Source organism: Rhinatrema bivittatum, unplaced genomic scaffold (genome assembly GCF_901001135.1).
Source record: "Rhinatrema bivittatum unplaced genomic scaffold, aRhiBiv1.1, whole genome shotgun sequence".
Lineage (NCBI taxonomy): Eukaryota > Metazoa > Chordata > Amphibia > Gymnophiona > Rhinatrematidae > Rhinatrema > Rhinatrema bivittatum.
In genome coordinates this window covers 65,579-208,627 of record NW_021820728.1, presented here as the reverse complement: position 1 = coordinate 208,627, position 143,049 = coordinate 65,579, and the positions used below count along the sequence as shown (strand labels likewise).

Sequence of the window (143,049 nt, the reverse complement as noted above, 5' to 3'; positions counted from 1 at the left end):
ATTCGCTGGGGTGGAGAATGCTGCAGAAAACCCAGAGCTGATGGAGATGGGAGGCCAGTGGTGGAGAGCCCTCCGGAAGGAGGTTGGTGTTCCCGGTGAATTTCTTGCGCTCTTTACCGTGCTTGCCCCCTCTGGACTTAAGCCCCCACCCCACCCGATGACATTAGGGATTCCCTAGGTAAAAGACTCGTGGTGACACTGAAGGTGCCACATGTCGGAGTGGCACGTGGCCCCTGTTGCATGTACCTAGGAGCCTGGCCAAGGACCAACTCCTTTGTGCTCTCTTTCATTTGCACCTTGCGTGTGGGCCCTTCTTTGTCTTGATACCTCTTATTTTTTAGCTGCTGATGAGTCTCGTAAGCTCTAGTAATTAGCTGTCTGTAAAATATATCTGGTAAATTTGGGGGCCAGTACAGGTAGACAGAATTATGAGTAAAACCAGCAGTCTTCCTGTTTGTCTTGGCAAAGGAAGATATGGTTACTCGCATCCATGTTTTGCAAATTCTGCTGTCTCTAGACCATCTTTTTTCTCTTTCCTCACCTCTAAACTGTGCCTTGGTGAATGCTCGGTCTATTGTGAATAGATTTTCCCCTTAATCTCGATGTAATTAAAACTTTGGACCTTCACATATTCATTTTCTTACTGAGTCCTGGTTAAAACCAGCTGATATTCCATGTTAACAGCAAGCATGTCCTCCAAATTATATTTATTTTCACTTATCTAGATCAAATAGAAAAGGGGGGTGGAGTAGTGGTTATTTGTAAAAGCTCCCTGAACATTAAAGAGCTTTCTTCATCCTCTGAATCCTCATCTGAATGTTTTTTCTGCAGTTAAACAAAAACATCATATTTAACCGTTTGTCAGTTTATCATCCTCCTCCTGCTTCTTGATCTGCCTGGGATTCTGTTAAAAGCACATATGTACTTGTATTGGGAGATTTTAATATTCATGCGGTTGATTTGTCTAAGCCTATTGAATCTAGATCCTCCTCTTCCATGTCAGGTGTAACCGTAACTCAGTGGGCTCCTAGCTCCAATCATCCTGGATTTAGTTTTTCCCTTAGAAAATGTCTCTTTATTTTATCATAGCATGGACCCACTTCCATTTTCTTAGACAGGTCATCTTGTGGTTATCCTTTCTATATATATATATATATATATATAACACCTCTTGTTCATTACCTTCTAAAGTTAAGGTTCCAGTTAGAAGGACCCAACACCTTACCCTTTCTGAATTGGCTGAAAATATTATTTTTCCAGCTGCTTGTTTTGAATCTCCCATTGGATGATCAAGTTTCTTCTTAGAAAAAGGGACTAAAAGTAGCCTATGATCAGGGAGTCCTCTTAGATGTAATTAAGTTAAGCCTTGACAAAAGAAGAAATGTGCTTGTCATCTTGTTGGATATAAGCTAGGCTCTCAACAACATTGATCATAGTAACATAGTGAATGACAATTTTTGTTGAGTTAGATCTGACATTTTTTTTTTACTAACTTTTGACATCTGAATCAAAAAATGACCCCAGTTTTTCTCTATCACGTCAACTTTTAAGGTACAGGATACCCTCCCTTTGTCCCAAAAATCATACAAAATGTACATACAAAGGAAATAAAAGAAAAAATTACCTGACTATACTGTTTATTTAGAGTTATTTTATTCATACAAAGGCTATATATTGTTACTGTAAGTCAAATTGTGCACAAGTAGTAAAGTTCTGCTACCAAACATACATATTAAGGTAAAAATTTATGCTCATAGCTTTTCCAGCAGTGTTCAATCTGTGGACAATCTCGCTTGATGCTCCAACAATAGTCAGCCATCATATGAACATCCCATCTATCCTGATACCGTGCCTCCATGACCTTCAAATCTTGGTGGAATCGTTCACCTTGCTCATCACTGACTGCACCAAGGTTTTTCAGGAAGGCAGCAAGATGGCTATGCAGAAAATGCACCTTGATGCTCATGTTGCAATGAAGCATTTTGAAGCTCTCCACCTCTCTACCTGGGTAACATCAAGCTAGGTTGAGAGAACATTGCACAAATCTCATCTTTGGGTGAATTTCCTCACTCCTAAGGTCATCAAATCTTCACAAGAGTGCATTGTTCCGTTCATACGTCGCACTCTGAATGTCAAAGTGGCCCCTAACCCCTACACTAATACCTAAACCTCACCTCGAGTAACTAGGTGGGCCTCCTATAGAGGTATAAATACCTATCTAGTATGAGGTCCTTATAGAATATTCATTCTCTCTCTCTCTCTCTCTCTCTCTCTCTCTCTCTCTCTCTCTCTCTCTCCCTCCCTCCCTCAAGGTGGTAGGCTATGCTCTACCTTGCATGTGACATTTACTGCATTTTGATAAATCCAGGCCTAAGATAGGCTGTAGAGAAAAAACTTGACCTGATAGAAGAAAACTAACTGCAGTTTGAAATCAGCATGCCTATTTAAGTCTAAAACAGCTGAAAAAATCGAACTCAACAGGAATTATGTTAAAAATTGTTCCCCAGTGATATCCATAAATAATTAGTCAAGGTTAATTCTGGTATAATGTTGTTTATTTTTAAAAAGTGTTTGTGTTGTTTTTATTGTATATTAAACTTATGTTGTAAACCACCCTGGTCAGCTTGTTGAATGTGCAGCATAGCAAAATTGTGAAGCAAACAAACAAACAAATAAATAGTCCATCCAGTCTGCCCAGCAAGTTTTTAAGGTTGTAGCAGCTGCTGCTCCATGTAGGCTGCCTCCAAGCAAATATGTAAACTTTAGGTGCAATAGAAAAGTTACCCCATTTCTCTAGTTCCATCCTCTAGCCAACAGGGATCCTCTATGCCCTTCTCTATGCCATCACTGTTCTTGTCTTCACCACCAAGTCTGAGAAGGAGTTCTATGTATCCACCATTCTTTCCATGATGAAATATTTCCTGACATTATTTCTGAGCCTTCTCCCTTGGAGTTTCATATCAGGACCCCTAGTTGTACAGCTTCCTATCCATTGGAAAAGATTTGATTTTTGTGCATCATGAATTCCTTTCTGGTATTTGAAAGTCTGTATCATATCTTCCCAGATCCACCAGCCCAGAAAACTAGAGTGAGATTGAAAAGGTTACCAGACCCCTTACTCTGGAGGTGCTTAAATGACCATTGAAAAGATGACTCAGATACTCAGGTAGGGGATTTGCATGTCACAGGCCCCTTAACTACGGCAGGTAACTTGTAGTGAAACATCACTATAGTAAAATCCTAAGTTACAGAACTGTGACTGAAAAAGTCCTACATTGCAGAATTCTGACAAAGAAGGATTTGTGAGAGAAATGTAGTGAAAAACAGTCCTAGGAAGCAAACAGATTCTCACTCTATAAAGGGAGTCAGAAACCTGGGATACTGAGTTCCCAGACAAGAGGGGGAAAAGGGCCAGGTGTTATGTGGCTAGAATGTAGCCGCATATACTATACTTTTGACTTATTTTCTATTATTTTTGTTTTAATTTTATTATTGACTATTTTAAAGCATTTTTATTGTACATCACTTTGTCAAAATTAAGAAAGGGAATAAACTGAAGTAGGGCCAGAAGAAGCACTTGTTCTGGAGGCTGTGCCATCAGTAAAAGCCTCCGGCGAAGGTGAGGGGAGTTTTAACAAACTGGAGATGGTTTGTAGACGATGGGGCTGGAGAGGTAGGGTAGTGGAATCTTACTGGAGGGAGAAGTGTGTGGGGGTCAAAACCGGCTGGATGGGGCGGCGGGAAGGAATTCATTTGGGGACAATGTGTGCGGGGGAGAGAGTGTGTGTTGGGGAGAGTGTGGGCGAGACAACCTGGGAGAAGAGGGTAGGAGGGAGATGGGCTGCGGAGAGAAGGGAGTTGGGGGGGGGGGGAGGTGGTTTGAAGGGGAGAGCATGTGCGTGGGGGAGGGGGGGGAGAGACATGCTTAGGGCACGAGAGATAGTGTGGGGGAGCCGACGTTCCTTTAGCTATGCAAGTCACATAAACGGAGAGGGTCTCCCTCCCAGGGGGTCAGGGGCACCATCCACTTTGTCCCGCGCTGGTCCTGGCTCTCACGTCAACCTTTCCTTGACAAAGTAGCCCCTGCTTGCAAAATAGTGAAGATAGCTGAACTTCTCGGGGGCCTTCCCACCAGCCGGTTACTCTCCCCCTGCTTGTGTGGTGTCTGTGAAATAAATGGATACACAGTAACTTTCCCTTTTGTTTTATTCCATGGTCAGCTGTGCATGTGCACGGCTTGGGGGAAACAATGTTTCCATCGGAGGGGAAAGTCTCCAGCTCTGTGGTACTCCAGGGAAACAGTAAAACGATAGCAGATGAAGGCTGCAAGCCCCCATCTAGCCTGCCCCTTCCAGATGCAGTCCTGCAGACCCCTTACCTCCTCCATCCTAGGGAGCCTCTCTGCTTCTCGCAGGCCTCCTTGAATTCTGTCACCGTTTTGGAGGGGTGGGCAGGGCGGAGTCCCCGGCTGCCCAAAATAATGTGGGGGGGTCAGGCTCAACCTCGGGTGGCTCAAGGTGGGAGGGGGGCCCCGGGTGTTGGATGAGAGATCTTGTCAGCCAGGATTGATGGGCACTGGAGGGGTTTGGTAATTTAAGAGCAAGCAGCAGGGCAGGCTGGGAGTCTGATTGGTCATGGGTGCTGAGGATCAAGGGAAAAGGGGAGGAATGTGTGTGGGTGGGGGAGGAATGTGTGTGGGTGGGGGAGGAATGTGTGTGGGTGGGGGAGGCAGGAGGCAACAGCGGATCGCTTACCTGTTGGTTTCCTGCGGTGAGCTGCATCCCTCCCACCTGCCCCTATTATTATGGTTGGGTTGTTATTGTTGTGGGATTGGTTGTCGCCGCGGGGTTGCCCGAGCCGGATTTAGGTTTCAGTGGTACGCCGAAGGGTCTGGTGACTTGATGGTGCCCTCGGGCGTGGAAATCCCAGCGCTGGAGCAATTGGGTGCATTTGTTCCACGGTCGCCCGGAAGCTGCCTGGGGGTGTTCATCTTGCTGGGGCCGTGCTGGATGATCACCGGGGGTCCTGTTATTGGTGTTGCTGCTGGCTTGCGCCGATTGTTCTAATAAAGCTGCCGCCAGGTTTCTGTGTGTTTACTGAGGGCGAGAATGTGTTGTAAAAGGGAGAGTCTGAAGCATGTTATGGCCTCCTCTGCCTCTGCTAGGAAGCTCCCAGCTCTCCTCAGGCAAACTTTGTTCCCTTAGACAAACACCAGGGTTTTGTTTGTTTTTTCTGGAAGAAAGGTTCAGTGCTTGTAGGAGGAAGCTGTAAGCCAGATGTGCAATAAGGGGCAGAGGGAAGCTGCTCCTGCCCTAAACACCTGCAGAATGCCCTCGGGTCAGGTGGGGGGGGGGGGAGTTTAGGATGGGGGCGAGATTTGGCAATGGCCATGTTGGGGGTGAAGCATTAAAAGCGAGTGGAGTGTTTCATGGGCGGGGGGGGGGGGGGGGGCACAATCTCAGGGCTATCTGCCCCTTTTCACATCCTTTGGGGCAGGGCCCGAGAGCATCGGCAGCCGTGTTAACCTCTTCGGGTACAGTTAGCTTTCCTGGGCTTTCACAGCTCGCAGGGTATCACGAGCCATGCTAACCATTTTGAATATTAATGAGATGCTTTGCATCCTGCATCGCTGCATGTGAGGCAGCTCATTAATTGGTGCAGGCCGTGCATGCAGAAATCTAGCGTGCAATTTCCCAGCAGTGCGCTGCGGTGCAATCTTCTCATGCAGTTAACGCTGGAAGAGGCAGTTACCACCCACTAACCTGTTCTTGTAGTGCAGCCTCTCCTAGGAGCTCCTGCGGACGTAGAGTCCAGCTGCCTTTGCCAGGGCAGGTGACGATTCAGGCATCAGAAACGCGGCAGCGCCAGCTGTGGCCCTGACTCCGGATTACCTAAAGCTCTGAGAGGTGCCACCTTTGAATAAGGGAAGACTGGCCCTCATTTATTTAGTGAGGGTCACGCAGGTGGTGAAGGGGACCAGGATAGAGACAGCACGAGTAGCTCGCTTCGTTTCCTCTCCCCTCCACGACTCTGGGAAAATAAAGCCTTGAAAACAGAGAGGCACCAATCCAAACTCTCAGCTCCCTTTCTGGGAAAGGGAGAGTCGGCTTTTCACTGCTGAATCCTCAGAAATCATGGGATCGTACCCAATCTGGCACCAACCTCTCGGTCTTCTCTCAAACAAAACGGAGAGCCCCAGTCCCCTCATGCGAAGGATCTCCTCCAGCAACCTCCCACAGCATTGCAGATCTCCCTTTCCTGCATGAGGCTCGAGGTTCCCCATTCAGCAGACGCCTCACTTCCCCATCTGGCAGGGGCGCTGGGATCCGGTGGCTCAGATTCCTCCTCTTGTTAAACAGGCAGGACATTCGGGGTCCATCCCTTACTCCTGGGGCCTCTCTCCCTGTCAATCTCCCATCCCGTTACTCACTCCTGGCCCCCCATCTCCATCCTTCCGGCGGGGTGCTGGACTCTCTGAGACTCCCTGGGGCCTTCCTCACCCTTCCTCTTCTCACACGAGCCTCGGGCACTCCTTGACCATCTCCTCAGAGGGAAGAAGTCCTTCCTTCCACGCCTCGGGCCTCTTCCCTTGAGGGGGGAAAAGCCCCTGCCATACTGGAGGGAATCCCCGGGCCCCCTGCCACCTGGCTACTCCAGGCTCCCTATATTCTGGATGTCCCTCTCACTCCCAGCTGCAGCTGAGGAAGGGCAAACCCCCACCCCCAAAATGAAGCAGTATTTATACATCCCTGGGACACATCTTCCACCAGTCACACCACACCCCTCATTTCAACATGAATGGTCCCCATCCAGTGGGCATCCAGCAACATTTTCTTCTGCTGCTCCTCTCTGCCTTTGTCCTTACGGCAGGAGGGAGGCTATAAGGCGTTCAGGAAGTCGTTAAAAACGTATTTGTTTAGAGAGGCTTTTAATCATGACGTATGATTTGTTGTTTTAACTTGTTAATTTGTATTGCATTTGTATGCTTTTATGTTATTTGTTAAATGCTGTTGATATTTTATTGTGACCCCCTTAAACAGAGCCCTGTAATTGGCAGGATATAAACTGTTCAAATAGAAATAAAATCATAAAAACATTACATGTGCAAACATTTTAAACAGTTTAGATAAAACTTTGCACATTGAAAATCCTCCCAAGGGTCTCCCCAACCTACAAACTGAAAGGGACACAGACCTTTGTAGGAGGGGGTCCCCTACCCAGCCTTCAGACGAGAAGACTGGGGGCTTGTGAAAAATGAGAATGTGTGTCCCTTGCACCAAGAAAACATTAAGCATGAGGCATTGTATGGCCAGGAGAGGGGATGACTTCTAGCCATGGCAGAAAAAGGGCCAGGAGGGGGCGGGGCGAGTTTGGGGGCAGAGGGTACTCAGGGGGATTTCATTCTCAAAGCCCTGTGGGTACCTCTGACAGGTACCTGTGGGAGCGGCTTAGGAAAAGGAGGCAGACCCTGCCTGTTCCCTTAAGTGCAATTTTATTTACAGTAGGGGGGGGAAAGCTGCACACCTCGCAGTTCGGACAATAAGCATTGTCCGGCTTCCTGCCTGCCTGACCCTTCTGGACCCTGACTCTGGGGCTTCTCTTCACCCAGAATTCCCTGTGGGACGGAACCTTAAGGAGGACCGGGCTCTCCCTTAAGGTGGATTTGCCGGCGTTTCCTGTCTCCTCCCTCACAGGACGGTGCAGTTTTATCTGCGACAGAGCAGGTGCAATGTGTGCTGCAAGGTTCAGGCCCTGTGCAACGTGACAGGAAAACCCTGTGCAAAATAGGGAAACCTCGTGCAAGGCTTAAAAACTGCCCCGAGACTGTAACTGAACCCATCCTTCCTCAGCCAGTTTCTCCTCCTCGGATTCGGTGTCTGCCATGCCTAAAGGTTGCCACTGGGCTCTGTTGAAATAAAGGACCACAACTGAGCTGTATTTGTGAGCAACCTTTTAAGATTCGATGAAGGAAATGGCTCTCGAAAGTTCACGCAAAGGAATGAAGTTGGACCAGTAACAACTTGTTGGTGAACCCTTCTTTCTGTGTTTTTCCTGCCTAGAATGGCAATTACTCTCTTCCACGTTCAGCTTTCCCCTCCCTCGCCCAGGACTTTCTCTGCCTCTGAACAAAGAGTCCTATTTACCAGGGCTCCACTCTGAGCAGGGCACTCGCTTCCAAACCCAAATCCGTGCCAGCTTTGAGCCCTCCTGTGTTCCTCACTCTGTTGCAGCCAGGGCACCTTCACTCCATGCTTGCAAAACGCATCCTGGCAGGAGCTCGCCAAGCACCGTTCCCTGTGCCTGCACAGTAGCCAGGGTTGACGTCTTGATGACTGGCACTACTGTTCCTAGCTTTCACACCTGTGCTAATTCAGCTCCTTTTTCTGTGTGTTACTGTCTGTTTCTGAGTGTTTCTGTTTGTTACTGTGTGTTACTGTCTGTTACTGTGTGCTACTGTGTGTTACTGTGTGTTTCTGTTTGTTACTGTGCGTTACTGTCTGTTACTGTGTGTTACTGTGTATTACTGTGCGTTACTGTGCGTTACTGTGTGTTTCTGCCTGTTACTGTGTGTTACTATTTGTTACTGTCTGTTACTGTGTGTTTCTGCCTGTTACTGTGTGTTACTGTCTGTTACTGTGTGCTACTGTGTGTTACTGTCTGTTTCTGTGTGTTTCTGTTTGTTACTGTGTGTTACTGTGTGTTACTGTGTGCTACTGTGTGTTACTGTGTGTTTCTGTTTGTTACTGTGCGTTACTGTCTGTTACTGTGTGTTACTGTGCGTTACTGTGCGTTACTATTTGTTACTGTCTGTTACTGTGTGTTTCTGCCTGTTACTGTGTGTTTCTGCCTGTTACTGTGTGTTACTGTCTGTTACTGTGTGTTACTGTGTGTTTCTGTTTGTTACTGTGCGTTACTGTCTGTTACTGTGCGTTACTGTGGTTACTGTCTGTTTCTGTCTGTTTCTGTGTGTTTCTGTCTGTTACTGTGTGTTTCTGCCTGTTACTGTGCGTTACTGTGTGCTACTGTGTGTTACTGTGTGTTTCTGTTTGTTACTGTGCGTTACTGTCTGTTACTGTGCGTTACTGTGGTTACTGTCTGTTTCTGTCTGTTTCTGTGTGTTTCTGTCTGTTACTGTGTGTTTCTGCCTGTTACTGTGTGTTTCTGTGTGTTTCTGTTTGTTACTGTGTGTTACTGTGTGTTACTGTGTGTTTCTGTGTGTTTCTGTTTGTTACTGTGCGTTACTGTCTGTTACTGTCTGTTACTATCTGTTACTGTGTGCTACTGTGTGTTACTGTGTGTTACTGTGTGTTTCTGTGTGTTTCTGTTTGTTACTGTGCGTTACTGTCTGTTACTGTCTGTTACTGTGCGTTACTGTCTGTTACTGTGTGTTTCTGCCTGTTACTGTGTGTTACTGTCTGTTACTGTGTGCTACTGTGTATTACTGTGCGTTACTGTGCGTTACTGTTTGTTACTGTCTGTTTCTGTGTGTTTCTGTCTGTTACTGTGTGTTTCTGCGTGTTACTGTCTGTTTCTGTCTGTTACTGTGTGTTTCTGTCTGTTACTGTGTGTTTCTGCCTGTTACTGTGTGTTACTGTGTGTTTCTGTTTGTTACTGTGTGTTACTGTGTGTTACTGTCTGTTTCTGTCTGTTTCTGCCTGTTACTGTGTGTTACTGTGTGTTACTGCCTGTTACTGTGTGTTACTGTGTGTTACTGTGTGTTACTATCTGTTACCTTCTGTTACTGTGTGTCGGGTATTATGTGCGCACATTTTTCTGTCTAATTACTTAGGTGGTTTCTGCATATGTACTGAGGATGCTCCCCTTTTACAGATCCCAGGAAATGGACCTCTGTGTGGCTGAGATCGGCCCTTGGCTCTGAGGGTACCAGGGAGAACGCTTAATGAAAGGTTTGTAACGAATTAAACCCATCTTGAAATGTTATATAGAGGAAGCAGGGATGTGCAGCCCACAATTGTTCATTTCAATTTGTTATTTTTGTTTCTGGGAGAAGGGGAAGTTGTATTTTTGGTTCATGCAATGCTTTTTTTTTTTTTTGTTCAGTTCATTTACCAAACTGAAAAACGACATTAAACATGAACAAACCCTCAAAACAAAAATGAAAAATGAACTGATTAAAAACAAACAAAAAAAAAGAAGCCAGCGGCTCTCGGTCCCTCCAACCCCCATTCCTGGACCCAAATAACCGATCCGGCATGGCCGGGGGGAGTACGAGGGGCTGGGGAGCACCTGCCCCTCGTACTCTTTTCCTGGGCTCCTGGTGAGAAAGAGCGGGAGCGATGCCCCCTTGCTCCCATCCAGGTCCTGGTGCTTTAAAAATGTCACTGAAGTGAGGTCACTTCAGGGCCAGGGCTGGGACCTGCACAGGGGCGAGTGGACATTGCCCCTGCTCCCTTTCACTGAGGATCTAGTAAGGGGGTAAGTGGGGGCTCCCTGGTCCCAACACTAGGGGGGGGGGGGAAGGACCCCAGCCGGGCCAGATTCCCTTTTGTGTCAGGGCTTGGACGGGCCCGGGGAGGCTGAGCCAGGAGAGCCGGAGGCCTGTGGGTTGGTTTTTTTTGTTTTTTTTTTTCAAAATGCCAGGAATACAAAATACCCAAACATTTTGGGTATTTTCAGAGGAGGCTGTTTTTGCTTGGTTCCATTCAGAGCAAACTGAAAATGACCTCATCCGTTGCCTTTATTGGGGTAGATTTTAAAAGGTGCGCGCGCTACCCGGCACGCACACATGTACGCCCGATTTTATAACTTGCGCGCCTTCCCCAGTTCCCTACCCCCCCCATCCCACCTTCCCTTCCCCTACCTCCCCCTCCCCCCTACCTTTTTCTTTTTTTTTGTTTCTTGTGTTTTAAACTTACTTCATCCCTGGGGGCTGCCGGCGCGCGACCCCCCCGCACAGCGAGAAACGGCCGCTGATGCCAGGAGCCTCTGCCCCCGCCCATGCCTCACCCCCCTTCCTGCCCCTTTAGTAAAAGCCCCCGGGAATTAGACGCGTCCCGGGGCTTTACGTGCGTCGCCGGGCCCTTTGAAAATAGGTCCGGCGCGCGTAACCCTTTGAAAATCCGGCCCATTGTATTTGTTTGAAACAAATGCACATCCCTTAGAGGAAGAGGAACGTGAGAAGCTGGAGAGGAAGGCGACAAACGTGATAGAAGGGGATGGGAGGGCTCCCCTATTATGAGAAGCTACGCAGGCCCAGGCTCTTCAGCCTGGAAAAGAGACGGCAGAGAGGGGAAGTGAGAGAAGTTTGTGTAATCATGAAGAGGGTGGGACAGGTAAAAGAAAGGACACTTAATTATCCTTTCAAAAAAATACTAAAACAGCCACAGATTTAAAGCGCATCATAGAAAGGACTTTTATACCCAGCGCACAGTCAAGCTGGGGAATCTGCTGCCAGAGGACGTGGTCGGGGGTGACGAGCTCAGCCCGGGTTTAACAGAGGCTTGGACAGGTTCCTGGAGGAAGAGTCCATCACACGTTATTAACCCCCGCAGAGCAAAGAGAGCTCCTGCTTTCAGAAATAGATCTGCTTTCTGGATCTATGGGTACTTACGCCCTGGACTGGCCACCGTCAGCGACGGGATGCTGGGCTCGAGGGACCTTGGTCCTACCTAGAATGGCTTTCTTATGTGCTTATAAAAGTTGTGTGGCTGGCAAACCTAATAAAGGCACCGTTCAATACATGAAAGCAACAAAGGAGATTTTCAGATAACAATTCACTTCTTTGTTTCATGTATTGACGGTGCCTTTATTAATTTTGTTAGCCAAACATTCTCCTTTCTGCATTGTCTTACACGTGTGTGCACATTTGCTGTGCATATAAAAGTTATGTCAGGGTCAGTGGCAATGTAGGATTCTTGCTATTTATTTTAAGATTTTAGCCTCAATGTCAAGGACGGCACCCCCCCCAACTTCTTTAATACAAAATGTCCTTCTCTCCCGGCCCCCTAGCTCCATCCCTTCCTCTCTGGGCAGTTGCGAACCTGATAGTTATATTTCCCAGAGAAACTCCCTAACAGCGTGCAGCCTGAGGTGCAGCCATTTCCCATCCAGGAATGAGGTGAATAAATAACATCAGATGCACTCTCCACGTCAGATACGTGAATTATGAATGCAAATGAAAGTCGGACGAATGCTTGAAGCCTCGATGACTGCTCACAAGTATCGAACTTGTGCTAAGTTGACCTTTTTTTCTTTTTGCGGTCTGACCTTGATTAAACCAGATGTACCCAGACAGGAAAACGCAATAAGGGATTGAGCCCTGCCAGCACCCAAGCAGGCTCTTGGTGAGTGAGGCTTCTGCTGGGCTGGCACTGAGCTTTGCTGGCACAATGCCTTGCACAATTTGGCAGGGGTCCAGGCATTTCTGGGTGGTGCGGAGCCAGGGCCAGCCCCTTCAGCTCCCAGCTGCCAGGTTTGCACAGAAACAATAAATACCTGCAATGGATGTGTGATTAGCTCAGTGCCCTCTCCGAGCCTCGCACAAGCTTGCCAGAGCCATGGCCTCCTCCGTGCTGGAGAAAGTGCTCACCTCCTCCTGGTCCTCGCTGGACCTCTCTCAAGATCTGCCACTCTCGTTGCCTTCTTGTGCTTGATCTTCGGGTGCGTAAAGCAGTTCAGCTCCTGCACAGGCGGAAGACGCTGCTCCGGTCGCTGGACAGCTTCCCCACCTTTCCTCGGCACTGGCTGTATGGGCACGTGAAAGAGGTAGGTGGCATGGGGGTGCCCTGACTGTGCTGGGATAAGTAATGAGGCATGTGGCAGCTCTTCGGGACAGGGAGGCTCAGGTGACTTACAGCCCTGCAGCTGCAGCACTTGCTATGCACCTCCTGCTCTCTCTGGATTAGAAAGCTGGGCAGGCGCCAGTGCCCGGGGCAGATACTCAGAATTACCTCACCCTCACCCTTTGACTTAGTGCTCGCTCCAGCACACTGCTCTCTCCTACAAAGTGTTCTCCTCTTTCTCCTCCTGCCTTTTCTCTTCCCTCACTGCTTGCCCAGCATCCCCCTTCCTCTTCCTCTGCATCCCCTTTTCTCTCCCCCACCCACTCCTTGCCCTGCATCTTCCTCTTTCATCCCCTCCACTCTCTCTCCCACCTATCCTCTGCCCAGGAGCACCCCACTCTCTACCACTTATCCTTTGCCTAGCAGCTTCCCTCCTCTCTTCTCCCTTTCACTGCCTAGCAGCAGACCCTTCTTCTCCACCTCCTCTCTCTCTCTCCCAACCACCTGCTCAGCAGCAAAAGACCCCTCTCTTCCCCACAATCCCCTGCCTAGCATTTCCTTCTCCCCCACCACTCTGCCTGGTAGCAGAGCAGCCCCCCCTCTCTCTGACTCCACCTCCTGCCCAGTGTCAGCCCCTCCTCTGACTCCTCTCTCTTCTCCCCGTTTCTCTTTCTGTCCTCCCTCCTACGCAAGCCGCAGTGCCGTATTGTGCAGTGGCAAGAGATGCAGAATCTTGCAATCAAATCTGTATGGGGCTGTGAGATGGCTGAGGGGGACATACAATAGAGGTTTATAAAATAATGAAATGAGTAGATGTTAATCAGTTGTTTACTCTTTCAAAAAGTACAAAGATCAGGGGACATACAATGGAGTTATTAAGTTGTACATTTAAATCTAATAAGAGAAAATATTTTTTTGCTCAATGCATAATTAAGCTCTGGCATTTGTTGCCAGAGGATGTGGTGAAAGCTATTAGTGTAGCTGTGTTTAAAAAAAAAGTCTGGACAAGTTCCTGTAGGAAATGTCCATAAACCGTTATTAAGATGGAGTTGCAGAAATCCACTGCTTATACTTGGGATAAGCAGCTTGGAATCTAACCCCTGGGATCCTGCCAGGTACTTGTGACTTGGATTGGCCACTGTTGGAAACAGGATACTGGGCTTGATGGACCCTTGGTCTGACCCAGTATGGTATGTTCTTATGCATTTCATCAAGGGGAGGAATCCCCTCTTCTTCAGCTCTTTGGCCTTGGATCTCTTCTCTTGAAGGGAAAAGCCCCTGGAAGGCCCCACTCCATACTGAGCGGAGGTTCATTGCCTACAGGCTCCCTACATCCTGGAGGTCCTTCTCATCCTCCACTCCATACTGAGCGGAGGTTCATCACCTACAGGCTCCCTACATCCTGGAGGTCCTTCTCATCCTCCACTCCATACTGAGCGGGGGTTCATCGCCTACAGGCTCCCTACATCCTGGAGGTCCTTCTCATCCTCCACTCCATAATGAGCGGGGGTTCATCGCCTACAGGCTCCCTACATCCTGGAGGTCCTTCTCATCCTCCACTCCATACTGAGCGGAGGTTCATCACCTACAGGCTCCCTACATCCTGGAGGTCCTTCTCATCCTCCACTCCATAATGAGCGGAGGTTCGTCACCTACAGGCTCCCTAAATCCTGGAGAACCTTCTCATCCTCCACTCCATACTCAGAAAGGGCAATTCCTGCCAAATGCACCCAGAATTTATACCTTCCCAAGCCACTCCCCAACAAATTCTCCCCTTTCATCTCTCTTAAGCTGACACCCCAGCGCATGCCCCTTAACCACAGACAGATTACCATAACTGAATAAAACACAAATATCAATTTCACACCAATGCCATCTGGGTACTATCTAATGTTACTACAGAGAGGGCCAGCACGACCTATTAGGCAAACTAGGTGGTCGCCTATGCCGCCGACCATTAGGAGGTGCCAATGGGCAGCTCTGTCAGGCCATGAGCAGAGCCTATCCCGCTCATGGCAAAGGGGAGTAGAGATTCAGCGGTGGGCAGCAAATGAGGTAGGATTGGGAGTCATGGCCGAGATTTGGGTGTGGCACAACCGGGGGAGGGGGTGCGGGCACAAGGCAGAAGGCACCTAGGATGCCTAATACCCTTGCACTGCCATGATTACAGATCCAACAAATCAACATGTTTTTCCCAAAACTCTTCACAAATAGGACAAACCCTGGGCTCCCCCACCCAAAATATCTTGTACTATTAAGGAACAGAGCACAATCGGTGACCCCACACATACACTTGTGTGCCCACTCCCCTAATCAATTAACTTTCAGACCCATAGGTTTCTCCCTGAGATTTTGATAATTAAACTCAACAATCATTGTCCCCTACCCCTCCCAATAATACTCCTTAAAATTATATAACTGGACATTATACTTTGTCACATAGGGCGAAAACATAACAGAAATATTATGGGTTGTAGCAATCCCATGTGGGAGCCTAGGGTTGGTGAACTCCTAGTTTATATAATCCTCTACCACCATCTTAAGCTGTGGATTTTTTAGTTGACCCTCTTAGGGTGTAGAACATCTCTTTGCTGCTTCATAAGAACATAAGAACATGCCGTACTGGGTCAGACCAAGGGTCCATCAAACCCAGCATCCTGTTTCCAACAGTGGCCAATCCAGGCCATAAGAACCTGGCAAGTACCCAAAAATTAAGTCTATTTCATGTTACCATTGCTATTAATAGCAGTGGCTATTCTCTAAGTCAACTTAATTAATAGCAGGTAATGGACTTCTCCTCCAAGAACTTATCCAATCCTTTTTTAAACACAGCTATACTAACTGCACTAACCACAATCCTCTGGCAACAAATTCCAGAGTTTAATTGTGCGTTGAGTGAAGAAGAACTTTCTATCTCCGATTAGTCTTAAATGTGCCACATGCTAACTTCATGGAGTGCCCCCTAGTCTATTATCCGAAAGTGTAAATAACAGATTCTCATCTACTCATTCAGGACCTCTCATGATTTTAAACACCTCTATCATATCCCCCTCAGCCGTCTCTTCTCCAAGCTGAACAGCCCCTAACCTCTTTAGTCTCTCCTCATAGGGAAGCTGTTCCATTCCTTGTTGGATTTGCTTTGCTAGGGAAGGAAGCCTGGAATCTCTGGGGTGAGACCTAGCTTGAGGTGAATGTTTTTGACATGGCTGTGGAAACCTTTATTTTTCTATGAGGTGGAAGTTTTTTATCAGCCTTCCTGCCTCTTTTGGTTTCCCATTTTTCTTGAGAAGTTGTTTGTTTTACCTGAAGTACCATTAAGGGCCCAGAAGCTCAGCTTTCTGTAACAGCTTGAAGAACTGGTGACTCTGCACAGAGAGAGAACCATAGGCCCATCAGTGTCCTCTTGGAGGAATGGATTCACATTTATCCTGGGAGGAAAGAGGAGAGCAGTACACTGTTCTAGATGTACCCATGACTACCTCAATGAGATCAGAGATGAGCCTAAAGGTATCACCCAGTTATGAATTACAGGGGAGCGAGGGGGTAAAGAAAGGAGCAACTACAATTAAAAGTATGAGAAATGGGATGGTTGACTAAAATCAGCACTGAGTAAAGATCCTATGGACCATCTACCGGGATAGAAGCTTAAAAGTACCTAAATGATTGGCATGGGGAAGACTAAAATCATTCATTGGAATTGGTTTTACCCTCATAATAAATTTACAGGAAGCGTAAGGTCACACACGTATCTAGCTCACTGTTTTATATCATGTTATTTTTACTTTTTGATTGTTCTTTGTTGTTTATTATGTTTTATTTTGTATATTTTACATGGTATATAAATTTACATATTATGATTGTATTGCTGTTCTATCCGCACTGGTTGAATAGTTCAGAAGAAGTTGGCAGTACAAGATTTTGTGAATAAATAAAGAAACACATTTATTGAAGATCACCAGTGTAAAGCCTGGATTATAAATACAAAGAGCTGTAAAGAACCTTTCATTGGTTTTCCCCATTTATCAGAAAAGTTAATTAGAAACCAATCTAGCTTCCAGCCTGCTTATTACTGCTGTATACAATGTGATTGTTGGTGCTGTTTGCCATTGACTCACATGGCCTAGAAGAGTCGTCTTCTCTCCCCCCCCCGGGGGATTCTGGACTCTCTGAATAACTGAATATCAGGAGGGGACTGTAACATCTGAGGTTGTGTTTGAGGTGAGACACCGGCCTGGGGATTACATCTGTCTGGGCGTGCAGCAGTCTAGGGTTAGACCCAGGCAGTCGGGCTTGAAATCCTGCTCGTCTCCTGCTGACCTTTGGGCCAAGTCACGGACCTCTCGTCCACCTCGGGTTTGCAAACGTAGGTGGGTCGTGACTTTGCAGGCTGCGGTGCTGGGTATCAACAGCTCTGGAAACCGCATGGTAATTGTGGAAAAATACCAGTGGCAAAATGAGCCAAACATCGCAACAAGGCGGCCCACTTTGCCTGGAGCTGCCATTTTTTTTTTTTTAAAGGGCCACGTTGGCTCGAAATAGCTCCCTGTTTGACATTGGAGAGGAGCCCTGCTAGCTCGAGAGGCAGCTCACAGTAAAAGAAGTAACACCCGGTGATGCCCCTCCCTCTTTCAAAGGAAGGCTACTCCCCCAGTAGAAGCCAGCCACCCCGAGTTTGACCCCTTGTCCACCCCTTTCGTGCTCTGGTGGGGCCCTGGTGATCTGGTGGCGGCCAGGAGCAGCTCCCCTAGGTGGGTCGCTCAGGTCAAAATGTCCACTTGGCGATTTCCGTGGCCTGAAGCTTTGAGAAAACTGTCTGATGAAAAAGCATTTAAAAAAAGGGCTTAAAATCGGCTGTATCAGCAAAACTTTCAGTGAACTCTAAATGTCGTGTGAAAGAATTGCTACTTGATTCAGGGCTGTGCATGTTTTTTGTTGCAGTTGGGCTGGAAATGCTACTGATCCTGCAGCCATAAACAAGCATATGTTAGATGCAGTGACTGAGATTGTTTTGTGCTGATGTTGTGTTTGTTGGTTTGTTTTAATTGTTTGCACATTTTATTGTGAACCCGCTTTGGTTTAAAGTGGTGTAAAAGAAACCTTTTAAAATAAATATTAGGACTACCCCCCCTCCACTCCTCGTCCCTGCATTCTGTCTCACCCACCAGTTTTCCCAGCAGCCCTCCCTCTCCACCACTTATCCTTGCCCAGCAGCTTCCCTCCTCTCTGCGCAGCATCAGACCCCTCTTCTCCACCTCCTGCCCAGCAGCTCCTCTCTCTCTCTCTCCCAGCCCCTTGCTGAAAATGGAAAACCATCCCCTGCACACTCCCTCTCCCCTCTCCCCCATCCCCCTGCCCAGCTCAGGAGCAGCCCCCCCCCCCCCCCACCTCTCTCTGTCCCCACCTCCTGCTTCTGTGTCAGGCCTGGTTCCCCAGGTCTCGAGCTGGCTGCATCGTCAGGACCTGTGGGGGCCAGGGAGGGTCCTGGCCCCTGTAATGTTTGGCGAGTGGGAGAGATGGGGGCACAGGGGTCCTGGGGAGGCTCCTGTTTCTTTTTTTTGTTTTGTTTTGGGGTTTTAAAAAACAAAAATGTTATTTCATGTCTGCAAACCAGAAATGAAAGGGGCAGGAAACCCGAAAACGAAACAAAAAAATAATATGAAATGTTTTTTCCCCTGTGCATCCAATGTACATAACATATCCTTCAACTGGAGCTGAAAGTGAGGCCATTAAAGAAAGAGAAGAAGTAGATCGGCCAATAGGAGCAAAGAAGCGTCACACTGATGGAGCAGCTAAGCCAATCAGAGCTTCAACTTTCAGAGATTGCTTGCAGAGCCAATGGCACAGGCTGAGTGTGAGAAGTGGGATCTGGACGAAGAGTTTGAGCTCCAGGGCAATGAACCTGTGTCACAATCCAGAAGGAGCACTCTACAAACTGCTAGATGCCAACATGGCCAACGTCAGTCAGAGCGCATCAAGAGAGAACATAAGAACAATTTCTTGCTGCCACAGCTGCTCATGAAGAGAATGCCACAAAGTCCCACAAAAGGTACTGCTGGATTTCAAGAAGGGCAGATAGACGTGACAAATCGTCTGCACTCAGATCAGGAGAGACAAATGATTGAGCCAAAAGAACTGAACTCAATCAGCTCTTGATGAGATAAGGATCTCAGAGAGACAGAGACCACTCGGGCTAACTCACACTGAGACATTGAAAACAGAGCCACAGAGTAATCGTGATGCTCATCTCCAAAGCTTGTGAGCGAGCATACAGAGCAAGCACCGCACTCGGCGACTGATGGCAAACCTGGAGTTCATGGACTTGCTCTCAAGCGTTTTAGGTGAACCTGAAAGGGCTCTGGAAAGTTTGCAGATGGTTGTCAGAAAGGAGAGAAGATGACTGGCCCAACAGGCTGCAGCATGAGCAGGGGCTGCTTTCTTCAGACAGAAAACCCCAGAAAGAATGGGCTACATTTTTTTGGAAAAAAAAATAAAGTCATGACCGCCGGAGTTAGGAGCTGCTAAATAAAAACAAATCTGAATGCAACCAGTCGAGCTCACCGACACTTTGCCGGATGCAGATTCTGTCGAGGTAACCACCTGAGTGGCAAAGATTCAGAAGTGAGGAAACACTAGAGAGAGAGTTGAAAAGAGAAACATAAGGACCGTCCATTTCAGAAGCAATTTTCTGCTCTTCTGTTTGACGAACATGGAATTCAGCTGGACAAGGCACCACTGGCAGCCATAGGGGGCTGTGACCAGGGCATATTCAAGATGTGGAATGAGCCTGTCATAAAGAAGATGTCCTCGGCAAAACTGAGAGGCCACAGTATCATATGATGATGCCAACATATCCAGATTGCAGAAAATCCAAAGAAATATTCTCCTAAAATTAGACTACCTCATAAGAATAGGAAGAAAGAGAAGAAGGAAACAGAAAGGTCAGTGTCTCAGAGGCCAGAAGAAGTTTAAATATCGAAAGAGAAATCGTATTGTTTATAGATTTTTATGGTTTTTGTATTTTATATTGTGGATTTATGATTTAGGTATATGTCAAAAAATTGTTGTATTGTTTTATTGTTTGGTTGCTATCTTATTATTTATTTATGTTCATTGATTATTTATGTTTTATGTAAACTGCACTGATGTTTTGTCACTGATTTTTGTGATTAATCAAAAAATAATTAAAACTAAACTAAAACAGGAACCTCAGGGCACTAGTTTGAGCCCAAGCAGGGCAGTGCCTTCACATGATCATATGAACTCTACATACAGTATAGATTTATTGGGGAGAAAAGAAATCAGCAGTACAGCAAGAAAGAGAAACTTCTGTCCCCTGAAGTCTGCTGGCTGTGCCAACTCCAAGTGGGCTTCCCTACCAATTGTGTCTGCATTCTGCAGGTGGCTGATTTTGGTGCATCTCCCCTTTATTTTTTCTTATTAAGTCTAACCATTTTGTTTGAACGGTTCTTTCAGTTTTCGTCGCGATGGAAAAGATTTAGATACGATAATGGCCTGGGCAGAAAAATATCCCCTGCGCCTTCCCAGTCTGATAGGCAGCTTCTTTGCAATGCTGACGATCACCCACCGGAGTATGCCAAAGCTTTATCAACAGAGGAGGTGGAGATGCAACTCTTTCACTGCGCTGGGTGGTAATGAGAGCCAGAGCGGGCCGTGGGCGGTTACCGGGTACCAGCTTGACCCGTGCACCTCTGTCTAATACCCTTGGTATGCACCTGCAAGCCTTGCTGAAATACAAGCACTGCGCACTCAAGAACCAAACGCAACAAGCGTCCTTCGTGTTTCGGGCCCCCATGCTGACGATCTCTCTAGCTTCCCTTCTGAGCCTGGCATGTATTGTATGTGAGGCCAGACCCTGACATTCTCCAGGAGGCTCTCTGGGGGGCGCTAGTGCTGCAACCAGGGAAGCAGCTAGAAATCTATTGGCATGCATCATCAGTCCTCAAAGTATGGAGAAAATGCCTTTTTTTTTTTCCTTTGAGGAAAGATATACCAGTAAAGGAAGGGAGGAAGGGGTTTGCAGGTGACAGGACATTTCAACCAGGCTGATCAACGTCCCTTCTCGTGTGCTGTCCTGATGAATTTGGCTTGTTAAGTAATCCTGTGCTCACTCAAACTGAGCCTTCCATGTGAAAGAGACACCATATATTGTTATACATATGGTTATAAGTGTCTTTCCATTCTCTGCCCAACCAGCTGCATAAATAAAAATGGTTTCCCTCTTATGACTATGCCCACGGGACATCCCTTTAATGTGTGGCATGATCACAAGTGCAATGTATGTTTAGCATATTTGCTTTTCTCGGTACAGCCCTTCCCCCTTGCTTCCCGGTACCAGGGAGAGCCGGGGTGTGGGGTCTTGAAGATGTTGGATTGGACTCTTGACAGAGAGGGCCCCCAGCTAGCCAGAGCAGTTCACATCACACGCTGGATCAGAGCTAGTCAGTGGCAATTCCACGAAATCCCTGCAGTTGAATATTTACAGAAGTAAAATCAGTTGTTCTAGGAAACAGGTAATCATTTCCAGTGCAGGCCTCCTTGGTCTGAGCTGGCTGTAGTTACAAGGTCAGCTGCTCAAGCACTTAGCTGATAATAATCTAAATATCCTGTGTAGATAAGCAGAATAACCTGATTTCATTGTTCCCCATGTCCCTCTGTGTATGTTTCCTGTTTCACAGCGTGAGCAGTGCGCGGGTTTAGCTGGGGAAGTGAGACTCGGTCATTTGCTCCCACTCAGGCCGGCACGAGTGGGTCTGCATCCCACCGCCGGCGGCCGAAAATGAGGAGAGGCCACGGGGCAGCGTTTCCTCTGAGGTGCGCATCTGTGCACACCTTTCCTGCAGGCAGCACAGCTGGCGCCCCCCCCAGCGCAGGCAGCGCCAGGGGGAGAGGGCTGGTATCAGGTTGTTGTTTGTTTTTTTTTTTTTAATATAAATTGCTGGAGGCATTTGGGCTTTTTTTGATGGGCTCGGGACAGAAGACGGAAGGATTCGGGTGTGGGGGGACAGCACAGTCATGTTCGCACAACCTAGCACCAGCCCTGCTCCCGCCCCCTGTATGTTTGCATCCAGATTGCTGGTGTTGGCCGCATTTTCAGAGTAGCTTCCAATCTGGCAGGTAGGTTGTGCCCAATGGGACTGCAAGGCCCCCTGAAGAGTTTCAGCATCGCCCCTTAAATTCTTGGACAAACCTGCGCCTTCTCTATAATGGCCAGCCCGATCCTCTGATACACCCTGGAGGTTGCCTACTTCCCAGTCTGGGTTTCTGCTTTTGAGGGTACAGCCAGAGAGTCCCTCTCTTTCCAGCCCACTGGTCAATCCATTCATATTTATTTTACGCGCTAATCCCACTCCTCTGGGGTAGATACTAATAGCCCTCTGAGGCCAAAGCCTTTAGGCTTGCTCTGGTCTGCTGCTTGCAGGCACCGTGCAGGTAGAGGACCCTCTCACTGCAGCTCAGTTATTCCCCTCAGCCCAGCTCCAGCTGGAGTAACCCCACTTCATGCTTAACTCCAGGGGTGCACACAGCTGGCCCGTGACCCTGGGTTTAGGATTATTGGATTTGCATTAGTAAAAGGTAATCGCTTATCTCACCGTCTAATCCCGGAAAGGAAAAAACAGCGATTCAGTGTTAAAGGTTCTCTGTTGGATGTTATTAGGAATAGTTTGATATGTTCTGATTGTTCTTGGTACTGACAAGGCACCAGCGTTTACAACTTCAAAAAGCCTTTTATTTAGCTTTTCCCTAAAAATTGGAGGGTGTTGATTGTGCTGCTCCTCTCTGGAGCTCCATTCGTTCAGCAAGGGGCAAGAGGGCTCCAGAGAAGAGAAGTTTAAAAAGAGAGGGTGTGTGACCGCAAAGCAGGCAAATGTGAGAAATAAAATATATTTCAGCGAAGAAGAAGAAGAAAGAAGAGCCTCCAATGTTGAGAACAAAGTATGCCACAAGAGAGCCTGAGACAGCAGGGCAGCGGCTTTATTACTAGATTTCTATGGTTATTCTGCAAATGTAAAATATCTCCGTCTTAGGACTGAAGGAGGGCTCATACAACAGCTCTCTAGCACAGGAACTCTGCCATGAATTTGCCTTTGATATTTTTTTTTCTTTCACATTGGCCTTGCAGATCCCAAGAATAATCTGGGCTATAAGTTCGGGATTCCATGGATAGGTACGCATCCTCCTTCATCCGGGCAGAGGTTACAGGCGGTGAAATAACTTCACAACTTAAACAGTCTGAGGCCCAAAAGAGCAGGAACGCCACTTCCTTGTCTCCTGCATAGACCAGGATAAAGGAGAGGGGGAGGAGACTGCAAGAGTGTGGGGGGGGGGGGGGGGAGGAGAACAGAGAGGAGAGAGCAAGAGAAAGTCTGCCTGTGAGTGAGTGAGTGAGTGAAGGAGAGATCAAGAGTTGGGGCTGGGGAGAAAGGAGAGAGTGTGCCTGAGTGGGAATGAGAGACCAGAAACTGAGGGTGTGTTGGGGGGGGGGGGGAGCAGGGAGAGGAGAGAGCAAGAGAGTGAGTGGGAAGGAGCACGGATGGGGAGAGAGGGGGCAAACAAGGGGAAGGAGTAAGAATGTGGGGTAGGAGGGAATGAGAGGCAACAGAAAGGTTTGAGGGAATGAGTGAAAGGGGAGAGCAAGTGAGAGAGGGGAGAATGGAAGAGGGGACAAGAGAGGGGAGAGCAAGATGGGAGAGGACTGAATTAGGAGAAGATGAGAGCAAGAGAGAGGAGGAGAGGAAGAGAGAGTGAGGGCCAGAAATGGAAGGATATGGAGAAGGAGAGATCCTGAGGCGGGGGCAGGAATCTAGAGAGCGAATGTAGGAGGAAGGGCAGAGAATGAAATGAATGAGAGACGCTGAGCCAGAGACCGCAAAGGCTGGAAACTGTTTTGTCATCTGATAGAGAAGGTAATAATTAAATGGAAGCAGTTAGGAGATGGAGGGTTCTCTCTTACCCCCGGCTAATCTCAGGGCGAGTAGAACCCGAAAGTTCCCAGATACAGCGGCAGGAGACAGAGGCTAAGTTAGTGAATCCATAATCAGCAATGCACCGCCGTTTCCGACAAACGAGAGATTGTGCGTGGCCATTGTAACCCCACAAAGCACCTGCTGCTCACTGCTCCTTCGTGTCAATAGGCATTAAAGAGGCAGAAATCTGTGGCCAGCGCTAGCCATGGGACCAGCAGCCTAAGTCACCCAGCCAAGATCATAAGAGGGGAGAAACCAGCTAGAGATGCAGGGTTGGGGGAAGCCACTGTTCTCCGTGTTGTCAGGTGTCGGTACCGTCCCTCTTGCTGTCTCACTCTGCACCAGAACCTCAGGGGTAAGGAAGGGAGAAGCCATGTCATCAGCATCCCGAGATACAGAGCAAGGCAGGAAAAAAGAGCGATCCCAGGAGACACTTTGCAAGAGTAACAATTTCTCATGGTCCAGAACGCGTTGTACAGGCTTGATTAGATGTAGAAAAAAAAAACCCCAAAAAACAGAAGAGCATGCCCATAATCTTGGACACTGCACTGAGCAGAAGGTCTCTGGGAATGCAGATGTAGTAACTGTATTAATATGAGTAGTAACATGTCTAGACAGGAAGCAGAGCGCAGAACAGTGGCTGTAATGGTGAGGAAAGTGTGATGTTTCTCTCTGGTGTCCCCAACAGGGAAAGGTTTACTGGTCCTCTCCGGACAAAAGTGGTTCCAGCACCGCAGGCTGCTGACTCCGGGCTTTCATTATGATGTCCTGAAGCCTTACGTCAAGCTGATGTCCGACTCCACCAATGTCATGCTGGTGGGTATTGCTATTGGGTTTAGTATCCTGTAGAATTCTGCCCATCCTAATTTACCTAATTTTACCCTCCAGGACAAGTGGGAAAAGCTCGTCAGGGAGGACAGGTCGGTGGAACTCTTCCAGCACATCAGCCTGATGACCCTGGACAGCATCATGAAATGCGCCTTCAGCTGCAACAGCGACTGCCAGAATGACGGGTCAGTGCTTACTGCTTTTATCTTCAACGGAAGGTTCTCCATGGTCATCGTGAAGGCCCTGTGCAAACTGGAAGAGCCTTGCCCCTGCTTTTTGTTCCTTTAGTACAGCAAACCTTTCAGTCAATCACTGGGAGCAACAAAGAGCTTGCTTTCGCTTGCCTCAGCTACAACTGGGTCTCACTTTACACATCTGCACATGGAACCTCTCGGGATGCCCAGATGTGGGACATCATGGACTGGCAAAGCATTCTTTGCACCTTTCGCTCTGTGGCATTGACAACACAGAAGCAGAGTAAATAGGTCAAGGAGGGGCCTCAAAAGGTCACCTGGTTCACCACCAGCAGGATCCACTGAACTCAAACTATCTCTGATAGACGTTTTTTAAATCTGTTCTTAAAAACGTCCAGTGATGGAGACTCCACGGCCTCCATGGTAACATTTTCCAGGACCTGACTACCATTGCAGTACGAGATTTTGTCCTAATGTTTAAGCTTCATTTCCCCTGCTGTAGATTCACCCCATTACTTCCTGTCCTGATGTATTTGAAGTCTATTATCAAGTCACCCCCTCTGGCCTCTCTTTATTTTTTTTTTTGGCAAAGGAACATACCATTAACTCAGCCTAGCGAGCGCACGGACAATCCTCGGCCAGGAGCCGCAAACCTTGGCTCCTTCTGGAACTCAGCTCAGCTCCCTTAAACCATCCTCTTAGCTTACGTTACCTGGGGCTCTGCTCTAATCGCTGCTGTTCCTCCTCTCTTGACTCTCTCCACTTTCCGCATCCTCCAACAGGGGCCCGAGCGAGCAGAGGGGAAAGGTTGCACAATAGAAGAGAGAGAATTTCACCATGGCCGACCCCTGTTTTCACGTCCAGCTCATGCCAGATACATAGAAGCCCATATTCAGCAAGCGGACAAGTTATCCATCTAAAGTTAGCCAGTTAACTTGTCCCGGATGTTCAGAAGGATAAATGTTCCACTGAATATCCACAATTAAAGTTATCCAGCTAACTTTAGTCAGATAACTTCTAAACCTAACCAGCTACAGTTGAATATAGCTTGTTAAGTATAAAAGTTATCCGGCCACATGTAGCTGGACAACTTGCCACTTAACCAGATGTATTCAAAAGACATCCAGTTAACTGGCACAGTTTTGGAAAAAATAAACACAAAAAAAAATCCAAAACTGAAGCACAAGCCTGTGGCCCGAGTCTCCCTCCCCTCCCCCACCTAATAATTTAAGAAATGGCCCTGCCAGGCTGAGTACTCCCCACCCCTCCTAAATCCCCTCAGAAGGCACAACAAAAAAATGTGATCCGGTCCACAGGTCGGCATCTGTTATCCACCTTCCCTTTCCCCAGTTTCTCAGAAAATGCCGCAAAGTGCTCCTCCTCCAAACCCCACAACCCCAACTCTTCCCCTCCCGCTCACCCAGTACCTTTAGAAATGTAGGCCTTCTGCCTGGATTGCTGCTGTCAGGGTTGTTGTGAGAGCAATGCTGGAAGGGTAAGCCATGCAGATCAGGGCAGGAGTGAATGGGCATTGTTCTTGCCCTTTGCACCTTGGAGATCCCCACAGAAGGGATAAGTGGGGATCATGGAGGTCCCCAGCACCTGCAGTTTTCTCAGGGATGAGAAGGGGTCAAATGGGCCTGGGGAAGCCCGGGATGGGTCTGGCTCAGCCTAGTTAGGTAGGTGTGGGCCTTGTGGTTGTCTTTGTGGGGTAGAAGGGGTGTCACTGGGGTCTGGGGTAGCCCTGTGGCTTTCTTGGGGGCAGGAGATGGTTTATAGGTCCTCTGAATGCCATTTGTTTTTGTGAAAAAGAAATGAAAATTACCAAAAGCTTTCAGGTATTTTCGTGCAAGATCATTTTCTATTTGTTTCATTCAGAACGAACTGAAAATGTCTTTTCTGGTTTGGATGTGCTACTGGTTTTAAAAATATGCAGATTTCCTCATCTTCCCCTCGTTTCAGGATTGCCAACTGTTAGTAAATTTATTTACAGTCAATAAAAAAAAAAAGATGTCCATAAAACATTTTCACGGAGCTAAAACATCCTGGCTCTGTGCTGTGGGCTCAGGGCCTGCGAGGCTGCAGCACCGGGGAGTTAGGGGACTGGGTTTGGATGCATAGAAAGGTGAATCTCGGCAAGGTAAGTCCACCCGTGCACCAAACGGCAATGGTTAGGTCACATCTAGCAGAATGCCAGGAAAATCCATTTTCATGATCTGGAAACCCTGCCTCGTTTCTACATCTCTTTTGCCCTCTTGTGTGCCCTTTTGTACCCTCCCCCTGCCCAGCCTGGCCACCTCTCCCCCCTTTCTCTAGCCCAGCTTACCTCAGTCTCTCCTTCGCTTCTTACTCCTCCGGTCCAACCTGCCCCCTCTGCTTCCCACTTCCTCCTTCTCCCCGGAGTTTGCTCTTCCTGCTTCTTGGACGTTATTGGCACCGTCCACTAACGGCGCCTCCTGTGACTCTGTTTTCAGCGACAGCGCCTACATCCAGGCTGTTTCCGACCTCTCTTACCTGATCGTGCAGAGGTCCCGCTGCTTCCCCTATCACAGCGACCTGGTTTACTACCTCAGCCCCCACGGATTCCGCTTCCGGAAGGCCTGCGACATAGCGCATCAGCACACAGGTACCCTCCCCATTCCTGTTTTACCAAGACTAATCGTGTCTGACCTGCATGCCTTCCCGAGTCACTTATGAAGCATGGCTTTGGGGGGGGGGAGGGGGGCTGAAAACCAGCCATTTTGGAGGCTGCCATAAACGACATCGCAGAGGCCTGCCAAACTGCTCTCGTGTTGAGAGCAGGCCCTCTCGCTCCCCTTCATCAGCAGCCTGCGCAGACCTTAACTGCCTGCACTGTCACTGGTTTCCGGATCCCCCGTAAAGTTGTGAGATTTGTCCGTACAGCATGGAAGGTCATTTCTCAGTTAGCATTAAAGCTTAGCGAGCTGCTGGTGGCCTGAGCAGGGTCCCAGCTCCTGAGTGGCTGAGCGCAGGGCATGCGATGTGTCGCAAGGTTTCTCCTTCCCAGCTCCTGAGAGGTCGATGGTATTTTAATGAGTACGGCACACAATTCCCATTGCTCTCTTGGCTCCTGGGAGGCCATTTTCTTTGGATTCTGAGTTCTTTTTATTTTTGACTTAGTGGGATGTCATTTAATCCACTTTCTCTAGAAGAATCCCACTCTTTTCGATAGATTTTTCTTGTAAATGAAGCCTGTGAAAGTGGAACACTCAGCCGTGTAGAGCGTGCGATGCTGGGGCCTGACGCTTCAGGGATCGCTTAGGTCTCCTGCCACCTTGATGGCGCTAGTGGGGGAAAGAGTTAATAGCGGTGGAAAGATGAAAGCAAAGGTGGCCACTGTTGCCTATGAATAAACAGATTAAGCAGGATATGCAACAGCAAAGAAACTAAATTGATACCAACGATATTGACTTTTGGTTCAATCTGTACCTCTATCTTTCTGTTGCTATTTGGTTTTTTCTTGGCATTTCTTCCTCGTGTAATGTCGTAGGAGGAAGTGACAGTTCTGCCTCCATTAATATTCACCCCCTTTCAGTAACTCTTGATTTTCATGATTATTCTGTGAGAAACATGGTATATATATATATATATATATATATATGTGCTAGCCCAGCATCAACATCTAAGAATGATTTGATTTGGCAAACAGGGCGTTACTTCTATGGTTCTGAGAGCAGCGTGAGGCAGAAGGGTCACTGACCGCTCTTCTCAAGAGATCAATAGCTGGGAACCGCCCATGGTTAATTCACTCATCTCTCACTTTTATTACTTTATGACCCAGACAAAGTGATCCAACAGAGGAAAGAAGCTTATAAAAATGAAAATGAGCTGGAAAAGATCAAGCAGAAGAGACATCTAGATTTTCTGGACATTCTTCTGTGTGCCAAGGTGCGTATCTCGTAGACTTGCGTGTATTAACCATCGAAGTGACTTGCACATTTTAGAATGATTGCACAGAATGTGCTGCTTAGGGACAGAGTAGCATCAGGTCGGCCGGCACCATTTTGAATTTGGTGTGGCCATAGATGGAGGGACATTACCTTTTCTTCCTGCTGCCAGCCTTTAGATAAACCATTACAGGGCAATGAGTGGATGTATGGGGGGAAGGACTCCAGACTGGGATGGGGTTTCTTTAGCACCAGAGCTCCTGGAATGGCAGGAGTGTTGGGGGTGCCTACATTGAAGACCGGGGCTCTGGGTGTGGGTGAGGGGGGTGTGAGGAACATCACTGGGTGTGGTTGCACAGGCACAAATAGCTGAATTCAAGCCGGTTCCCTTAGTGCACGGGGGTAGCCGGCTGACTTACAGGGAGATGTATTGAGCTGTGATGGTTTATCGTGGAAGGAGCCATATATCGCGGAGGGATGTCCCTGTGATATTTAGCCCCTCCCTGACAAACTATCGTGGCTGAACTGTGGCGCAATTTTTTATCAGAGAGCAAATACACGACAAAAAAATTGTGCCGCAGTACTTCCTTTTCCCAAACAAATGGCCCCCTCCCCAAATAAGAAAAATCATCGCACGGGGTCAATGGCGAACCCACACCCCACCACCTACCAAGGTGACACTGGCCCCCCAAAACAAAAAAAGCCTGAGGCCAAACACACGGGAATGGTTAGCTCCCTTCCCCATACCCTCCCCTTAAAACCAAAACATGGCTGCTTTGGTATAGGGAGCCCCCAGTCCATCCCTTCCAAATATAATTAAATCTCTGTTCTCTAGGGTTCCCCCCATCCCAACCCCCCAAAAATGGACTCTGGTGGTCTGGGGGTAGGAAGATCCCCACCCTTACCCTCTAACCCCCCAGTACCTCGATATATTATCTTCGATAGTCAGCAGAGGGGTTCCCCTAGCCTCGGGCAACACCCTTTTTTTAAAAAAGGCACCAACTAGGCCTTGCCCCTATCCATAGATAAAAGGAGGCGCAAATCTCCAGGGACGTCTTTTCCCTGCGGCCGTTTACCTCTGAAAACTGGGGAAAAGTCCCTGTGGACTTTGCAGCAATGTGCACCCTCTCATAACCGGAGAGCTAGCGCCGCCATGATCTGCCCATCCTCGACTATCCAGTTAACTACTTAGCCAGAGAAGTGACTTAGCATAGCCAGATATTCAGCTGCCACCTACTTATCCGGCCATCTAGCACTAAACGCGCTTTCAGTAAAGACCTCATGGTGCCCACTAACCTTCAGCCGGAAGATGCTGTGGAGGTGTCTTCGAAGCTCTCTCAGCAAATTCCTTTTTCCTGCTGGGGGGTGTCAGAAACTCTGCCATGCCAGTTAACATCTTGTAGATGCAGCAGAACGCAACAGATGGATAGGTTAAGGCAGAAATATGGCATTCAGAAAGGGAATGAAGGAACGTCAAAGTTCCTCCTTCTGCTAGAAGCCTTGACAGAGCACCTCAGTGCTGCTGGTTGCTCATGTGGCAGTGCCACGTGAGGGCGCTTCAGTGGTCTCTGCCTTGGATGTTAGCAGCTGAAGTCATTTATCATCTGAAAGCTTTTTGGTGGTCAGTACAAGGAACTGGGTTTGTGGTTGCCACCCAGTTCCCAGTGGATGGATGCAGCATGTCAATAAGACCCTGACAGTTGGCGTTAACGGTAGTTTCAGCAGTGAACAAAGGACTAATTGGCATGGAGCGCCATGTAGACGTGAACCTGACACCACTGGGGGAGGGGAGATACAAGATTGTTCTGTGGATAAGCCACAGAAAGCATGGATTTCAGTATGTCTGTTAATAGCAGCCCAGCACTGCAGGCTTCTCTCCACTCGTGCAGTGGTCGGGACTGCAGTGGGAGTTTGTAGGCCACTTTCTGTTCACAACGGTGTTTTCCTGCCCACTCAGGATGAGAACGGAAAGGGGCTTTCGGACGCGGACCTGCGCGCGGAGGTGGACACCTTCATGTTTGAGGGTCACGACACCACCGCCAGTGGCATCTCCTGGATCCTGTACTGCATGGCCATGTACCCGGAGCACCAGGAAAAATGCAGGGAGGAAATCCAAGAGATTCTGGAAGACCGGAATATGGTAGAATGGTGAGCGTTTAAAGTTGTCATTTAATAGAAATTCCCAAGTGCACCATTTCTGCATGTTGTGCACAGGAAATGTTTTTCCTTTTGTTTCATTTAAAAAAAACAAAAAACACAGAGCGAAACAAACCAAAAAGCTTCCCCCCTTCCTCACCCGTTTAAACAAGCACAAATCTCCCTTGGGCTCTCTCCCTACCACTTCTCACCCCTCTTATCCCATCCAGCGACCCGTCAGTGCTAATCTTGGAATGGCGCCAGCTGACCTGAGCCCAACACCATTTTTTTCCATGTTTTCTTATGAGGAAATGGCACCAGGACCTATAGCCAATCTCTGGATGGGTTACGAGGGGTGGGGGAGCGCGAGGTACTGGAGAGAGGGCCAGGCAGGACCTTCATGTTGGGAGGTAATGGTGGTGTTGGCAGGATCTTAATTTTGGAGACAAAAGAAACAAAATTCAGATGAAATTTAATTCACTTTTTTCATTTTGTTTTCAAAACAAATTGAAAAGAAATGTGAAATTTCATGAACATGCACCATTTCCTTTCAAACAAAAGCAGATTCCTCGTCTGTAGTACAGAAGGAAAATGAATAACATACCTCTGACAAACCTGATTTGATTTTCTTTACTGCTGTGCAGCCAACAGAGACTTGACTTCATCCCAATCTGGAGAAAAGCAAAGCCACATTCTGGCTCTCTCTGCGCAGCCATTCAGCCTTCTCAGCTGTGACGAACAGGAAACCCCCCTCTTGCCATTAAGCCCAGGTTTTGCCTTGTAGTTCAGTCTCTCCCACTTTGTCTGTGTGTCTGTGGGTGAGTGTGGGGGGGGGGGGGGAGGGGTTGGAGTTCAGTCCCTCCCTACTCCCTAACCTTTAACCAGAGATTTCCCCCTCTGTCATTCAGGATTCTTTTCCTCCTTTAACCAGGGATTCCCTCTCTGTCATTCAGGATTCTTTTCCTCCTTTAACCAGGGATTCCCTCTCTGTCATTCAGGATTCTTTTCCTCCTTTAACCAGGGATTCCCTCTCTGTCATTCAGGATTCTTTTCCTCCTTTAACCAGGGATTCCCTCTCTGTCGTTCAGGATTCTTTTCCTCCTTTAACCAGGGATTCCCTCTCTGTCATTCAAGATTCTTTTCCTCCTTTAACCAGGGATTCCCTCTCTGTCATTCAGGATCCTTTTCCTCCTTTAACGAGGGATTCCCTCTCTGTCATTCAGGATTCTTTTCCTCCTTTAACCAGAGATTTCCCTCTCTGTTGTTCAGGATTCTTTTCCTCCTTTAACCAGGGATTCCCTCTCTGTCATTCAGGATTCTTTTCCTCTTTTAACCAGGGATTTCCTCTCTATCATTCAGGATTCTTTTCCTCCTTTAACCAGGGATTCCCTCTCTGTCATTCAGGATTCTTTTCCTCCTTTAACCAGGGATTTCCTCTCTATCATTCAGGATTCTTTTCCTCCTTTAACCAGGGATTCCCTCTCTGTCATTCAGGATTCTTTTCCTCCTTTAACCAGGGATTTCCTCTCTATCATTCAGGATTCTTTTCCTCCTTTAACCAGGGATTCCCTCTCTGTCATTCAGGATTCTTTTCCTCCTTTAACCAGGGATTTCCTCTCTATCATTCAGGATTCTTTTCCTCCTTTAACCAGAGATTCCCTCTCTATCATTCAGGATTCTTTTCCTCCTTTAACCAGGGATTCCCTCTCTGTCGTTCAGGATTCTTTTCCTCCTTTAACCAGGGATTCCCTCTCTATCATTCAGGATTCTTTTCCTCCTTTAACCAGGGATTCCCTCTCTGTCGTTCAGGATTCTTTTCCTCCTTTAACCAGGGATTCCCTCTCTGTCGTTCAGGATTCTTTTCCTCCTTTAACCAGAGATTCCCTCTCTGTCGTTCAGGATTCTTTTCCTCCTTTAACCAGGGATTCCCTCTCTATCATTCAGGATTCTTTTCCTCCTTTAACCAGGGATTCCCTCTCTGTCGTTCAGGATTCTTTTCCTCCTTTAACCAGGGATTCCCTCTCTATCATTCAGGATTCTTTTCCTCCTTTAACCAGGGATTCCCTCTCTGTCGTTCAGGATTCTTTTCCTCCTTTAACCAGGGATTCCCTCTCTGTCATTCAGGATTCTTTTCCTCCTTTAACCAGAGATTCCCTCTCTATCATTCAGGATTCTTTTCCTCCTTTAACCAGAGATTCCCTCTCTGTCGTTCAGGATTCTTTTCCTCCTTTACCCAGGGATTCCCTCTCTGTCGTTCAGGATTCTTTTCCTCCCTTAACCAGAGGTTCCCTCTCTATCATTCAGGATTCTTTTCCTCCTTTAACCAGGGATTCCCTCTCTGTCGTTCAGGATTCTTTTCCTCCTTTAACCAGAGATTCCCTCTCTGTCATTCAGGATTCTTTTCCTCCTTTAACCAGGGATTCCCTCTCTGTCGTTCAGGATTCTTTTCCTCCTTTAACCAGGGATTCCCTCTCTGTCGTTCAGGATTCTTTTCCTCCTTTAACCAGGGATTCCCTCTCTGTCGTTCAGGATTCTTTTCCTCCTTTAACCAGGGATTCCCTCTCTGTCATTCAGGATTCTTTTCCTCCTTTAACCAGAGATTCCCTCTCTGTCGTTCAGGATTCTTTTCCTCCTTTAACCAGGGATTCCCTCTCTGTCGTTCAGGATTCTTTTCCCCCTTTAACCAGGGATTCCCTCTCTGTCGTTCAGGATTATTTTCCTCCTTTAACCAAGGATTTCCTCTCTATCATTCAGGATTCTTTTCCTCCTTTTCTTTCCCCAACTCAACTTTATTTCTTCTGCATTTTTTCCTGAGTTGATGTTTCTGCCTGGGAAGTTTGAGCTCTGGATTCCCTAAGATTGACATTGTTTGGGGGGAGGACTAATGGGGATACACGTTCTTTCTTCCAACACCTTTCCTGCAAATCCACACTCTCACCCACCCCCCTACCATTCTCCCCACTTCCGGGATAACTCCTGCTTTCTTCCCCTCTCTCCCTGATGCAGCATTCTCTTTGCTCCCATTCCCCTATGAGTCACAGATCTCTCTCTCTACTCTCAGCTGTGTTCTGAGCCTGGGACTCACAGCTGCAGCGCCTCTCCACTTTCTCCCCACATGCTGCCTGCAGTGTCTGCTCCAGTCTCTCCCCCGCAAGCTTCCTGAAAGAGAGGAGCTGGAGCAGGAAACAGAGAGGCCCAGAGCCTTCTATTATTTCCTTAGAGACCCGGCAATTGATACATATTCCCTGAGTCTCAGGGTGAAATCCAGAAAGTTCCCAGGTCTGCTGTTGTTGCCATTCCTCTTATCTCTTGCTTTTTTCTGAGCCTCCTTGTAAATCGTTGTGTTGAGTATGAACACCTCATCATAATGTGTCAAAATATACCAGGAGTATAAATCTACTAATAACTAGACCTTTTTCAAATCCATGTTGCTCCCAGAAGAGCTCTTATGATATAAAAGTGAGCTTTTTATGGTTAATGCAGTGACATGTAGCTTGACATCCACTGGCAAGTCTCAGAAGAGATTTGTGAGCCTGTGCATGGTGCATTTTGCATATATTACCATTCCTTGTTCAGAACACATGTCTGGTTTTCTTTCAGGGATGACCTTAGTAAGATGACATACACCACAATGTGCATTAAAGAAAGTCTCCGCCTATACCCACCAGTTCCTGCAGTGTCCCGGGAGCTCGCCAAACCTATCACCTTCTTTGATGGACGCTCCCTTCCAGCAGGTTGACTTTTCCTTATAAGTTCTTATGTATAGCTGATGAAATTGATGCTATTCTGCCACTGTCTGATCTAAAGGAGATACTGCGCTGAGATGTTCACAATGATCTGATCTTTCTTTTTCCACTTCTGTTTGGTTTACATTAGTTTGTTTAGCCTATCCTGTCCATGCATGTCAATAAGTAAGTCTTAATTTTCACTGTCGCAGTCAGTGTACAGAGTCCAGCCTCATGCTTGTCACTGTTGTTTCATAAGGAGGTCAACCATAATAGTGCTGTAAACACTAATTATTCCATTCACTGAGGAAATGCCATACAACTGATGGTGGAACAGGGAAGGCAGAAGGTTTTACATAAGAACATAAGATATGCCAAACAGGGTCAGACCAAAGGTCCATCAAGCCCAGCATCCTGTGTCCAACAGTGGCCAATCCAAGTCACAAGTACTTGGCAAGTACCCAAACATTAAATAGATCCCATGCTACTAATACCAGCAACAAACAGTAGCTATTCCATATTGATTAAAAGCAGTTTGTGGACTTCTCCTCCAGGAACTTATCCAAATCTTTTTTAAACCCATATACTCTAACTGCCTTAACCACATCCTCTGGCAATGAATTCCAGAGAATTAATTGTACATTGAATGAAAAAGAATTTTCTCCAATTTGTTTTCAATGTGTTACTTGCTAACTTCATGGAGTGGCCCCTAGTCCTTTTATTATCCGAAAGAGTAAATAACCATTTCACATTTTCTGTTCAAGTCCTTTCATGATTTTGTAGATGTCTATCATATCCTCCTCAGCCATCTCTTCTCCAAACTGAACAGCCCTAACCTCTTTAGCTTTTCCTCATAGGGGAGCCATCCATCACCTTTATTATTCTGGTCGCCCTTCTCTGTACTTTCTCCAATTGAACTATATTTTTTTTGAGATGCGGCAACCAGAGTTGCACAAACTATTCAAGGTACAGTCTCACCATGGAGCGATACAGAGGCATTATGACATCCTCCTGTTATAACTTGTAATAGTGTGAATCCTGGGCCGAGGTGAGAGGAGTCTCCGCCCACAGGGAGGAGCCCTGTGAGCCTCCCCGTCAGTAGGCGCGGTCTCAGTGGCATCAGACACAACTGTGGAATAGAGTCTTTATTAAGAAAGAAGAAAGGCACAGCTCGCAGAACGGTAGATGCAGTAAATACAGTTCAGAGCAGAGGGGAATATCCCAGAGATGATCCCTCCGATGTGAAGATCTGATAGTGGCCCGCAGAGCGGGGTATGCCAAAGAAATGTCTCAGTAGTGGTAAGGAGATGATAGTCTGAGGTGCAGGAACCCCGAAGAAGATCCTGTAGCGATGGTGCGGTACTGACCTGCAGCGCAGGGTATACCAGAGTGGCTCCTACTGGGGATGATGCGGTAGTGGCCCGAGGCACAGGGTACACCGAGGAGGATCCCAGAAGGAGGCTTGATGTAGTTGAAGTTCGTAGCAGTAAAGTACTCACAGTAGATGGTTCCAGGAGAGATCCCGGGGAGTGGGATAGAAAGAAGTCCAAGGCAGAAGGCCCGCCGAGGAGCAGATAGCCAGAGACGAGGAAGGGCCCCCGAGGAGCAGGTACCCGGAGCGTCTCACGCCAAATGTAGAGTCTGGAACCGGAAGTCCAAGAATGGAGCGGAATTCAGCAACGAGGGAACTCCTTGCTAACTCGTCAAAGCGTAGGGCCAGCCAGCTTAAGTACAGCAGGTAGATGACATCATCCGGAGGGGACGCCCCCGAGGTTCCCGCCATGACGTGTACAAAGGTGGCTCATGCACGCGCCTAGGTAATTCCTGAATCAAGATGGCGGTCGGCAGCGCCCACGCCGTCCCGGGAACGCCAGGCAGGTCGGCAGTGGTGGGCGGAGACTGCCATTCGTCCAAGAAATTACAAGGCAGCAAAGAAAGAGGTGAGTATTAGTGGTCGCAGCCAGCGGCGGATTCACGATGTCGGACCGGTCCGGGTATTCGCCGCCCAGGCCGGCCCAGGACACATCACGTGGTCTGCCGAGCGTGGCTCTGTCATGGCTGCGCACGGCAGACCACGTGACTGGAGCGATCGGCCCACTGGGGGATGCCCGATCCCCCGTTAGGCCAATCCGCCCCTGGTCGCAGCCATCTGTGACCGACGGGCGTAACACCTTCATTTTATTTGCCATTCTCTTCCTAACATTCTGTTTGCTTTATTGACCGCCACAGCACACTGAGCTGACCATTTCAGTGCTGCCTCAGTGTATTGTGGTGGTCAAAAAAGCAAACAGGCACATGTATTCATACTATCCTGGGTATCTGTGGCCTAGTATAAAGAATACGTGAAGAAGAGTCCCCTGGAGTCCCCAAATAATCTGTCTGATGAGAACAACACGAATTAAATTGTGGCATTAGGGTAGACACAGACATCTCATAGCAAACACAGATGGAGCAGAGGGTTTCACGTGCTACTGAGTCAATGGTAACTGAGTCAATGGTAACTGAAACTACCATACAAATCCACTTCTGCTGGTTTGGATCCAGCTGCAGCCTGTTGAAAAAGGTTCCAGGCTGGTGACCCAGCAGCTTTGGTTGGGGGGGCTTGCAGGTTTCCTTTGTATGTTTCTCTGATGGGTCTGGTAGAGGTGTGGAGTCTGAGTGGGATTTCGAGGTCAAGCTGTAGTTGTTTGTGGACAGTTTTGTTTGTGGACAGTTTTGTGGACAGTTTTTAACTTCCTCACGGCTTTTATAGAGCAGACAAGGAAGGTCAGGTCACAGGCTATGATCAGTACTGAGGATCAATCCAAGGTTAGGCAGCAGGAGAGAAGGACAAGGCTGGGCAGGCCGAAGACAAGACTGGAGATGAAGACAAGGCTGAGCAGACAGATGATAGGGCTGGAGTCAAAGAAGCAGCAACTAGCAGAGTTATACCCATTACTGAGGTATTGCAAAGTTGCATGGCAGGGATTTAAATTCCCGGCCATGTGACAACAACAAGAGGTGCTGGATCGCTCTGTTCCCGCCATGGGCCCTTTAAGTATTGGCACATGTGCCTAGAAGGGAGATACAGCGGTGACCATGGCAGCATCTCGGGCGGTGTGGCCAAGTGGCTCTTCCTGACAGCTTGGAGTGGCGACGTTCCCAGGCCAGGCAACAAGGGGTGAGTGAGCCGGCGAATGTAACACAGAGTTTCCAAGAGATTGCCTCTTTCAGTGGTTTAAAAGTTCTTGAAGTCAGGTGGAAGTGGAAGGTCTTGGGAGAACACCAATACTTAGGGACCTCTATGTGAACTGTGCCTGAAAGCAGAAGATAGGAAGGGTGATGTTCCATGAACGCTGTGTACCCAAGAGGTGTGGAAATAGACAATGAGTAACTTTGGAAGAACAGATGCACCACGATTGCATTTTCATGGACCAATGGTGAATTCCTCACTGTCTGATGGTAAGTTAGTAATAGATTTGACCCAGTGGTCTGGAAGGAGATGGAATCTTCAATCTTACCCCCAAGAGGTCAGAAAACCCAACTTGGGAGAGTGGCACCAGAACATGCAAAGTGTATCAGAGGGACAAGTCACGTAAAAAGGAGCAATGATGTGTCCCAGAGTGACCCCGTATAAACTAACTTTGGAACTGCGCCCAGCTCAGGCTCAGGAGGAGGCGTACACAGTAAATCATTGCCTGTTACCTGGAACAGAGATTCAGCTGTACTCTTGTGAATATCGGGTCCAGGGAATGCTGCTAACTACCTCAGTAAATGCAAGCCCATCAGCGCCCCAGCCCCGTGAGTGAAATGAATCGCTGTGTTCACCCAGGGACCAGTGCAGCACTCCAACCCTCCCCCATAACAGGGACTCACACGCCAACTTTCCCCTTCCCCCGTCCCGGGAGCATGGAGGACGATTGCATAAGAGAGCCCAAAAAAAAAAAAAAAAGTGCAGTGTCATATCAAGGGCCTTGAAAGCATTGCCAGTTGTGTTCTCATTCCCTGTTATTACAGGTTATATAATTAGCTGGAGATTGAGAGAGAAGGTCAAGCACCCGGGAACAGGAATAAGTGAAAGGGCACATGGCATCGAGTGAGTGCTGTCTGCACTTTCTATCTCTTTCCCCTTAACGAACTTTCTTCTACCCGCCTGGCATTGGATCAAGGGATTTGTCAAGCGTCTTCATATGGAATGGGCAAGATGAAACACGCCCTCGTTACTTTGCTTTATACAATGGTAGGATCCATTGTAATAAGTGCAGGGTAGCAACAGAGTGAGAAAAGAGACAGTGAGGAGAGGCAGGAAAGTAAGCAGGACTCTCTATGACTGGAGAGGGAGGTGAGAATTGCAAACATATTAGTAAATGACAGAGAATATATTATAGGAGGTGGAATAGGTGGAATCTGTTTTCTCCTTTCTTGGATTTATAGAGTTAATATTTGCAAACTATACACCCATAGATGAGGGAATTTCCACTTAGCTGACCTGTGAGCTGCCCAAGTTGGACGCCTTTGTAAAAGAGAAGGCAATCTCTCTGCTGGTTTTTTATTCAAATGCTGGCATTTATTCAAAGCAGAATCCATGCCAGCTTTAATGTCTGTGTTAATGCGGTTTTACACAGCGCTCTGGATAGTGATTTCATGACTTGGGCTTTTCAGGTTCCTGGAAACACTAATTGTGTAACACTCTCAGCAAAGTGCAAAACTTATGCACAAAAGTGGGAAATTATTTGGTTTTTCCAGTAGGGTCCATTGCCATCTGGGCCTTACCCTAGAAGCCTACTGACACAGTTTTAGTGGAGAGTTCTCCAACCTGAAGAAAACCCTCAAAGCATTTCCCACAGACTTAAGGATGTTGGCTGGAAATGGCTATGTCCAGAAGGGAAGACTGGGATGGAAGTAGCCAAGATGGCTATGCTGGAATAATTCCTAGATGTGCTGACGCAGCCTATGCAGCAATGAGTATGCCACCACCCGAACCTTACTCTGGAAATAGCGCTAGAGGTTGGCGTGGTCTTTTTCTAGGCCCACACAATGGCAGAGTCGTCATGATCACAGGAAGTCACTCAGCCCGAGTGGAGGATGCCAAAGTCCTGAGGCCAGAATTCCACAACCACTCTTAGATCAGGGCAGGCCTGACTCCTCACCTCAGCCACAAGCCCCGAATTCTATTGCAGGGAGAGGGGCCATTATGCTTGGGACGGCCCATGCAGGGAAGATGAGCCTATGGATGTTAAATTCATGGCCCCATATTTTTGCAGTTTTGTAGACATTCCCAGTCCGGGAATCTTGACTTTTGTGATTCCCATAGAACTAGAGGGCTTTCAAACCCAGGCATTAGTAGACTCTGGGAGCATGAAGATGCTTATTGGAAGAGAATTAATTAAGCGGCTTCAAATTGATTATGAAAGGACCGTGACCCTTGCGTGCATCCACAGTGTCAGCAGCAGTATCCAACTAGCCAAGGCCAGATGAAGACTCCAGTGGACCAGATCAGGATAGAAGTAAGAGTCCTTCCTTGGCTTCTATATCCCATAGTGATCAGGCTGGACTATACAGATTTTGGAACCCTGTGGAGCTGGCTCACAGCGAGTTTGCCCAGCCTCATCAATGAGGAACTGGCAATTCCAAAGGTCTTCCCCTTAGACGATAAAGACCTGTATATTAAACACTCTAAGGTGAACAAATCCTGTAGGAAACAAAGAGGTATTAGCAAGTCCCTTTCACTCCAGCAGCAAATGGAGAAGACTGCATTCTCCACAGCAGATGGACTCTTCCAGGTATAGTCCTACCTTTTGGACTGCATGGGGCTCCATCACGTTAAAGGGCCAATAGTTGCATTGATTTGACCTGTAATGCTTGGCTGCGAGACAAAACAACTTGCCATACTGGCGGTGATATTTTTTCGAGGGAGAGGCCCATTATCAGGGCAACATCCCTTTGCGATAGTGGGAGTCCACCCATGAAAAAAACATCGCAGTCTAGTGATGCTAGGGGTTAGCTGGAAAACAAGCCCCATCCTGGAACACCCCTGACCAGCCCCAGAGTTATTTAGCTAACGTTTTAGCCAGATAAAAAGTTAGTCAGTTAAGTCTGGGACAGACAGAGCAGCAAGATTTTAATTCCCATGGTTTTCAGGCTAAATCCACCAATATCGACCACTAAGTGAATGTCTAATGGCAGGGCATTCTATAAAACTGGTGCTTGATAGTAAAAGAGGCGTGTTTCGTAACCTCAAACCTAATCTCTGAAGGGGAAGGGATCCTACACAAATCTTGTTCACCTGAGCGTAACAGTCTTAGTGGCTTGTATGCAATCAACAAATCAGACACATCTTTTGGCTGTTCCTATGTAAGACTTTACAAACAAGCAAAGTACGTTGAATTTAATCTGACACGGGATAAGAAGCCAGTGTAATTTATTCAGTAAAGGGGATATGTGATTGTATTCCTTAGATCAGCAGCATTCTGTAACAACTGGAACCGTTTGACAGTGCCCACAGGGAAATCCTGAGGAATCTAATCTAGTCGAAACAAACAAATGTATCAGGGTTTTCAGGTTATGTAACTCCAAAAAATGCTTCAGCTGTTTAATATTATCAAGGGCAGGCAGCCAAAACATTTTCTTTTCCTTAATCAGTTTGGTTTTGTTTGCATTTTTCATTTCATTTTACTGATCTCTGAAAAATTAGTGCGCATTAACTGAAACGAATAAAATGAATGCACATTCTAGCATAAATAAAAGAAAGATAGCCTAAGTACAGAAGTAAATATGATTTGACATCCTAAGCGTGGTATCTATTTTAACTGCTTTCTTAAAGGGAATCTCAGTTCCTGCTGTAATAGGATTACTCAACAGAATTCCTCCTGCTTACCCAGAAAGCCTCATATTTGAATGGATTAACCTTCAGATTATGCTTGATAGCCAAGAATCAATTTGATCAAGGCAGCTGTTAAAATTTCCCCAAATTCTCTTGACAAGTAGAATCTATACAGGCAACTACCTGGACATCATTCACAAACACGTGACATCTGTAGCTCAAGTCTTGAATTATTGCTGTCAAGGGTGCTAGACATAAGTTGAATAATGCAGGGGCTAGTACTGGGCCCTGCGGAGCTGCATAAAGTCAGGTTCTGGATTCAGATGACATAGAGCTCCAGATGACCTGGCTAGAATGATCATTAAGACTTAAATTAGGACTGAACTACATCTTTTAACTCCAACTCAGACAACCGATTCAACAATAACTGATGGTCAACAGTACTGAAGGTTACACTCATACTGATAAAAATCATCAGCGTATCCTTACCACCATCTAATTTAATCCTGATCTCGTTCACAATTCTAGTTAGTGCTGATTCCATATACTAACGACACTGAAAGCCTGATTGTAATAGGGGGAAGGTGTAATAATAGAACTGCATTACTCCTTCTTTGCTGTCTTTTGTTCCTGTGCAAAGCTCTTCCTATCTGTAGCATCACCTCAGCAGAACTAGAAAGCTGTGGCTTTGTATGTGTGTGTGTGAGACAGGAAAGCTGAGGTTCGGTATGTGTGTGTGAGAGAGGAAAGCTGTGGCTCTGTATGTAGGGGGGTGTGTGTGTGAGTGTGTGTGTGTGAGAGAGAGAGAGAGACAGGAAAGCTGAGGTTCTGAATGTGTGTGTGTGTGTGTATGTGAGACAGGAAAGCTGAGGTTCTGTATGTGTGTGAGAGACAGGAAAGCTGTGGCTCTGTATGTGTGTGTGCGTGAGAAAGAAAAGCAGAGGTTCTGTATGTGTGTGTGAGAGAGAGGAAAGTTGTGGCTTTATATATGTGTGTTTGAGAGAGGAAAGCTGTGGCTCTGTATGAGAGAGAGGAAATCTATGGCTCTGTAAGTGTGTGAGAAAGAGGAAAGCTGTGGTTCTGTATGTGTGTGAAAGAAAGAGAGAGGGGAAAGCTGTGGCTCTGTCTGTGAGAGAGGAAATCTATAACTCTTGCATGTGTGTGGAAGAGAGAGAGGAAAGGTGAGGTTCTGTACGTATATGAGAGAGAGGAAAGCTGTGTGTGTGTGTGTGTGTGTGTGTGTGTGTGTGTGTGTGAGAGAGAGAGAGAGAGAGAGAGGAAAGTTGAGGTTCTATTTGTGTATGAGAGAGAGGAAAGCTGTGGCTCTGTATATGTATGAGAGAGGAAAGTTGAGGTTCTGTATGTGTGTGTGAGAGAGAGAGGAAAGCTGTAGCTCTGTCTGTGAGAGAGGAAATCTATAACTCTTTATGTGTGAGAAAGAGAGAGGAAAGTTGAGGTTCTGTATGTGTATGAGAGAGAGGAAAGCTGTGGCTCTTTGTGTGTGTGTATATGTGAGAGAGAGAGAGAGAGGAAAGTTGAGGTTCTGTTTGTGTATTTAAGAGAGGAAAGCTGAGGATCTGTATGTGTGTGTGAGAGAGAGAGGAAAGCTGTGGCTCTGTATGTGAGAGAGGAAATCTATAACTCTTTATGTGTGTGAAAGAGAGAGAGGAAAGTTGAGGTTATGTTTGTGAATGAGAGAGAGGAAAGCTGTGGCTCTTTATGTGTGTGTGTCTGTATGTGTGTGTGTGAGAGAGAGGAAAGCAGTGGCTCTGTATGTGAGAGAGGAAATCTATAACTCTTTATGTGTGTGAAAGAGAGAGAGGAAAGTTGAGGTTATGTTTGTGAATGAGAGAGAGGAAAGCTGTGGCTCTTTATGTGTGTGTGTCTGTATGTGTGTGTGTGAGAGAGAGGAAAGCAGTGGCTCTGTATGTGAGAGAGGAAATCTATAACTCTTTATGTATGTGAAAGAGAGAGAGGAAAGTTGAGGTTATGTTTGTGAATGAGAGAGAGGAAAGCTGTGGCTCTTTATGTGTGTGTGTCTGTATGTGTGTGTGTGTGAGAGAGAGGAAAGCAGTGGCTCTGTATGTGAGAGAGGAAATCTATAACTCTTTATGTGTGTGAAAGAGAGAGAGGAAAGTTGAGGTTATGTTTGTGTATGAGAGAGAGGAAAGCTGTGGTTCTGTATGTGTGTGTGTGTGTGAGAGAGAGAGAGAGAGAGAGAGGAAAGCTGTGGTTCACTGTGTGCCTAAGTGTCACTACTCCCCCTCCCCCATGCAGCACTCCTGGAGGAGGGGGAGCAGTGCCACTTGGGTGAGCTGATGCTTCTCTGCTGAACTCTTCTCTGCCATTGTGCTCCTTCCTCCCTGACACCCACCTTCCCTGAATTTCTTGCATGCCACACTCCCCGCCTGTAACTTTCAGTCATTTCCGCTGGCCCAAAACAGGACCTGCTTTCCCCTTCAATGTGGCCCTGGCTGCTCCCACCCCGAGGACGCACTGTATGGCTGCAAGGCAGGAGGGGCTGGGGAGTGTGATGTCCTGAGGCCATGGGCACAAAATGGAAAAATTCAGATAAAAAATGTTTCTCCGCTGCACCTGCCAAAGATCAGAAGTGTAAACGCTCTTAAAGTTCCCTTGTGCTTGTGTTAATTGTGATTTTCTGCTAGGAGAAGGTCCGAGGGTGCAAATGGAAGAACTGAATAAATAAAACAGGCAATAGGGCTAGCATGCCTTTGGGCAGTGTTTATTAGTTTGCAGCCCCGTATCATAAAAAGCCAAGACACTCCCCAGAATCCCTAATACCTGGGGCTTATTTCTTTCTTTCGGTTCCTGTTCTCTGTGATCCAGATTCAGTCCATTCCCCACACTGGCTGGAGTGGAGCCTCCTCCGGCATTATGGCAAGGTGCTTCCTCGGTGGCTTTCTGCCCGAGGAACCTCACTCGTGCCCATCTCCTGCGCACCCGAGTGGCTCTCTGCATGCCATGAGTCACTCGCCACTGGCAGGGCCACGTATCTACGGCTAATGTTTCTGAGCATTGTGCAGCTCTTGGCACTTAAACAAAGATCCTGCTGTGTGTAAAAGATTCAGCTCTAGCTCTTTAATGCAAGTTGTTTTTTTTTCCTTTCCTTCCCACCAGGCATCACTATTGGGTTGAATATTTATGCCATTCACAGAAACTCCACCATTTGGAAGGATCCAGAGGTAACGCTGCTGCTGCTGCTGCTGTCACGACAATCTAATGCGGTGCCTCAGAGGATTGCAGAGCAGGCTCAAAAGTCACTGGGCCTTGCTTTTCTGTGACTTGCTTCCCAGGATGGTTTTTGTGGCTCTTGATAATCGATCCCGTTTCTGTGTCCAGGGAGTGTCGTCTGGTGACACCAGCATTACCAGAGTAAATCAGGGTGCCACGGTGCTGCTTGTCATCAGACATCTGTGCAGTGCATGTATGAAGGCAGCCTGGATGACCCGCTGCCATAGACCTGCCTTTTCCTGCAGTAAAGCCGCTACAAAATTTACCAGCTTTGCCGATGGGGGTTAGAAAGGACCTTTTACACTGGGAAGGTAATTTTGAAAGGGGTCCAGCAGCCTCCAGGTGGCCAGATCCCCAATGTGAAAATTGTTCCACAGCTGAGCAGCTAAATACAGCCGCACCGTTTCACTGCCAGGGTTCCCAGGGGCGTAACTAGGAGGGGGGAGGGGCATGCACATACAGAATATTTAAATATATGCATGCGCTTTCCCCGTCTAACTCTTGTCAGAAGGACCAGCAGGGGCAAAGAACGTGGGTACATTTCTTCCCATGTACCCTGCCATGACCTTTCCAAGGGAAACTACAGGGGCCCTTCCCTTTGAAAATTTGCTAAAGGCAAGGGGCGTGGGTACCAACCTTGTCCCTAAATTATCAAAAGGAAACTTCACGGCGAGGTCCCCCTTTGTAAACCACCCACGGGGACAAAGCACCTGTGGGCAGATTTTAGCTCTGAAAGTCCAAAGCCCACAGGTTATTTTCCCAATCCCTGCCCTGAGAGCGTCACCCTCTGTCTGGCTAGGAGGGCACGGGCTGTGGGCAGGTTTCAGCCAAGCCCCTTTGCCTGGGTAAATGACTTTGCCTTGTAGTAGAGAGGGGTCTGTGTCACGGACTGAGGGGACAGAGGGAACGTTCTGGGAGTGATCGAGGGACTAAAGAGAGCTAGGATGTAGCGCTGCCCCTTAGCACTAGATTCCTTCATGGGGAGAGACCTTTCTGCCAACGTTATTCTGTCTGTAGGATGTCATTTGCTCCCTCCCCTGCTAAGGCTGTCAGAAAGCCCCCACATCCCCTCGGCCGGGCCCTACCGGGTTCAGCAGGGAGCTAAGAGGCAACCTGGAGGGGCCTGGCACAAAACCCCCGCATTACAAAGAAAAGGGGTTTTGTTTGGTTTAAAAGATTCTCTTCTCTCTGTAAGGAAGTAAGAGCTTTCCCGTGTCGCCAGCTGCATGAGCCTGGGGAACTGAAGCGCTGATGATTTCCAGGGGCTCACCAGATGGGTTGCAGATCCGTCACAGCGGGCAGGCTGAGCCGGTCCTGGTTTTATCCCCAGTGCATCATTGGACTTGTGGTTCCTGCCTTCCTTAGTGGAGCCAAAACTACAGGCCCGTAGATGCACCGAGGCAAAGGCCTGACTGACCTGGAAACGTCTGTTGACCCCCGGATTTAAACGAATACCTTGAACCCATGGGAACGACAGCAGTGACCCAGGGCTTGCTATTGAGCAAGCTTCATTTCAGGACCCAGCTGGCCTGGGGAGCCTGCCAGGAGAGGCCGGCATGAGAGAATCTGTGTTTCGTGTCTCCAGGCTGCTGGCTGACGTTTCCCGTCCGGTGATGACAGCAACACATTGGCCAAGCCAGCTGTGAGGTGCCGTTTCTGCTCTGTGCCCTGACACCAGCTCCTTCTCTTGCAGGTGTTTGATCCGCTGAGGTTTTCACCGGAGAACATCTCCGACAGGCACTCCTACGCCTTTGTGCCTTTTGCAGCCGGCCCAAGGTAGGATTGTCCTTTCACCAAGGGATACTGCAGGGAGCCCAAGTAGGTTCTCTTGGCCACCCTTCACCGCTCAAAGTTCTGTGCAAACGTTTAAGCGCTTAAGGTCACATTGTGAATTTCAGTGACTCTCGAAGCGAACAGAAGCTGACACACGGCACAAAGTTAAAGACGTAAACTAAAACAGCAAGCAGGCAGCCCTTCAATACAATCAAAAGCAGAAGAAAAAGAGCACAAAACACCAACAGTCACTGAACATTAAAAAGAACACGGCATGAGAAGTAACGGGTGTCGCTTTATATAATCCACCGGCTCTCGCCTCGCAATGGGCCACAAGCGGGTTCATTCATTTCTGGCTCAAAAATCACTTTTATTCAGACTCAAAATGCTTCTTATCCTAGATTAAAAATCATTCAAAACACACATGAAGGATTTTGAAGGTTACAGCAAGATAAGTGATAAATAATTTGTTAAGATTCATTAGTGGTGGGAGATATACTTTATGTGTAGATTGTAAAGGGAAGATCTTTAAATTACAATAGTGAACCTGCATAGAAGGTGGACAATAATTACACAGCTTATTTCTGTAGGTAAAAGTGCTTCTCCTGCGGAAATGGATTTGATTTTTCATCTACATATGAGAAGAGGAAGGATGGTGGTCAGTAGATTGGGGTGAGATAGAGGCAGGCCTGGATTTACTCCCAGGCCCTACTAGGCCTGTGCTTAGGGCAGAAAAGTTGGATGGTGGCAAAATTCCCAGCCCTTCCTGTCTGAGGGACTGCCAATCTCGCCTCGGACTTGCGTAAGCCTGCTGCCGCGGTCCTTCCCGTGAGCCTGGACTAAGCCTGCCCTCCACTCCCCAACCTTTGGGTCTCCACCCAGGGGGGAAGGGTCTCTGAGTGCAGGCCTAGTCCCTGCATCAGAAGATTGTGATGCCTGGTGGAGCTGAGAGCCAGGGCTGGGGAGCGGCCTCCGAGCTTTGCCAGGGAAGGGAGAGGTGTTGGGAAGAAGAAGGCAGGGCTCCAAGGTGTGGTGAGGGAGGGTGGGGATGACAGGGAACTGGCACTGCCAGTGCCTAGGGGCAGCTTTGACGCCACCATTCACTGAACGGAAGGATAAAAGGTGGAAGCCACCTGCAAAACTAGAAAAAAAAAACTCAGGAAAAGGCTGAACTGTACAGAACAAGCAAATGACCCCAATTCCAAGCAATTTCTCTTCCAGAAACGAGCGTTGAAATGGCCTCTCAGAAAGCAAAAGAGAATGAAGCACAGAAACGTTGCTTCTTCTCCTAACATTTGGGGAGCGTATAATCATTGGCCAGGTTGGGAGGGAATATAAACTGAAGTGGAGAAGCAGCAGAGGGACTGACTGTGACCACCTCTGTGTACCTGGGCCTCTGCACATAGTTTCTTTACTTAACAAGCAAAGCATTTTTTTCCACCTGTTATTTTGCTGGCTGAGAAGAACACGTGATAGCTTCCAGGCCAGGCCTTAAGAGGAGGTGACATTACTTGCAAATATAACTAGTTGTGTTGTATCGATACAGATGCGCGCACACACTTGCACACACCCCCATTTATCATGCTCAGCTTCCCACTGACCTGTATTAGCATCCAAAAGGAGAGCAGAGTCTGTGTGAACCTGGATAGCTGCAGAGGCAGCGAGAGGGAGTCTGTCCCTGAAACAGCGAAAGTGGTAAGAAAGTGCTTTAAACTGGAGGGGAACTGTCCACAGGATCCTGGGACCCTTGACTGCAGGACAGATTCAGGCAGCCTGATTTCCTCCATCCGGGTTCTAGCCGTGCTGTATTCACTGTAATCTCACCAAGCCCCCCCAAACATGATTCTCCCATCTCGCGTTTCAGGAACTGCATCGGACAGAACTTCGCCATGAACGAGATTAAAGTGGCCATCGCTCTGACCCTGCAACGCTTCCAGGTCTCCCCCGATGAACACAGCCCCCCATCAAAATACCTCAGGTTGTCCTACGGTCCAAAAACGGCATCCACCTGTACTTGAAGAAGGTCACCTGACGCCGGATTCTTTACTCTAAGACAGGGGGTTCCCAAACCTGTCCCAGAAGATCCTCAGCCATCCCCGGTGATGTCCCCAGAACCTGCACATGCGTATTCATTGTGGATATCCTCAGAACCTGCACATTTTATCTCATGCATATTCATGGTGGATATCCCCAGAACCTGCACATTTTATCTCATGCGTATTCATTGTGGATATCCCCAGAACCTGCACATTTTATCTCATGCATATTCATTGTGGATATCCCCAGAACCTGCACATTTTATCTCATGCATATTCATGGTGGATATCCCCAGAACCTGCACATTTTATCTCCTGCATATTCATTGTGGATATCCCCAGAACCTGCACATTTTATCTCATGCGTATTCATTGTGGATATCCCCAGAACCTGCACATTTTATCTCATGCGTATTCATTGCGGATATCCCCAGAACCTGCACATTTTATCTCATGCGTATTCATGGTGGATATCCCCAGAACCTGCACATTTTATCTCATGCGTATTCATGGTGGATATCCCCAGAACCTGCACATTTTATCTCATGCGTATTCATTGTGGATATCCTGAAAACCCGACTGGCTGAGGATCCTCCGGGACAGGTTTGGGCACCTCTGGTCTAGGGAAAATCTGAATTGTGAAAGTTTTTTTTTAGCATGGGCAGAAAGCTGTTTTTGTAATGTTATTTCTGATTAAAGGATAATGTACATAACATGACTTTCAGTTCGGGACCTTACTTCATTTACCGATAGGTTTGTAGTTTGCACATTGCAAAGAGCCTTTAGCAGCCTCTAGTGCCACGTGGTGAGGACTGCGGCTGCTACAAACCTGGCAAGGCTGTGCCTGGGCCGTTTCCTTGTAGCCCGCCCGTTAGTAAATACCAAAGGGCATAAAGGTGATTCCAATCCCCACCTAAACGTGATGCCTGCAGACTGAGGGGTATTTATACGTGCAGCGTTCAGGAGGGATCCTGGAAGATCCCAGAGCTGAGAGAAAGCATAAACATTTAAATCTGGGTGTGAAGTCTGGTTTTTTTATTTCAAACGTTTTAAAGATACCACAGCGGGGAAGCTGGACTTGCACTCCATGCACTTTCACACAGCTTTTTGTCTCCGCTTGGATGCAAGAACAAGAAAACTCCCCCACGCCCTCCAGGACCGAGCGAGCACAACCCAAGATCTCGGGCCGGCGCGCGCCTTATAGAAATTAACTTGCGCAGCAGATCCAAAGCATCCACAGACCCAGGGGCCGAAAGAGGTCCAGGAATACAAAAGTGGGCGGCCGCAAACAATCAGTGTCCTAAAGTGAGTGAGAGTGAGCCTACGAGCGAGCGTGGGAGGGTGGAGAAGGAACCAGATCAGGAAGAGGACAGGAAAGCTCTTTAAAGAGTCAGCCCGGCAAACACGGCAAAGACCCAAAAGCAGTGCTGAGAAGTAGAAAGAGTTCCTGCATGCAGAGCAGAACCACTGTAAGCCTGGCACAGGGATGGGTTCAGGGCGGCGAAAGATGAGAGATTGAGAACTGTAGCACAGGACACAGGACTACGGACAAAACGATGCCCAGATAGCTCAGGAGAAAACGCTGGTGTAGCAGAGACGAGGAAATCTTGGCGCTGAATTCAGAAGGCCTGTACACAGAAAAGCACGGGTCCATCCACTAGAAACCGTGTAAACACTATAACATCGCTGTACTAGAAAAGCACTGGGTTCATGACCTTGAAAGAACTGGAGAGAATGCAAAAGTGCCAGGGCCGCTTAGATAAGATGTTAGAGAGTGCTGGGGAGGAACTGGCTCTCCTGGTGCATGTGGGTACCAGCGGCATAGAAAGGCACAGGGGGGAGGCTCTGCAGGATGAATTTAGGTTTTTAGATAGGAAATTGAAATCCAGAACCTCCAGGGTTGCATTCTCACACTTGCTCCCTGAGCCATGTAGGGTTGCCAACTGCCTCCAGGTTTTCAGGACAGGCTGATCCAGTCCTGGTTTTACTCCTCTGCATGCAGATGCTTATAGCCTTACTTTTCTTAGGGAGTGCAACAGGGAAATCAGAACAAGTCCCAGCATGCAATAGGGTAAAGCCAGGACTAGATCAACCTGTCCTGAAAATCTGGAGCCGGTTGGCAACCCTAGTTCCATTTACAGGATCTTAGAGGCTGGCTGAGCTCAAAAGTGTGGTTGAGATGATGGAGCCAGGGAAGAGGGCTTTAAGTTTGGTGGGAACTGGAGAACTTTCTGGGGACAGGATAGCCTATTCCAAGAGAATGGGCCCCTCTTTACCAGGGTAGAACCTGCCGCTGGCACTAACATTTAAAACGGAGAGACAGCAGCTTTTAAACTAGACCATGGGGGAACGCTGGCACGTGGTTCGGAGGAAGGTATCTTCCAAGCATACTTGCAAAACAGAGAGGTTAGAATATCACAGTACAGAGGTTATGTCTAAAGCCGAAGAGGCCCAGATGGATGCAGATAAGGAGCAAACACATGTAAATGACTTTATACTGCCAGTATCTCTTGCTAATAAGAAAGTGGTGAATACAAATACAAATACAAATAAAAAGCATACTCTAAACTGTCTGTATGCAAACGCCAGAAGTCAGGGACCTGGCCTTTGGGCTGGGCTGTAGCATCAGGCCTGAGCCTGGGCTCCAGCCTAGGCTGAAGCCTCAGCCTTGCGTAGGCCGAGGTTGGGGCAATCCTATTGCATCCTCAGCCTACGTAAGACCGAGGCTTCAGCCTCAGCCTAGGCCTCAGCCACGACGTCAGGCGAGCTCTGCAGCCTCAGCCACGACGTCAGGCGAGCTCTGCAGCCTCAGCCTAGGCCTCAGCCACGACGTCAGGCGAGCTCTGCAGCCTCAGCCTAGGCCTCAGCCACGACATCAGGCGAGCTCTGCAGCCTCAGCCTAGGCCTCAGCCACGACGTCAGGCGAGCTCTGCAGCCTCAGCCTAGGCCTCAGCCACGATGTCAGGCGAGCTCTGCAGTCTCAGCCTAGGCCTCAGCTACGACGTCAGGCGAGCTCTGCAGCCTCAGCCACGACGTCAGGCGAGCTCTGCAGCCTCAGCCTAGGCCTCAGCCACGACGTCAGGCGAGCTCTGCAGCCTCAGCCTAGGCCTCAGCTACGACGTCAGGCGAGCTCTGCAGCCTCAGCCTAGGCCTCAGCTACGACGTCAGGCGAGCTCTGCAGCCTCAGCCACGACGTCAGGCGAGCTCTGCAGCCTCAGCCTAGGCCTCAGCCACGACGTCAGGCGAGCTCTGCAGCCTCAGCCTAGGCCTCAGCCACGACGTCAGGCGAGCTCTGCAGCCTCAGCCTAGGCCTCAGCCACGACGTCAGGCGAGCTCTGCAGCCTCAGCCTAGGCCTCAGCCACGACGTCAGGCGAGCTCTGCAGCCTCAGCCTAGGCCTCAGCCACGATGTCAGGCGAGCTCTGCAGCCTCAGCCTAGGCCTCAGCTACGACGTCAGGCGAGCTCTGCAGCCTCAGCCACGACGTCAGGCGAGCTCTGCAGCCTCAGCCTAGGCCTCAGCCACGACGTCAGGCGAGCTCTGCAGCCTCAGCCTAGGCCTCAGCCACGACGTCAGGCGAGCTCTGCAGCCTCAGCCTAGGCCTCAGCTACGACGTCAGGCGAGCTCTGCAGCCTCAGCCTAGGCCTCAGCTACGACGTCAGGCGAGCTCTGCAGCCTCAGCCACGACGTCAGGCGAGCTCTGCAGCCTCAGCCTAGGCCTCAGCCACGACGTCAGGCGAGCTCTGCAGCCTCAGCCTAGGCCTCAGCCACGACATCAGGCGAGCTCTGCAGCCTCAGCCTAGGCCTCAGCCACGACGTCAGGCGAGCTCTGCAGCCTCAGCCTAGGCCTCAGCCACGATGTCAGGCGAGCTCTGCAGTCTCAGCCTAGGCCTCAGCTACGACGTCAGGCGAGCTCTGCAGCCTCAGCCACGACGTCAGGCGAGCTCTGCAGCCTCAGCCTAGGCCTCAGCCACGACGTCAGGCGAGCTCTGCAGCCTCAGCCTAGGCCTCAGCTACGACGTCAGGCGAGCTCTGCAGCCTCAGCCTAGGCCTCAGCTACGACGTCAGGCGAGCTCTGCAGCCTCAGCCACGACGTCAGGCGAGCTCTGCAGCCTCAGCCACGACGTCAGGCGAGCTCTGCAGCCTCAGCCTAGGCCTCAGCCACGACGTCAGGCGAGCTCTGCAGCCTCAGCCTAGGCCTCAGCCACGACGTCAGGCGAGCTCTGCAGCCTCAGCCTAGGCCTCAGCCACGACGTCAGGCGAGCTCTGCAGCCTCAGCCTAGGCCTCAGCCACGACGTCCGGCGAGCTCTGCAGCCTCAGCCTAGGCCTCAGCCACGACGTCAGGCGAGCTCTGCAGCCTCAGCCTAGGCCTCAGCCACGATGTCAGGCGAGCTCTGCAGTCTCAGCCTAGGCCTCAGCTATGACGTCAGGCGAGCTCTGCAGCCTCAGCCACGACGTCAGGCGAGCTCTGCAGCCTCAGCCTAGGCCTCAGCCACGACGTCAGGCGAGCTCTGCAGCCTCAGCCTAAGCCTCAGCTACGACGTCAGGCGAGCTCTGCAGCCTCAGCCTAGGCCTCAGCTACGACGTCAGGCGAGCTCTGCAGCCTCAGCCACGACGTCAGGCGAGCTCTGCAGCCTCAGCCTAGGCCTCAGCCACGACGTCAGGCGAGCTCTGCAGCCTCCGCCTAGGCCTCAGCCACGACATCAGGCGAGCTCTGCAGCCTCAGCCTAGGCCTCAGCCACGACGTCAGGCGAGCTCTGCAGCCTCAGCCTAGGCCTCAGCCACGACGTCAGGCGAGCTCTGCAGCCTCAGCCTAGGCCTCAGCCGCGACGTCAGGCGAGCTCTGCAGCCTCAGCCTAGGCCTCAGCCACGACGTCAGGCGAGCTCTGCAGCCTCAGCCTAGGCCTCAGCTACGACGTCAGGCGAGCTCTGCAGCCTCAGCCACGACGTCAGGCGAGCTCTGCAGCCTCAGCCTAGGCCTCAGCCACGACGTCAGGCGAGCTCTGCAGCCTCAGCCTAGGCCTCAGCCACGACGTCAGGCGAGCTCTGCAGCCTCAGCCTAGGCCTCAGCCACGACGTCAGGCGAGCTCTGCAGCCTCAGCCTAGGCCTCAGCTACGACGTCAGGCGAGCTCTGCAGCCTCAGCCTAGGCCTCAGCCACGATGTCAGGCGAGCTCTGCAGCCTCAGCCTAGGCCTCAGCCACGACGTCAGGCGAGCTCTGCAGCCTCAGCCACGACGTCAGGCGAGCTCTGCAGCCTCAGCCTAGGCCTCAGCTACGACGTCAGGCGAGCTCTGCAGCCTCAGCCTAGGCCTCAGCCACGACGTCAGGCGAGCTCTGCAGCCTCAGCCTAGGCCTCAGCCACGACGTCAGGCGAGCTCTGCAGCCTCAGCCTAGGCCTCAGCCACGACGTCAGGCGAGCTCTGCAGCCTCAGCCTAGGCCTCAGCCACGACGTCAGGCGAGCTCTGCAGCCTCAGCCTAGGCCTCAGCCACGACGTCAGGCGAGCTCTGCAGCCTCAGCCTAGGCCTCAGCTACGACGTCAGGCGAGCTCTGCAGCCTCAGCCACGACGTCAGGCGAGCTCTGCAGCCTCAGCCTAGGCCTCAGCCACGACGTCAGGCGAGCTCTGCAGCCTCAGCCTAGGCATCAGCCACGATGTCAGGCGAGCTCTGCAGCCTCAGCCTAGGCCTCAGCCACGATGTCAGGCGAGCTCTGCAGCCTCAGCCACGACGTCAGGCGAGCTCTGCAGCCTCAGCCTAGGCCTCAGCCACGACGTCAGGCGAGCTCTGCAGCCTCAGCCTAGGCCTCAGCCACGACGTCAGGCGAGCTCTGCAGCCTCAGCCTAGGCCTCAGCCACGACGTCAGGCGAGCTCTGCAGCCTCAGCCTAGGCCTCAGCCACGACGTCAGGCGAGCTCTGCAGCCTCAGCCTAGGCCTCAGCCACGACGTCAGGCGAGCTCTGCAGCCTCAGCCTAGGCCTCAGCCACGACGTCAGGCGAGCTCTGCAGCCTCAGCCACGACGTCAGGCGAGCTCTGCAGCCTCAGCCTAGGCCTCAGCCACGACGTCAGGCGAGCTCTGCAGCCTCAGCCTAGGCCTCAGCCACGACGTCAGGCGAGCTCTGCAGCCTCAGCCTAGGCCTCAGCCACGACGTCAGGCGAGCTCTGCAGCCTCAGCCTAGGCCTCAGCCACGACGTCAGGCGAGCTCTGCAGCCTCAGCCTAGGCCTCAGCCACGACGTCAGGCGAGCTCTGCAGCCTCAGCCTAGGCCTCAGCCACGACGTCAGGCGAGCTCTGCAGCCTCAGCCTAGGCCTCAGCCACGACGTCAGGCGAGCTCTGCAGCCTCAGCCTAGGCCTCAGCCACGACGTCAGGCGAGCTCTGCAGCCTCAGCCTAGGCCTCAGCTACGACGTCAGGCGAGCTCTGCAGCCTCAGCCACGACGTCAGGCAAGCTCTGCAGCCTCAGCCTAGGCCTCAGCCACGACGTCAGGCGAGCTCTGCAGCCTCAGCCTAGGCCTCAGCCACGACGTCAGGCGAGCTCTGCAGCCTCAGCCTAGGCCTCAGCCACGACATCAGGTGAGCTCTGCAGCCTCAGCCTAGGCCTCAGCCACGACGTCAGGCGAGCTCTGCAGCCTCAGCCTAGGCCTCAGCCACGACGTCAGGCGAGCTCTGCAGCCTCAGCCACGACGTCAGGCGAGCTCTGCAGCCTCAGCCTAGGCCTCAGCCACGACGTCAGGCGAGCTCTGCAGCCTCAGCCTAGGCCTCAGCCACGACGTCAGGCGAGCTCTGCAGCCTCAGCCTAGGCCTCAGCCACGACGTCAGGCGAGCTCTGCAGCCTCAGCCTAGGCCTCAGCCACGACGTCAGGCGAGCTCTGCAGCCTCAGCCTAGGCCTCAGCCACGACGTCAGGCGAGCTCTGCAGCCTCAGCCACGACGTCAGGCGAGCTCTGCAGCCTCAGCCTAGGCCTCAGCCACGATGTCAGGCGAGCTCTGCAGCCTCAGCCATGACGTCAGGCGAGCTCTGCAGCCTCAGCCTAGGCCTCAGCCACGACGTCAGGCGAGCTCTGCAGCCTCAGCCACGACGTCAGGCGAGCTCTGCAGCCTCAGCCTAGGCCTCAGCCACGATGTCAGGCGAGCTCTGCAGCCTCAGCCACGACGTCAGGCGAGCTCTGCAGCCTCAGCCTAGGCCTCAGCCACGACGTCAGGCGAGCTCTGGAGCCTCAGCCTAGGCCTCAGCCACGACGTCAGGCGAGCTCTGCAGCCTCAGCCTAGGCCTCAGCCACGACGTCAGGCGAGCTCTGCAGCCTCAGCCTAGGCCGCAGCCACGACGTCAGGCGAGCTCTGCAGCCTCAGCCTAGGCCTCAGCCACGACGTCAGGCGAGCTCTGCAGCCTCAGCCTAGGCCTCAGCCACGACGTCAGGCGAGCTCTGCAGCCTCAGCCTAGGCCTCACCGATGGATCCTCACCAGGTTGGGTATGTGGGGGCTGTGGGGGATCCTGGCCCTGTCACTTTCCTGGGTGAGAGGGAGGGAGGGATGGGTCATGGGGACAGGAGGCCCGATTTTCATTATTTTCTTTGTTTTGGGAATTTTTTTTTTAATGTTTGATTTGGTTTTTTTTCACACAAATGAAATGAATCAAACATTGCAGAAACTGAAATTTGGGTGCAAAAACCTCCCAAAAATGAACTGAAAAACGAAAAGGAACGTTTTATCCTGCAAACCCCTAATGCAATCTGCCCAATGCAGGTGGCACTGTTCATCTTGCCTGCAACTCTGGGGATAGTTCCAAGAGTCTTCATCATTGCTGCTTTACAGAAAGTGCTGTCTGGATATTGTTTCAGCTGTACATATCTGTTTTGTTTTCTGTTTAATGCTTTTTGCATTTTCTCTTGTGTTTGCCGTTTCATTACTGCCTTTATGTTTCTCTCCACCAGATACAAATAAACAATTGTGGGGTTTCATCCTGTGTCCCTTGGCACAGGAAAGGGGTATTATTAGCACTGAATTAGGGGTGCCTGGGTTATGTCTCCAGTATTCCAAGAACCCGCAACCCCCATCTGATCCTGTATACACATGAGGCATTGGTGGCAGGTTTTTCCCAATGTCACCTGATGGGGGCGCTACAATTAGAAGGAACCCCATCTTCCTGTTAGTAGCTCCATCTCCACCATTAAACCCACGCCCACTCCCTCAACATGGAAGGAAACATCATTCCCAATTCTTTTTAACAATCTTCCTTCCCACCTCACAGTTTCTTAATGAAACTTCATACTCTCTCTCTCCCTGTAGTGTCAGGTACAAAAATAAATAAATGGACTCTTGCAGCATCAGGAATTTGCACACCAGTAACTTCTTCAATGGTTCTCTGCAGCTCACTCCAATATTTTGCTAGAACTGAACACTGAATAAAATATGCACTGGACGTCCCCTTTCTCCACACTCCCTCCAGCATTTTTCCGAATTAGCACAGAAGCGTACAGGAGTGAGGTAGGTTCTTATAAAAATACAATCCTAACCAATAATCGATGAGCACTTCCAGCCCTCCTCCTCCCAAGCATCAACAATTTCTTTGACTCAAGCTTTGATTAGTGGCAAACGGGTGACATCCACAGGTCTATGAATATATGCGACTTTGCTTCAGATAAGACACAGAAGCTCTGAGAACCTGTTGTACCTTTCTTGAACGCGCAAGCAAGCCTCCTAGGTCGAAATCTAATCTCTGGTTTGTTATATTGTTGAACTTCAATAGGATTTAAGTTAAAAAAAAGAACGTCCAAGCACAGCTTGATAGGTTACCTGTACATATTACGCCATATGAACTCCAGAAGGATTTCTATGGCGCAACGCAGGTATTAAGAAGAGCATTAGCAGAGAAAATTCCCAAGAAATCCAGGCTTATGGGTGAGGTCCGCCCAAAACAAACTTAATTGATCTATAGGTTGGGAAGTAAAATCACTCAGACATTTTCAGTTTTGAGTTTGATCCAAGTGGGTGTAATCTATTCTTCCTGTTGTTTGTTTCTTGCTCTTTATTGGTTATGAATTTCTTGGATTTTGTGATGATCAATTATGTTAGATATATATGTGGGATTATATGTACTTTCTGCGTGCAAAATAAAAACTCATTTGGGGAGAATGACTGCATGCACTGTACGTAGGACTAAACTCTTCCTGAAAGTGAGATTCATACAAGTGTAAATGATAGATTTACTCATTTCCCTCTATATATTTTGGGCAAAGTTAAATGTATTTCTGCCGAGTTCCTAAAGTGGCCTTTTCCCTCGTCATTAGGAGAAGTGACTTATCCAATAAGCGTGTTGGGTACTGCTGGCATGTTTGATGTTTGCCCCACGCTACTCTGACCCTATAAAATTTGTGGTTATTTTATCACTTGCTGCATGAGTGTGTCTGATTTTCTAGAGGGCTGTTTTGTCTTCAATGATGTGGAGAATGAAATTGGTAATAAAACTGCAATCTCTTCCCCCCAAAAAGTGTAAAACCCTAAAGAGACACTAGGTGGTAGCAGTGCGCAGGGAAAAATACACGATGGTCCTGAACGACAAAAATGCAGCCGCGCTTTTTGAAAACATTCAAGACTGTTTTCTGGCACAAGGTTTTCGGATTTTAGACAAATCTCACAGTATATTATAATTATGCAAGGCTGAGGTGTGGGGCTTTTCAGTACCACAGCCCTGCCATTACAGCAAGAGGCTAAGTACCAGGGAAACTCGTGTTCAAATCCTGCTTCTTCCACTGATGCTCCTTGTGACCTTGGGTTCACCCTCCATTGCTTCAAGAATCATTGTAAGATAAGAAGTGCCCAGCTCGATCCAAGGCCCACCCAAGCCCAGCCTCTTGTCTCCGACAGTGGCCAATCCAGATCTGTAGAAAGTACCCAGCAGGTTCCAAAGAGTAGATCCAGTTCCTTGCTGCTCACTCCCAGGAATAGCAATGGCTTTCTCAGATCTATCTGGCGAACAATGACGATTCCTCCAGCCTGTGTGTGGATCCTTTACCCACGTGACCATGGAGGGGAGGGGGAAAGAGAGACAGACACACAATCTGACACTCTATTCATCTCCCACTCTACGAGGGGCACTTTCAGCTCAGGGTGGGTTTTTAGGGGGGTGGGGTGGTGTTACAAGGCTCTACAGACCCTTGCACTCTAGGCAGACCAATGTAACACCGCCTACCCCCCAAAATCTACCCTGAGATTAAAGTGCCCCTCTCTCTCTTTCTCTCGCTCGCTCTCCTCTGGCCCAAAATCTCCAGACTTGGGCCTCATCAGGACCAGTACTTCCCGGCTTCTTACATTCACGTGGCCCACATACGGGTGGAGGAGGCCATTTTTTGCGAGAGCAACACTTTTAAAATCGTCCTGTTAAACTGTAAGCCCTCTGAGGCAGCGACCTGAATCAGTAGCATGGGATCTTCTAGGTGTTTGGGTAATTGCCAGGTTCTTGTGGCCTGGTTTGGCCTCTGTTGGAAACAGGATGCTGGGCTTGATGGACCCTTGGTCTGACCCAGCATGGCAATTTCTTATGTTCTTATGTTCTTATGTAAATCACCCTGAGCATGGATTTAGAAAATGGAGGAATGAAATCAAAATCCAATTATTCTGCCCAATTTCCTAATCTGCATTTTTTTAGGGAGAATTTAGATGAAGGAGAAATGCAGATTTCAGAAAGGCAAATTAAAATCATGGCTATGCCTGGCATTTTGTAGTGCTTTTCGACTTCTGTCTGTAACATAACACAGGGAAGGGAAGGCGTCGATAAGATGCTTACGCCAAGCTTTATCTGAACAGATGGACTGTACCATCTCATCAGTGCTTACTGGACATGTAGAAAGGGGGGGAAACACCGCAAGCAGAATTCTGCTGGAGCAAAATTTTTTTTTTTTTAATTTTTAATTTTCAAAATTACATATTCAACATTACATTGAACTTACAAATCAGAAAATAGGGATTCATTTATCTTCATACAGATAATACTTTCCGTAATTATTAACTCCCCTTTTTTCTTTGTTACACAACTACAGGGGGGGGGATGACAATACATGAGCAATCACTATTATAAACAGATTTTACCATTCAGGAAGGTAGGGCAGAGTATATATTTTCTTATTCCAAATGATTATTGGATTTGAGACTCAGCCACCTCTCGTTGGTTCCGACGGGTTTCCAAGAACTTCTCTAGATGTTCCGGTTCAAAATATATATGCATTATGCATTTACAGGGAAATCTTACCACTATTTGTCTTCCAAAAGTTCTCGCTTGATTTGCTAAACATTAAAACTTTTTCCTTCTTATTTGAGTCTCCTTAGCTAGGTCTGGGTAGATCCATACCTTTTGTCCCAGATACAAAGAGGTTCTATTTACCAAAAAAAGTTTCAAAATGTTATCCCTTTCAGAAGAAAGGTTAAACTTGACCAAAAGAGTCCCTCTTTTTTCAATCTGGGAACTAAAGGATGTCTCTAAAAGCTCTGTTACATTTAATGATGTTTCAACAACAGCTTGATCAATCATTTCTTCATTTTTCCAACTTATAAAGTAAACACTTAAAATTGAAGGAAGACTTTCCGGAGATATAGACAACACCTCCAGAAAATAATTCCTCAATTGTTCCTTAGGTGATACTAATTTACATTTTGGGAAATTTATAATTCTTAAATTGGTATATCTGATAGAATTCTCTATACTTTCAACTCTTCTAGACAGCATTGATTCTCCTTGAACGATAGTTGTTTGTTATGATCAGGCTTGTGAACCCTTGGACCGACAGAAGGATGGTAATACCTTAGGAGGAGGCTCCTTAGGTTCCCCCGTCGGGTGGCGAGGCGGAACAGAAGATGGGACTAGCGGACCCTCGGCACTGAAGACTGAGACGGCCTTTGAGAGAGTGAGGTGTCATGACGTCGGAGTAGAGCCAACTGGGTCTTCGCCACTGGAAGCCCGCGATCCCCCCGAGAGGAGCCCATAGGAACCCGGGCCGCTGGGACTTAGGTGGACCTTTGAGAGGTCGAGGAGTTGTGAGGTCGGTGCAAGGGCCAACTGGATCTTCGCCACTGGAAGCCCGCGGTCCCCCCGGGAGGAGCCCGTAGGGACCCGGGCCGCTGGGACTTAAGTGGGCACTTGGAGACGATGGTCCGGAAGAAGTCCGAAGTCGAGTGCCAGAGGGTCGTCGCTTACCAGTCCGAGGTCACCCGCCGAGGGATCACCACTTCCCAGTCCGAAGTCACACACCAAGGAATCACCGCTTGCCAGTCCGAAGTCACACACCGAGGAGTCACCAAGAAGACATGGGAACCAGGAATCAGGAACTCAAGGAACCAGAAGACTCACCGAAGCAAGCAGACTCGAACAACGAAGTTGCCAAGTCAAAGAGTGAGCGGAGGAAGTCTCCCTTTATACTTCCCCTGTGCCTAGCCCATTAAGAGCAGGTGCAGTCAATTCAGGGAACGAGGTCCCTTTAATTCTGTAAGGGGGTGCGGCCTCACGCCTAAGGACATGGCGGCCATCTTGGATTCCCGGCCACAGAGCAAAGCGGCCCAATGCCGCAAGGGAGGAGCAGGGACGCCTCTCAGCCCGGCAGTCCCTGCGGAGGTCTGCACCGGTGTGCAGGGGGAGACTGGGGCCGGACTCCCGCGGCCTTCCTGATGCTGCCGCGGCGGCCCCGCTGTCACAGGTGAGATAGGGGATCGCAGCCGCGGAACACAACATTGTTTGAACACTTTTGATATGTTTTATATCTCCCTCAACTTTCGCTAAAGCCTCCACACGATTAGTCACAATAGGAGTCAAATTGAACAAAGCTGTTTGCATATCCTTTATATTATTGTTTAAATTAGAAATGTTACTTTGCAATACAACTATAGCTTGCCAAATCATATCCATAGTCACATTTTGTGAATTCCCTGCTAATACATTAGGTACAGAATTCAAAGAGTGAGACAGAGAGAGTTCTTGCCTGTCGTTGCTCCCCAAGAGTGAGGCAGGTTCTCTTCCTCTGTCGGAGGATAAACCTTCGCCAGTTCCCACCTGCTGGAAAGGAAGCACTAGGTCTGCTTCCTCTTTTGGTATTGCCAATCCCAAACCAGTAACTTCCTCGATCGGGCTCGACTCAATAGACGCATTCCATCGCAGAGGAGGTCCTAGATCATTGGTGGATGCAATACTTTTAGGTGGGAAAAATGTTATTGGAGCCCCAGGACTTAGACTGACCTCACCCAAAAGGAAAGATGCTTGCTCCTCATCTACTCCTTTAGCGGGGGACTCTGGGGTTATTAACTCTGCCGGTGAGTAAAAGCCAGTCATAGTTGTTTGTACTGAGGAGGGTCTTGCAGGGGTCGAGGCTTCCTGCCTGACTCTACCTTTTCGCTTAGTATATGGCATATTTATGCCAAACAAGGCAATAGGTAATAAAACAACTTGATGACTTCTCAATACACTTCATATACTTCACGATGTAATTAAGAAGGAGATCAGAGAGAAAGGGGCTCAAAAAACGAAGTCAACAATCATGGGGCCCAGCCCTCCAGCCTTCGCTGGCCTAAGCCGGACCAAGCCGCGCGCCCCTTACAGAGTGCGTGCCTTAGGCAGTGCACCGACGGTGGCGGTACGCCGTCGGCCGACCAATTTTATAATGGCAGACGCAGCCTGATGACCTCACTCGGGCACCGCCTCTCAGTCGAGCTCCTCAGCTGGGTTCCGACGCTCTTCCGAGGTCTCTCACCTCCAAGACTCGCCCAGGTTCATCTCTCCCAGTGCTGGCCTCGACTGGAAAGTCCCACTCTCTCTCCCTCCTCCTTGGACTCCCCCAGGAACAAAATATTTAAAGATGATTTAGGCCTTGGGCAAGGGCTGAGCAATCTGGATTTTGCTCTGTTTGTTGCCCCATTGGGAAATCTGACGCAAGGTGAAGATTCCAAAGGCAAAGGAATTCGTGTTTCACCGTCTTCTATTTGTTTTCACTATGCAAACATCTCAGAAGAAGGAAGGGCGCAGACTCAGACATACTTTAAACATCAGAAATTCCTGATTTTATGGAGGGAAAACATGCTTACAACCCAGAATTCGGTGCATCAGTGAGATCAACCATAAAGAAGGAGTTTATCAATGGAAATGCTAGTTTCTTCTTCTGCTAGGCGCACTATAGCAGAAAGTGTGGGTGCCATGTGCTGTTTTCTGTACAAATTGGTTTATGATTTTCCCTCTTCTTATTGCTGTTGGAAAATGTATTTTAAAAAATTAAAATCTAACAATAATGTATTTCCTTCAGGGATAAAGTCACCGCTCGGAAGCAGCCATTACTAAAACAAGAAAAGAATTGCAGAGACATTCATATGAGTTCTCTTTTCCCTTAAATCTAGATCCTTAAGTTTAAGGGGAAAAAGTCCTCTTTTTTACATGTTGGGCTAGATCCATAAGTTTTTGGATACAACATTATTTTCTAGCTTTTATATAGATATGGTACTATATCCATGGAGAACCTTTGGTTTCCCTAACTAAAAGGAGTGACCAACTTACTGGGGAGGTTCTGTGGAGGAATACGTGAGAGAGGTTTGGGTTTTGCTCCCGCGTGTGAGAACATCAGATGGTGTGTCCTAGCTGTTTATCATCCCAACGTGCCATCTAGCCTCGTGCATTTTTAGTTACTCTTTCAAGTAGGCAGGAGCTCTCTGTCTCTTGCGTTATCATTTTTTCCCCTAAGTTATGGGAAAGGAGTAAGGAAGATACAAAATAAAGGTAACAAGAACTTTGTTGCTGCTATATTAAATGATACGGAAAGGGAGTGAGAAGAGCCCACCAGATACTGCATAAGGAGTTAAAGTATTTAAAGAGGATTCTGAAAGAGAATTAAATCTGGGACTAAGTTCTGATAAATTATTGGGACTATGTAATATATTCTAACCGCCTTCAGTGGGAAGATCTGAGAATTAAGTTGGGAACTGAAGAAGGATTGAACTATTTTCAATCTAAGGAGTCAAAGGAGTTGAAAGAATTGGGGGGAGATTTTGAAAGGGGCGCGCAAGTTATAAAATCGGGGGTCGGTGCGCGCAAGGGGGGTGCACAACTGTGCACCTTGTGCGCGCCGAGCCCGCTCCGAGCTGCGCTGCCTTCCCCCGTTCCCTCCCTCCCACCCCTTCCCTTCCCCTCCCCCGCCCTTTCCCCCCTACCATTTTATTTTTTTGTTTCTTGTTTTAAAACTTACTTCAGTCCTGGGGCTGAAGTAAGTTGCGCGCGCCGGCCGACTGCTGGCGCGCGATCCACCCCCCACAGCGACAAATGGCCGCTGTGCCAGGAGCCTCTGACCCCGCCCCCACCCCGTTCCCGCCCCTTTAGTAAAGCCCCGGGACTTGCGCGTATCCTGGGGCTTTACGTGCGTAACCATTTGAAAATCCGGCCCTTGGAGAACAGAAGATATTCCGTGTAACTAGAGCGCTTCCAGTAAATGCAGAGTCTTTACTAAAGAAGAGGCGTCACAAGCTTATTATATCTTTCTGCTGTCTTATTATATTTATTGAGCTGGAACTAAGGAACAAAATGAAGTGTAAACAGCATTCAGTCATCTAATCCCCTGCTTCTTTTCTATGCTCCAAGTTGTATTACTCCCTTGTTTTATTGTAACTGCATACCTTAGCCTTCTCTTGTTTAATGTTTTATTATTATTATTACTACGATTATTATTATTATTATTATTAAGATAAATATTAGTTTTTACCTTTTTTGTTACCTATCCACTTGTTAATTGTAAACCGACATGATGCGATATCTATTGTGAATGCCGGTATAGAAAAAACTTAAAATAAATAAATAAATAATCAACTATAAGGAAATAAGATGGAAACCACCATTCTGCTCATTGTGTGTTTATTGGATGCAGACAAGGTGTTAATTATCAGTGCAGTGTAGAAAGGAGGGTATGAGAACTATTGTTCATCCCCACAACTGGAATCCCGGCACTCAGAGAGTAAAGCTATCTGGTGGGGTGAAGGAGAGACTGAGAGATATTGAATGAGTGTTGTACAGAAAGGGTCACTCTCTTTTCTCTGTGCCCCTGGGTGCCAGTAAAAGAATCCGTCCCACCTAGGGGTTACATATCAATCCTAAGTATTTCAGAATATTTTAATTTGCAGGGTGTGGACTGGGATCTGCAGGTAGAGACATTGTAGATCCTCTTCGAGGACCTCTGCTTAGACAAATGTTGATGGAACCCGTGAGGAGAGGAGTGATACTGGATCTGGGGCTCACAAATGGGGATATCAACTCTTAATGACTGGGTAGGTGCCCAACTTACCACCAGTGACCATCAGATGGTATGGTTTGATAGAGCAGCCAAAACAGACAGAAGTCACATGAAGATCAAAGTCCTGGAATTAAAAAATTCAGACTTTGTTAAAATGAGAAGGTATCTTGAGGAAATTGGGTGAAGTGGAGCAGTGGGTGAAATTAAAAGGAGTTATAATAAAGGCAACAAATCCTTCTGTAAGAAAAGTAAATACAAGTAAGAGGAAAATGAAACTGATCTGGTTATATAAAGAGGTGGTTGGACAAATAAAGGAAAAAAGATCAGCGTTCAAAAAATACAGAGGAACTCAAAAAGAGGAACATTGGGAAGAACGTTTGGTGAAACTGAAGGAGACAAGAAAAGAAATCAGGATGGCAAAAGCGTGAGTGGAAGAGGTAAAAGCAAGGTGACAAAACATTTTTCAGATCTATCAGAGAAAAGAAGAAGGCCAGAGGAGGAATCATAAGACTGAAAGAAGACAAGGATCATCACGTGGAGAAAGATGAGGAAAAACCAGCAATATTCAACAAATAATTCAGTTTGATGTTCACTAAAGAAGACCTTGGAGAAGGTCCATTGTTGGTTGGCAAGACTAAAGATGGCAGTGGGATAGATGCAACCCCATTTACAGAAGAGAGTTTGGATGAAACTAGCAAAACTGAAAATGAACAAGACCATGGGACCTGGTCAGATACCTCCCAGGATACTTAAGGAGCTCAGAGAGATGCTGGTGGATCTGCTGAAAGACTTGTTCAATAGATCCCTGGCAATGGGAGTGGAACCATAAGGTTGGAGAAGAATAGTTATGGTTCTTCAATCGCTCCATGGTGAGTCCGCACCTTGAATACTGTGTACAATTCTGGTCACCACATCTCAAAAAAGATATCATTGTCATGGAGAAGGTACAGAGAAGGGCAACCAAAATGGTAAAGGGGATGGAACAGTTCCCCTATGAGGAAAGGCTGAAGAGATTAGGGCTGTTCAGCTTGGAGAAGAGACGGCTGAGGGGGATATGATAGAGGTCTTTAAGATCATGAGAGGTCTTGAACGAGTAGATGTGAATTGGTTATTTACACTTTCAGATAATGGAAGGACTAGGGGGCATTCCATGAAGTTAGCAAGTAACACATTTAAGACTAATCGGAGAAAATTCTTTTTCACTCAATGCACAATTAAGCTCTGGAATTTGTTGCCAGAGGATGTGGTTAGTGCAGTTAGTGTAGCTGGGTTCAAAAAAGGTTTGGGTAAGTTCTTGGAGGAGAAGTCCATTAACTGCTATTAATCAAGTTTATTTTGGGAATAGCCACTGCTATTAATTGCATCAGTAGCATGGGATCTTCTTGGTGTTTGGGTAATTGCTAGGTTCTTGTGGCCTGGTTTTGGCCTCTTTTGGAAACAGGATGCTGGGCTTGATGGATCCTTGGTCTAACCCAGCGTGGCAATTTCTTATGTTCTTAACAACTTTGAATAATTTTGCATCATTGGCAAATTTGATCATCTCGCTCGTTCCCATCTCTAGATCATTTATAAATATGTTAAACAGCAGTGATCACAGTACAGATATCTGGGGCACTGCATGATTCACCTTTCTCCATTGCGAAAACTATCCATTTAGCCCTACTCTCTGTTTTCTATCTTTTAACCAGTTCTCAATCCATAAAGAACATTGCTTCCTATCCCATGACTTTTTAATTTCCTCATGAAATGCTTTGTGAAAATCCAGATACACAATATTAGCTGGCTCACCTTCATCTACAGGTTTATTCATGCTTTCAAAAAAATGTAGCAGATTAGTGGGGCAAGAGTTCCCTTGGCTAAATGCATGTTGGATTTGTCCTATTAAACTATGATTATATATTCAGTAATTTTGTTCTTTATAATAGTTTCAACCATTTTTTCCAGCACTGATGTCAGGTTCATCAGTTTGTAGTTTGTTAGATCACTCCTGGACCCATTTTTTAAAACTGGAGTTATGTTGGCCACCCTCCAATTTTCAGGTACCACAGCTGATTTTAATGATAGTTTACAGATTACTAATAGTAGGCCTGCAATTTAATTTTTTCAGTTTTGTTCAGCATTCTAGGATGTATACCATCTGGTCTAGGTGATTTGCTACTCTTTAGTTTTTCAATTTGCCCTATTGCATCTTCTAGGTTCATTGAGATTTATTTCAGTTCCTCTGAATCATCACCTTTAAATATCACTTCCTGCTTCAGTATCTGCCTTATATCGTGCTCAGTAAAAACCGAAGCAAATAATTCATTTAATGTCTCTTACATGGCCTTGTCCTTCCTTAATGCCCTTTTTTCCCCTCAGTCATCTAATGATCCAATGGACTCCTTGGCAAGCTTTTTGATTCAAATATACCTGAAAAAAACTTTTTTGAGGAGTTTTTGCTTCCACAGCAAATTTATTTTCAAATTCTGTCTTTGCCTTTCTTATCAGTGCTTTGCATCTGACTTGCCAGTGCTTATGCTGTTTCCTCTTTTCTTCATTCAGATCCCTTTTCCATTTTTTGAAAGATATTCTTTTGGCTATACTAGCCTCTCTCACCTCATTTTTTAACCTTATCAGCAGTCATTTGGCCTTCCTTCCACCTTTTTTAATGCATGGAATACATCTCAGTAGATTTCCTTAGTATTCTAAGTTTGTAACTAAGGCAATGGAGGGTGAAGTGACTTGCTCAAGGTCACAAGGAGTAGCAGCAGGATTTGAACCTTGATCTAACCACTAGGCTACTCCTCCAATTTAAAAAGTTGGTATATATATATATATATATATATATATATATATATATATATATATATATAAGGCTCCTATCATGTCAGGATTTGTGGAGATAAAGGATTCTACCTATAATTTGGGGGTTTTAGCATCACGCCCAAGGTCAGCTTCCTACTACTACAAAAAAAGTGTTCTCTCCCAAATCTCCATTTCCCCTCCCCACCTCAGACTATCACAATCCCTGGCATATATCTTTTCCCTATTGATGTTTATATTTACTAATGCAGCCTTTTTAACCCCCAGAGCCAGCGTGTCCCCGTCACTTTAAAGGAATTAAAGGCATACTTCTAATATTTTTCTTTGTTTTTTTTAAGGTAGTTGAATTACGAATGTATGTGAAAGATGAATGAATGGACAGTAGCCAAAGTCAAAGCCTTGACAATTAGCACTACTGCCGACAAGTTGCAGACCTGCGCTAAATTAACCCTTGTTGAGATGTGTTACTGTGTGTGAATAATTCTTCCACCTGCAACAAGTTCACTGAGTTTAATGAAGCCGTGATGAACGCTGCTGTGGGTAGGTGCTGGCTTTCTGCTCCTTGAGTGGGTGATGACCGAGAGTACACATAGTCTCTAGAGGGAGATGGAGACCGAGATACTCTCGGTCTACTTCTCCCTCTAGAGACAGAGGGAGAAGTAGACCGAGAGTACACATTGTCTCTAGAGGGAGAAGTAGACCGAGAGTACACATAGTCTCTAGAGGGAGATGGAGACCGAGAGTACACATAGTCTCTAGAGGGAGAAGTAGACCGAGAGTACACATAGTCTCTAGAGGGAGAAGTAGACTGAGAGTACACATAGTCTCTAGAGGGAGAAGTAGACCGAGAGTACACATAGTCTCTAGAGGGAGAAGTAGACCGAGAGTACACATAGTCTCTAGAGGGAGAAGCAGGTGAAGCCCAGCCTGGCAGCACACATTGGTGCTAATGGTCTCTGGTTAGCTGATAAACGCACTCCCACACTCACATGCTTTCCCTACGCTCTTTCACACTCATCTCTGTGAGCTGCTGTAGATGCAATGCAGAAATAAAGTTGGCCCGTCGGTTTGGTGGAGGCTTTTGAATGGTGGGAAGAAACAACCTAGGAGAAGGGTTTGTTTGGGGGACAGAGTGCATTAGATGGATAATTATCCAGGAGCTTCTAATCACCAATGAAACTGATTTCCCCTCGCTCGGTTTTTATGAAATGTGCCGCACACAGGGATACTTTCTATTCAGAAAGCTTAGGGACTATTAATGTTGACCCCCTAATGACAGCCAGGAGTAGGGTATATAAATAAGAGATCTGGTGTGTGATGGGGGTACAAGGCGGAGATTGGTACTAGTGCTTTATTAAGGTGTATGTGACTTCTTTGGCATGGAAAGTGTGCAGATCTGATCTGCAGTCGGGCCCCAGCCTGTCCCCGTATGTCTTATTTTGAAATATGGGCGATCTGGTACAGCACACACTCAAGAATAGCTCAGCCTCCAGCCTGGCTTTAGTCATGAGGTGAGGCTCTCTGAGGTTGTTTATATTTCTGGGATCCAAGTCAAAAGTTTCACAACAAGGGGTTGGCCATGGGCAGTGCCACTTGACAAAGACTAAAGAGGGCAAGGGTGGGTGAATGGGCATTGCCATGTGACACAGACAGGCTGCAGAGGGTAAGGGTCAGTGTATGGGCAGTGCCATGTGACACAGACAGGCTGCAGAGGGTAAGGGTCAGTGTATGGGCAGTGCCATGTGACACAGACAGGCTGCAGAGGGTAAGGGTCAGTGTATGGGCAGTGCCATGTGACACAGACAGGCTGCAGAGGGTAAGGGTCAATGTATGGGCAGTGCCATGTGACACAGACAGGCTGCAGAGGGTAAGGGTCAGTGTATGGGCAGTGCCATGTGACACAGACAGGCTGCAGAGGGTAAGGGTCAGTGTATGGGCAGTGCCATGTGACACAGACAGGCTGCAGAGGGTAAGGGTCAATGTATGGGCAGTGCTGTGGGACACAGACAGGCTGCAGAGGGTAAGGGTCAGTGTATGGGCAGTGCCATGTGACACAGACAGGCTGCAGAGGGTAAGGGTCAGTGTATGGGCAGTGCCATGTGACACAGACAGGCTGCAGAGGGTAAGGGTCAGTGTATGGGCAGTGCCATGTGACACAGACAGGCTGCAGAGGGTAAGGGTCAATGTATGGGCAGTGCTGTGGGACACAGACAGGCTGCAGAGGGTAAGGGTCAATGTATGGGCAGTGCCATGTGACACAGACAGGCTGCAGAGGGTAAGGGTCAGTGTATGGGCAGTGCCATGTGACACAGACAGGCTGCAGAGGGTAAGGGTCAGTGTATGGGCAGTGCCATGTGACACAGACAGGCTGCAGAGGGTAAGGGTCAGTGTATGGGCAGTGCCATGTGACACAGACAGGCTGCAGAGGGTAAGGGTCAGTGTATGGGCAGTGCCGTGTGGCACAGACGGGCTACAGAGGGTAAGGGTCAGTGTATGGGCAGTGCCGTGTGGCACAGACGGGCTGCAGAGGGTAAGGGTCAATGTATGGGCAGTGCTGTGGGACACAGACAGGCTGCAGAGGGTAAGGGTGGGTGAATGGGCAGTGCCGTGTGGCACAGGCAGACTGGATGGGAAGGAAAATGAAATGAGCTCTAAGCCATGACTAAAGGCACCTGACACTTTAACCTGTTTCTGAAAGCTCACCCCTCCCCGCCCGGCTCTTCTACCCACGGGGGCAGGGAGCTGGCCCTGACCGTGGAGGAGCAGATGAGAGCTGGTGGGATCCCGAGGAGTTCCTGCAGCCTTTATCAGCTTCCAGCGGGGGCTGCGCAGGGGCAGATAAGGCAGGGTGATTATCAGCCCTGACACACTTACTCAGGCTTGCTTGCCAGTTGAAGATTAGGGTCCCCGGAGAATAATTAACAATCCTAAACCCCCCCGTTTTCCCTGGGACCCTTCTGTTGGCTTTTTTCCCTCTGCTGCTTAATCTGCGCATTCTAGCAGGTGTAATAAACTGATAAGGAGGGACTCTGAGGTGAGGGCTGTTTATTCCTCAGCTCTGTCGGCAGAGCAGCAAAAGAGCTGTCTGGCTTCTTCCTTTCTATTGCTTCCAGTTGCTTCTCTGCCTTTCATCTGAGCCCCCCAAAACCCACCTTTTTGACTGTCGTGTTTCCATCTTTAGGGCTCTGGTCGCACGCCTGCTGACCATTCAGGAACCTGGACCTGGACCACCCAAGCTCCAGAAAGTAGGAAGAACTGGGGTCGGGCACCCTATTCCAGACCTGGGTTCAGGCACCCTATTCCAGACCTGGGGTCAGGCACCCTATTCCAGACCTGGGTTCAGGCACCCTATTCCAGACCTGGGGTCGGGCACCCTATTCCGGAACTGGGGTCGGGCACCCTATTCCAGAACTGGGGTCGGGCACCCTATTCCAGAACTGGGGTCAGGCACCCTATTCCAGACCTGGGTTCAGGCACCCTATTCCAGACCTGGGGTCGGGCACCCTATTCCGGAACTGGGGTCGGGCACCCTATTCCAGACCTGGGGTCGGGCACCCTATTCCAGAACTGGGGTCAGGCACCCTATTCCAGACCTGGGTTCAGGCACCCTATTCCAGACCTGGGGTCGGGCACCCTATTCCGGAACTGGGGTCGGGCACCCTATTCCAGACCTGGGGTCGGGCACCCTATTCCAGAACTGGGGTCAGGCACCCTATTCCAGAACTGGGGTTGGGCACCCTATTCCAGAACGGGTCGGGCACCCTATTCTAGAACTGGGGTCAGGCACCCTATTCCAGAACTGGGGTCAGGCACCCTATTCCAGAGACAGAGAACGAGTCCTGAAGTGCCTGTTAGCTGCTTCCCACCACTGACTCAGAACCTGGGCTTGGCTCTGTGCTACTTGTCATCAACGGTAGGCGCTACAGTTGGTCACAATGTGGCAGAAGGGTGCACTGCCGAAAAATACCTCCAGCAATTAGGAACTCTTTGAAAGCTACGGGTGTGGCCATGAGACAAAGTCACATATCTTGCAGGCCAACGGAAAAATACTGGAAAGAAAAGTATTTTTTAACCCAAAATAAAATGAGAGGGGAACCTATGAATAAGACCAGAAAAGATAAAACACAGAGGCAAGAAATAGCTAAGCACTCTCTTGGCCTTTCTACACAGTTATCCAATACAAATACTGCTGTAGGGGTGGTCAACTCCAGTCCTGGAGAGCCACAAGCAGGCCAGGTTTTCAGGATATCCGCATTGAATATGCATGAGATAGATTTGCATCAATGGGGGCAGTGCATGCAAATATCTCTCATGCATATTCATTGTGGATATCCTGAAAACCTGACCTCTATAGTGCCACTAAGTGTAGGCAGCACTGCACGAATACATAGAAGAGACAGCCCCTGCTATTGGTGCTTTAGGCAGAGAGGAATTCTTTGCTTTTTCAGATAAAATATTCACTATTTTTTTTTTCACTCTGAGATGCCAGAGGCCTATGAATCAGAGTCCAAAGCAATAGTAATCCAATCAATATTGTGCTCTTTTTGTCCAAAGAAGCAAGGCAGCACCATTCCTGCTACACTGTCTCCTGTACTCCAATCAGCTTTCTCGTGCCTGTGCACAATGCCAAGCTCTCAACACCGCTGTCATAAAGAATTTGAAGTTATGTGATGCCAAGATACTCTCTCCCCGCCCCTCCCCCCCACCTCACATGCCCACTCCCTTGCCTTCAGCCTGGGACGAGATCTGGGAACTGGCACCCCATGGTTTTACCAGATTGGATTACAATCTGTTCCAGGTCATCGCAATAATTAGGCCTGCAGCCCAGAGGTATCGGCTCTGACATTCAGTAATTATCCTTCCAGCATACGAAGAACACTGAAACCTAAATCCCTGTGATTCACCTAAGGCAATCTATGCCCTGCCACCAGAGCCCTTCCCTGTTTTACTGGTCGCAGCAGCGAGGAGCCTGGGCACGAGGCAAAGCAACTGCATCTGAGGACCCAAGGCATACATTTATCTGCTAGACGTGCCCCTTTCTGACATTTAAAATGCAATCAGAATATAGAAATACCCCTCCTGCGCATGCAGTCAGGATATATAAATGCTCCTCCGCTGATCAGGACACCAAAATAACTGCAGAGGGCAGTTGTGGCCTTTCTGGGTCCTGGAATACCCAGGGAAACAGTTTCAGGCCTCAACTTAAAAAAACAACACCACATACTCTTCCCTCTCCCAACCTTCCCTGCCCCATGGATCTTTCTGAGCAGGATCCAGTCCGAGACCTGATTGAGGGGGGCGACAGGCTGCAGCAGCAGTGCGCTGTGACAGAGTGCAGCACCCGACGAGCTCCCGGGCCCCGCCTCCTGTGCAGAAGACAGGAGGGTCAGGGCCAGTGCAGGGCATGGGAGCAAAGCACGTGCTAGCTCAGTCTCTGGGCCCTCGACGCCTTAGGTGCAAGCTACTGCTGCTGCCACTGCTGCGACGATCAGGCTCAGACTATAGGAGCCAACTCTAGAAAATGATTGGGGGTCTTGTACCCAAGGCAAATTAGAGCACCCCCAGCAAAAAAAAAAAAAAAGAAGGAAAAATAAACAGAACACAGTGGGTTGTGAGTGTGAGCAGGTAATGTGGACCTGGGGATGACTCATGTGGCAAAAACTCCCACCAGTCATTCTCCTCCCCAACCCCAGCTCATCTGCTCATTTCTACCAGTGTCCTCCTTCCTGATCCATTGGCTTCCCCCCTACAAAATGCCATCCACACCACAATCACTCCCCCCCTCCACCACCACCTGTCACTACTATTCTCTCTCAAGCCCCTTTTCTCTTATTCTCCTAATCTCCTCTTCCTTCTCTTTCCGCCCTCTCCTCCTTGCTCCCTCTGAATTCTCCCCCTCCTGCATGGGCACACTTTACCTTTTATCTTACTCTGTTCCCCATTTTCCACTAACCTGTCCTCCTCTGATCCCCTCCCAGTTCCTCTACCCATCCCTCCCCTCCGCAGGTTCTTCCTCACCTCTCCTTAGCCAGCTCGTGTCCTCTGCAAGCCTCATTTGTCCATCCCTTCACCGATTCTCACCCCTCTTCAGCAAGAAGGCTTCCCTTCATTGGCAGGCTCTGCTCGCCTTTCAATTTGTGATTCTCCCTCCACCACAGACTTAGATCACTACCCTGCTCTGCACTCCCTGAGCTCAGGCACTTTTTTTTTCTGGACCTTCTCCTGCCTCCCCAACTCCTGTAGCCCTTCTCCCAGCCAGAGGCAGGACCATCCCTATAAGAGTCTCTACCCCCTGCATGCTCTGAGCCCAGGCAGCCCTGCGGGGCTTACTGCCCTCAGTTTGGAAACCCCAGAGTTAACTCTGTAACCTGTGGGATATTTATTTATTTATTTATTTAAAATTTTTATATACCGGCATTCATGTTGCAAACACATCATGCCGGTTTACATATAACATATAACATATAACAGGGGAATGCTTTATTTATTTGGGAACAATGTTCACCTCAGTTCAAACCTTGACTGCAGCCCATTTCAGTACTCGATCTGCCAATTTTCAAGAAACAACCTCCTCCTTCCCCATCCTTTCAGTAAAATACTTTATTTACCCTGGTGACTGTAGGACTCGAAGAAAAGGGCAGGAACCATCCTCCCCCACGCTCGATTCTGCCCAACTAGCACAGAAATCTTCATCAACTTTCAAATAATCAAGTTTCCAACCATTGTGTCTGTGGTTTGAATCTGTCCTCATCTCTGCTTGATCGTGGCTTTCTCTTAGTTTTCTCTCTGCCTCTTCTTTCCTTTTTTCTTTTAAAGCCTATTTTCTGGTCTTCCTCTCATTTCTTTACCATTTGTTATTTCCTTCCATGTGTAGATCTCTTTCTATTCACCTGTATCTCCAAAGCTCATTATCTTCTCTCACGTCCTCCCAATCTCACCTCCTCCTCTCACTTCCATCTCTTTTCTTGCCTCTACCCCCCACCATGTTCCTTTCTGTTCTCACAACCCTTCTCTTGGTTTACCTCCCCTATCCTCCTCCTCCCCCAAGTCCTCGTCACCTCTCCCTCCCTGCATCTAACTACTCACCCCTGCTCCTCTAATCACAGCCCATGTCATCTCCCTTACGGGCGGATACAGTACAGTGTGCTCCAATGGAGCGAACTGTTAACCCGCCATTGGACGCGCGTTTTTGACGCGCTAGCGTTACCTCATTCAGTAAGGGGCTGAAAAGACGCGTCCAAGCCCCCGAACCCAATAACGCCCACAACATGCAAATGCATGTTGATGGCCCTATTAGGTATTCCCGTGCAATTCAGAAAACAAAATGTGCAGCCAAGCCGCACATTTTGCTTTCAGAAATTAGCGCCTACCCAAAGGCTATGCATGCGCGAAGAAATCTTGAAATATGGTTCAGAAAATGGAATTTTGGGCATGGCTGTTGGGTGCTTTGGGGCTGGGAGCACTCGATTACTAATAAATTATATTGGGGCCTGCTTTGGTGGGCCACACGTTGTTCTCGACTGGCCTGGTAGCAAAATGGTGGGAGTTAGCATCGTCAGAATGAACACTGACGGCATACATTCTCCCATTAAGAGGAAAAAACTGTTCACTATGTTAAAAAAATGGAATTCCCATATTGTTATGATTCAAGAAACTCATTTATCAACGTCCGAATATGCTAAGCTAAAGGGTTGGGTCTATGCTATTATTCCTCTTATTCATGGCGCCAGAGGGGTGTGGCTGTGTTGATACATAAACACCTTCCCTTCCAGATGGAACAATAGTTTAAGGATGAAGACAGATGGTTTATTATAGTGCCGGCTTCGCATTATGTAATGTGCATGGCCCTAATGTCTACTCTCATGACATTTTTACAAGGCTCAGAAACAAATAATTCTCTCAAAATAATTTAAAGAGGGATAATAGCCATGTATAAACAAGTCAGATGACCAGGACGGCTAAAAGTCCCAAAAATGATATGGACAAAACAAATCACTATGAGTCACGGTTTTTTTGTCTCATTTGATAGACCTCATAGGTGGGCATAGGTATCAATGCTTACACATCTCAAGCTTCTCGATCCTGGACTTAAGGGCGTTTCTTTGTACCATTCAGCTAAGTAGCTATTTATTATAATATGTTATAAATCAAATGAGAAACTATGAAACACTTTAAATTTTATATCACAAATGGATGGTGATTTCACCGAGCATACAAAATTCATTCTGGACCTAGGATTATATTATCGGCACAAAATGTCTTTGCGAATTTCCATTGATACCTATGCCCACCTATGAGGTCTATCAAATGAGACAAAAAAACGTGACTCACGGTGATTTATTTTGACTATATCATTTTGGGGACTTTTAGCCGTCCTGTTCATTTTTACAAGGCTAACATCAAAGCTCTTGCAATTTTCAGAGTACAAATTAGTGGCTCTTGGGGATTTCAACATAGTCGCCAAGAGAAATTGTGATCATTGTCCACCGTTGGAGGAAAGCAGGGGGGATGGAAAACGGGCTATACATTTTGTATGTAATGAGCTCGGGCTTGTGGATGCCTGGCACAAATTACACTCTGGTGGCTCTGGATTAACCTTTTTTTTCTAATCCTCACAATAGTTATTCTAGACTTGATTATCTCTTAGTACCAAGCAGTTTCTTCAGTAGGTTAACCAACACCGCGATAGGGAACTATAACATTTTCTGATCATGCGCCTGTGATAGTTAAATTAGAAGTGGGCTCCATAGCACTGAAAGCTTTTAATTGGCGGATGAATCCATTCTTATATCAAAATCCTGATTTTCGGGTTTATTTGCAAGAAAAATGGAAGGTCTATGTGTCTCTGAATCAAACCCCCTCCCACACACACACGTCCGCAGCTCTTCTGTGGAAGGCAGGTAAGGCTAGGAAAAACTAATGCAGGGATGCTGAAATATTTCGCCTTATGGGAGCTCAACAAAAGGCTCAAATTATACATCAGACTACACTGTCTGAAACCCATAAAAACTCAGTGACTCGGATACGAACTTCCTTGAACCAACTTTTATTCCAGACTGCATGACAATGATGCCTCAGTGAATAAGTTAATGCTCTTCTATGGCCAATGGTTCAGGCATGGCGATGGGTTAGAAGAAAATGGCATTTATCCATTAAAAGGTCTTTGTTCCTGCCGTTTTGTGGCAATAAAGCTTTTCCCCGCGATAGGAATATGCACACGTTTTTCAAAGCTGGCGGTCTGTGGGCCTCTGCTGTATCCGTCACCTGATTGATGGAGACTCTACTACGTGCGGTGGTTTTGCATCTCTTTGTACTCAATTCATTTTGCCAAATGCAGGGTTTTTTCGCCTTTTAACAAGCCGGACACTATCTGCATTCTTTACAATGGTCGCAATCTGAACTGGCTGAGGAAGTTTCTTTCGCCATGGAAGTATAAGCGATGAGCAAAGGATGGAAGTCCATATCATTGTGGTATAGTTTCTGTAAACAACGCTCCACCTCTTCTGGCACTCTGCTTATGAGTAATTATTGAAGTAAAGTTTTAATACAGGAGGAGTCAGAATCTGTGACTAAGCGATGTATTCACCTATTGCATACTTATAACAGAGATGTGAAAATGAGAAAAATGAAACATAAAATCCTGCACCACGCATATATAGATGATGTTCTTAGGTGTCATATGAAGCTGTCTGCCCTTCCTTTATGTCCTGCTCTACTTCAGATAATGGCACCTTAGTTCATACATTTCTAACTTGCTCTAAGTTAATTCCTTTCTGGGATGGGGGTTCTGCTTTCTGTGGGTAAATGTGTTGGGGATACGATTCCCAAATTGGGAACCATACATATTTTGAGAGATGTGCCAGAGATTTTTGATCTTAAAAAGGGACGGGCTCAGTTTGTGTGTTTGGCACAGCAGCTGGCATGCAAATGTATATTACACCTGGGGACTGACACATCACCCCCCCCAGCCGTCTCATTATGGCAGTCAAAAATGATTGGGCTGGTGCTGCTAGAGAGAACGGATATTTTATAAGCGGAAGCCTTCAGAAGAGAACATTGTGTGGCGGAACAATGTTCATGGTCTCTCTCACACACACAAACAGGGGTGCTGCTTTTGGCCCGCCGAGATTCTGCCTCTCTCGGCCGCGAGCAGGATGGGTGCTGTTCGCGGCCCGTGGAGCCTCTGCCACTCATGGCCCAGAGTGACTACTCCTCTCGGCCGTGAGTGGGAAGGGCTCCGCTCATGGCCCCATATGGCTGGCGCCCTAGGCGACCACCTAGTTCACCTATTGGGACGCGCCGGCCCTGATCATAATATATTCGGTGTCACAATGTTTATTGCCATATTGTTCTTTGCATTGCTTTTGCATTTTCTCTGTTCCAAAGGTATACAAGTGCAATGTACGTATGGCTTACTCGTTTGGATAGTGTGTGTATTCATATACGTGGCTATTGAATTATGATTATGTTCTCTGTAGAATAAAAAGAATTAAAAAAAAAAAACTACCTACGCCTCTTACCCAGCCAGTAATGAGGATGGGAGTGGCGAGGTCTGACTTCTCCTTCCTGGACGGGGGCAGGTGAGGAGAGCCTAAGTAAAATGATACTTCCCTTTGTTCTGCATTAAACCCGGGGCCTGTGATTCACTTCTTGCATAACAGTTTTCAGCACTCGGGGACTGCATTGCGCAAGCAGGTTCACTCCTCGGGGCCTGGGTACAAGAAATGAGAGCCTGCAACTGAAAAGTGTGCGTCTGATTCCCAAGCTCTGCAGATAAGCAACCGAAAGAAGGCCTGCCCTCGCCCCACAGGCGAACTGTAAGCGCTGGGGGGAGGGGCTGCTTGCCCAGCAAGGCGGACTCCCTGCGTAGAAACCCCCTTGAAGCGAGCCTGGCAGGATGCAGGGGGAGCCTCGCATCCCATTTCCCTATATAACGCTCCCTAAAATACACAGGCAAGCCTGAGGAACGCCGCCCAAGCAAGGAAAGAGGATGCGTCCTATTGTGCAAGGTTGCGGGTTGTTTTTTTTCACTGCCAGTTTCCGCTTCCTGGCTGCGTTTCTGAGGATCCTAAGCCTTCGGCCGCCGGGGACTACTGAGAGCGCTTTACACCGCTCCCCGGGGGCCCGAGAGAGAAGTGACGTCCCCGGCAGCCCCGCCCCCAGCGCTTTCAGCTCGTGGGGGCGGAGACCTGCAGGGCAGAATTCCAGGGCGCGCTGCGCGCGGCTCCCTCTGAGGTCAGCCCTGCGCCTTGGCATCTCGGCTTCCTTGCCCGTGCAAGCCCCCCCCCTCCTGCTTGGACACGTTTTCTTTACAGGAAACTTTTTCCCACTCTCCAAGGTTCCCCACCCCTAAGTCTTCTGCTCCAGACTGAGAGCTCCTCTCTTCAGACTTTAACCAGCCTCATACTAACATCCTCAGCATTGTTCTGACATTGTTCCCAGATTCTCTTACTAACTTTTTGAAACGTTTTCTAACTTGCATAGGTTAGGGCTCCAAGTAAAAGCTAAAAAAAAAAAATAAATAGTAGGTGTTCATATTGGGCAGCAAGACACAGGGTGACCTGGCCAATACACCCTGTAAGAGAATAGAGACTTGGGAAGGGCAGTTGTGCTGTGCCAAGGTCAGTGCAAAGGATTAAGGGAGTGTAACTATCAAAAGCAAGTCACAGATATATTAACATAATCCAAAAACAAGGTCTCACCTACAGCTTGTTTCTTGACCTTTCTTTCTAGGTGGTGGAGTAGACTAACAAGGCAACCACACTGCCTTTTGGCATAGAGGGAAATAATTATTTGTTCTCATACCTATAGCACAGTTGCAGTGGTCCTCGAGAGGCACAAACGGGCCAGGTTTTCAGGATATTCATAATGAAGGTGCATGGAAGAGGTTTGTGGGCACTGTCTTCATTGTATATGCAGATCTATCTTCTGCATCTTCATTATGGATATCCTGAAAACCAGGGCTGTTCTTGGCTCGTGAGGTGACCACCCCTGCACCACTGCCTTCCCTGTGTCACCAAAGGAAGCCATGATCACCCTAAGCGAGCTCTCAGTCTGCCTGGGCCTTACCGCCAAGGCCCATGAAGGAGGTAAATTCACCTGACTGGACAATAAGGTGCCTTGAATTCAGCAGATGGACATTCTATGAAGAAAAAAAGATATGAATGCCCCAAAGGAGTTTGGGAATACCATTTCCGAGCTTGTTCCTCTGTGGATACCACTCAGGTAAATTGAATAGAAAGAATCCCAAATTCCTCCAGTTAGTGGTGGCATCTGGAAGGTCTTCACTCCTGCACTAAGCAATTGCCTAGTCTTGCAGTCGCTCTGGTATGGAAGTGCTCATTAATTAGTTTTGCCTTCTACCCTATGTCATCGGCAGGCAATCTGTTTCTGGAATCCAGGCCAGGGTTTCCAGCTCTCCTGCTTAAACTGACGAGACCAGAAGAGGTGTGCAGTCATCTATCGCCAGGTGAAGGCCCTCCCCTCAATGGCACAGACATGGCTGCTGTACTGATTATTCTCCTTAGTATTTACTTTGATGAAGCCGAAGTTAAGTTGTGATTTGTGTGTTCCCTGTTTTCTGTTTGGGGTTTTTTGTTGTTTTTTTTTTACCATGGTTGAGAAAAACCATTTCCACTATAACCAAATAAACCCTGTTTGTGTTGTTGACTAGTGCGGCTTGTCTGTGCTGCTCTCGCCCAGCCCAGGCTCCCCTCTGCCCCCCCGAACCACAAAACCTGTCACCCGGCTCCATGAAAGATGGCAGTTCTGAGAAGTCATTTATACAGGTTAAAAGGCTCTGAGAATTGCCCAGGCTTAACCCGGTTAAAAGTAGGTTCACAATGCAGGTACTTACAGTTGCATTAAGAAGTGGTGTTCCCAGGGGTGAAGGGGGAACGTAACACGTGCAGATCACATTTTACAGACCCACGCACATTTTCCATGCACTGACTGAGCAGGTGCAAATGTCTGCAGATACCCCCTCCCCATGGCATTATTCAGAGTGAAAGTGTGCCCGAAGCTCCTCTTTGAGTTAAGCAGAACCCACAGCCCTGGCAACAATCAAGGCAACTTGAAAAATACCCCCCCACCATAAGGACCAAAACTAAAACACAGAATCTTTTCGTGAGATAAAATGGCCAATTTATCCTGGTAAGAATCCCAGCCCACTCCTTTACTCGTGTTTCTGTGATCCAACCTGGAAAAGATTCACTCCGGCCACGCTGCTTTTTGTCACAATCACACACGCTCTCCCAGTCTTATTTACCTCCACTGCCCCGGGATTTAGGGCAACGCATGGGAATCTACCAAGGCGGAGAGAAATCTGATTAATAAATTCTCAGCCCAAGTGAACATCTCGCAGCCACCACCCGCATGTCCCAGCAGGAAGCGCCGTTCTGCTTTTTACACAAGTTTTCCCATCAGTGATGGTGACGGATGAGAATGGACTGAAGTAAGGAGCAAGCATCTCTTTAAAGGGATGCGTTCCCTACCATGGATTCTGGACACCTGCTGCTTGCCATTTCCAGCAGAAACCCGTACTGGGGCGGAATTTGAGAAGGATTTGGGCTGAAGACCTGAGAATATCAGTGTCAGGTTGAAGAACTCCCTGGAGAAGAGGAGTCAACGCCAGCTTAGAAAATAAGCAAGAGTTTATTCAGAAGCATTTAAACACATATTTCTGCAGGGTAAGACTACCGCAGAAAAAACACAATGGCAGACCAAGATCCAGTCTGGGCCAGAGAGTCCCATTATACCAGTCTTCTATGTTCCTGGCACAGTCAGACAAACGTCATGATGCTTTACACAAGACTTCCATGATACTCTTCTACTTGCAGAGGAAAATACATGGAAATGTAGGTTTGAGCACTCGGCTTGTCTCTGGCTCCAATGGCTCACCTCACCCCAACCCTCAGGTTGCCAGAACACTGTGGTACTTCCAGCAATCCCTTTTGTAACCTCAAGACCCAGCCCAGATCCTCTGGGACAAAGCCGCAAGTGCTTGACCGAGGCTACAGGCAGGCCCTGTATGGGTTGCTCATCCTCTGATAAAAAGCAGCCACACAGTGGGTCAGAGGCAGCCCCCAGCTGGGCCAGACCCCGCCTCAAAACCAGCCAGAACTCTCTCTCTCTGGGAGAGAGAAGGAAGTTAATTGAATTATCTCTCATCATATTTTATGCCAATACTGCTGCTTTACATCACCTCAGACTAGGAGAGTAATGGGACGGGGGAGGGGTACATACAAGAACGATGAGATATTCAGATCTTTAACATTTCCTCCAGCTCTGCTCAGAAGACTGCAGACAAGAACAAGGTCATTACATTTAAACATTTTATTTCAGGAAAGACAGAAAAATATTCTCCAATATGGACAGTCATTACACTAGGCCGTATTTCCATCAAAATAATGCCGCGTCCTGCGGACAGCTAACACAGTTATTTCATGTCTGACCTCTGGTTTCTTTTCCATTTGTAATTTGGATGCTTTCCTTTTCTTGATCAGTCTCACTTAGCCGTGCTTCGCTCTCCATTTCCGCCCAATAGATCCGCAGTCTCCTCAGCCTGTTGCATGTTCCATAAGGGCAGAAGTGGAGGGCCTGGGGGAGTCTAAGAATTGAGTTGGAAGCCATATTTAAAATGGATCTTCAAATAAAAATCTTCGGAAGCATTTTTTCCTACCAATTACATGAAAAAAAAAAAAAGCAAGAGGAAGAATTAATTGGATTACGTTAGCCTGAGGAGAAGAAGCAGCTCACTGGAGGATTTGTTGCAAGTGTATGACACCCGTGCATCCCATGACAAGGTAGAGACTCGATTACACAGGAACTTGGGCATTTATCCACATTATGTAGAGAACAATCCCAAGACATAGTAGTGATCTGCTTATTATTGCAGAGAAGTAAAAGTGGCTCATGAAACCATTTCATGGGTGCATTACTACATTGCCGTCATCTGGATGACCTGCTCTTCCAATTCAATTGGGTTGTCATATGCATTTTCATTCTCTCGGCTCCTGGAAAACAGAATGAAATGCTGTTACTTGGGAGGACCACTCTATGGCTACAACATTTTTCACTTATAAACCGCTGCAGTAACTTCCAGAAGAATGGCCTTTTCTGAGTGACTGCCTAGCTCCAGGTGCCGCCTCCTATATTAAAGTTTTTGCACATTAAGAAATTCCCAGAATGCTTTGAAACAAATTGAAAAACTAGGGCTGGCTTCTCATGGCTTGGAACCAGGCGGGCACCCTCGACCTCAGGGGATGACTTCTGACCACTATCCCCTCTCCCAAATCAACGTACACGTTTGTCGTTGTGCCGCATGGTGTGTCCTTCAGAATGAACCCCCCTGTATTTTCAGCCCTAGTGGTAGTGTCCTACAGATTCTTGGAGGTATACTAGAGGAAGCGTGGAGTTTGGTGTGTGGAAGTAGCAGGAGGGTGCAGCTGCCTGCATGGAGCTGAGACAAACGTCCAGTAGAGATGTGCATTCGTTTTTGCCGAATTGGAAAATTTCAACGAAATTGTCCAATTCGGCATGTTTCAGGGAGCCCGAAAAAGATCGGGATTTTCCCGTTTTTTTTGCAAGAATTCGTTTTTCCGATTAGTGCGCACTAACGGGAGTCAGTGCGCGCTAACTCCCCGTTAGCGCGCACTAACAAAAACTAACAAAATCTAACAGTTTTTGTTAGTGCGCGCTAACGGGGAGCTAGCGCGAACTAACGGGGAGTTAGCGCGCAGTAACTAAAAATCGATTTTTCGTGAAAAAAAATGACATTTTCCATGGCAACCGAAAAACGAAGAATGACACGAACACAAAAAACGATGCACAACTCTAAATTCCAGAAGAAAAGCCGGCAGTAGCATGGAAGCCCGTCTCCTGGGAGGAGCATCCGATCAGTAAGGGCCTGGAACAACAGCAAACCCCACGCACTGCAAGGAACACCGCTCTGTAGTGAACGAGTCAGAAGGCATGTTTAGCCCTACCTTTCCAAAGGATGCCCAGGGTGGCTTCTGCATTATTATAATTCTGGAATAACGAGTCCCTGGGAAAGCCACACCCTCTAAAATCCCAGGGCTCTGAATGTGCATCAGCGGTTTGGTGACTGGACTAAGCTCCGTGATCCCAAAACTCGAAATTAAACCTGTCCTAGAAGAAAAGATTTCAAAGAGGAGGGTTTTGGGACGCAGAATGTGGACGTGGACCCCACTATGCTCAGCACAGCTAAATTATAATCTGTGGGTGCTCAAACTGTGTCTGTGGAGCAGCCTGCAAAGAAAAGCAAGACCAGTTGGAACCACAACTATTGGGAGAGGTTTGAAGTAATTTCGGGTCCTGACCAAGCACAGACAGGACTGGGCCCGTCTTGCTTTCGAGTCTTTTCACCTGCGCGCCACTCAGATTACCTCTGAAAGAACCCTAACACCATGCACTGCTGCATGTTCAACGATATCTTCCAGTCCCACCAATTTTATGTCTTCTAATCCGGCGGGAGAAGGGTGGAATGGGACCCTCTGCCTGAATGCAAGAGAGGATCATGCAGCCCTCAGTCTCTGCCAGTGAAATGCCGCCTCGCACCTCTCCAAACCAGCCTCGTGCTGTACAGCGATGCCGGCATTGTACGGCTCGCTTCAGAGCACACCTTGTGTGTTTCCCCCCTCCCCCAGGAAAGACACAGCAAAATGTGCAGTAAGCTTGAGAAAAAAACCCCCCAAAACTCCATGTCATGAAGGAGAAGCCGAGCCAGGCCTGGTTTTACCTCACTGCAGCTCTCACCCTGTACCCCTGCCCTTCCATAGAGAAAGTGGAACTGCGTTTCCATAGGTTACAACGGGACAGAACCAAGCCTGGCTCATCCCGTCCCGTTGGGGAATGCTACTCCTTCAGTGGCCTCGGTGCTGTCGCACTTCACCTCCGGGTTCTCTGACTAGTTCCAACAGCAAAGTCCCTCTGGGTTGAACGTAATAAAACAGGAGTGAAAAATGGCGTTAACTCCCACTGCAGGGTGCTAATGATGTGCAAATGCATCGGGAATTTGATAAAGCGCACGAACCCAAAAATGTGCTCCCAGATACGGACAGCTTGCGTAAGCCATGATTTACACACAGAAAAAACGTGTTACGTGCACGGCTCATTTTCGGCCTGGTTTTAAAGACGCAGCGCTCGTTAAAACCGGGAGATACGAGCGTGGCCGGGCTGCGGGCGCGCCCTGGGGATTTTCAAAGGGCTGTAGCCACGCGCGCATCTCCCGGTACGTGCCGAAGAGGCGGATTAGAAAAAAAGGGCTGGCCGGGGGGCGGAATATAGGAGGTGCAGGGCATGGGCAGGCCGGCACGCGCCATTATGTACCTTCCCGCTGAAGCGCGCGCCAGCAGCTGGCCGGCACGCGCCATTATGTACCTTCCCGCTGAAGCGCGCGCCAGCAGCTGGCCGGCATGTGCAGACTGCTACTGCTCCGAAGAGCAGGTAAATATTAAAACAAAAAAAAAGTTAGAGGGGTTTTAGGGGTCGGGGTGGATAGGAGAAAAGAGAGGCAGGTTAGCTGCGGGGGTTTAGGAAGTTCCGTCCCAGTCCGCTCCTTTATTGGAGCGGACTGGGAGGGAATTGGGGAAGGGTGTATCGCGTCGCTGTGCGTATCTTATAAATTTTCCCCCCTTATGTGCCCGAGTCGGCATTCGCAAGCACTTTCACACGCCGATATAAAATCGATCGCGCATGTGTGCATGGGTAGTGGATTTTATAAGGTGCGTGTCGATGCTCACAAGTTATAAAATTGGCGCATCCATGTGCGCACGCCGGGAACTGTGCAGACATGGATGCCCGCGCGCAGGTATCGAAGTTTCCCATAGCGTGCATAGATGATTTGTGCAGGTGAAACTGAAAAGATGCACCAGACAGGCATAAAGTTTAAAAAGTGCTTCTCTGTGGGGCAGGCGGTTATGTGCACAATTGGAGCTGTATCATCCTGTAGGCTCTTTGGGGAAGGGACCTTTCGCAGCAGAATGGTGATATATGCAACTGTCTATCATTAAGAAAGTTCTTTGGGGAAGGCGCTTACAGTACCACAATTTTCGGCATCCTGCAGCTCTCGCTCTTTGTGCAACCGTAGTGCAGTCACCTCGTGCTTCTCCAGGTTAGTGTGAGGCCCTGGAGCTCAGTTGGCCAAGCAGAAGCTACATGACAGCAGTGTGACGGGCCTTATGCATCGCACCAGAGAGCATGAAGAGAAAGCGAGCACTGCACTGTGGTGACAATTCTGCAACTACAAGCACCTGACCTGAAGAGCTTATGGAACAATAGAAAGTTGCACGGCTAACAATTCTGTGTCTCTCACATGGGGATCCTGGAGTGAAGTCCATCTGTCTTGCAGGTCCTGAGGCAAAGGGTTTCTGAGTTGGGGTCCTGGACTTGGATACCCCAATACTTAGCCCGGTTCTTTTAGGCTTGGAAATGTAACTCCTGGCTCCTAGGTTGGGTAAAGTTAACTCACATTTCTGGGGCTACTGTTGGTCTATGGTGGTCCTGGACTGGGGATTCCCAGGACCCCCACATTTTTGCTATTGCTTATAATTTCTAGATATTTACAGCGCTGTACACAGAGTGGAGGAGTAGTCTACTGGTCGGAGCAGTGCGCTGTGAACCGGGGAAACCAGGGTTATAAATGCCACTGCTGCTTCTTGTTTCTTTGGGCAAATCACTTCATTCTCCATTGCTTCAGGTACAAACTTAGGGGCCAATGCAATGTCAAGCACGAAAAAATGTGCAAATGTCTAAACTGGACGCACGTCTGTTCAGTGGGTGCACATTCCCCTCCCCTGGGTGTCTGATGCGTTAGGCAAATGAGCTGCTGTGCTAAAAAGGACGCGCTAGGGATAGACTGTGAAAGATTTCAAAGCGGCGTGGGATAAACACTGTAGATCCATAAAGGCAAGAGGATGGGAATGAAGAGCAGAGCCATGGGGGTGGCTTGCTGGAATGTTAACTGCTACCTGGTGATTACTACCCTTACTCAAAAAAATCCCTTGCACGGTTAGTGCAACCCCAACATTGCTCTCTGCTTCAACGGTAGGGGGAAGTGAGGAAAACAGGATTTGCATTCAGACAACAACCAACAAGGTATCGATCTGTGCAGTCTGGGTAAACAAGCATCGGGGTAACTTGCTTGATGCGGGGGTTACTACCCTTAACCATTAAGCCTTATGCTCACCTTTGATGCAACTCCAACATTACTCTCTGTATCAGTGGCAGGGGAGGGCAGGAAATTTGAATCAAAGTTACCAACAAGGGCCCTGAACTTGGTGGTCAGTGAAACAGATAAGTATGGGGAAATATGTGTGGGAGCTTGCTGGGCAGACTGGATGGGCCGATTGGTCTTTTTCTGCCGTCACTTCTATGTTTCTATGTAGCGAGTCCACGGCATGGGGCGCCCAGGAGATATGGCTGTGCGCGGGTTAAGAAAACGAACACTCGTAAATTGAGTGTCCGTTTGCCTAGCCTGACCGCCGTCAAGATTTTTTTTTTTCATTGCTGCTTCCTGTGGAACCACAGAAAAGCAATAATTTCTGCTTTTTTTTTTTTTGAGCCCTTGATGCTCCTCAAGATTTAATGCCAGCTCCGGGGCTGGCATTAAATCTTGCGTGTAAACATGTGTGCATCGGGTGCGTGGAGATTTTTCTGCATCGGGGGCAACAACTAATAGCTTCACCTACATGGCATTTACATGTGATGAGCGCTATTAGCAACGAGCACGTCTGGACAAGCGTTTTGGACGCACTAATCAGGTGTTAGCCTAGCGCGTCCAGTCATGGGCTAAGCTGTCCACTAGCCTGAGGCCTGATATTGCATCGGCCCCTTAGATTGTGAGCCTTCTGAGGACAGGAAAATACCTTTGGTATCTGAATATAATCTGCTTTCAAGTGTTTGAAAGGCAGAATAGAAATCAAACACATAACTATTGAAATAAAGCTGCAGTTTCTGCTCCACGCCATATTGGCACAGCATGATAGACTAACTCAGGAGTACATTTCCAGCATTAAGACTTGGACAGTAAGCAACAGGGGCCCCGACTTTAATGGTTTCGGAAAGTAAGCATGGGGTTTACTTGTACAGCACGGCAGATGCCACCCCCTGATGCTACCATTATAGGGGAGACCTGTGTGACGCGGCTGATGCCGCCATAAGCTTGCTGGGCAGACTGGATGGGACCGTTTGGTCCTTTTCTGCCGTCATTTCTATGTTTCTATATGTTTATGTATCCAAGTGGGCTAACAAATTGGCAACCACCCCACTCCATTCAAAAGTAAAGGTAATTGCCGATCGTTTTCATAACTGTTACGATTGTTTTCCCTGCTTCACAAAAAGAGGCCCTGATGAACATAAGCAAGCTCGCCATCTGCTTGGCTCCGTTAGGGAGGAAGGTTCAGCTGGCTGCATAGTGAGGTGCCTTGACTTCCGAGGATGGGCGTTCTCTTATTAAAATAAATGGGTGAACGCCCTACACCCCATGCAGCAGGTGTCTGGCCCACCCCAAACCTCCTCGTTCATCTTCACTGCCATCGAGGCGAGCTGGACGGAAGGAATCCCAAAGTCTATCGCTACCCACGCCAGCCTGGCAACTGAAAGGTCTTCACGCCTTCACAAAGCTTCTCTAGCCCTCCGCGTGCTCCACCTTGGAAGTGCTCGGCAGTTAGACTGAGCGGGTCCAGATGCCCCCAGGTTCATTGGTTTCCTGTGGAGGCCTTCAGGGATGGTCACAGAGACTCATGAGGTCAGAGCCGGGGTATGGGTAGCAGGGGGCCTTCCCTCCCCCCCAGCATTAATCTGGCCACGCAGGCATCCTGCAGGATGTTTGTCTTCTTATTACAGAAAGGGCAGACCTGAAGGAAAATGGAGCTGAATGATGAATCTATGGCCGAGGTCCCACCTCCTCACTAAGTAATTGATCACATATTAACCATGCACAAGTCACATTTCAATCCTGTGGCTACGGAACAGCACATATCACGGTTCTGTCTCTCCTAAGAGAGCAAAGCTCATGTGGACACAAACATCTCCCGAGCATGTCACCAACCTGAAGCTGTCAATGTTCGAATACTGGCTTTCTGTCCCGTTAACCACCACTTCATCTTTTGCAGAGTTGGCGGTGATTCCTGCAGGTTTACGTTCCCTAATGAAAGATGCACAGAGAAGCCATTAAAATGTATATATTCTTTTGAAAACCCATTCATATTTGCTCATGAAACTTGCAGCATACTGTTAGAGGTTTTGAGCTCCCAAGACCTGCAGGCAGTTTGTGTTCCCAAAGGCTGGAGTAACGGCTGCCAGAGTGCAAGGGACAGTCCTCAAATGTACTGCGTAGCTCACAGCTGGACCAAGCAGCATCACTGGCCACGGAAATGCACAATCCATGGCACCGCCAAGAAAATGCAACATGTGCACCTTACTGCAGGAGGCTTTGAAAGGTCCTGAACATGCTTTTACATTCCCAAGATTTGTAACACTAAGGACATGAAATAATAGGCAAAAGAACCAAGAGGGGACATGGCAGGACTCCAATGGATGTTTATTATAGTCCCTGGGCATGTTACCTGTTTTCTTAGGCATACTCTGGGTAGATTCATATTTTAATCTTCATTTTAAGCAGCTCATTCCCTACCAATATGCACCTACACATTTTCCTAATACTCACCAGCTATGGCCAAGATCAGCCACTCATGCCCTTTATAAGGTATATATATTTGGACTTATATTCTGCCTTACTGAACCCAATGGTCTCTGCTCCATTGTTAAGGGCTAAAATGCTATAACCCAGGGAAACTGTTCTGTTCTTCATTGCAAACACTGCTCAGGCACACCTGAAGCAGAGATGCAAGCACCTCTGTCCTTTATTCTGCAAAATGCCCAGAAGCTGTGCAAAAAATTCTGCACAGGAGAAAATCTCCCCAGGACCAAGCCAAATGTCCCCCAAGCCATGAGAAAAAGAAACGCTGCAGGCCATCTACGTCCAGGCTGTTGGCACGGCTCAAGAATTTTGTGGCCTGGCGTCCAAGCTGATGAAGTGGTCTCATGGAAGGAGGATATCAATAAGGCTGGGTTCAGGGTGGGAAGAGGGATTGAGTTCATTCTCTGCTCTGGTGCCCCACACATTCCCAAAGCAGAGAGAATCGAGCGCGTGCAACCAACCAAATCTGGGGCTGGATGGGGTTTGCCGGACCTGCTCTAGATTCTGGGTGCCCTTAAGAGCAGGTAGGACCAAGTCCCGATCTGCTGCATGGGCGAGTTCTCGCTTCAGCCCGTTGAGGAGACCCGGGGAGGTTGAGTGGTTTCTCATCGAACCCAACAGAGGACATGCGAAGGTGAACTTACCTTTTGTTCTCACACCAGACCCGATTTACAATGAAGACAACGAGGACCAGGAAGAGGAAGACCGACACCGCGATCAGACCGGTCGCCCACTGCGGGAAGCTCCTGCCAGTATATCCTGCAGGGAGAAAGGGGGCAGGGGCACAACTGATCGGTAAGAGAAGCCAAACCCCTTTTGTACGCGCAGGTGTCGAGTTAATGTGCATTTTTTTGCTGCGGTAACTCCCCCCAGTGGGACCCAATGCATTTTTTTTTTTTAATTTTGGTTCCATGCCGGGATCTCAATGGAAAGGAATTCCAATCGCCCCCATGGCAACCTTGAATTACGCCACTAAACTGAACCAGGAGCCAACGCTATTCGAGAATTATGATCACACATGGTAACATGCTCCGGATTGTGGCTTAACTCTGTTGTTATTATCTGCTGCTCAATTGTTTTATTGAATCTATCGATGTCTTAATATTTGATGTTTTAATTGGGTGCCGTTCTAATTGCTTTTATTTCCTTGGTATTGGTTCTTTTACATGCTTGATTTTAATCATGTATGTTGTTTTGTTTGCCGCTTAGGGTCACTGACATAAGCGGCAGAGAAATAAAAGTAACGTGACATAACATAATGCCATTATTATTATTTTCACAGTGCACGGTATTACAGAGCTCTGTACAAAACCTTTTCTCCTAGAGTCTAGATAAGAAAGTGCAGCACAGGATTTTAAGCAAGACGGTCACAGGTGAGGTATTTGCCCAGCCCTCTCTTAGCCACTCATTAGGTAATGCACACCAGAGACACATCTGATGGGTTTTTTCCCCTATTAGAACTAGCGTCGGCATCCCATATCTCTATTATACGGTCAGACCTGGATAATAAGTTACCAGAGTACAGCGTTTCTCTGAATTTAGCAAGCCTCAGATAAACTTCTTAATGTGATGGGTTTGATTTCAGGTTAGGCATTAGTATGGCATATAAACATCTGGATAAAGCATGCAGAGCTATTTCATTAGGCGTTTGTGTGTGCTAGGTTAGATCGTACACAGGTGGGAATAGATGGGCTTAGTGCTATGGGGTAGGGATGCTGACTCCAACTGGACCCATTCCTGGAGATCTTCCCACACGATGTAACGATTTTATGAGATTGGGCTTATCCAATCAAACAATAAAAAACAAAGTCCGAAAACAAAAACTAGGTCTCCCAGGGCATCCTGCCCACCCGCCCAGAAAGGTGCTGGGACCAGGATCACCTCAGCCCCCACTTACCCAGACCAGTGGGGATTCATAGCCAAGGCCTAGGCCCAAGCTGAAGCCTCAGACTTGCATAGGCCAAGAGAGCCATTTGTTGCCGCGACCTCGGCCTACTCGAGGCCCATGCCTTGACCGGACCCAGGCCCGATGCCACAACCCGGCCCAGAGGCCAGGTCCTAATGCTGTGACCTGACCTGGAGGCTGGAGCCTGATGCATAAGCCTCGTCCTAGCCTGGAGCCCAGATCCAGGCCTGACCCACTACACAACCCAAGGCCGGGTCCCGACACCTGGGCCTCAGTCTAGGCTGGATCACGGATTGAAGCCTGATGTCGAGATCCAGCCCAGAGACTGGGTTTTGATGCTGGGGCCTCAGCCTGGATCCAGGCCCAATACCACGACCTGTCATGGAGGCCAGGTCCTGGTGCCAGGGCCATGGCCTGGACTCTGGAGGCTGGGTCCCGAGACACCTGTGATGCAGCCCTAGGCCCAGGCTCAGAGCCCTGGCCTGGTTAATTAACTCCAGCACAACCCCAGCGGATGGCGTCAGAAGAGAAGAGGACGATATGGGAGCAGCTGCGAGGCCTCCAGACCAAGCCCCAGCGACTGGCCTGGGTCCGGGATGAGGCACCGGTATCAGAACCTGGCCTCCAGGCCGGATGGCTGCGTCAGGCCTGGGTCAAGACTCAAGCCTAGGCCGAGGCCCAGGCATCGGGACTCAGCCTCCCGGCCAGGTGGTTACATTGGGTCTGGGTTGAGGCCCCGCCTTGCCATCAGATACCTGACAGATTAGGTAAGATCTATTTTAGGTCTTGGCTGAGGCCCCGGTGTCAGGGATCGTGCTTGGGCCTAAGCGTGGCCTCCTACTTTGGACCTCGGCCTGGCAAGAACCCGGCCTCAGGTCTAGGCTTAGGCGCGATGCATTCTTTTCAAACAAATGCAATAAGGTTCATTTCAATCAGGAGACCTCCGACTTGTTTTGGGGCTCCTCAATGAAATGAATTGCCCTTATTCGTCATGATTTTTACATTAATTTGAAATGAATGCGCATCACTACCGAGGACTTTTGTGGCAGTGGCTGGAGTGAAGGGAGTTGGGAGGCGACAGGACTCTATGGAGGAGTAGCCTAATTGTTAGAGCAATGGGCTACGAACCAGGAGACCAGGATTCGAGTCCTGCTATTGCTTCTTGGGCAAGTCACTTTACCTTCCATTGCCTCAGGTATAAAAACTTAGATTGTAAGCCCTCTGGGGATAGGGAAATACCCACAGTACCTGAATGTAATCCACTTTGAAGCACTGAAAAAAGTGCAAAAAGCGGAATATAAATCTAAATTAAAAAAATAGGTAGGGGAAAAGAATTCCCCCCAGTTGTTGTGAATAAAGTGCATAGCAGCAAGGTTGCAACTGAGCTGGTAGCTTAAAGGAACAGAGGGAAACTGCCAGAGAAAAAGATTTTCTGTAAAAAGGAATAAAAGGTTCTGCAGCACCTAAAACACATCAGATGAGGGTTTCCACTGATGAAGGAGGAACGTTCTAATGGTTCGAGCCCTAGACTCAGAGACTGGAGAAGTCCTGTAACCTGCAACTGACCCTTTGCATGACCTCTGACAAGTCACCTCATCTCCCTGCGCCTCCAGGACCCAGATGAAAAGACGTCCGCAAATGAAGTCAGCGTGAAAAGAGTTATCCAGAGCTACTAAGAGGAAGTGAGATGGCTCAGTCTCCCGAATGTGGAAAAAGGCACGAAAAGAAATAGCAGGAACTGGTCTCTGGCCACTGAACCTATAGAAGCGCCACACATCCAATAGCGCTAGAGGAATGATTGTCCAGGAAAGGCACTTTTCCCCTCTAAAAAAATAAATCATCTTTCCATCATTGAGTTGGCAAAAAATAAACTGGAATGTTCTGTTTTATTCCTGAGGAAAATCAGAAACCTAATTTATAAAAGGGTTTTCATATGTGCAGAACCAGAGAAAATCCTTTGTAACTCAGGAGCTAAATCGTTAAGCTTGTTGTGCTGCCTCGCCTTAGCTTCAGAATGGAGGGAGTGGCTAAGTAAATCGAAGAGGCTGCTTTGCTGATCATCAGAAATTCCTCTCCTCCCATGCAGGCATTCATAGATACACGGATTCAAACTATTCAGGGTATAAAACTGTAAGAACATGGAAAGGAGACCTAGGAATAAGACCAGAAGCGAATACAGCAGAGACAAGACCTGGGCAAGATGATATGTGGAATTCCTAAGGACCTGATGCTATAAAATGCAAATTTTAAAAAGTTAGCAAAACGTTAGCTTGCATTTTCTTTACTCGCATGGTCAAATCTGAGTTAACGCCTGATGCAGTGAACTAAAGGTAGCTACAAAAAAAAGAAAAAGCGTGCTAACCCAAAATGTGTGCAGAACACACGCTAGCGTGCATAAAAGAGAGTTTGGGCAAAGTGTGTACAAATTCCAAGTACAGGATCCTCACCCCATGATCTGGGTTCAGCTCCAGAGACAACTTTACTCCAGCTCTGACCAGGAATAAGATTTCCAGCATTAAGGGACCTTGAGTTAAGCCTGCGCAGCTCTCTGCAGGGGGAGCAACAGCTACTGCCTTCACTAATGTGGGATTGAAGATGGAAGCGCGCTCATTTTTTACGCGGGTTTATGTGCTCGTTTTTCGGGTGCTAAACTCCTTGTTGAACAGGGAGCTTTGTGTGCATAAAAATGTGGTATAAGGGCGCGCACCCAAGGCAGTGCTGCTGGCCTAAGGACTCTCCTTCCTGTTTGCACTGCCAAGCTCTTTCCCAAACGCATGGCGTACTGTGAGTGAGCAGGCAACAGCTGCCCTAATTCTGCCCACTCTGCCATGGCGCTCTGCGGTCAGGAGTGCCAGGTCGTGCTGCAAGAGCAGCCGGAAAATCTGGTTTTGCCTGCCCAAAACACAAGCCAGGAAAGAGGCAGGCATGTTCCTGTAATGCTTGTGAGTGCGCGGGAGAAACCAAAGGACCCAGCACAGGACACGCAACATCTCCAGACTTCCAGCCCACACGCTAAAGCAGGAATCGGAGACTCGAGCTCACAAAGCCTCGTGTGGGAAATGGTTAGGGCTTCCTCCAAAAAAAACGATTCCCCCACCTTTCCCATTCCAGGTAACAAATAAATGACAGGGCCAGGCCTTTTGGTGAGTGAGGCAGGACACCTTCCGCTTGAGGCACGGTTTTGCCTTCACCCTCCACCTTGCTGCCCGAGCCGGATGCTGATGCCTAGGCTGGCACCGTTAAGCTATGCCAGCGTCGCTCCGACACCGCTACAGCGTGTGCGGAGCAAGAGAAGAATAAGCGCAGATCCTAAACACAGGGAGATCCTGTCACACAGGAGACTTCACGCCGATCGAGGCGGTCGTGGTGCCAGGATCCGGGCCTTGTAGCAGAACAGCAGGAAACGGGTCCTCTGCTGTCCTAGCAGGACTGACTCCTATGTCAGCTTATATGGGGGGGGGGCCCGCTGCCCCCCCCCCTCCAGTAGCTGGAATAGGCAGAGCGATTGCCGCTTCTCTGCACGGTCTCTCCTCCACACCCCAAGCCCCAGCGCAGCTACCGGTTTTTTTTTTCCTGCCCCCCCCCCCCACTACTTCTCTCTCCCCTCTTTCCTCAGCTAGGGCTCCAGATTCACCTCACAGGGTTGATCCAGTCCAGGGTTTATCCCGCTGCCTGCAGGGACTCATCTCACTTTTCTCAGGGAACACAAAATAAAGAAATCTGAACCGCACAGCCTTGCAGGCAACGGGACAAACCCTGGACTGCATCAGTTCCTTGGGGGGCAACTGGAGCTCACTGGCCACCCCAGCAGGAGTGACAGTCGGTGCCTCAGCAATTCCTTCCCTGTGCACTTCCTATCTGTGGGATGTCCACTGGGGGTGCCCCGTCACGTTCCCAAGAAGGCGAGGGGGGGGGGGGGAATGAGGGCAAGAGCAGCGAATTAAAAGGTAAGGACTAAGGAGGTGAGCGAGAAAAAGGAAAGAGCAGGAGAAAAACCTAGGGAGATGAGGAAGATTAGAGGAGAGGAAAAGGGGGAAGGGAAGGAGGAAGAAAGATTCCAGGCAGGAGAGAGCCTGGGGGAGCAGAGAGAGGAGAGGGCAGGAAGCAGGAGTTAAAAAAAGCAAATGAAAAGGAAAAGACTAAAAGGATGTGAAAGAGAAAGGAAGAATGTATGCAAAAATAAAGAGAATCAGTTACTGAGATACACACAGAGGAGATTAGAAAAAGAAACAGGAAAATCGTTCTGGCGCCTGTTACTGGAAATACTGGAAACTATATGCAAATGTATGTACACAACCCAGGGCCTCTACCACCAGGCCCCTGCGGGAAAAAAACAGCTGCCCAGAAAATAGGAAATTATCAAATGTAGGGAGTCCCAGTGCTTGGAAGAGAGAAGGGAAAAGGCGCCTTTCCCTGGGCTTGGGAGGGTCACTTGCATAGCAACCCCCCATCCAGCCAATGTGGGGAGCAATATCAGCAGTTCTGCGGCAAGCTCGCAAACCCCATCCCGGACACAGCGCCCTCCGTCACCCGTGCATTTAGGGGCAGCAACCCCGCTGGAAATCAAGGCAATTGGCGGGCACGTCTTCAGCAGGGCGCCCAGCCACGCAGTTACGCGTGCACTTGGAAACATGTGCAAACCTGCCCTATTTTCAAACACAAAGTAGGCACCTAAATAGTGTAATGAACAATCGAGCAGTTAATACGCAGCAGGAACTTTTCACTGATTCAGGAGACAGCGGCGGGCAGGTTCCGCCCATTCTTTTTGAAAATGTTATGATACAGGCGTAGATTCCTAGTCTGCCCCAGAAACGGCCCCCAGAGCCCCCTTTCTATGCAGCCAGATTTATGTGGAGTTGGAACTTGCGTGCATTGTTTCGGGTGGTTAAAATTTCAGTCGAGCGGTAGTCAGCCTGTCTACATATCTTGTTTTTAGGCATGAGTACAATAATAAAAAAAAAAGACCCCAAACTCTTTAGCCTATCCCAGCCTGAAAGGTGGGCAGCATTGCAGTCACTCTCACCAAAGAACCTTTCCTACTCCTCATTACATTACAGCCTTGCTGGCAAGTAAAGGAGATCATCCTGGTCTTGCCTGCGCACCTTTAAAGGCAGGTTTTAGGAGTTTGTTCAGTACCAGCCAAAAGGAGAGGGAGAAAAGAAAAACAGAATTCACCTGTACCGTGCTGGCAACTGATGGATCCCAAAGAGGTGAAGATACACAGCAAAGCCAGCGGAAGGCTGAACATGTCTGCGTGCGGCGCTGAATCAGGGCACAGTGAGATTCCCAGGCACTGTCAGACGTGAGACCCCGCCCACTCTGCCCCGCCAGGACGCTGCTGTCGCGGTGAGATTCCCGTGAGACCCCGCCCACTCTGCCCCGCCAGGATGCTGCTGTCGCGGTGAGATTCCCGTGAGACCCCGCCCACTCTGCCCCGCCAGGATACTGCTGTCGCGGTGAGATTCCCGTGAGACCCCGCCCACTCTGCCCCGCCAGGACGCTGCTGTCGCGGTGAGATTCCCGTGAGACCCCGCCCACTCTGCCCCGCCAGGACGCTGCTGTCGCGGTGAGATTCCCGTGAGACCCCGCCCACTCTGCCCCGCCAGGACGCTGCTGTCGCGGTGAGATTCCCGTGAGACCACGCCCACTCTGCCCCGCCAGGACGCTGCTGTCGCGGTGCTGAATCGGGGCACAGTGAGACCCCGCCCACTCTGCCCCGCCAGGATGCTGCTGTCGCGGTGAGATTCCCGTGAGACCCCGCCCACTCTGCCCCGCCAGGACGCTGCTGTCGCGGTGAGATTCCCGTGAGACCCCGCCCACCCTGCCCCGCCAGGACGCTGCTGTCGCGGTGAGATTCCCGTGAGACCCCGCCCACTCTGCCCCGCCAGGACGCTGCTGTCGCGGTGCTGAATCGGGGCACAGTGAGAGCCCGCCCACTCTGCCCCGCCAGGACGCTGCTGTCGCGGTGAGATTCCCGTGAGACCCCGCCCACTCTGCCCCGCCAGGACGCTGCTGTCGCGGTGAGATTCCCGTGAGACCCCGCCAGGACGCTGCTGTCGCGGTGAGATTCCCGTGAGACCCCGCCCACTCTGCCCCGCCAGGACGCTGCTGTCGCGGTGAGATTCCCGTGAGCCCCGCCCACTCTGCCCCGCCAGGACGCTGCTGTCGCGGTGAGATTCCCGTGAGACCCCGCCCACTCTGCCCCGCCAGGATACTGCTGTCGCGGCACAGTGAGATTCCCGTGAGACCCCGCCCACTCTGCCCCGCCAGGATGCTGCTGTCGCGGTGAGATTCCCGTGAGACCCCGCCCACTCTGCCCCGCCAGGATACTGCTGTCGCGGCACAGTGAGATTCCCGTGAGACCCCGCCCATTCTGCCCCGCCAGGACGCTGCTGTCGCGGTGAGATTCCCGTGAGACCCCGCCCACTCTGCCCCGCCAGGACGCTGCTGTCGCGGTGAGATTCCCGTGAGCCCCGCCCACTCTGCCCCGCCAGGACGCTGCTGTCGCGGTGAGATTCCCGTGAGACCCCGCCCACTCTGCCCCGCCAGGATGCTGCTGTCGCGGTGAGATTCCCGTGAGTCCCTGCCCACTCTGCCCCGCCAGGATGCTGCTGTCGCGGTGAGATTCCCGTGAGTCCCTGCCCACTCTGCCCCGCCAGGATGCTGCTGTCGCGGCGCTGAATCGGGGCACAGTGAGATTCCCAGGCACTGTGAGACGTGAGACCCCGCCCACTCTGCCCCGCCAGGATGCTGCTGTCGCGGCGCGATTCCCGTGAGACCCCGCCAGGACGCTGCTGTCGCGGTGAGATTCCCGTGAGACCCCGCCAGGACGCTGCTGTCGCGGTGAGATTCCCGTGAGACCCCCGCCAGGACGCTGCTGTCGCGGTGAGATTCCCGTGAGACCCCGCCAGGATGCTGCTGTCGCGGCGCGATTCCCGTGAGACCCCGCCAGGACGCTGCTGTCGCGGTGAGATTCCCGTGAGACCCCGCCAGGGCGCTGCTGTCATGAAGGCAGGCCCTGGTTAGAGAAAGGGTTAGCTGCCTCGGGAACGCAGCATGGCCAGGCTCTTTAGGGAGAGAGAGAGTGGGACTGCAGTCACTGGGTGGTTTGTTTTGGTTTTTTCCCTAAATCAGTGACCTCTCTGGTGTTTTGTATTAGCAGTGTTTGTTCCTCTGGCATGAGCTGGGTCCACAGAGCTTAGGTCTCTTGCTGTTGTTCACTGCTTTGTTTTAGTGGTTGTCTTGTTTCCGAGGCCTATTAAACTTCTGTGTTTTCATTGGTAGCTGAAGGCCAGTGATGTTCAGGTACAGGAGGAATTTCTCGGTTGGTAAAAACCTCGAGGTCAATTTTCAAAACTTCTTCAGCGCTATTTTAGCTGCATAAGTACAGCTTGTGTGGTTAAGTAGCGGCGGCTGAATATGCGCCTACGTTCAGCAGCCACCACTGAGCTGCATAAATCACTTACGTGGCTAAAAAGTTAGCCTCATGACTTGTGGGCCGATAGAGAAAAACCCGCAGGAGAGCCGGCGAGCGCCCAGGCCACTCTCCCGGCCGTGCGATTCAGTATCGGCCCATATGCAAATGAGGGCCCGCGGTAAAAGGAGCGGCGGCTGTCAGCGGGTTTGACAGCCGATGCTCAATTTTACCGGCGTCGGTTCTCAAACCCGCTGACAGCCACGGTTTCGGAAAACGGATGCCGGCTAAATTGAGCGTCCGTCTTCCAATCCGCGAGCCGTGGGCAGATTTGAATATCGCCATGATATTAAGTCGGAGGGTGTACAGAAAAGCAGTTTTTACTGCTTTTCTGTGCACTTCCCCGGCGCCGGCAGAAATTAACGCCTACCTTTGGCAGGCGTTAATTTCTGAAAATAAAATGTGCGGCTTGGCTATACCCATGCTATACCCATGCTATAATTACACAATGTTAGGTTCCATATTAGGTGCTACAACCCAAGAAAGAGATCTAGGTGTCATAGTGGATAACACATTGAAATCGTCGGTTCAGTCTGCTGCGGCAGTCAAAAAAGCAAACAATGTTGGGAATTATTAGAAAGGGAATGGTGAATAAAACGGAAAATGTCATAATGCCTCTGTATCGCTCCATGATGAGACCGCACCTTGAATACTGTGTACAATTCTGGTCGCCGCATCTCAAAAAAGATATAATTGTGATGGAGAAGGTACAGAGAAGGGCTACCAAAATGATAAAGGGGATGGAACAGCTCCCCTGTGAGGAAGAGTATAGGAATGTACAGCCTGGAGAAGAGACGGCTGAGGGGGGATATGATAGAGGTGTTTAAAATCATGAGAGGTCTAGAATGGGTAGATGTGAATCGGTTATTTAGTCTTTCAGATAATAGAAAGACTAGGGGGCACTCCATGAAGTTAGCATGGGGCACATTTAAAACTAATCGGAGAAAGTTCTTCTTCACTCAATGCACAATTAAACTCTGGAATTTGTTGCCAGAGGATGTGGTTAGTGCAGTTAGTATAGCTGTGTTTAAAAACGGATTGGATAAGTTCTTGGAGGAGAAGTCCATTACCGGCTATTAATTAAGTTGACTTAGAAAATAGCCACTGCTATTACTAGCAATGGTAACATGGAATAGACTTTGTTTTTGGGTAATTGCCAGGTTCTTATGGCCTGGTTTGGCCTCTGTTGGAAACAGGATGCTGGGCTTGATGGACCCATGGTCTGACCCAGTATGGCATGTTCTTATGTTCTTAAATAAGAGATCGGGTGTTTTCTGTAGCAGGCCCAATGCTATGGAATTCTCTGCCCGAGATGTTACGCATTTTACCTGACAGAAAGCGATTCAAATGCAAACTAAAAACATGGCTATTCAAAAACATGTATAGACTAACTTAAAACACCAGAAAATAGAGAGCCACAAGGACAAGAATGATTAAAATAATAATTGAAACTTGAAAATGTATCCAATGATAGAATAAATGAGGTGGAAAGTTTATCTTCTCGTTTGAAATCCCTGCACTCCTTGCCTTAAGTACTAGACCAGTTTTTGATGTGCAATAGAAAACCCTCTAGTCTAGATAGAAATTAATGCCTGTACAGGAATACGATATCTGTAAGCAATCATTGTTTGTCTGTTAAGCTCTAACGATGAATGCCACTTTGTAAAGCGTTGTGATCTGTCCATGGAACGATGATATATAAAATGCCTGAATAAATAAATATCTGACAGGTGAATTTACCATATGGCGTTGTAAAGTTAGAGTTCAGCCTGAGCGTGATCATTGTCAGGAGGAAAAAGAGAAAGGGAAGGGCATGATGTGGATGATGCCTCTTTGTCAACTCCTCACCAACCTCAACTTAAATCACTTTCTTTATGCAGACGACATACAAATACTGATCCCCATCAAAGAATCTTACTCAAAAACACTTGATTTCTGGGAGTCCTGTCATCAAGAAATCAAAAACCTCCTCAACAGCCTAAATCTGGTACTTAACTCCAATAAAACAGAACTATTACTCATTTCTCCGGAGAACAACAATCCTTCAACTTGTCTTCCAACCAACCTACAAACTACTCAAGTAAGAGATCTAGGTGTTCTAATTGACAATAAACTAAACTTCAAAGCCCACATAAACAAAACAACCAAAGACTGCTTCTATAAGCTGCATGTTTTAAAAAGGATAAGACCCCTCTTCCACACCAAAGACTTCAGAACCATCCTCCAAGCTCTCATATTCTCCAAATTAGACTATTGTAACTCTACGTTACTTGGCCTCCCCTCCTCCTACACCAAACCGCTCCAAATGGTCCAAAATGCAGCAGCCAGACTACTAACTAACACCAGGAAGAGAGACCATATCTCCCCAGTCCTAAAAGACCTCCACTGGTTACCAATTCATTTCAGAGTAATTTACAAATCTATCACCTTAATATACAAAATCATTCACCATCACACTACAATTGACCTACAAATTCCTTTACGTCCACACATATCCACAAGACCGACCAGAGAAGCTTACAAAGGATGCCTCATTGTTCCACCTACCAAAACCACTAACCACAGTACCTTAAGACACCGAGCCTTCTCCACAGCAGGCCCACAATTATGGAACACCATCCCACCAGATCTCAGAAATGAGCCATGCCTCCTAACTTTTAGGAAAAGACTTAAGACATGGCTGTTTAGGCAAGCCTTCCCGAACTCCACTTAACACGCCAACCATTAAAGACTCCACTCAGCAACTATATATTTCGGATTATGTATATATATACTGTACTATTGTATATAATTAACCTCCTCTTTCTCTCTCTATTTTTCCTCCTCCCAGTTTACAGCCCCTGTTAATTGTAACTGCATCTCTTCATCACGTTTAGTTATGTTCTTGGTTTGTTCTTCACACCCCTGTTTCATGTAAACCGGCATGATGTGAACGCTTTCATGAATGCCGGTATAGAAAAACCTTAAATAAATAAATAAATAAAATAAATTTTGTAGCGCCAGACTTTGCGGTGTATGGATATAGAAGGTCCCAGCTCCGGACCGCAAAGAATCAATCTCACCCCGCAGCTCATCCTCTGGCTCTCCAGTGTTTGTTCCATCTGCCATTTCTGGATGAATAAATCCATGGCACTGGGTTTGTCCTCTGAGCTGGGCCGAGTTATCTGTGGAGCTGCAACGAGAAGAGATGGAATCAACCCCTTGTAAACCTTTTTTGCTACTGCCGTGTGAATCCCAGGTGCACGGGGAATAGAAGGAAATCGCTGGTATCCCCATTCCCACACATTACCAATCACCCCCAGCCACAGGCGCGTCCTGGGGGACTTAGAGCAGGGAATTAAAACCCGCCCTCCCATCAGTCACTCCGATAAGCATTTAAACAGAGATAGGGACACAAATGGGAATTGCAATGATCGTACAGAATGCCTGCAAATACGAGAATCCCAGCAACGTAAACTGTAATCAGATGTTAAGTTGTCTGCTTGCCGTTAATTGAAATAATGTTTTCCCCTTCTCCTTTCAGATGCTAATCCCTGTCAAACATGGACTTAAAATTACAAATTCATAGACATCTTTCCCAGGAGCAAGAGGCTGTTTCACCCTCTAACCTCCAAGATGGGCTCTTAATAAGAATTTACTGGCAGGAGCTGGGAAAGCTTCATTAGCTGGAGAGAATAGGCTGGGCCAGGCAGCGAGAACCCCCAAGCACTCTGGGGAAAAATTAATTTAAATGACTTTATAAAGTAACAAGGCCAGATAATGTGTTTCCTCTTGGATTACTGTTTTCCCACATTCTAATGTTCTTGTAAATTAGGTTTCTCTGCTCTTCTTAGCGGTGGTCCACATTACAGAAGGTGGGGATTTATTGATGGTGACCTGGAAAAAAATCATTTTAACTTTTCGGCTGGTGCAGAGAGGGGCTGAAAATGTGTTTTGCATTTCAAAGAGAAAAGAAACCAGGAGCCAGGCAATGACAAGTGTACAGACCAAGTTAGGAAGGAGCACTCGTGCTAGGGCAGGAAAACGTTCAGCCTGAAGGCTGGGAGAATCCTGGGACACCTTCGGGGTGACTCCAGAAATTGCAAAGCAGGACAGCATCACCTGGAACTAATACTTGCACTTTAAGGTTAACGTATTTAGTTTTCATTGCTAATGTGGTCTGTGGTTCAAGAGATTTCCCAGGACAGTAGTCCTTGAGAACCCCCTTACAAGTGGAGTTTTCAGGGTATCCACCGTAAATATGCATGAGATCTATTTGCATAGAATTGAAGCAATGCATGCAAATGCATCTCATGCATATTCATTGTGGCTTATCTTGAACTCCCCTGCCACTCCCTGGGGTACCTTAGGCAGGGCCGGTGCAAGAGTATTTGACGCCCTAGGCGAAGCTTCAGACATGCACCCCTCACCCCCAATTTACCTATTGGCAGCAGCTCCAGCACCGCGCTCCCTTCCTTGGCAGTTCTGGGCCTCATGCTGGTGGGATTTGCCACCCCCTACAATTTTGGCGCTCTAGGCAACTGCCTAGTTTGTGAAATGGAAGCCCTGGCCCTTGCCTTAAGTTAGCTTTGGCTATGAAGTGTGGGGACCCAGAGCTATTATCCCAGGCTATGGCCCCCGTTTCGCTTTGTTGCAGATTTCCCCAGTGCTGGAAATTCATAGGATTGCTCTCTGGACAGTACGGCTTCTTTGCAGCTGGTCCTGACCTGTGGAATTCAGCTCCTCTGGACATCAGATTGGAATCTCATTTTCGACATTTAGGGAAACAGTAAAAATATAACTGTTTCTACGTGGGTGAGTTAGAAAGGGAGCGGTCCCTGGAGAAGGCCTTGTCTGAAAGGTATTGGGCTGTTGAGGACTGCTTAGGAAGTTAGGAGGTTTCGGTGCATAGAAGATCCTATGAAGGCTGTTGTGAAGAGGTGTTTTAATTTTTTATGTTATCTACGTTTAATGATGTATATTTCTTATGTGTATTGTTGTTCACTAGCTTGGACAGACTGTGGTGTGATAAGGTATCTAAAATAACAGATAAAAAAATGAAATGAAATAAATACACAAACATCTCTGCAAAACAGTAGGTTGTAGTAGCAGAGTCAAGGCAGTCAGAAATTGGTGCCAGGCAGTTTGTCAGAGTCCGTTTAGTTTAACGCACGCTTTCTAGGGTGGAGGAAGCTATGCGTTTGGCATTAAAGGCCTAGGAGAGGAGCCGGGCTTTTACTTGCTTCCTGGAAAGAGGAGCCATGCATTTGGCAGAGCTCTTCTGGGAGAAAGTTCCCGGCTCCCAGTAAAGATCGGCGGGGAGAATCCGTTCTTTTAATCTCTTTCTTTCCCTGGAGTTGTTACAGTGGCTGCAAGCGAGGATGATAGTGGTCTGGAGGGCGTTTATAAGGACAACCTTTTTCTCAAATAAATAGCTCCATCTATGCTCAGAGCTTTAAACATAGTTCTGTAAGGGGCTGGTAGCCTTGGTGTAGTTTGTGTAAGACCGATGTGATATGGTTGTGTGGCTTGCATCCTTGTATCAGCCTTGCAACCGAATTTTGTATTATCTGGAGTTTGTTTAGCTCCTTATCTGTTAGACCCCTGTGAGTGCCTTACAATAATCCAGCCATGCGGTTACTGTGGCATGGGCTACGTGAATTAACAGGAAGTCAAGCAAACTCGTCAGCCTCTTCCTCCACTGTTTCAGGCCCCGTCTCTCCATTTGCTGAGGATTCTCAGACAACTCAAGGACATGGGTGCCAGGCTTAGCCCATGACCTCTGAGATCTAGTTTCTCTGAGAAGAGCAGGTTCTCTTCTTCTTACACGCCATGTGATCACTGCAGTATTTTCAAGGGGAAACACGGGATTAAATTATTAGATCATAATATTCCAAGTCGCATTTACTCTTTATGGGACGGCTCGCACTCGGTGGATGGTTGAGATTCCCAGTATATGATTAAAGTCCACCTCTTATGTCTTCCACTTGACTGCAAGAGCTTAACAAAGTCCAGCAAAATAGCAACTGGGCTACATTTACTGCTGAACTTGTTAATTTCTTACCAGGCTGTAACAGTTTACAAGATCTGAAAGGAAAAGCGGGCTTAATAACAAACTGTTATTTGAACATGGTGAACTCACTCTTCAAAGGAATTTTCCTCTGCAAAAAAATAGTTGTCTGGGCAAAATCCTTGGGCTGAAATGTGCCCTTGCCTCGGCCCCCCAAGTAAATGCGTTGATTTACAACTTGCAGATATTTGCCTGTGGTGGAAAGGGGCTGGACTGCGGTGGGTTTAGGGTGGGAAAAATCAACTGCACGTGGGGATTTCATGTTTTGTTTTGTTTTTTTAGCTAAGTCCAAAGGCCACCTGAACTCCTCAGACATGCTGATGCAGATGAGAACTACTCTCCTCTCTTTCCCTGTTCCTGGGCTGGATTTATCTGGTCTCAGTTCCCAGAAGACTTTAGAGCTCTGGAACTTCACAACTTCTCCAGATACTCTCTTGCACCTCGGTGATCCAGAGTGGAGCTCCACTCTTCCCCTCCATGGAAATCTCTCTCTCTCTTTCTCTCTCCAGCTTGAAGCAGATCTTTCTCTCTCTTTCTCTCTCTCTCTATTTCCTCCTCTATTCCCTCTCTCTCTCTCCTCTATTTCCTCTCCTCTATTCCCTCTCTCTCTCTCCTCTCCATTCCCTCTCTCTCCTCTATTCCATCCTCTATTCCCTCTCTCTCTCCTCTATTCCCCTCCATGGAAATCTCTCTCTCCAGCTTGAAGCAGATCTCTCTCTCTCTCCTCTATTCCCTCCTCTATTCCCTCTCTCTCTCTCCTCTATTCCCTCTCTCTCTCTCCTCTATTTCCTCTCCTCTATTCCCTCTCTCTCTCTCTCTCCATTCCCCTCTCTCTCCTCTATTCCATCCTCTATTCCCTCTCTCTCTCCTCTATTCCCCTCCATGGAAATCTCTCTCTCCAGCTTGAAGCAGATTTCTCTCTCTCCTCTATTCCCTCTCTCTCTCTCTCTCCTCTATTCCCTCTCTCTCTCTCCATTCCCTCTCTCTCCTCTATTCCATCCTCTATTCCCTCTCTCTCTCTCTCTCCTCTATTCCCCTCCATGGAAATCTCTCTCTCCAGCTTGAAGCAGATTTCTCTCTCTCCTCTATTCCCTCTCTCTCTCTCTCCTCTATTCCCTCTCTCTCTCTCTCCATTCCCTCTCTCTCCTCTATTCCATCCTCTATTCCCTCTCTCTCTCTCTCTCCTCTATTCCCCTCCATGGAAATCTCTCTCTCCAACTTGAAGCAGATTTCTCTCTTTCTCTCTCTCTCTCTCTCTCCTCTATCCCCCCCCCCCTTCCTCTCTCCTCTATTCCCCTCCTGGAAAAGATCTAGTAACTTTCCCATAGGGGATTCTGCATAGTTTTCTGCTGGCAGAAACCACTGGCACTTACTGAGCAGCCACGGGTGGGGGGAGTGCTGTACAGGACTGTGCTATTTTCTGAGTTAAAGAGGTCAGCACTAACTCTAGGTTGTTGACAGGATTTTCCACCGGTTGCTCCCAAATGATGCAGGAGATTCTGTGCCTTTTGACTTAAATGTGAAAATTTGACGTTCTGTATTGTTCTCGTCATTTTATGTAGTGATCTTCATTGATAGAGTCAAGAAGTGCTGATGCCACATCAGGATCCTCATCCTTTTGTACTCCTCCAAAGGTCTAGTACTTTCTGAGAATCACCAAGATACATAGGCTTTTCTGAAGCCCCAGGCAAAATTGTTGTAGTTGCCAATTTAAAGAGTCAAGTGAAATTATGATGATGTTTGGAGAGAGGTGGGATCCGATTAATAATAATATCCACATATTTGCTGTATGCATCCCAGTTAGCCTTCTACAGATTCTAGCAAAATTTTGGCTTTGAATTTATTGATGATGATTTGAGGCTAATATGAATAAGATATGTGTTGGGAAAATGGGCAGCACTCAGGCATTACCACAAAAGTCCTTCTTCCACCGAGCAGAGTGAACAATGCTAGGTTATTGGACAACATGCATGAGGTTCATATTGTGCATGAAAGCCTGTCTGAGAGTTGTTGTTAAAGCCATCAATGTAGATAGCTGGATGCAATACATACTATAATGTAGAATTGTTAGCTTATCAACTTTCTGGTCACTTTGCCTACTTTGATGGAGGCAGAGCAGGCGTCTTCTTAGTTTAGATCTTCTTTCTTTTTAGTAAGCCTTTCTGAATGTAAGTGACAAGGCCATATGTCTTTTTTTTCCCCTACTGGCAATTAATTGATACCTGAAGATGGTCTTAGTGGCCAGAGTGGTCTGCAGGATGAATTTCTTGCAACATGCCTAAGTCCACATTCCTATCCGAGAGTTCATTTCTCCTAGAAGGGCTTCAGCATTGAGCTGGTCTGATCTTGGTGCTGATCCTACCTCTCGGTTCTTATGTCCCTGGGTGGGTCCATATTCTGGTAGGTTTTATTTGCTTGCACCAGGAGCCCAATAACCGGGGTTCAGTTGACTCCCTGAGATCATTAGTTCACAGGTTTTTAAAATATAAATAAAGTCTGTTTAACAGGAGGGCCATGCGAAGGTGAAGGAAAACTGTGAGCTGGATGGAAACAGGTGGGTGGAAAGCCAACTGTAGGGAGATAAATTAACTGCATGCTCCACAAAATTTCTGTGTGACAGTCCTAATAATCTGACCATATCGCAAAAGTAAAGGGTCTGCCTTTGTTATGCTGAGGAAGTTATAATCAGTTCAACAAAGTGCAACAATCTTATTTCAGAGATCGCCTAGTACAGGGCCTTCCAAACCTGCCCTGGTGATCCCACTACCAATCTAATTGTTGTTAGTTTTATTGAATTATCAATGGTTTTATTGTAATCTGCTTTGACCAATTTTATTGCAGTCTTGGTGGAATATATTAATACTCTATAATACATGCAACAATGAATATGTATGAGATAAATTTGCATGTATTGGGTCTCCAGTGTATATGAATTTACCTTATGTATATTCATTATGGATATCCTAAAAACACAGCTGGCTGTGGGATCACCAGGACAGGAAGCTTTGGCCTAGTAACTGAGTGTTATTCTAATTATGGCGCCCTACTACCTTTCAGACATGATGATCACTGGATTTCCTCATGAGAGGGAAATTTACTAGTCATCAGGAACATAATTGGTCAAGTGAGCAACCACCCTAACGTTGGGCAACTTAGAAGAGGCGTTTTAATTATTTACAGGTGTTTGTGGATAAGGGAAGATCAGAATGTGTCACCTGGCTAACCACAAGTGCACACGTACAGAGACAGTGCAAGGAAAAAAGGCAGTGATTTCCCATGCTATAGACACAACCAATCACAAGCTGATTGCCCACATTCACTGCTGTGGTCTTGGAGTCCTATAAACACTCATCTAACATTTCTCAGTCACTGGATTTTTGCTTATATTGAGGAGAATTCATTATTTATATATCTGTTATATTTATGGATTACCCTACTCCAAGGACTCTGGGCGATTTACAAAAATTATATAATTTTTTTCATTTTTGGGTTTCAGCCAGTTAAAACGTATCAAAAACATAACTCTTGGCGTTCACACACAGCCTCGTCCGAAGGATGAAACGTACATGTGACCTATACTTTATACAGGGGCTTCTCCGGATAATGCTTTTAGGGTCATTTTTATAAGCAACCATTCACTGGAGGAAAGCAGATCCGTGTTGCGAGTGATTGTTTGCACGGTCCTTTGAGAGCCTTCGTGTGCACGGGCAGGCAGCTGAAATCCAGAGCTGCATCTCCTTGGCTGATTATTGCTTTCCAGCCCTTGTGCATGGACTAGGTAGGAAATTCCAGAGAGAAAATCCAGTCTGATCGATGCCTTCCCAGTGAGCCAGTTTATTTCCCCTCTTCTCTCACTGGATAAAAACGTGATTTAGAATAGACACTTTTTAGAAATGGATCATTGTTATGGAGTGATCCTAATATCCTAACTTACCCTCCTCCTTCCCCCCCTGTAACTAGCCACCCAACTTACCTCCCTGCACCGTAGTTCCTTGCAAATAGCTCCTCTTACCCTGCCCCTATTTTTTAACTATTGCCTCGGGCTCCCCGTTAGAGCCCTCTCTACTCTTGTTTTGCTGGTTATCCACCCCCACATCCCCGTTCTATGTATTTTCTACCTGCTGTTATAATGTAAACCGACATGATGTGTATTTTAATGTCGGTATAGAAAAAACTGTTTAAATAAATAAATAAATAAATAAATAATATCTTGTTTACTGGGCTTGTACTCGCTCCATGAATGGGATGGAATAACCGAGCTGCGTGCGTATTAATTAAATGTTAAATATGCTAAGGTAATAGGAAAGAAAAGCTTACCAGCTTTTCAGTTCGTTTTGATTTTGCTCTCCTCTGTCTTTGTGTTCTGTTCTTATACATGAATCGCTTAATAGGATTTTGGACTGTACATGTCCCTCCTTCTGAGCCTCCCCGAGGGACCGATGTATAAAATATTAACTCGCATGCCGAAGTGAGAATAAACTCCCGATGCAGCAAGGTAATGGATCCGGAGTTTAAAAAAAAAAAAACAGGCCAACCCAAGACCGGGCACAAAAAGACTTTTCAAGAGATGCACACGTAAAATGCCACACACACGAGTATATGCTTTTCTAAAAACCGCAACATACGCACGTACATCGGGGATTGCACGTAAATTTGTGCGCATTAAAGAAGAGGCAGGCCGGGGCGCTCCGGGGACGGGTAAGTTGCTATTTTATAAACAATTTATGCATGGAAATGTGGCCTCCTACTCGCATGTATTTACTCCTGCTCGATATCTGCTGTAAGTGAACGTAAACATCTCAAAAGCGAAACGATGCCTGGGTGAAATGGGGGCACTTCAAGCTGAAGAGCCGGGGGGGGGGGGGGGGGTCTTCACGAGCTGCAGGTGGACTGGGAGAACTGGTAGACCAAATGGTACAAACGGTCGTTTCATTGCCGCGTGCGTGTTCTAAAATCCCCTGACTTTTGTGTGTAATAGCTGACGTATGAGAGGTCTGAATAACACGAGTAAAATCTATTTATGTATCCCTTTTAAAATTAAAAATAGAAATATGCGGGTGTATCGCTTGCGCACACTTATCCGGCTAAATCCCAGCATATCCGGCTAGGCACTACTTTTGCTGCTACTTAGATGGACAAATGTAAACTTACCCAGATAAGTAGGACTTTTTAAAACGTTTCTGGCTATCTTACATCCCCGGATTAGTCAGAAAAGTGCTAATTAGACAGACTTCTCCGGCCAAGTGCTGCTACATAGCCGCGTAAATCTGCAGTTATCCAGATAAGTGCCGCTACTTTTACAGTTAAGTTTTAACTTGCGCGGCTCACGGTTTTTAAATGTGCATGCATACGTACTCGAATTTTATAACCTGCGCATATCATTTGCGTGCAAGTAATAAAATGCAGCAGTAAATTCATGTGCACCCATATTATATTTTATGCACATAAATCCTGAGGATCCACACCACAAACTGCAAGTTTAGCCCCATAGACTAACACTAGCCACAGAAACTTTACTCCACCCCTGGCCAGGAGTTACATTTCCAATGTTCAGAAAATATTGCCAGTTTCCCCAGTTCGTTCCCTATTAGCCTTTCCAGTCCTCACAGTCTCCCTGTTCTCAGCACTCAACTATCTACCAGCTTTCTGGCTCTCAATCTCACCCCCTTCCTAGCCCTTCTTCCCCTTATTCTCATCTCATCACCATTTCCCACATTTTCACTCCTTCTCCAGTCTCTCGTTTCCCCTTCTTCTGCCTCCCATACCCTAGCCGTGTATTCAATTCACATTTAAATCTCTTTCTATCTGGTAAAATATGTAATGTTTCAGGCACAGAATTCCAGAGCTTTGGACCCGCTATGGAAATCACTCAATCTCTTATTTGTGTCAGTTGTGTGCTCCTTATTGTGGGAATAGTCAGTTGTCCTTCATTTTGAGATCTTAGTGTTCGTTGAGGATTGTGAGGTTGTAGAGTCACTCCTAACAAGTATTTGAATAAATGAGGTTGAATATTAAAGTTAATACTTTATAGTGGATTCTGGCTTGTATTGGTAACCAATGCAGGGAAATCAGCAATGGTGAAATATGATCACATTTCCTACATTTATTTATTTTATTTGTGTTTTTTCTTGACCGACCATCATCAGAGATATCATGCCGGTTTACATGTAACAGGGGTAAAACACAAAGCAGGAAGAGAGCAGTTACAAAAAAACAGGTTAACAGAGAACTGGGAAGTGCAGAGACATTTGCACGAGGGAGCGAAAGTTTAAGGCTAGAAATCAGAACAGAAAACTTGTGTGCATAATAAAGATTCCCAACATTATGAAGAGACGGGAGAGCAAATGTCTCATGTCTAGTACAAAGTGTAGACAGGGTAACAGGGCTATAAAATTACTCGGAGAGCCAGACCAGAGGTGTAGACAAGGTGGCATCTACGGGCAAACTCATCATGGTTGCTCTGGGGGAGTAGGGAAAGGCTGAAAGTGAGGTTTAGATTGGGGATTTAAGGGTAGGCTTGTTTAAAGGAGCCATGTTTAGAGTTTTGATTTAAATTTGTGCACTCTGCTCTAGTCTACGTTCAGGTGGCAAGGAGTTCCAGGCAGAGGGCCCGCTCTTTTGTAGATTTGAGGTGAATATGTTTCGGGGGGAGGGTGTGGAGGGTACCCTTATGAGAGGATCTAGTAGGTCTGGTTGAGGCGAGGAGGCGGATAGTGCACTGGATGTTTTCGTTGTGGAACGATTTGTGCACTATAGTGAGAGTCTTGTAAGTCCTGCGCTGTTGAATGGGGAGCCAGTGCAGGTGTTTGAGTATAGGGGTGATGTGGTCACATTGGCGGGAATTTGTGAGAATTCTCGCAGCTGCGTTTTGTGGGAGTTGTAGGGGTTTAATTGTGGCTTTAGGTAGACCAAGAAGGAGGGAATTACAGTAGTCTATTTTGGACATGACCGTGGCTTGCAGGACAGTACGGAGGTCGCCGAGGTAGAGGAGGGGTCTGAGTTTTTTTAGCGTATTGAGTTTAAAGAAGCACTCTTTCATGGTGGCGCCAATGAATTTTTGTAGGTTGAGGTGATTATCGTAACACCTAGATCTCGGGCTTGAAGACAGAGGGAAGTGCCTGCTAAGGGGGTGCACTGGGCGAGGGTGGGGGGAGAGATGATGAGGAGCTCCGTTTAGAAGTGTTAAGGGTGAGGTGGAGAGAGGTAAGGAGGCAGTTTATAGATGAGAGGGCATTTTCCCATCTTTTCATGGTGGCGGCTAGGGAGTCGGTGATGGGGATGGGTAAAATACATCCTAGTAATAGTCTTGCTGCAGCATGTTGCAATAGCTGTGGTGGTTTTAAATGACTTGCTGGGAGACCTAGTAGTAGGGAGCTGCAGTAGTCAAGATTTGAAAAGATTAGCGTTTGCAGTACAGTGCAGAAGTCTGCAAGAGTTAATATTGGTTTTAATCGATGTAGAATACATAACTTGGCATAACCTGTCTTAATTAATTTACTGATGTAAATGATGGGAGAGTTAGAATGCATGGAACTGAAAGAAGAGGTAGACATAACTGGCATCTTAGAGAACTGATGGAAGAAAGATAAGGCGGATCAACTTGGTGGGGGAGGCTGGCACTATATGTTGGGGATTGCATAGCGTCAAAAGATCCTGCAGGAGACTAAATGCACTGCGGAATCCATATGGATAGAAATCCATGTGTGATGGCGAAAAATATAAAGGTGTGGGTAGGCTACCATCCGCCTGGCCAGAATGAACAGACGTAGGGTTGCCAACTGGCTCCAGATTTTCAGGACCAGGTTGATCCAGTCCTGGTTTTACTCCATTGCATGCTGGGATTTATTCTAATTTCCCTATCACATTCCCTAAGAAATTCAAGACTGTAAGTACCTGCATGCAGGGGAGTAAAACCAGGACTGGATCAACCTGTCCTGAAAATCTGAAGCTAGTTGGCAACCCTTAATTATCAGCAATGAAATACTAACAGAAATATGGGAAGCTAACACATTTGACAACAAAGTAATAATGGGAGATTTCAATTATCCCGATATTCACTGGGTAAATGTCACATTAGGACATGCTAGGGAGGTAAAGCTTCTAGGTGAAATAAATCACTGTTTCATGAAGCAGCTGGTCAAGGAACTGATGAGAGAGGGAGCTATTTTAGACCTAATCCTTAGTGGAATGAAGGATTTGGTGCAAGAGGTAACAGTAGTGGGGGCCATTTGGCAATAGTGATTGCAACACAATCAGATTTGACTTAATAACTGGAAGGAAGACATTAAGGAAAAGTATTGCTCTAGCATTTAACTTTCAAAAGGGAAACTACGATACAACGAGGAAAACAGTTAAAAAGAAACACTAAAAGGTAAGGCAGCCTGAATGTAATCCGCTCTGAAGTGCTGAAAAGTGGAAAATAAATAAAATAAATAAATAGGAGTTTACATCAGGTGTGGACATTGTTTAAAAATACTATCTTGGAAGCCCAGACCAAATGTATTCCATGGATCAGAAAAAGCGTAATGAAGACCAAATGACTGCTGGCATAGTTAAAAGGTGAGGTGAAAGAGGCTTATTACAGCCAAAAGAACTTCTTTCAAAAAATGAAGAAAGGATCCAAGTGAAGAAAATAGTAAAAGGTATATGCACTGGAAAGTTAGTTTCAAAAAGATTTGGATAAGTTCCTGAAAGAGAACTCCATAAACTGCTATTAATCAAGTTGATTTGGGGAATAGGCACTGATATTACTGTTATCAGTGTTACGAGCGCGCGCGGGCACGGTCGTCTCGGGCGGGTGGTGAGCCCTTGGGCCACGGCAGGACCCCAGGAGGAGCCCAAGGCCACACCGTGGGAGGTGAGCTGAGCAGGCATGGTGAGCCAGGCAGGCAGGAACAGAAACAGGGAGTCCGGCCCTCAGCCGGACCTGCATGCCCATGGTAGCCAACACGGGGAAGTTGACTAGTGAACGGTCCTCCGACTGTTCCCGGCCCTTTCGGACCTGCCGCAGGGAACGGCAATGGGCAGCAGGCCGGACAGAGGCGAGGGCAGACAGAGTCCTTAGCAGAAGACATCAGACGGGGCAGAAGCAAGACTGAGACATCAGGTCAAGGGCTGAAGCGAGACACAGGAAAGGCCCAGGCGAGCAGGAACTCCGATGCTGGGATACTCACATCCGAAGCCCCCTCGGCTGGCAGAAGCTCAAGAGCCCGTGGGACGAATCCCTCCTGTTGGCCACTCCAGGGCCCAACAGGACAGAAGGCTCAGGAACCAGGTCAAGGCAGAGACAGGTAGACATCCGGACAAGGGCTGAAGCAGACACTGAAGACAAGGCTGGACGGGAACATTGCACTGTCCATCAGGGCGCCCTACTCAGCCCGCCCGTGGGACTGAGTCACGGACCACCCTGTCCCAGACGCGCCCTACACAGCCCTGAGAGGCTGGTCGCGGACCACGCTGAGAAGGAGGGCGCGGGGAAGACCCAGGCGAACAGGACTCCGATGCTGGGAAACTCACATCCGAAGCCCTTACGGCTGGCAGGCACAGGAACAAACATCTAGGCAGGGTCAGAGACAGACATCAAGGCAGAGACACTGGACATCAGGAACAGCAAGCAGAGACAGGACAAGGAGCCATGAAACATGGAGGACCTGGATCAGCTAGGTTACAGGCGACTGTAATGCTCAGATCCAAGGCCGAAGACAAGCAGGAGTCGGAGTCACGGACCGGAGTCAAGGCAGGCTGAAGACAAGCAGGAGTCGGAGTCACGGACCGGAGTCAAGGCAGGCTGAAGACAAGCAGGAGTCGTAGTCACAGAGGACCTGGATCGGGAGAGGCCACAGGCAACTGTGAAACCCAATCCGAAGGCAAAGACACAGTGAACAGAAAGTCCTTAAATACTGGAGGTAGAAGGCAACTCCCTGGGAGGAGCTTGCCAGGGCCGCCCACCGCTGGTCCTATAACTAGGGTAGAGAGCTGCGGGCCAGCCCCTAGGGAAGGGCGTCGCCCAACAGGAAGTCCAAACGCTGAGGCTTGCAAGCCACAGGCACAGCTAGGCCTCTCAGGCCCTGGAGCAAGTCCTGGATGATGCGCAGGCGAGGCCCTGGCTTCAAGGCGGCCTCTGGAAGAAGGTAAGAGACCTCCTGCAGCGCAGCAGCAGGGGGGATCGCAACAATCAGTAGCGTGGGATCTACTTAGTGTTTGGGTACTTGCCAGGTACTTGTAGCCTGGATTGGCCACTGTTGGAAACAGGATGCTGGGCTTGATGGAACCTTGGTCTGACCCAGCATGGCAATTTCTTATGTTCTTAAAATATTGATAAGGCAAGTAAAGAGAAGATTTGAAAATAAGTTTGCTGTAGAGGCCAAAACTCATAATAAAAACTTTTTCAAATACTTCCAAAGCAGGAAGCCTGTGAAGGAGTCAGTTGGACTGTTAAATGATCGAGGGGTAAAGGAAGACAAGGTCATAGTGGAAAGACTAAATGAATTATTGGCGATTTACTGAGGAGGACATTAGGGAGATATCCATGCCAGACATAGTATTTAATGGTGAGGATTTGGAAGAACTGAAACAAATCACATTGAATCTAGAAGATGTATTGAGGCAAACTGATAAACTAAAGAGCAGCAAATCACCTAGACCAGTGATTTACGCCCCAGAGTTTTGAAGGAACTCAAAATTTAAATTGCAAACATATTACTAGTAATTTATAACTTAGCTTTAAAATTGTCTATTGTTTCTGAGGACTGGAGTGGTGGCTAATGTAACACAAATCTTTAAAAAGTGTTTCAGAGTGATTCAGGAAACTATAGACCTGTGAGTCTGATGTCAGTGCCAGGAAAAGTTGTAGGAATTTTTTTAAAAAATTAAGTTGCAAAGTATTTAGATAGACGTGGTTTAAGGGACACAGCCAGCATGGATTTACCTAAGGGAAGTCTTGGCTCACAAATCTGCCGGTGGATACAGTGTATCTGGATTTTCAGAAGGAGTTTGACAAAGTCCCGGATGAGAGGCTCCTCAGGAAAGCATGTGATAGGGTGCAATGTCCTATTGTGGATTTGTGAACTGGTTAAAAGATGGTCAGTCTTCTCGGTGAAGGAAGGTAAACAGTGGAGTGCCTCAGGGATCTTCACTAGGACCGGTGCTTGCTAGTTTATTTATCAATGATCTGAGAAAGGGAACAACGACTGAGATGATCAAATTTGCAGGTGACACAAAATTATTTCAAGTTTTTATTTATTTATTTATTTATTTATTTATTTATTTAACGTATTTATATACAATTTACCAATTCAAAAAATTGATCAAAACGGTTTACAACAATATACTTATAATCAAAATTCATTTAAAAATAAAATAAAAACTAAAATAATATAAATAAAATAAACTAAATAAAATGTAAAGTAAACATCTAAACAAAGTTTGAATAAAAATACAATTAATGGCATGTGACCTGGATTGGAAACAGGATCCTGGGCTTGACTGACATTTTGATTCTCATACAGGGCTCTTCATTATCACAAACAAGCCAATACAGGCGCTGGCTTTACCCCTTATTCAGTAAGGGGTAATAGCGCGTTGCAATTGCGCGTCCAACCCCCCCCGAAACTAATAGCGCCCTCAACATGCAAATGCATGTTGATGGCCCTATTAGTCATTCCCGCGCAATTCAGTAAATAAAATGTGCAGCCAAGCCGAACATTTTACTTTCAGAAATTAGCGCCTACCCAAAGGCTGGTGTTAATTTCTGCCGGCACCGGGAAAGTGCACAGAAAAGCAGTAAAAGCTGCTTTTCTGTACACCCTCCGAGTTAATATCACGGCGATATTAACTCGGAGGTTTCAAAAGTTAAAAATTAATTAAAAATTTAAAAAATAATTTTTAAATCTGCCCGCGGCTCATGGGTTGAAAATCGGATGCTCAATTTTGCCGGCGTCTAGTTTCCGAACCCGTGGCTGTCAGCAGGTTTGAGAACCGACGCCAGCAAAATTGAGCGTCGGCTGTCAAACTCGCTGACAGCCGACGCTCCTGTCAAAAAAGAGATGCTAGGGACGCGCTAGTATCCCTAGCGCCTCTTTTTACTGCAGGCCCTAATTTGAATAATTTGTTTTAGTGAATCACGCGCACAGGAGAGTGGCCTGTGCGCCCGCTCTCCCGCGACTTTTACTGAATCAGCCTGAAAATTCGCGGGAGAGAGGGCGAGCGCCCGTTCTCCCGGCACGCACACAGGCCACTCTCCTGTGCGCACAATTCAGTATTTAAATGAGGGCCCGCGGTAAAAAGAGGCACTAGGGACACTAGCTTTCAGCGAGTTTGACAGCTGACGCTCAGTTTTGCCGGTGTCGGTTCTCAAACCCGCTGACAGCCACGGGTTCGGAAACCGGACGCCGGCAAAATTGAGCGTTCGGTTTTCAACCTGCGAGCCACGGGCCGATTTAAAATTTTTTTTTTAAATTATTTTTAACTTTTGGGACCTCCGACTTAATATTGCTATGATATTAAGTCGGAGGGTGTACAGAAAAGCAGTTTTTACTGCTTTTCTGTGCACGTTCCCGGTGCCTGGAGAAATTAACGCCTACCTTTGGGTAGGCACTAATTTCTGAAAGTAAAATGTGTGGCTTGGCTGCACATTTTACTTACTGAATCGCGTGGGAATAACTAATAGGGCCATCAACATGCATTTGCATGTTGCAGGCACTATTAGTTTCGGGGGGGGGGGGGTTGGACGCACGTTTTATACCCCTTACTGAATAAGGGGTAAAGTTAGCGCGTCAAAAACGCGCGTCCAAACGCAGGTTAACTGTATTGGCCCGTTTACTGTATCGGCCTGAATGTTGGTCTCTTCCATATTGTAATAAACCATTTTTTAGTTATACCGTGGAATGCCTGGCTTTGTATTTAAGCAAATCCGTGGCCATATTTGGCTCACCATCCCGGAGCGGGCTGTGCCTCAGAGTTCGCTTGCAAGGTACTTGGACTTTTAAAGCTTGAACCTGCTGCCATACCTTTGCATTTTCCTTTTGATAATTAAGATTCCATATTACCTCCCTTTAGCCAGGACGATACCATTCAGCGTGGCAGCTGAAGTACATCGCCTTTGAGCTGCAGCGTGATAAATGTCCGTGCATGCTTTTAATTGCAGGTTTTATACAATCCAGCTCTTAGAAGAAGAGGCAGAGGCCTATCAAAAACTAGTGAGATGGTGCTAATCGCCTCCACGTCCCTTCAATAGGCCACGGAAAGACACTCTTGTTTTCTTACAAGTGCACTCGCATCCAGCAACTGCCCCACAAAAGGATTTCCTCTTTCTGCCTGTGTGTTCTCCAAGCCTCCCTATTTACCAGGCTGCATCTGCCTGGTGGCAGCCGCTACGGTCATTACCATAACAGAGGGCAGGGTTTGGCCCTATTTCTTCAGCTCTGCTGTGCAACACAGGCAGAATGGCTTCTGGCTCCAAAACAACAGTGCGTAGTATTAGGTCACTGTTTTGGCCAGACACCAAGCAGACAGATGTAGCAGCAGGTACGTTCGGGGGAGGGGGGGGGGGCGGAATGGAAACCTGGGCCTGCGGGGTTTTGGTTTTGTGCCTTCCTTGCGTCCTTACTTCCTCGGTGAGAGGCTGTTTTCACGTGCGAGCTCGGAGGAGAACCCACGCCGCACTGCGGCCCGCGCGCCCCGGGGCATAGAACGCTCTGAATGGGCAGCGGCACGCGCTTCGCGTCACGTGGTCTCTGGGAACCGGCACAGCCCCTTTTGCTGCTTGGTGTGAACAGGCAGGGAAGGACAGCGGAAAGCGTGAGAGCAAGGCTCCAGGACCCAGAGCGGCTATTAATTACAAATCACCGTCTTTACACTGGGATCCCCTAGTGGCACGAAATCAATTAAGGGCCTGTGAGAAATGATGCAGGGTGTATTACAAGGTGGAATTAGCACATCTCTGCAGAGCTTGCTCTCACACATAAATGTATTGCTGCCATGTAGTTGGGGGCGTGAAGCCTTTCTGGATTTTTCTAAGGCTTCTCCCTATTGTGTGGCTTCTTCCCCGAGTCATTCCCATCTGTGGCTTTGCTAAAAATGACTTCTGAAAAATAAAACACTTGGGTTTATGTATGTGCCTGCCTTGTAACCTCCAGCTCCGAGGCTACCCAGTGAAGCAGCCAATGAAAGACGACTGGACCGCTCAGGCTCAGTGTGACGTCATCAGGCAGTGACCTAGTAACTGTACAATGACATCACGGTGAGACATGAGCAAAGACTCAAGGGGGTGAAGGTTGTGTTTATCAGTAAGAACATAAGAAAATGCCATACTGGGTCAGACCAAGGGTCCATCAAGCCCAGCATCCTGTTTCCAACAGTGGCCAATCCAGGCCATAAGGACCTGGCAAGTACCCAAAAACTAAGTCTATTCCATGTTACCGTTGCTAGTAATAGTAGTGGCTATTTTCTAAGTCAACTTGATTAATAGCAAGTAATGGACTTCTCCTCCAAGAACTTATCCAATCCTTTTTTAAACACCGCTATACTAACTGCACTAACCACATCCTCTGGCAACAAATTCCAGAGTTTAATTGTGCGTTGAGTTAAGTTGGAAACCACACTTATTATTGCTGTATACAAAAGGGGTAGGATTAACTCCAAGGCTCTGAGCATTGTTCACTTCATATTTTAAATACCACAGTATTTTGTATACAGCAGTAATAAGTGTGGTTTCCAACTTAACTTTACTGATTAATGTTTGGAAGTTGATGTAAGTGGTATTTTACAGTTCCTTGTTCAATGCAGTCGATTACATTGTTGATCATTCAAATAAATCTGTGACTTTCTATTTTAATATAAATTATTAAAGTGAATCTGTTTTTTAATTCCTTTCCCTTTGCAATTATGAGGGGTAGTGTTGGATCTCCCAGATTTTGGTGGATAGGTGTCTTCAATCCAGTTTCAGTGATATACTTAAAAGTCCCATTGTCCTGATGTTCTGGATTTACTTCTTTGTGGTTGTCCTTGCTGGGACCTGGAGGGTTCCTCCTCACTCCTTACTTCACTATCCTGGTGGGGCTTAAAAGTAGAAAAGGAAGTTTTGACTAATCAAAGCCCTGAAACTAAAGATGACTCTTGGGGAGGTCCTTAGCCCAGGGATTACACGCAATAAATAAATTACCTTCAACCAATGTGGTATGGATTTCTTTTAGTTTATAAAGTGTATATATTTCCTGATTTATTTATTTATTGCAGTCTACTCCCAAAAATTATCATTTCTGAGGCGCTACTCGATGTACAAAAACACAAAAGAGCCACTGCCATCTCAGTAGAATTTGCAGTCTAATCAAGACAAACGTATATAAACACATATAAGTTTAATATTTAAAAGTATGAGGGTCGTTTTTCAAACCTCTCCATTTTGGCGTTGCACCAGCACACTTTGCCTTTGAACCTGGGTAAATTGCTTTCTACCTGTTTACATGGCTTTTGAACACGGTCCCTGCTGTGCCCAGGGGGGCTTTTACTGGCCTGCTCTGGGAGGGATGGAGTCAGGGTTAGCACGGTTATCCAGTTTAATTAAAGTCTCAAAGGGGAAGGATTGCTGAGGGTGACACATACTCTTGCAGCAGCCCTGATCTGGAACGACTTCAAGTGGGGGGAAAGGCAACTGAGGGGAGAAATGATAGAGGTGCCTAGGATCATGGAGGATGTGGAAAGCAGAGGAGCTGGGGGAGGGCAGCACCCGATGAAACCACCAGGGGACAGGTTGAAAAGAAAGGCGAAGTCTCAGAATGCAGAGTGACCCGGAGGAGCTGATTGCCGCCCACAGGACATTGTGGAGGCAAATAGTGCAACCAGGCTCCAAAAGGGATTGGACAAGTCTGCGGAAGGAGATAGATCAATCACAGTCTATTCAGCAGAACAAATCCTCGGATATTATATTTGCTACATCTGAATGGCTTACAAAGTATAAATCTCTGCGGTGCAATGCAGTATATTTTTTAAAGAGATTGAGGATGTATGAATGAAGGGGAAATAATAGAAAACAGGATGACGTCTATAATGTGCGTATTGATATTCCAAAAAGGAATATTTAGGTGAAATATCGCATGTAATCATTACAATCTGAAGTTTCACTTGAGTGTGATTTTTTTTTTATCTTCTTCCTGTAAATCATTCTTTAATAAGCCGTTATCCGAAGCAGAACCCCGTTACCAGTCTTGCTTTCATTCTGGCTCCAGGGCATCTTACAGATCCCCTGCCTGCTAGAAACTGGAAGGCTGCAGGAGGGGATGTGGCCTTTCACAGAGGAAGGTTTGCGCTGACCCTGCATTGCTGCATGGCCTTTCGGACTCTCTGTTTCATTTCAGTTATGAGCACCACACGTTTTCTCCTTTCCAGCTTTTCCCAGTTCCATGACGCTGCCAGAGGAGGTCAAAGCTGCCCTAAAACTCCGCTGGGTTCTGCAATCCGAGAGAGCTTGGTTGAGGCTGCGAGCCAGTCCCAGGAAAGGGCTCCCACACCAGAAGCTGAGGGGAAATACTCTACACTGGGAGATTTGGGGGATCAGAATGAACCTCTAGTCTTTTTGCTTACACCTCTCACTGTCCCCCGTTGTCTTCCAAACCTGTTCAGCTTCTCGAATAACGCGGGAAGCAGAGAAATGTTAACCCAAATTTAAAGCAAGATGATATTGGCTTGTAAAACTTTATTTAGAAAGATCCTTGATATAACATGTTATACATATATTACAACAACTGTGTTATTTTCTAAATAGTACATCCACAGGCTCACCTAATTGGCTTTACAAAGATAAAGGTACCAGATCTGGACACTTAATTTCTGCAAAAAAAAAAATCTGCAGAAACCAGAATCACCAGATTATTTTATAATACAAGAATGGCTGAAAGTGCTGTTCAGACGTAAGTGTGATGTCAAAACACAGGACAGGCAAGAAAGATTAAAAGCAGAAGATGTACCATTCAAATCACAATTAAGTACAATTATACATACCTCATTTACCTAAACTGTGCATTGCTAAGAGGCTACAAGTATTCAAAAAAAAACAAAACAAACCATAAAGGGTTGGTTGTACCTTTTTTCATATTTCAGCTACAAAAGGAAACCTGTCAGGTTAGCAAACTATTTGAAACACCCCTCTGCCTCAGGGTGCCGCGTCTGAAAGGGAGTCAGCGGCCTTCCCTGGGGGGCCTCTGTGGGTCTGGTGATGGAGGACACATCCGGTTAGGTGACAGATTGAAAGGGGTCAAGCCTGCTCTGGCTTGTTCTGCTGGTGACATCATGTTCGCTTGGTGTGATGTCAGGAGCAGGATGAACACAAAAGGGGTAGAATTAAGAAAGAAAGGGTAAAAAGGTAAGGTGTGTCCTTTGGCAGGTAAACAAAGCTGAAGCAGGTGCGTAAGTTATGTGCCTCCCCCCCTAAGTTATGCACCTTACTTTGAGAGGACTCAGCCTTCTTAATGTGCATTTCTCTACTGTAAGCTTAGGCGTAGAAGAATAAGCACTTATATGACATCAGGGGCATTTATCCAAATAAAGGCAGAATGCACTACTTTTAGCCAAAGAATCATGAAGACAAAATTGCTGTCATTTTCCTACCATTATTACATTTCATTATGCAAGAAATTCATCCCTTCCAATACATTAAAAAGGCTGTTCTTACAGATATTGTGTTTTCCCAAATTATTATTCATACCTCTCTCTAATTGTGCTCTGAAGAAAGTAAGTGTGTCCGGGTATAACACACTAACCTCAAACAGCAAACGGGTGAACACAAGTGAAGAAAGGGAGATATATTTCCTGTTGAAAATCTCCCTCCCATACGCACTGTGCAACATGGCAAGAAAGATTTGTCTGATAAGGGACTCCAGCTCCCTGCAGAGTGTTGTACCTGAATGAGTACAATAAATAGTATACTGGGTGGGAAAATAAGTTAGAAAGGATCTTTCAACCAGAGCACTGCAAAGCTTTCTGAGTTTTACACTGATAATATATCGTGACTGCGCTGGGAACTGGGGTTTTACATATTTCGGAACATGGGTGTGGCGATAAACCCATCAGTCATTATTACACTGGAGACGAAATCAATTTATGATTTATCCACAGAACAATCTGCCCCAATTTATATCACAACTTTTGCCACTAGAATATTTTTAAATGCCATTTGTTAGTGAATATTTAAGCATTCATTCAGTGGCTCAACCATCTGTATATTACATAACTACAGAATTCTGGGCCCATTGTGGTCACATGGGCTTGTCAATAATATCCAGGAGCTACGTGGCTTGGTTATAAAATGAGTTGCTCTCAGGGCCAGATTTAAGAGTTTGCTGCCATAGGTCGTGAAAGAGAGAGAGAGGCAGGAGACCCTGGAGATCAGAAAAGTGGTGGACACCCCTTCCCCCACCACCTTCCAAAGTCCCAGAGTGCCATAGCAGTGCCTCTTTGAAGTAGGCTGGAGCAGGCTCACTCCTCTTTGGCCTGCCTATGTGGCGCTCCAGGCTATTGGCTCAGTTGCTTCTGCCTAAATCTGGGCCTGGTTGCTCTTTTCCATTCTAGCAATTAGGTTCTAGGGAAAAGCAACAACTGAACTTGTGCTTCTAGGAAGATGGTTGTATTTTCTTGGGAAGTGAAAAGGCACCCTGGCTTGGCCTAAGATGTTGAAGGCACTGGCCGATTGGCTTGTGTTGCTTGAAGTGTACCATTGGTAGCAGCAGTACGAGATCTAGAGAGACTACTGGGAGCTGTAGAGATTCCGAGCCAGATCTTCGGTTTGTAGCAAATTACTTAGCACTTCCTTTCCTGGCGGAGCAAGGGCACAGTGGACATCTCTATAGATTCAGCAGTAATAATGGACATAATTACAACCATTTTCCTACATGCGTACAACTTTCAATAAATCTTTTTGTTGGTGTTTAACATTGCTAAGTCTAAAGAAATATGTTACAGCATTCTCTTGGTTACTGTTGGTCAAATATTATCACCATGTAATTAATGTCATTAAAAAAGTGTACCTTTCGTTCCGAGGTAAGCTGCATCAGGCTCCTCTCATGCCGTATTTCAGTACTTTCAACAAGTCAGAATTAGATTATGTTTAACTAAAGACTTCCTGCCTTTTTAACAGCCACCACCACTTGGAATTGCAAGGTCCTATTGTCATTGATTCAAAAAGTGGCTTATGTGTTTTCCCAGCTGTAGAAGCATGGGTCATAGATTTTCAGATTTTCCAGTTCCACCCACAAATGAAGCTCCATCAAGACCCAAACCAAGACCAGCAGAGGCTGAAGAATTCGCTTTTCTCGTGTCCCCTTTTCTTCATAAAGTAGACCCATCTGCCGCTAGCCATCTATCACACATTTTATTTACAAAGATATTACCATCTTTCTGTTTTAGAGAAAGTACCCATCTGAAGAACCTTCATTTGGTTTGTCCTTCATTTCCTTTTCAGCAGGGAGACAAGACTTTGTGAGTGTGCGGAAGGGAGGAATGAAGTAGGAGGGGAGCGAGGGGAAATTGACTTTTAAGGTGGATGTTTCTGGCCAAGCACGAATGCAGCATGAGTGCCAGGCCCTCATGCAGATTGGAACCTGTGCTCTTCCTCACCAGTTTGCAAACTTGTCATCGTTGACCGTTGCCCTCTACAGGAAAAATGGATGGATGGAGGCTCCGCCTGTGCTTTGAATCCAGTGTTTCATGGTCCTCACTGAAGCTGTCAGGGCTTCCTGCTCCATCTAATGAGCTTCCACAGCTAGAGTTTGGAGATGGCGATAACATGTCCTGAAGAAGGACCTCTTGGTCTATTCCAGTGTCTTTGCTCCCTTTACCCCTTTGGTTTCCCTCTTCTTCTTGGTCATTGAGAAGCTTGGCCAGGAAATTGATATATTTCATTGCCAGACGAAGGATCTCATTCTTGCTGAGCTTTTTGTCTGGCGGGTGAGTTGGGATCAGCTTCCGCAGCTCTGCAAAAGCCCCGTTCACGTTTTGTTGCCGCCATCTTTCCCTGCTGTTGGTGAAGATTCGACGAACCACTTTTGCTCGGGTGCCTAAAATTGTAATAAAGGATTAGAAACAGCACCAAATATATTATTTATTGTGGCTTTGTGACAATCAAAATATTGTTATTATTTAGGAAAATAACCAAATATTATTAGATTAGTGTAAGGGCCCACAACAAATGACAGCAGGGGGGGGGGGGGTGAGTCACTCTCCTGACTAGATTGATCTTACATGTACATGCACACTTACATTGTGCGCTTACCCTCAAAGCTCATTTTACACGAGCATACAAAAAAATGCCATCTTGGCATCCAATGAAAACATTATTCTTATTCTATTTCTTCTTCAATTAAAGCTATTAGGGCATCATTTTGGGTAGGATACCAAGAGGTCACCATAAGGAAACAAAATCCGTCATCAAATCTCCTGAAAATGATAGTAATCATGATTGTCCATTAAATAAAGGTTTTATCTCATGGAAGACAAAGTCATAAGCTACTACTGGAAACCACTTAGAAGAAGAACGTGGTAAGCTCAGAGAGAACATATATGATTAGTGTTTTGGTCCCTTTCTGTCCCTTTGTGTGCAAGGGGACCAAAACACTAATCATATATACATGAGTCTGTTCTCTCTGAGCTTACCACGTTCTTCTTCTAAGTGGTTTCCAGTAGTAGCTTATGACTTTTTCTTCCATGAGATAAAACCTTTATCTAATGGACAATCATGAATGATTGCTCTCTGCAGTGTTTCTACAATAGTGAGGATAAATCTCCATTGCCAAACCATAGTTTGCATAAGCATAGCTACTATTAACACTTCTTTTTATTTTCTTAGGTATAACAGCGCAGGTATGTGCCATATGCTATCATAACCCGTCCTCTGCATGGTTAAAGGCATCTGCATCCCATGCCTCACACCCCAGCCAGGGTATGAATAACTATAACTTGCCATGTGTCGGGTCATATAAGCATCGCAGAACCTAAGAATGCCAAGAAAAATTAAATCTTTGAAGAAGTAAAAAGAAGATATTTTTCTATTGCTAGTGCACTAATCCCAGTTTCAGGCATTCAAACCAGTTTCATTTAAATTGTATTATCAATCGCATGCCCAATCATCTGAAGTAAAATGTCACTAGAGCACTTTTACTTTCTAGCTCATTACAATCACGAACCTATTAATATTTACTCAGATTCCAGGGAAATTCAGCGATCGTTTGTAGATTAAATGTAAAGACACATGCCACATTATGGGAAAACAAGGGAGAGAGGGTATCAGGACAAAGGAAGAGTAGGGAGAAAAAATCCGGTAAGAATTAGGACAGGATGCAAGGTAAGGAGAAAGGCAGCGTCTATTGGAAAATTATCCTCTGCAGTCCTGGGTGCTTTGCCATTACTCGGTGACCCATTTCTTGATGTAACCTCCCTGTGCCTTTGTTTTGATGCAGTTTTTAAAGAGTACAATTAGCTCCTTTAAATTATTCAGAAATGTGATGAAAAACAAAACAAACTTTTAATCAGGCAAAGGTGCTGATGCTGGGAAATGTAAGAGCAGCGTTGAGCAGTCTACATTCGAACCACTGGGAAGGCTGCACAGCAGCACAGCCCGAAATCTGCACGGCACACACAGGTAACCCAGAATGGGTGCCGATATGCACATGCTTAACCCCAGATAGATAGCGCATGTCACTGGGCAACTTAGATTAAAGCTACATAAATGTTAGCTTTTAATGAGCAGCAAATGTTGTGGGTAAAATCCCTGGACGGGTCGTCATGTCAGCCGGAGCAGCAAAAAAACAAAAACAAAACAAAAAAAAATACCCCAAGCAGCGTGGTGACACATGCATGTGACCCTTGTCCTTGAAAGCTTACGTCTCAATCAGTCTGTTGGTGACACCACCAGGCTCTGTGTCGTTTTAGAAAGAATCAAGTAAAGGAAACTTTGAGAGCTAATTAGTGCATCCCGCGAATTTTACCTATGATCTGACAGGTTAGAAGCAGATCACATCCCCAGACTGCCGACTTATCTGGGACCAAAAGAACCCAGTTCTGATGAGGAGGAGGAGGAGGAGGTCTGATTTGTCAGAGCTGCTGCAGCCAGATCGCAGCTTGGCAGCGCTGGGCTACCGTGTGCAGAGACTTAACTAGGCTAGGGCTTGATAGCAAGGAATGGCTGCTGTTCTGCAAAATTCCCGAGCCACACAATTCGCCAAATACTTGGAGACATTCCGTCTGTTACATCGGCTTCCCCCTCACCCAGTAAACGTGATGTGCAGAGTGGTTTAGGGGAGGGATAATTGGCTCCTGGTGCATATTTCTCGTGCACCTCCAGCTGTGCCAGAAGAAGGGAGATGCAGGCTCATCCCCTCTGTCCCTGGCAATGGCTTGAGGGAGCATTAATCTGCAGCCTGCGGGCCCGCAACGAGCACGTGCGTGGCAGGCACTTCTCAGAGCCCCGGTCCCACGGAAGAAGCAACCTTCCATTCTCCGTGGGGCTAGCAAAGAGAAATCAGTCGCCGCTTTCTTTCCCTGCTCGCCACCATCCAGGAGCAGCGCTGGCAGGTTGCTCTTAGCCAGACTAGGCAGCAGAATGAAAGCCAGGGGCTAGGAGCCGAGAGAGCCACCGGGCAACCTAGGGCCTGTTGGAGCTGGAGAGTAGGGAGCAGCGCTTACCCCCTTCGATGATCTCCGTCTCGTAGGGGCCCTCTCTGCGCTTGACTCTGCTGCTGCCGTGGAACATGGGGAAGGCGTCGGGGTCCTCAAAGTAGACACTGCGGGCCGAGAGAGAGAGAGAGTCAGAGCAGAAAGCAGGCGCGCACCCCCTCCCCCCCCTCCCCCAAATCAGTGCTAGGCAATGCCCCCATGCATCGTACAAATACTGCATTTGAAACCCCCCCCCCCCCCCAAAAAAAAAAAAAAAAGCAGCTCTGTCTTTCACAAGCAGCGGTCCCGACTCCCAATGAGATGCAAAGCAATGAGGAGGTGCAGGAGAGAAGGCAAAGCAGGGAGGGGAAGGGGGGAGAAAGCAGGGGCAGGGTGAGGAGCTGCAGGAGAGAAGGCAAAGCAGGGAGGGGAAGGGGGGAGAAGGCAGGGGCAGGGGCAGGGGCGCGGACCTGCTGGCGGCGGCGCCCAGCGGCTGGCCGAGGGTGTAGAGCATGGCTCTGCCGGCGGGCTGCGGGGGGCTCAGCTGCACCATGGGGGGTCTGCACAGCTCGGTGGTCGGCACCGTCTGCAGCGCCTCGCCGCCCGCCTCGCCGCCTTTTATGTGCAGCGCGCCCGCCCCGAGCCGCAGCAGCGCGCAGGGGGGCCCCGTCTCCTTGGTGACTCCGTTGGGGGGGCCCCCTCCTGGCTCCTCCTGGGGGCAGGGGGACGGGTCCCGGAGGGGCAGATCGCTCTTCAGCCTTTCCATCATCCTGGGCGACCCCCTGGCACCCTGGGCACCTTAGCAGAGAGCCTGCAAGAAGGAAAAGGCATTTCAGCGCGCGCCATCGCAGCCTTCTTCTAGCCTTTTGATTTCCACTACAATAGTGTATGTATATATATATATATGTATGTATACATTCATATATATACACGCACACCAGTACATTCGTATATATATAAGCAATACACTACAATATATATATACATATATATATACATACACACCACTACAATAATATATATATACATATGCAATATATAAGCAATACACTACAATATATATATACACACATATATACATGCACACCATTACAACAGTGTAAGCAATACTGTGTGTGTGTGTATATATATATATATATACACACACACATACATACACACCACTACAATAATATATATACATATATATTTACATGCACACCACTACAATTGTGTGTATATATATATACACATAAGCAATACATATATACATATATACATAAGCAATACATAAGCAATACACTACAATATATACACACCACTACAATAATATATACACATATATATCTACATGCACACCACTACAATATTATATATATACATAAGCAATAAATAAGCAATACACTACAATATATATGTATACACATATATACATGCACACCATTACAAAAGTATATATATATATATATATATAAGCAATACACTGCAATATATATATATACACACACACACATATATATACATACACACCACTATAATAGTATATATACATATATATTTACATGCACACCACTACAACAGTATATATATATATATATATATATATATATAAGCAATACACTACAATACGTATACACATATATATATATACATATACACCACTATAATAGTATATATATACACATATATACATGCACACCATTACAACGGTATATATATCGTACAAATACTGCATTGTAGTGTATATATACACTACAATATATATACACACATATAAATACATACACCCCACTATAATAGTATATATATATACACTAGATACATGCACACCACACATATGTCTATTGTAAAAGCACTGCCATTTCGGAGGGGGGCGGGGGGGGGGGGGTTCCGGGATATCTTTCGCTCCAGATCAAATTGAAAACGAGCAAGTGTGTAATTGTTTATTCATATTCAGATGATTAGCACTTAAACAGCAGAAAAAAATTCCTCCGTTCCTGTACGCGTCTTTCTTGCACTTTATTTAGGCCAAACAATATTATTTTGCTTCCACCTTGTTTGCTCTTTATTTTTTGTAGACCAGAATAATAGCAAGCAAATAAGATCTAGGCACCACAGGTTATCTCACTATCCGTGCCTATTGGCGGGGAAATGCGTTATACACAGGACCCATACTGAATTCTGGCCGTGCAGATAAAAGAGACTTTTCCTTTCTGCAGAAAATTGGTTGCAAGTATCATCGCATTCCATCGTAGCAAAATTAAAGCATATGTGCTTTATTAGTAGGGAACTAGTTGCCCAAATTAATTTTATGTTGTCGAGCACCTGCACAATCTGAAGTTTTAAAATGGCCAGGTTGCATGATTGCCTATGGATAGACGCCTGTGACAAGACAAACTATTTTTGCATTACTGTAACATCATCACGTATTTTACATTAAGCATGTACAGTAAATAAATGTAATAACCAAAGAGTGAAACCAGCAATTAGATGGAAAGAGTATAAATAAGGTAGGCAGTAGCATAATTTCTTTAGCTTGAATACTTCAAATACAAACATTTCAAAACATCTTCCTTTGTAGACTTTTAATTTGCAATGGTTGAAAAAAAAAAACCCAGATTGCTCTTTCAGAAAGCGAGGGGAATTAATTTTTCTTCCATCCAAGATGTGGGGGAACACGAGTGAAGTGCAGTAATATTGTATTCGGTAGGAATACAAAGTATAGATAGATGCAGTAGTCAGATGATTTATAACCAGCTACCCTTGCGGTCTATAAGAATCTAAATAGTACAGTACTAAGTATGACCGATCTCTAATAGGCGCACAATTTGTCACACAGCAAATCTACAACGCACCTGACCAGAAAGGCTGAATGAGGTTTACAAAGATCTCACAATTACCTTTCCAATAGGCACCCGCAAGAACAGTCCCTAAATCTGCTATCCATTTTAAGCTAGCCATCCAATTTGTACGTTTCTGAGCGGTTTTTGTTTTTTTTGCTGTTGTGTTTCATTAATGAAATAGTGTAGTTTCTGTGTTAATTCATTTTAAAGATCTACAAATAAACAGGTATCACCTACGACTTGTTTGTTGGCTTTTCTCGCATGGGGAATCCCTAAATCGTGGCATTTTGACATTGAGGCTAGTCTGTGTAAATATATGAAGAAGATTATCTAAAGAATATTTAGGAACCTTCACTTTCAGTTTTTATTTTATTTTTTCCCAGGAATTTGTCAATTTTTAGTATAACAAAAAATGGGAGAAAAACGGTGGAAATAAACTGAGTCTTTTTTTTTTTTGCACTGATTTTATCCCATTTTGGTTCTTTATAAAAGACGCGGATAAATTCCCTAGAAAAAAAATAAAATAAAATAAAAACCGAAAAGGAAGGTCCCGCAAGTCTATTGATAAATTACTGGGTAATCGACGCCGTGATATTTAATTCAAGTCTGATCATTAAGACAAGACGCCAATAGTTTAAACTAGAGAGCATTCTCTATAATAAGATGCCAGAAAGCGCACAGAAAACGTGGCTGCCCTTTATTCCAAATCCAAGGAGGACCCAGAAAGGCAGCCCTGATTGTCTTCTGCCACATACAAAGCAGGACATATTTGCCACCTCTCTGCACAAAGGAGCTGGCAGTGTCCTCTGCTTCCTCCTACCTGCACGATACTGCAGGAGGGTTTTAGGGCCAGGGGACCACACTGACTATATGTGGGGTAAGCTTCCTCCCATCGCAGTTTCTCCTGTGTTTGCAACATAGAGCAGGCAGGCGGTTAGAAAAATGTTTTCACATCTTTTTTTTTTTTTTCCTGCTTATTCTGCTTGTTGGAATAATTTGAAAAGGTACATTTGAAAAGAGAAATAATGCATGAAAGAGCAGGTTCTCGTGTCCTACGTTACTGTTGCGAATCTTCTTCATTATTAATTTAAAAAATAATAATTATATCTTCATATATGTGGAGATATTCGTTTTGGGTTGGGGTTTTTTTTTAACTTAGAATAAGATACGCTTTCGCGGGATACATTATTTTTGCCTGCCAAAAGCCCTGCATTTTGTTTGCAAAGAACTGCTTTCGGTGGAAAAATAAGTTTCATAAAACCTAGAAATAGGTTTCAGCCAATTAATACAGACTCGCCTAAATGTTGGCTTCATCCCGGGAATTGGGGAGAATTTACAGAACAGTAAATGGAAGGCCACTCCTGTCGGATGTGTGAAATTATAAAGCGCATTGCACGTTTTTATTCTAACAAGAGAGAGACAAAGGGACCGGGTAGGTGCTCCTTAGGGAGGGTCGGTACCACAAAATTGGCATCGGATTATACATTTAGCTTGCTTCTACCAAAGATAACTTTTGGTTCTCGGTTACTTACAAGTAAAGGAAACAGGAGACCGTTGTACTGAAGCACTCGGTCTCCTCTGCAAGTTTTGTTGCTTTGGAAAACAGGAAATTATCTGACTCAGTCAACGAGGCCGAAAAGCAAGTGTCATCTCCCCAGCAGGAACATTTACAGCGAGAAAGAGCCAAATGAAAGCTCCTTCCGAACCGGGTAGTCCAAAGGATTCTACTTACAGCTCCGAGTCCGCCATGGCCGAGTGCTTCCCAGCACTCAGAGGCTCCCGCCTGCCGAGTCCATTCTGTTAGTTTAAATGTCACTTTCCGGTCTTTCTCTGCTATTTTCGACCGATTTAGGCGTATAAAATTGGCCCGATCGCTGGGTTCTGTGCCAGATAAGCCTGTCTACATTGGCTTGGTTTGGGAATCATGGTTGTGGTTTCTTTGTTGTTGTTGTTGTTGGTTGGTTTTTTTTTTTGTAATACACAATAATTACTTTCATCCATTATTTCGCAGGTATGCGAAGGACAAGGCCCTTCCACTAACGCTCCTGTTCTTCAGCCGCCCTGTAAAGCCCGCGAAAAGCCATTCCCACGCAGACAGTTCGGTTTCTGCCTTAGAAAAATAGATTTACGGAGAGGAAAAAAAATGTCCCGAGCCCGCTGCCTCATTTTTCCTTTTTCTTGCCAACGCTGCCTTTCACAAACAGGACGTCATTAAACAAAACACCAGCTTGCAATTTTTTTTAAATACCCCCCCCCCTCCTCCTAAATATAAGGGGGTGCCTGCGTGTGTGTGCATGCATATCCATGTACGTACATACATGTGCATGTGTGACAATACACACACACAGTCACACACTCACACCAACACTTCCATTCGTTCGCCGGCGCATCCCCATAGAGAAAGCGAAAAACAAAAAAATCGAGGATTCGATTTAGCGCAACAACGAAACGAGTGCGAAAGCAATCCAAGCCGTTTTCCGCCTGCAACAAAAGAGGATCTTACTCACCGTTTGCTTGCCATTGGTAAAAGTGAGTGGAACCATTTTGTGGCCTACTCACAGCCTCTCTCTGTGTATGTTTTTTTTTTTAAGGTGTAGTAAGTGCTGGGTGGCTACGCTGGAATTGGATCTCATTCCCCATCACGTCCAGCATCCTATTTAGTATGGAGAGGAGAACACTGGTGCAATGTGACCAGCAGAGATAAGGAGGCAGCACTGGCCCGCCTGCCCCGATAAGCCCCCAAACCCATTATTTATGAAATGATTCATTATTATTGGGCCGTTTTATCGAGGGAAAGCGGAAAAATATTGCAGGGATATATGCAGAGGAATAACTTTGGAATTCAGCCTTTATGGGGATTTTTTTTTTTATGTGTCTGTGCCCAGATGCTCGGAAAAAAAAAAAAAAAAAGGCAGCAGGAAAGTGCAATCAAGTGCCCTGTGCCTGCCCACATCGGAATAGTAATTCTTTATTTTACTTCTGTAGGAGGTTATTGTCGTTTTTATTATTATTAATTATGATTACTATTAAATATGGAAACGCCTCCTCGATCCTTAATTAAATGTAATGAGCCCAGTGAATTAGTGAGCCCGTGAAAGGAGGATTCAGCACGACAGCAGGGGTAAACAAAACGGAGCCTGAGCAGAGGGAACCTGAGCAGATCTTTCTAACATTTCTCTGCTTTTGAATTTAGAGGGAAATGTAGACAGTCATATTTACCAGTACTGCCTCCATCTTTGTGGGCACCACATAAAAACATAATTAGCTATATTTTACAACTTAAGCGGTGCAGAATCTGGATTTGGAACTTAAAGTAACTTAAAGTATAGGGTAAATTAGAAAAAAATATTTATGGAACTTAATAGTTCTGACAGGAAAACTGGAAATTATGGAGCATTTTGTGTAGGAAGAAGAGAACGGGCAAGCTAAGATACCTTACCATGGCTTCTCAAACCTGCTCTGGGACCTCCACTGCCAGTTGAATTTTCAGGATACGCTTTAAATTAAATTTGCATACATTGGAGACCCAGTATAGGCAGATTTATCTCATGCACAGTCCTTGTGGGTATCCTGAAAACCCGAGTGGCTGTGGGACCACCACCACAGCTTTGGGAAGCCCTATGCACGCTCTTATCTCTTGGTAAATATTTTACGAAGTGGTTACCTCCAAACCACTCTCTGTAAACCCCCTACCACTCGGCTGTAAAATGCAGTTCCATCGTTTCCAATGAGACGGGAAGTGTAGCCAAGAAATGCACAGAAGTAAACGCTAAACCACATCAAGAAAAGTATTACACACACACACACAAACATGCATACATACATATATGTATAAAATAGAGAAAAATAACTAAACAGTGTATATATCAAGTGTTCATACACATAAACTGTGCTAATACACCACAAGAACGTTGATGCAATATTTTTCGGAGAAAACCTTATTAAAAAATAAATTTATTTGAAGCTAAGTTAACACTCTAATAAAAACGAATACATATACCAGTTAATGCACATTAGCTGGTGAAGAACAGTCCTGCTGAGAACCTTTTCAAACTGCTTGCACTGTCTATTTGTTCAGAAGGGAGAATCCGTGCCCCACAAGGGTCCATATTACCATATAATGCAGATGTTTAAATAATCTCATAGGTCCAAACAAAAATGATGGCGAACGTCTTCATAATATCCTAGCAAATTCCCAAATATAAGGGCTATACTGGACAAACTCTGCTAAGAAGCCACTTTTTGCAGCTCGTGGGATATGTATTTCTTGGTAGGGAATGGCTGTTTGGATGGTTCTAGTGGGGAGCCCTGGGGGGAGGAATTGGACAGCCGCATCCGGTGCTGAGTGTGTGGCAGAGGGATATATGGGGCAGACGTTGTTATTCCAGGATGCGATGCTACCACCTGCCATAGGAAATGTATTTATTAGCTTTCATTTCGAGAGGGGGGGGGGGGGGGGCTCGAACTCCCCCTCCCCCCACTTCTCAGCTGCTCTCCCGATGAAACAGAAAATGAAAGATTGGGGGGAGCAACTTTCTCTCTGCCCCCACCTCTCATCGGCTTCACGTGCAAACAAGTCCGGGCATTTTTTTTTCCAGTTGGTTTTATTTGTGCGGCGTTTGCATTTGCCGCTTGGGCAGCGGAGGTCACACGAAACGGGAGCGCGCCGTGAATAGCGAGGAGCTGTTTAAATGTGGCGGGAGACGGCTTGTTCTTTGCTTCTTCCCCGTGTATTCCGGAAAAGGACAAATCGCTTTGCTGCTCCGAGTTCTCCCCTTCCCAGGGGCAACTTTCCTGGGTTAAAAGTCTGAATCCTGCCTGGCACGATGAATGCATCACAGAGGGATGGGGGAGAGAGGCACTGGGGTCGGGGGGCGGTATAAGAAGGCGAGAGAAGGAGAGAAAACGCCCCTCCCCCCCCCCCCCCCCCAGCTGTGGTTCCGACCTAGGTGCACGCTCCGAACTCCTCGGTTCTGGTGCTTAATCTGTCGGTGCCTTCCTCCGGGGCCCAGTGACTGATCGCGGCCTCTGGTTGGGGGGGGGGGGGGTGGTCCTGCCCCCCACCCCACCAAGCTGCTCAGGCTGTGGGGAGCGAAAGGTTGGGCAGTCCCCGGCTCCCCCTCCCCCATGTTGGTCTCAAGCAACTGCATTTTCGTTTTAAAAAGGGAGGGAATAGGTCGTCGGGCCCCCCCCCCAACAATGGCTGAAAGAGCGGTAACCACCATGGGATTTAAGGGGGGGGGGGGTCTGTCCCTTCCCTGCCCATCCCGCGATGCGCTGGGCCGCGTTATCTGCAGGAAGGGGCAGCGGATGGAAAGGTCTCAGAGGCTTTGGCCCAGGAAAGGAAGAGAAGCGGAGAATCCCGGGGCTCCTGAGCCTTAACCCCCCCCCCCCCCCCCGGCGCTGATGGCAGGATGTGCCCCGGAGGGGGGTCACAGCGAGCCGGGGGCACTTGCGGGCCGTGTTTAGGTTTCATCCAGGAAACGCCAGCAGCGTCGGCCCACTTCCTGCCCCCAACAGGAAACGCCGGAGCTGGAGCAGGCCTGGCAAGGAGAAAGCCTGTTTGCTTTAGATTAGCGCTTATAATCCCTGCTCGCATGAAAGCAGCTGCTGGCAGGTTCGCCATAGGCATGGCTCGCGCTTCCTCACTGCCAACCCACTCAGCCTTAATGACTGTGACCCAAGGCTGGCCTGGATCCTAACAGGAATAGGACCTGAGCTGCTATGTCACCCACCTGTCAGATACAGCACAAGGCAACACAACTCGGAATCCAAGGGGCCAAACCTGCAACTAGTGCCCAGGAAACGTGAAGGGACCTGCCGAAATATAGACAGACAGACAGAGCTCCTAGGAGGGTTTGGGGGTTTGTTTTTTTTAACATTGATCCTTGACTGTAAGAGGAAGGGAATAAAACAAGTATCCAGGTTTCAGAGTCCTGCGGTCTAAATTCCTAACAAATCAGAAAATATCCAAATTTAGGAATGGTAAAATAGAAAAATACTTAAAAAAAAAAAAATCAGACATTTAGAAGGCCCAGAAAAATGATCTTTTGAAGGTGATACTAGGCTAAGCTGCTGGTGCCCCTCTATTCCCTTTTTGCAATGCTCCAGGCTCTGTTCCAGCAGCAATAACTTTTAATCCCACATCCGAGTCATGAGGCCACCTAGTTCTCTTGGATAACTACGATATTCTATGGTTGTATCAATCCGGTTGCTCCCCCCGTCCCCCTCAATTATTGCTCCACAGCAAAAACAACCACCAAAACGCCATCCAAAAATGGTATTAGCAAGTATGGCTTAGGCACCATCTGTGGACAAAACTGAAGGCACGCTAAATGGAATTTGTGGCAGGAAAGGATTCGCCAACAAACAAAAATATTAATCAAATTCGGTGTTTGAAAAATGCAACTCAGAGGCCCTGAGTGGGCATACATGGTCCTTATCTGCTGTCAAGTTCCAGGGCGCTGGTAGGTACAGGGTAGGAAGATATAGCCTTGCAAACAAGCCACCCTTCACTCCCTCGTGCATAGAGGCAAGGGAACAGTGATAAGGACAAAAGAAGCCAGAAATATTGCAGACCATGAACTAAGTCAAGTTGGTACCAGCAGGATAAAAGTAGCCAGAAACCAACCAGCTTGGTCCTGGCAGTTATGGTGGCCAGCTACCATCAAGTAGCAGAGATATGCTTTCCTTTGAAATGAAACAGACCTAAATGACAATATTTGCAGCAAAATCTCCTGTTTTGTTTCACTTTGCTTTGAAAATTAGATGAAAGAAAACTGAATTAAACCATTTTCTTTTATTTCCAAAACTAATTTTAAGTCAGCCCCAGCTGGGAAAAAAAAGGCATTCTAAATTAAGAAAAGTCCCACCCCAGGCTTATGGCTGTTTACCCTCTCCCCGTTTGCCAGGTTTTCATGGAGAGGGGGCAAACTGGGAGGGGGGCAAGTGTTGGATGAAGTCTGGAACCTCGTAGGCTCATCCAGGATAGAAAGCACTGGGCTATATGGCATGTGGTAGCAGTTACAATCCAAAACAGGGATATGACGACTCCATCTGTCTTCAAAGAAGGTGTTGGCATGGTAGTTCCCACCCTAACAGCACCGGTACAGCTGGATTAGATGTTTGGAGACACCTTCTTGAAAGTAGTAGGGCTAAAACCCACACTTCAGTGAGGGTGAGGAGGCTGGCCGTGGGGGGGGGGGGGGCATGTATTACTCAGTTTCATAATGAGACATGAAAGGGCTCCTGGGTGTTAACTTAAGCATTCCTCTTGTAAGACGCAAAGGTGATGAACAGCACTTAACAGATTTCAGCAGGCATGGGACAGACATGGAGAGCAGAGGTAGGAAAAGGGGTTGAGAGGTCCAGGTAAGTGACATGAAGCATGGGAGCTGGCATTGAGCTACATGCAGAGACATAGAAATGACAGCAGATAAAGGACCAAATGGTCCATCCAGTCTTCCAAACAAGCTTATGGTAGTATCTGCTATGTAGTGCAGAATACCCCCATGCTTATCGGTTTCCCAAACCCTAAAAGTCAGGGCCCACATTGGTTACTATCTGAATCCAGTTCCCTGTTACCCCCTGCCATTAAAGCAAAGAGCAATAATAAAATTGCATTAACAGTAGGTAGGCTTATTGGTTAAGGGTAGTAATCACCACATCAGCGAGTTACTCCCATGTACTCTTTTCTTCATTCCCATCCTCTAGTTTTTAGGAAGCCACACTGTTTATCCCATGCCCCTTTGAATTCTTTCACTGTTTTCATCTTTATCACCCTCTCCATGAGGAAATATTTCCTGATGTTGGTTCTGAGACGGCCCCCTGGCGTTTCATTTTGAGACCCCAAGTTCTACTGCTTTCTTTCCAACGGAAATGGTTTGACATTTTGTGCATTATTAAAACCTTTCAGGTATCTGAATGTCTGTATCATATCTCCCCTGCACCTCTTCTTTTCCAGCGTATACAAATTCAGATCCTTCAACCTCTCATCATAGGTAATCTGATACAGACCACACACCATTTTGGTTGCTCTTTGCTGGACTGCCTCAATCTTGTCTTTATCCCCCTTCAGATACAGACTCCACCACTGAACACAGTTCTCCAAATGAGGCCTCATCAAGGACCTGTACAAGGGCATTCTCACCTCCTTTTTCTTATTAGTTATTCCTTTCTCTACGCAGCCCAGCATTCTTCTATCTTTAACTATGTCCTTGTTACATTGCTTCACCACCTTCAGATCTCCAGCCACTATTACCCCAAGAGAGCTCTCGTCCATGCACATCAGTCTTACATCCTCCATCACATACACAGCTCTTTTGGATTATTGCACCCCAGCTGCATGATTCTGCACATCTTGGCTTTGAATCCCAGCTGCCAAATCTTCAACCACTCTTCCAGCTTTCTTAAATCTCTTTTCATTCTCTCTACTCCTTCAGGCTTCTCCACACTTTTGCTGATCTTAATATCACCCATTAATAGGCAAATTTTACCTTAAATCCCTTCCATAATGTCTCTCACAAAGATATTGAATAGAACTGGTCCCAACACCAATCCCGGTGGCACTCCACTTAACACGGTTTTTGCTTCAGAGTAGGTTCTATTTACCATTACACTATATCTCCTATCAGTCAACCAGGTTGTAATCCACATTAGTATTTTGGCACTCACTCCCAAGCTTCTCATTTTATTCACAAGTCTCCATTGTGGGACTGTATCAAAAGCTTTGCTGAAATCCAAGAAGATCACATCTAGCGCTCTTCATGGATCCAATTCTCTAGTCACCCAATCAAAAAAAAAATCAGATTTGTGAAACAGGACCATCTTCTGGTGAATCTATGCTATCTCAGGTCCAGCAACCCACTGGATAGGAGGTAGTTGACTATCCTTTCCTTCAGCAGTCTCCATGAATTTTCCCCACAGTCGAGATGAAGCCAGAAACTATAGGCTGGTTAGCCTCTTCTCTGCTCCCACTCTTGTAAAGTGGGACCACCACCGCTCTTCTCCAATCCCACAGCACCACTCTTGTTTCCAAGGATCTATGGAACAGATCCTTCAGTAGACGCACCAGTACCTCTCTGATCTCCCTCAGTATCCTGAGATGACCCTCATCCAGCCCCATGGCCTTGTCCACGTTGTTTGCCTAGCTCCTCCCATACATTCTATTCTGTAAACAGAGTTTTGTTTTCTCCATCCCCACCTATGGTCTTGTTAATCAGCAACGGGCCTTCTCAAGGGTCTTCTTTAGTGAATTCTGAACTGAAGTATTTGTTTAATATTTCTGCCATTTCTTTGTTACTTTCCACACATTGCTCCTTGTCACTTTTCAATTTAACTATTCGCCTTCTGCCCACCCTTTTTACTCTGATATAATCTGAAGAATGTTTTGTCTCCTCACTTTACTTCTTTGGCCATTCTTTCTTCCACTTGCCTTTTTGTTTTCCTTAATTCTTTCTTACTCTCCCTCAGTTTTAACAGATATTCTTCGCTGTGTTCCTTTTTTTGGGATCCTTTATCCTTCTTGAACGCTGTTCTTTTTGCCTTTATTTTTTCAGCTACTTCCTTAGAAAACCAGATTGGTTTCTTTTTCCTTTCCTAACATGCAGATGTTGCCTTTGTAATAGCTTCTTTTAACTTGGCCCACCGTTCCATCTCACCCATTTTCTCCCAGTCTGCCAGTTCTTCCTCCAGGTACATCCCCATTTCGACAAAATGAGTATTTATACCAAACGTAGAAGAATAGATGGACCATGTTGGTCTTCAGCTGCCTTCATCTATTTTAGTATTATATTCTATCTTGGAAACAATGAATGTAGATTTTCAGGCTGACTGCAGTAACATTTGTGATTGGGTCAAGGCAGTGCACTGAGCATTCTCATGTCATGGTATCAGCTTGAATAGCAAGATGCTACGCAAAAGCCTTCTCACGTTTCAGTTACCACACCACCTCATTTAAATATTCTCCAACTACTTGTAAGGCCCAACCCTATAGAAGTCATTGGAAAGAAAGGGAAAAAGGAAAAGATATTTCTGGTGGAACACCTCACCATTATAATAACATGTGAAGAAGAATGTGACACAGAAGTTGAGGAAGGCTCGTTTATAAACAAATCCAAAAACAGAAAAATAAAATCCATTACCTTTGTAACTTAGCATTGCCCTTATTGTAATATCAGCAGCACTGAACATCAAGGATGACCAATCCCTTCACCAACATTGAGCTACCCCTTATTACTCTGAAGCTTCTTTAGGATAGGACGCCCTCACAGCTCACAACTGATGAGCTAGAGCAATCTAGCACAAGAGTAGGGGATGGGGAGAGAGATGCTCATCTGCCTGACACAAGAGTATTACCTCTGGCCTTCAACACTTCATAACCTGAAAAGCACAATAGCACAGGATAAACTGGACAATGAACATACAGACATGCAGCCAGTGCAAGCATATTTGGCTTCCTAGGCGAACCTTTGGTCATTCATCCTCCCCTCAGCTTAACTACCAGCACAGCTCTCCCTTCCTTGATGGCATTGGCTCCGGTACAGTACCCTTCTGGACCTCACACTGGCAGGATTTTCCTGCCCCCCAAATATTGGTGCTCCAGCTGACTGCCTAGTTTGCCTAATGGAAGCACCAGCTCTGCATACACAAACTCCTCTCCAAAGCCTAGAGAAGGGACCTGCTGCTTTAAACATGTAGCATCTTGTGACATCTCTATAGTCCTCTGAATATATTGGGCTGTGTGTGTGTGTGTGCGCGCGCACACACACACAGATGTGTACACAAGGGTGTAAAGCCATCATTGGACAAAATACAAAGCATAGTATAGGGTGAGAGAGATGGTGTGAATAGGGAAATGTAAGCACTAGCAAGGGTCAAGTTGGTTTTTGAAAGGCAAACTCTGTGAACCCCAGTGAGAAAAGTGATGCCGATTCTTTATAAAATTACTGTTGGATGGGAATATGTAATTATGCAATAAAACAGAGGAAGGTTAACAGTTTGTTTTCTGCTAGTTAAAGGTGAGAGGCTGGTAGTGGTAGATGTTATCTTTTTTCCACCCTCTCTTTCCCTAGTGTGAACAAAGAAGTGTTAGGTGACAGAACTGGACACAATGGGAGTTGCAAGGTTGAACACACACTCCAGGCCAGCCTTACTTTTGCAAGAGTAAATATATGGGTCCGAGGGCAGTCAGAGGCAAATAAAAGCCACAGGTGTAGCTGAGCAATGGGTGGTTGTAGGCAGAGTGCTAGGGGCTGATGAAGTGGTGACAGTGAAGACTCCTATATGCTCCTGCTATCTTTATTCAGGCTATAGAAAATATTTTAAATTTACATTTTTTGCTGGCTACCGCCTGCATATCTGCTTTTACAATAGTTACCAGTTGTTTTTACCCTCACTCTTTGCTCACCAGATGCCAAAAGGAAATTTTGATGAATGGATCCCAATGCTTTTGACTTTTGGGACTGTTTTATATAGTGCCGATAACACACACTGTACTGCAGGTACTGAGTGCTGGTAGGTTAACACAGAGGTATATCTACAGGTTACCATTTATTTATTTAAAATATTTTCTATTCCACCTCTAAAGAGCAGTCATGCTGGGCAGATTACAGTTAAATACATAACTAAATTACATACTTAAACATTTCACAATAAATACAACAAAAAACGTGGTACATTACTAAACAAATTCCGTCGGAACATCTGTGCACAATATTTATCACTGCAATTTACATGCTTCCATAAATAGATGAGCTTTCACCTGTTTCCTTAATACGCCAATATCTTTAATGCCACACAATGCTGGGGGCAGAGAATTCCATAATTTGGGCCCTGCTATTTAGAAAAATCTAAGACCATAAGAAGATAAATTGTCATGCTGGGTCAGACCATCAAGCCCAGCATCCTGTTTCCAACAGAGGCCAAATCAGGCTACAAGAACCTGGCAAGTACCCAAACACTAAGATCATCCCATGCTATTGATGCCAGTAATAGCAGAGGCCATTCCCTAAGTCAACTTGATTAATAGAAGTTAGTGGACTTCTCCTCCAAGAAGTTATCCAAACCTTTTTTTTAAACACAGCTACACTAACCACATCCTCTAACAACAAATTCCAGAGCTTAATTGTGCATTAAGTGAAAAAGAATTTTCTCCAATTAGTCTTAAATGTGCTACTTGCTAATTTCATGGAGTACCCCCTAGTCCTTCTATTATCCAAAAGTATAAATAACCGATTCACATCTACTTATTCAAGACCTCATGATTTTCAAGACCTCTATCATATCTCCCCTCAGCTGTCTTCTCCAAGCTAAAACAGCCCTAACCTCTTCAGCTTTGCCTCATAGGGGAGCTGTTCCATCCCCTTTATCATTTTGGTTGCCCTTCTCTGTACCTTCTCCATCACAACTCTTATCTTTGAGATCCGGCGACCAGAATTGTATACAATATTCAACATGCAATCTCACCATGGAGTGATACAGAGGCATTATGACATTTTCTGTTTTATTAACCATTCCCTTCCTAGTAATTCCTAACATTGTTTGCTTTTTTGACTTCTGCAGTACACTCACCTCTCGTTCAAACATGCTGTCTTAATTGAGGGGGGGGGGGGAGGGATCATCAATAAATGTTGGTCTATGGGCCTCAAAGCCCAACCAGGTACATTGGCTAAATAACTGGGGCCATCTATTCTTAATACCTTAAAGATCAAAACTAAAATGTTAAACTTAATCCTGTATGCTACAGGAAGTCAATGTAGCTCACTCAGCTTTGGGAAAATGTGCTTCCAGCATTGTGTAGAGGATATTAAGTGTATGGCGGAATTATGCAATACTTGGATTGGCCATAATGAGATGGTTGGTAATCCCATAAATAAAGAATTGAACTAATCATCAATAGAGCACTGCCCAAATGCCTGAACCACAGTCGTAAAATCCTTCACTTGCAGTACATATTTTAAATAACTCAAAAGTCTGAGTTTAATATATCCAGATTTTAACACATAACAAACATGAT

General features: G+C 47.2%; 5 protein-coding genes across 7 annotated transcripts in view; 2 read left to right on the top strand and 3 right to left on the bottom strand.

Moving 5' to 3' along the window:
• Positions 1-141, top strand: part of LOC115082034 (cytochrome P450 4B1-like) — a gene marked incomplete at its 5' end in the record, with an annotated part of 35,536 nt that extends 35,395 nt beyond the window's left edge. The window contains 1 exon segment of the mRNA XM_029586297.1: positions 1-141. This exon segment is cut by the window's left edge and continues 419 nt beyond it.
• Positions 142-22,884: 22,743 nt separating this feature from the next.
• Positions 22,885-48,593, top strand: LOC115082036 (cytochrome P450 4B1-like). Its single transcript, XM_029586298.1, is given in 11 exon segments — positions 22,885-22,929; positions 24,417-24,544; positions 24,617-24,741; positions 27,225-27,376; positions 28,553-28,659; positions 30,616-30,806; positions 34,395-34,528; positions 44,460-44,524; positions 46,267-46,349; positions 48,211-48,314; positions 48,317-48,593. Coding segments are annotated over 10 exon segments (1,050 nt in total). The 5' UTR covers positions 22,885-22,929; positions 24,417-24,517; the 3' UTR covers positions 48,379-48,593.
• Positions 48,594-81,743: 33,150 nt separating this feature from the next.
• Positions 81,744-96,383, bottom strand: LOC115082039 (PDZK1-interacting protein 1-like). Its single transcript, XM_029586303.1, has 4 exons — positions 96,227-96,383; positions 89,790-89,904; positions 88,495-88,590; positions 81,744-82,438 (listed from the first exon to the last, which is right to left on the bottom strand). Exons 1-4 carry the CDS (start codon positions 96,297-96,299, stop codon positions 82,363-82,365), a joined length of 360 nt encoding a protein of 119 aa, XP_029442163.1. The 5' UTR covers positions 96,300-96,383; the 3' UTR covers positions 81,744-82,362.
• LOC115082040 (spidroin-2-like) lies at positions 96,319-98,058 on the bottom strand. Its single transcript, XM_029586304.1, has one exon. The coding sequence runs from the start codon at positions 98,056-98,058 to the stop codon at positions 96,319-96,321; it is 1,740 nt and encodes a 579-aa protein (XP_029442164.1).
• A 23,191-nt stretch (positions 98,059-121,249) lies between these two features.
• Positions 121,250-132,745, bottom strand: LOC115082038 (T-cell acute lymphocytic leukemia protein 1 homolog). Of its 3 annotated transcripts, none has more exons than XM_029586300.1 (4): positions 132,542-132,745; positions 127,683-128,023; positions 127,243-127,340; positions 121,250-124,619 (listed from the first exon to the last, which is right to left on the bottom strand). In XM_029586300.1, exons 2-4 carry the CDS (start codon positions 127,979-127,981, stop codon positions 124,195-124,197), a joined length of 822 nt encoding a protein of 273 aa, XP_029442160.1. In that variant the 5' UTR covers positions 127,982-128,023; positions 132,542-132,745; the 3' UTR covers positions 121,250-124,194. The 3 variants fall into 3 exon arrangements, with proteins under 3 accessions (XP_029442160.1, XP_029442161.1, XP_029442162.1); XM_029586301.1 differs by lacking the exon at positions 132,542-132,745 and adding an exon at positions 131,767-132,523; XM_029586302.1 differs by lacking the exon at positions 132,542-132,745 and adding an exon at positions 131,567-131,760.
• Positions 132,746-143,049: the final 10,304 nt, after the last annotated feature.

Coding starts and splice junctions, on each gene's coding strand:
- LOC115082039 (XM_029586303.1), bottom strand. CDS start 96,299: ATGTTCAGCCTTCCGCTGGCTTTGCTGTGTATCTTCACCTCTTTGGGA. Junction 89,905..96,226: donor CAGTTGCCAGCACGGTACAG/GTGAATTCTGTT, acceptor TTCTCCCTGCAG/GATATACTGGCAGGAGCTTC. Junction 82,439..88,494: donor TCGAACATTGACAGCTTCAG/GTTGGTGACATG, acceptor TCTGTTTTCCAG/GAGCCGAGAGAATGAAAATG.
- LOC115082040 (XM_029586304.1), bottom strand. CDS start 98,058: ATGACAGCAGCGCCCTGGCGGGGTCTCACGGGAATCTCACCGCGACAG.
- LOC115082038 (XM_029586300.1), bottom strand. CDS start 127,981: ATGATGGAAAGGCTGAAGAGCGATCTGCCCCTCCGGGACCCGTCCCCC. Junction 127,341..127,682: donor CTGGGCGCCGCCGCCAGCAG/GTCCGCGCCCCT, acceptor CTCGGCCCGCAG/TGTCTACTTTGAGGACCCCG. Junction 124,620..127,242: donor GACGGAGATCATCGAAGGGG/GTAAGCGCTGCT, acceptor TTACAATTTTAG/GCACCCGAGCAAAAGTGGTT.